We start from the raw sequence: 144179 nt of genomic DNA on the forward strand, positions 1-144179 counted from the left end.
TCTGAGTATAAAAATATCCAGAGAACAACCCCAAGTCTGTTTTCAGTATTTAAAGTAAAATTAAAGGCATATAAGCATTGACTTATCATTGTCTGGGTTTCACTTCTGGAAGGTGGTATGATAAATTATTACAACTATGTGAAATAGTGACAGCAAGTAGTCTACCTAAAGAGTCTGTGTACTTAGCTATTATACATACTGTATTTCTTTTCAAAATAGAAATTAAGAAAAATTGATCTAATTTAGAATATTATTCTCCAGTTGGTCTAAACATGTTGTTACTTAATAATCTTTCTTTTCCTTGAGAGTCTATTGTCAATATTATTGACATATTTACCAACAAAAATCAATGTATTTATTTCATATAAAATTCAATTATTTATCTATTTTTAAAGAATTTATTTCATTATTTATAATTGAGTGTATGTATATGTGCATATGGGTATGTGAATGTGAGTGGACTCAGAAAACTTAAAGCTTTTCCTTCTCTGGAGCTGGAGTGTCTTAGTTCAGTTTTTATTTCCGTGAAAAGACACTGTGACCATGACAACTCTTAAAAGGAAAAAATATACTTGAGGGAGCTCACTTACACTTTCAGAGGTTCAGTTCATTATCATCATGATGGGGAGCATGGCGGCATGCAGACAGAAAAGGTGCTGGAACTGAGAGTGCTACATCTTACAGGCAACAGGAAGTCACCTGACAATCACACCAAGAGAAGCTTGAGGAAAACAGACCTCAAATCCTGCCCCAAAAGTGACACACTTCCTCCAACAAGGTTATACCCACTCCAACAAAGCCACACTTCTTAATAGTGCTACTTTCAATGAGATTATGGTAGCCAATTGCATTCAATCTATCACATGGAGTTACAGGTGTTTGTAAGTGACCTGATGTGAGTACTGGGAACTGAACTCACATCTTTCAGAAGAGCAGTGTCTTAATTACTTGTCTGTTACCTTGACAAAATCATGACTATGGCTATTCATGAAAGAAAACGTTTAAATTTAAACTGGGGCTCACAGTTCCAGAGGTTTGTAGTCTATGACCAGCATGGCTGGAATAATAGCAGCAGATGGGTAGGCATGGTCCTGGGGCAGTAGCTGAAAATTTGCATTGTTCTTTAAAGTAAGAGGCAGAAGGAAGGAATTAACTGTTAATAACTTGAGCTTTTGAAACCTCATAACTCACCGTGAGTGACACACTTTGTCCAGTGAAGGAATACCTACTAATCCCTCCTGAACAATTCCAGTCACTGTGGACAAGACACTCAATAATGTGAGCCTGTGAAGGTCATTGTCATTCAAATCATTACAGTTAATAAATGCCATTACCTTCTGAACCATCTTTCCATCCTTAACTTTTTAAATCAATTTTTTACATATGTGTGTGTGTTTATGTGTAGTATTTACATGAGTTGTTGTTGTTGTTGTGTGTGTGTGTGTCATACATACATGTGAAGTCACTGTTTGATGCAATATGTTTGCCTTCATTTCTCTCCATTTTAATTTTTGAAACAGGTTCTCTGCTAAACATGGTGTGCATCCATTCTTCAAAAGTAGTTGGCCAACAAGCACCAGGGACCCACCTATTTCTTTCTGTTTCCTCAGCATTAGGATTACAGGAACACACCACCATACTCATCTTTTTACAGGCATTAGGAATTAGACTCAAGTCCTCTTGGATGTGTTCAAGCACTTAATGATTGAGTCATTTCCTTAATTCCAAAAATCCTTGTGATACAAACATGAGAGCAATGTAAGTATTTGTTTAATTCCAGCTAATATGCTGCTTATTTATGACAACCAGCAAGCCATAGAAAACACCATAATCTTATTGATTATCTAAAATGGAGTAAACAAAATGATACTATTTATTTTAAATTTTTACTGTTATAGAAAAATACCATATATTGGATAACTTTTAAACAATAAAAATTAGTTTTCAAAGTTCTGGATATTGGATATTAGGACCGTATCTTCCATAGAATACACATAGCAAAAAGTCTAAAATTATTTCCCCAAGTTAAATACACAAAATAAGTCTTTTTAAAGAAAGAACATCTGCATAATCACCATAGTTTGATACTGAGCAAAGGGTCTGACAGCTTTTAATACTATTTCATGATTTTAAAAAATAATTCAACAAATTAATAAATACTCAGTATGACAAATAGAAAATATGATAAATTCACAAGTAACATCACTTTTCTTGCCACTGAAAAAAATGAAATGAGATAAGGATGTCTGCTCTCACTACTGTTAGTAAACACTCTGCCAGAATTTGGACAACAATTAGGCAAGAAAATGAAGTTAAATAACAACCATATTAAAAAATAAAAACTAAAAAACAAATCTGCATCTTGAAAGCACTACATTTTCTTCATAATTTATAAGACATAATAACAGAACTAAGAAATGAACCATTTTATACTATTACTATTAAACATACTAATGGCAGTTTTTTGTTTTTTGTTTTTCTCAGAAATGGAAAATCTGAGTTTGGAAATCTACAAAATACCAAAGGACATAGAATTACCAAAACAATATTGAGAGCTAACAATAGAGTTTCATAACTCACATTTACTGATATGATGATTTTCAACAGAGCTACAGTAATCAAAACTACATTTAAAATTTTATTAGAATTTGGATTCTAGAAGTAAATACATTAGCTCATACTCAGTTAATTTTAAAATAAACGGTACCAAATGAATTAATTAGGAAAAAAAGTAAGTTGTTCAACGATTAGTGCTAGGGCAAATTCATATCCAAATTTAAAAGATGTAAAATATACCAACATAATATACCAAGACTTAAAATATTAGTACTGATCCTGGAAAAGTCTTAAAAGCAAACAGAACTGAAAATCTACATTACCTTAAGTTGGTAATTATTCCTTGTATATTACGTAAAAAGCACAAGCATCAAAATTAAAAGTAGAAAACATTAACTTTCTAGTATTTAAAACTTGTGTACTTCCATAACACTATCAAACTGAAAGCTGAAAATCAAAAAAAAAGAACATGTTAAGGGGAAAGAAATATTTTAAATGTTTGCATATTTGTCAGACACATAGCTGGTAAAAGTGTTGTATATAAATTAAGGATATAATGACAAGGGAAAAATTTGACAAATGAGTAACAAATTTACATAGAGATTTTTCAAGGGCCTGTAAGCTCATAAAAACATAACCAATTGCTTTTTTCTAGAGCTCTGTACTTGTATGTGTCTATGTGAAAGATCATTTGATTTTGTAGTTTACTCAATGAAAACACTTTTAAAATAACCACTCAGAGGCTTAATAGTAATTACATACTGTTTGACCTGTAAGCTGAGGCTTGTTGTTAACTAGCTCTTACAATTAAATTAACCCATTTCTATTAGTTTATATTTTACCATAAAGCTCATGAATTGCTACCTAATATCCTGTTTTTCTGGCAACTGTTTGCATTTCTCCTACTCTGTCTTCTTTTTTCCTTTATCTATTGTGCCTGGCTATTGGCCAAATCAGCTTTTTTATTAACTAATGGTAATAAAATATATTCACAGCACACAGAGTGGTATCCCACATCATTGCATAATAATGAAATGGTTTGAATTGATTAATTAATGCTATCCTCATCACATCTTAATTTTCAGTAAAATGAAATGAGAAAGGCACTATGAAAAATATTTACTTATTAGCTGTTTTGAGTCAGTATACTATCCAAACAGAGCCAAATGAATGATTTGTTTCTAAATACAAATTTCTCCTAATTTAGTAAAACTCAACTACAAAGGACACATATGTGCATATAGTGATAAAATAAGCAAAATAAAATAGAAATTAATCCACCTCAAAACCCAGCTATGTCACTTGGGGTATACAAGTACATTCAATAGTACCACAAAGACTCTTGATCAACCATTTCATTTAAGCTCTATTAACTTTTTAATATGTTCCACATAATAGAAACAGAAGAGTCATTGCCAAACTCTTTTTATGAAGCTAGTTACCCGGATACCAAAACCACACAAAGACTCAAACAAGAAAGAGAATTACAAAATAATCTCACTCATGAACATCGATGCAAAAATTCTCGATAAAATACTGGCAAACCAAATTCAAGAACACATAAAAAAATCATCCATTATGATCAAGTAGGCTTCATCCCGGAGATGCAGGTCTGATTCAACATACAAAAATCTATCTATGTAATCCATCATATAAATAACCTGAAAGAAAAAATCATATGATCATTTCATTAGATGCTGAAAAAGCATTTGACAAAATTCAACACCCCTTTATGATGAAGGTCTTCGAGAGATTAGGAATACAAGGGTCATATCTAAATATAATAAAGCAATATCCCCTTCCCTCTCTTAGGACTGGAGGGGGAGAGTAAATGGGGGACTGTGAGAGAAGTGGGAGGAGAAAATGAAGTGGAAAGTTTGAATGATATTATTTATAAAGCAATAAAAAAAACTATAGCCAGAAACTAAAAACAACCTAGATGTCCCTCAATCAAAGAATGAATAAAGGAAATGTGGTAATTTACACAATGCTAATCTAGATCCCAAAAGACAAACATGGTTGGTACTCATTTGTAAGTAGCTATTAGCTGTAAAGTGTACAGTCCACAGACCCAGAGAAGCTAAGTGGCAAGGAAAACTTAACTGGGGAAGAATGTATCTCTCTGGGAAGAAGAAATAGAATAGATTTTGTGTGTTCACTGGGGGTATGTGGGAATGGGATGGTGGGTATCAGGTGTGGGAAGGTGAAGAGGAGGAATACAGTGGGCAGAGACAGTTGGAATTAGGGGGCATTGGAGTGATGGTGTAGAAACTTAGTGAAGTAAAAATTTTCTGTAATCTATTAGGGTGACCTTAGTGAGGGCACCAAGTAATGAGAGATAGGAGTCTAAATTGGCTATCTTGTGTAGTCACACAAGGCTTCCAGTGGTGAGACTTGGTTGCGTTCAGTTAAGTTGCTGGCCAAAAGAGACCCTTGGAGATCTCTAAAATATCCAGGTTGATACCCAAATAGCAGGTGACTCTCTGAAAACTGACAGTGATGCCTGATTGCAGAGGATAACAGCCACACAGCTCACTGGAAGTAGAAAGGTTGAGCTAGTGACTGCATAGTCCCTTCACCCCTACATTCCAGTCTCTTTGGTGTTCTGCTGGCCATGGAAAGAGAAAAATGGGCACCAACCCAGCCATAAAATACTCCATCTACACTCTGGCCTGCCTGGAAGATATGCTGGGACAATTGTGGCACAGAACTTATGGGAACAGCCAGCCAATGTCTGGTTTAATTTGATACTCATGTCACAAGAGGGAGCCCATGCCTGACAATGCCTGGATATACAGCAACCAGAAACTAGATAGCCTATAGACCTAGGCTAAAGCCAGATATGATTTGCTGCCTCTGGCCATGTCAGAGGAGCAGGAGTTGGCAATTGACTTCAGGGTGTCAGGCCACCAGGAGACAACTCCCTGTTGGATGAAACAATGATAAGCAAGGCCCCAAGATCATAGACTCAAGAATGTCTTACACTTCTACTTTGCCTTCACATTTTTGTCATTTTTATCTATCTCTGGTATCTAGTATGATGTGAATGGGTGTGGGGAGAACCCCACTGCATGTAATGTAGTGTGTTTCTTACTTGAAAACAACCTGTTCTAGAGGGCATTTTCAATGTATATTATTATGAAGATGTTTTCTTTGTGAACTTCAATATCTAATTGATAATAATAATGTTAGTTTAAATGGAGTTTTGATAAATAAAAATAGATACAAGGAAGTATCATACAGCCAGAACACAAGAGTTTAGATTGAGGATCCACATAGACTGTGACTTAGGTTAATGATTAAGAAAAATAATTGAGTCCCAGTAACCCAGCTAATTTGAATTCTTCTCATCTTAGTGTTGGGAGATGTATTCACAGGTTTCAAAGTGCATCATAGCTGAAACAAAGCCTTTGAAAGAACTTAAAGTTAAACTAAGATGCTTTTGTTGAGTAACTTTGAGGTGAGAAGCCCAAGAAGAAATTCTAAAGCTTTAGAAAGGCACATAATTGAATGACAAACTCGTTAAGATTAAGGAACAAGAAAAAATCAGCCCAATTATTGTTAGTTGATGTACCTTTCCTGCTAGGATTGGTTAATGACCAAATGTGATGATTAATTCCTTGTATCCAGTTTTACCCTCAGTCCCTCAATATAAAAGTCTCTGATGAGTGAGTATGCACCCTAAAGATTTGAAATGGAGCTGACTAGTTGTTTTTTTAAGTATAAAAGTTTAGGTTTGTGATTTCTTTAAGATTCCTTATAAGATAACCATTCAAGATAAATAATAAAATGATTTGTCCAATCATTTTTAACAGCAAAATACAGCCTGCCAATAAAAGAAATGGCTGAGAAGAACACTTTGCTTGCTTACACTCTTAATCTATACCAAGTTGTTTGTGAATGAATGTGCATGGGTGTAGGGATATTTCCTTTGTATCTTAATAAATAACACTTGCCTGAAAATCAGAATGCAAAAAAGTCACACTAGTCAGTCATACAGTTCAGGCAGTGATGGTACACACTTTTAATCCCAGCATTAAGGGGACTATAAGATGGGAGGAGGCAGAAACTCTCTTTCAGTATGAAAATTTAATAAATATAAGAACTCTCTATTGGCTTGGATGCTTTTCTTTTCTGAACTTCAGGTTGAACTTCCAATATCTGTCTCTGGGTTTTTATTATTTGTGCTACACATGGGACCTTGAGATATCTTGTTTTGCACCTATAATACACAAAATGTTTAATAATGCAAAAGGTGAATAAAATGTGCTGTTTTTTTTTACTTGTATTCATTGTAATCATTCACTTAAAAAACAATGTAACCACAGTGTAATGTTTATATTTCTTGAAAGATTTTGCTTGGGTATATAAGCTAAAAGGGAAAAAATATAGAAAATGAGAAATAAACCATCAATAATGAATTAGGAGGAAAATATTAAGAGAGCTAGAAGGAAAATATCAAGAGAGACAAAAGGCACACTATTAGAGAAAGAACAGAGAAGAGAATACAAAAGAAAAATTCTGGAAAGTTCTGAAGGAAACCATCAATAGAGTATGTGAGTGTCTTTTTTCTCTTAATTCCCTCAGATGAAAATATCACAACACACTGACTCTGTGATTTGCCTTTGAGCCCTGCACTGCTGGAGTCTCGTCCCCCAGGCAGCAATAATTGGCAAAAAAAGATCAGTGAAATGATTCCTAATGATATTCTCCTATACTCATAGGTTGTTGCTATGTCTACTCTTCATCAGAAAGGCTTCCTCAGGCACTGTGTTGGATCAGGTACAAAGACCCACAGCCAGACATTATGTGGAAAGAGTCTAAATTGGAGTTCTCCATTGGGTCCCTCCCATTGGAGATCAAGGGGAAACACTGTAGGAATCTGAGGGGATAGAAAACACCAGGAGAACATGGCCCATTGAATCAACTAAGCAGGGCTCATATGGGCCACAGAGATGGAAGCAATAATAATGGGAACCAAATGGGTCTGCATCAGATCTTCTGCAATTATGTTATGACTACTAGTTTGGTGTTTTGTGTGATTCCTGTGAGAGGCTGTGTGTCTTTGACTTATTTGCTTGCCCTTGAGGCTCTTCCTCTTATTAGTTTGTCCTACCCATTCTTGTCTTGTCATATTTTATCATCTTTTGAAACCTGCTTTGTTTTAAAGAAACATAGAAAGTGGATTTGAGGGAGAGAGGAAATGTAGGGAGGACTGGGAGGAATCGAAGAAAGGGTAATTGCGGTCATGATATATTGTTTGAGAGAAGAATCTAATCTTGATAAAAATTGATCTGATAGAAGTATAGAATAATAAGCACATGAAGTTGGTGAGAATGCTGTATATGAAAGAAAAGAGAGAAATTTACCAAATATGAACTAAATTATATAGAAAGATAACAGTAAGAAATTTTACTGCTGTTGACCAGTAGGATTACTATAGACAAAAGTGTACTTTATATTTCAAATAGTTATAAAGAAAATTTCAAATTTCATCTTTAAAAAATTGGCATTTGACGAAATATTATAATTTTATTTTTGATCAATGTATACATGTAACAAATCATTGCATGGTCTTCATAACTATGCACATAGTTATATTTTATAGATTATTTAAAATAAGTTTAATTTTAGATTACAACATTGATATAATTTATTTAAATACATTATAATATTCTTATTTCAATCATTCATTTGAATATTAAGAAATGAACAATTACTGATTCTTTCACCTCATACTTCACTTGCCTATAACAACAAAACTTTGTTTTCTAATGAATAGTCAAGTAAAATGCCCAATACATATCCCAACATATCCCAACCTGTTCTTTGTAGAAAATTATGTCATGCTTTTTTTAATATTTCTTAGGATTATGTGATGCTATTCTCACAATCCAAGGAAAATAGAAGAAACAATTTTCTATTCAATGATCCCACTTCTAAAACCCCAGACACCACACACAAAATATTCATATGTGGATATTTAACTAATCCTTTATTGTCATGTGGATATTTGCTTGATCCTTTATTGTCTGTGTGAAATTCTGCTTTCAAAGTCTCTAGAATAAAATGAGCATATCTCAAATAATTTCCTAAAGTCTTGTGGAAAGTTTATGTTGCAAGAAAAATAGTATGTCTGTATCCTTGCAATCCTATCTAAAAGAAGTCCTTAGAATTTTACTAGTTATTAGTTTATCAAATCATGAGGAATATTATAAATAGCATGATATGTAGCTTACTATACCCGAATTGCTTCCATTATTTTATAACAGCTCTTAATATTCACTAAGATGATGATCAATTTCTTATATTATTTAACAGTAATGTATGTAGTGCATATCAATTGTATTTTAATAAATAAAGCTTGCTTGAAGATCAGAGAGTAAAACAGCTCCACTGATCATCCTTCCAGACCAGGCAGTGGTAACACACACATTTAATCCCAGTATACACTCTAGTTGACACATAAACCAAGCTGTGAATGGGATTAATCTCAGTGGTGCAAGCTTTTAATCTGAGCCACAGAGAAGATTATAAATCGGGAGGGGACAGCTCTCAGGCACAGTCTCATTCTGAGATTCCTGGATGCAGGATCACCATTTTAGACTGAGGTTGAGGTAAGAGACTGTGGCTAGCTGTTTTGCTGGTTGAACTCCAATTTCTCTCTCTGAGGTTTTTATTAACTATGATTCAACTGCACTTACATGAAGTATATTAAATTATATACCTACAAATATTTTTAATAATCACATATTGAAAATGAAAAATTTGTAAATATAGGCACTAATTCAGAATAATTTGCATAGTATAAGTTTGATCGGAGTTTGAATCTTGTCTAACTTCAAAGCAATATGTCTGACACAGTTTAAACTGTTTTTCGCTCTGCCAAAAAATATAGTTTAATTTTTTGTGATCAAGATAGAGCTCCTGATGACTGATTAGTGTTTTATTTTAAATTTAAAATTGAAATAAAATTCCCCAAAATGTATCCCGACCTTATGAAGTGTAATGGAGAGGACTGTGATCATTAATGATTGGAAATAATTGAAGTCATTTGTTAAAACTCTCAGATTTTCACATAGAGGCACATCTATGACTGCAAAGGAGAATGTTGCTGAAGTGAGGAGATAAAAATAATCAGAGTCAAAAGAGGATAAAGTTGAAAGAATTTGTGAAGCAGAGGATAAAGGGGAATTTTCATGATGATTAAAATGTCAATTCAGAAAGAAGACATAATAATCCTTAATGTGTATAAGCTTAAAATAGAGCTTAATAGCAAAGGAAGTAAAACCCAATGTAAGACCTAAGTATGGGATCTAGAATTCTCAAAACAAACTTGAGAAATGAGAAGAAAATGCTAAACCTTACAGTTTTACATTCCAAATTTATTACAAAAATAGAGTAATCAAGGGAGTATGGTTCTGACATGAAGACAGAAGCACAAATTGAAGGAAGCTATCTGTCATCCAGAATTAAGATCGTGTGACATTTATCAACTGCATTTCAAGAAAAGGAACAATTCTATTATACTGTGTATGCATGTGTATGTTTGTGTAAGGGGGTGAGCAAATTGATCTATAAATAATGCTAATCTTCATATAACTGTATGAGAGGGAATGAAAATGAACCCCTTCCTTATACCATGCAAAATACTGACTCAAAATGGATGAAGGTCCTGAAGAAGAGAGCTGTAACTATAATAATTTCAGAGAAAATACAGAAGTAAATAAATCTTCTCAACTTCAAGTAGAGTTAAGTCATCCTACCTATAAAATAAAAAACATGAGAAATAAAATAAAATAATTCATAAATTTGTTCATGGTAAAGGTTTAAGGTTTGTGCCTTAGTGAATATTTCCAAGTCTAAAGTAACATGAAAATTTGAGAATATCAAATATGTGTCAATATACTTCATTTCAAACTGTAGAAAGAAATGTGAATGGAAGTATGTCTTAGTGATAAGAAGAAAAGAATAGTAACATAAATGCACATGCATTAATAATCTGCATTTGTTATTGTTATCAAATCTTTGATCAAGAAATTAACAGAAACAATTTAAAGGAGGAAGGATGTGGGTTTATGATTCAAAGGAATTTAATCTGTCATACTAGAGAAAGCATGATACTAGAATTTACTTCGTCCATATGTTCAACAAGAAAGCTCAGTGGGGGATATTGATGCTCAGCAGACTTTGTCTGTTCTCCCACTTTATTTAACCTTGGGTCCTACTTCATAGAATAGTACCAACAATATTCAAAATATTTAGGCCTTCCTCATCAATTAAACTTTTCTGGAAATGCCCTCACAGACATACCATGAGACAGGTTTTATTAATGTTTTAGGTGATTCTTAATTTAATCAGATTAACAGACATGCCTACAGCCGGGCAGTGGTGGTGCATGCCTTTAATCCCAGCACTCGGGATGCAGAGGCAGGTGGATCTCTGTGAGTTCGAGGCCAGCCTGGTCTACAAGAGTTAGTTCCAGGATAGACACCAAAGCTACATAGAAACCTTGTCGCGAAAAATACAACAAAACAACAACAACAACAACAACAAAAAAAAAACCAGACATGCCTAGAGGTTGGCTTAATTAATGTCTCAGGTGTTTTTTAACTAACCAGAGGGGAAGGCAGAGGACTCAGTATGGGAATGGATAGGTAACACTGAAGATATTTGAAAATGTAATATGGAAACCTCCTAATAGAGCCACTTTCTAAAAATATGTGCATTTGAAAGGAATTTAGAGTTATTTTATAATAGGTAGGTAACAATGCCACCCACAGATACCACAGGCTATTAAATTGAAAATGCAGATTGTGGAGGGCCGTAACCACATTCTCCATTGTTTCAAGGGACAAAGGCAGAGATTGACCTCTGTGACCCCAAGGTGTGGCGGTACACGCCTTTAGTCCTGATGCCTGGGCGGCAGAGCCAGATTGACCTCTGTGACCCCAAGGTGTGGCGGTACATGCCTTTAGTCCCAATGCCTGGGAAGCAGAGACAGGCAGATCTCTGTGAGTTTAAGGTGATGTAGCACATGCCTTTAATCCCAGTGCATGTGCTTGTTAACTCTCTACCACTGCGTCCCTGCCTATTCCCGAGGCATCATCTGGGATAATGGGCAGCGGACCAATCCAAGAGTGACACGTCAGAAGCGAGGACTGTTTCCTTTATAAGGGCTGGGTTCCCCTCATTCTGGGTCTCCACCATGTTGGCTGATGCTCGCTCTCCCAAGGGGCATTAAAGCTTTACTGCAGAAGTATCCTAAGTGCCCTGCGTCGTTCTTGCTGGCGAGAAGGTAGCGTGGGACAACTGGTGCCGAAACCCGGGACGCCGAGGGACCCTGACAACTACTCGCACCGCCAGAGACCCCTTGGACACAAGGAGGATTCAGAACTGCAGGCATGCATGCTCAGAGAGGTACGTTCTAAAGTCCAGAGAGCATATCAAAAACTGAGCAGCAGTGGGAGGTTATGCACACACCCAGATAAGTTAAAAATGACCCTCCGATAAAGAATGGGGGAGACAGAAAAAAAATAAGTTAAAAAGGACCCCCCAATGATTCTAAGAAAGTAAAAATGGGGGAGAAGGCTGATTTACAAGGTCAAAAGCTTTATGGTATGTTATATGTGTTGTCTTTTGTGTATTGGATAGGAGAAAGATATTTAAATTTAGAAACTGCTAAGGATATGATGTTTTGGGAAAGAGGTTCTGTTTTCGTCTCCACAGAAAAGGAGAGCCTAAGGGTGTACTTGGGATTTATGTGGTTTGAATCACTGAGACCTCCTGAAATGTTGTAGTGTTTACCCCTGAAATGCAGCGTCCCAATACAGCAGAAAGCAGCCAGAGAGATTAACGGCGCCCAAATTCCCTAAAAGATTAAATGAGGTCCTTTCAGTGATTGCAGAGCAGCAAGCCTGCTTCTCTGAATTCCGCTTTGCTCCATATACCGGTTTGGGCTCGGAGTGGGTGCAGCTGAGCTTTGCTCGATGGCTATGGTGGAGGGCACGTTGCACCGGCTCAGTTGGTGCCTGGCCTGGAGGAGGTTACAGCAGTACCGAGAATGAGAGCGGTGCCACAAGCAGCCAGGCATGCAGAAGGCTTGCAATGTACCTAAAACTGTGAGGGTCTCTGAGGCTAAAATGGTTCTGGTTCCATTTGGCTACGCTAAACTATGCTGACTTCAGGCAGGGCTAGTCGTAATTATCATAATAAAAGCGCAATTAAGGTTTAGAGGCAATAAACAGGCAGTACCGTATTACATCTACATAGTGCGACTTAAGTTTTTAAGAACTGCTTAGCATTTTAAGAACTCAAGTCCTCCTAAAAGATTGCTGTATATACGCTTGGCTTGTCTGGTGTTTCGGGTTCCACAGGGAGATGGATGTGAAGGGCCCTTGAATTTTGGGGTGATTGTGTCGTTGGCTGGATCTGTGAGAGTTTACAGCCGCTTTTGCTATGGCACAGGTGTTGAGAGTTTGCTAGTAGGAAAGCGGCCCTGTTCGCCGCCTCTCCCATCGGCCCCTTGAGTCGCAGCGGCTCTGGCGCGGACCTTGAGATATTGCCGGCCTGTGCTGCCTCGGTCTGGGTGTCGGCTCCCGCCACACTCCCCCACCAACACAGCCGCGGAGGACTGGGCTGGCTGGCCCCGCGGGGAAGGCAGGGGCGCCTGGGGGTGGAGCCGCCACTTCCTGGCCTAGGACACGCGGAGCTGCGCAGCGAGCAGGCCCAGGGCCGCCACACACAGCCCTTGGATGGAAGGCAGGCTCTGGAGCCTGAGGCCACCGTACCGGCAAGAAATATGGGAGCCAATAAATCTTAAATCTAATATCAACAAACAGGGCCTGGGTTTTTCCTAGGCGCCACTGGGCAGCACGGCCCATACCGTGAAAAACAGAGACCCCCGTATGGGTTCCCCAGTGGCCACTTACTTCTAAAAGACTGGAAGCAGTGAATCAGCTAATTAATGAGCAGTTGGCTCTGGGACACATAGAACCATCCACCTCTCCGTGGAATACACCCATTTTTGTCATTAGAAAGAAATCCGGAAGTTAGCGCTTGCTGCATGATTTGAGAGCCGTTAATGAACAAATGCACCTCTTTGGGCCTGTACAGCGGGGACTCCCAGTGCTTTCAGCTTTGCCCAAAAATTGGAGTCTGGTAATAACAGATATTAAGGATTGTTTCTTTTCTATTCCTTTGCATCCTGCTGATAGGCCTCGCTTTGCTTTTACGGTTCCTTCAATTAATCATATAGAGCCTGATAAACGTTTTCAATGAAAAACCCTACCTCAGGGTATATGCCTCAGTCCGACCATTTGTCAGATGTTTGTGCAGGAGGGTCTTAAACCGCTTCGTGAACGGTTTCCATGTTTGCTCATGGTTCATTATATGTATGATGTACTTATATGTCATGAGGACTTACAGGTCCTAAAGGAAGCCTACCCAGTGCTTGTTAAAAGTTTTCAGCTATGGGGTCTTCAAATAGCTGCTGAGAAGGTCCAGATTGCAGACACTGGCCAATTTTTAGGTTCTGTTATTCTTCCTGAAAAGATTCTGCCTCAGAAAATAAAAATTTATAGGGATGATTTACAAACGTTAAATGATTTCCAAAAGTTGTTAGGGGATATTAATTGGCTGCGACCATTCTTAAAAATCCCCTCCGCTGATTTAAGGCCATTATTTGATATCCTGGAAGGAGATACTCATAGTACCTCCCCTCGGGCCTTGACGCCGGCAGCAGAGGCAGCCTTGTTGCTAATGGAGGAATCCATTAAGGAGGCACAGCTATGCCATATTGATGAGACTCAACCATTTGCTCTATGCATGTTTAAAACAAAAAAGCTACCCACCGCTGTGCTATGGCAGGACGGACCGTTACTGTGAATCCATCCGCATGCTTCTCCTAACAAGAGTATTGATTGATATCCCGCCGCTATAGCTCAAATTGCCCTTAAAGGCCTTAAAATGTCTGTTAGTCATTTTGGCAAGCATCCAGAGATTGTGATAATTCCCTATACCTCCTCTCAGGTACAAACTTTGGCCGCTGCCTCTGACGATTGGGCCATTTTGGTTACAACCTTTTCGGGGAAAATTGATAATCATTATCCCAAACACCTTCTGCTGCAATTCGCTGCATGTCATCCCATTATGTTTCCCCGAGTTACATCTTCTGCCCCGTTAAAAGACGGGATGACGGTTTATACAGACGGCTCCAAGAATGGTATGGGAGCCTATGTTGTTGGTTCTAAAACATATATAAAAAACTTTTCTGCCACCTCGCCCCAGGTGATGGAATGTATGATGGTTTTAGAGGTTCTTCAAAGATTTCCTTGTCCCCTTAATATTGTTTCTGATTCTGCCTATATGGTTAACGCTGTTAAATTATTAAAAGCCGCTGGAATTATAAAACCTACTAGTACAATGGCAGCTCTTTTCCAGAGGATACAGAAATGCTTAATAAATAGGAGAGCTCCATTTTTTATCACACACATAAGGGCACATTCGGAGCTTCCAGGCCCAATAAATTTGGGCAATGACCTGACTGATCGTGCTACGCGGCTTGCTGCAATAGCTCTTGCCTCCCCGTTGCAGACCACTAAAACCTTTCATGATAAGTTTCATGTTACAGCTAAAACCCTGCGCAAACGTTTTTCTCTTACCAGAAAAGAGGCTCGCAATATTGTAACCCAATGTCACAGCTGTTGCCAATTTCTTCCTATCAGACACACTGGCATGAACCCCAGAGGGATTACACCCTTACAAATATGGCAGATGGATGTAACTCATATCACTGCCTTTGAAAAACTTCAATATGTGCATGTGTTGATTGACACATGCTCTGGCATTATTCATGCCACACTGCTTACAGGAGAAAAAACCTCTTATGTCATTCAACATTGCCTTGAGGCATGAAATGCTTGGGGCAAGCCCACATCTTTAAAAACGGATAATGGGCCTGCCTATACTTCTCAAAAGTTTAAACAATTCTATACGCAGATGCAGGTCACCCACATTACAGGCCTGCCTTATAACCCCCAGGGACAAGGTATCATAGAGCGGGCACATCGCACACTCAAATCTTATCTACTTAAACAGAAAGGGGGAATATTGACAGAGCTGCCCACGACGCCAAGGGTGGCCATCGCCATGGCTCTGTTCACCATAAATTTTTTAAATTTGGATGATAATGGCCAAAATGCTGCAACACGACATTGTTCGGATCCGCAGCGGCCCAAAGATTTGGTTAAATGGAAAGATATGCTTTCTAATGAATGGAAAGGCCCGGATCCCATTTTATTGAGATCCAGGGGAGCTGTTTGTGTCTTCCCACAGGATCAAGAGAGCCCATTCTGGCTGCCAGAGCGATTGACCCAAACAATGAAGAATGATCCACAACACATGGATTCGCCTGAGGACCTGGCTGCTGCTCCTCCTGCCATTTTGTGGATGGATGACAGAATACCGATGGAGGACACTCTCAGCTTACCCGAAGCTGTTACCAGTCAGCCATAGGATGGCGGTGTTTCCTCGATTTTTTACAACCAATAAGACTCTGGGTCCCCTCCCTACCGTCCTAGAGATGATTTATAAGCTTGGCCGTAGGACTCCTGTCCTGGGCCATGTCTCTCATTCCCCTACTTCAAAGAATGGGTGGGGGTGGCAATGTTTTGGAACAGTCCTATGCTATGGATTAATGTTTCTCCTCTGGATGGTCTGCTGACTCAAATCCCAAAATCGTAGGGACAAAATGGTTATTACACAAGCATTGGCTGCCCTGAAACAGGGGCCTCTACCGATGTATGGTTATCTATGCTGAAGCAGTAAGGTTTATGCCAACCAGCTCCTGCACCCCTAGGACAATGGTCCATTGCACAGGATGAAATGCTTGGCTTAGCTAGCCCTGAAGGTTGTCGAACTGAAGAGCATCTCACAGAGAATGGCCCTCTCTGAGAGATATGTCGTCCTGCATAAGGGCTTCCTGTCGTATATTCCCTTTCCCAAAAAAATGGCAGAGGGCAGGCCGGATGGGTTCCAGGTGTCATGAACCTAGGGGCAGATTCTGTGCAAGCCCATTGTAATGTTTTCGCTCTGGGAAATGCGACCTCTATCTTTGCCTTCTGAGGGAATTGCCTTTCTACAAAGTAAAAAAGGGGGATATGTGGAGGGCCGCAACCACATTCTCCATTGCTTCAAGGGACAAAGGCAGAGATTGACCTCTGTGACCCCAAGGTGTGGCGGTACACGCCTTTAGTCCTGATGCCTGGGCGGCAGAGGCAGATTGACCTCTGTGACCCCAAGGTGTGGCGGTACACGCCTTTAGTCCCAATGCCTGGGAAGCAGAGACAGGCAGATCTCTGTGAGTTTAAGGTGATGTAGCACATGCCTTTAATCCCAGCGCATGTGCTTGTTAACTCTCTACCACTGCGTCCCTGCCTACTCCCGAGGCATCATCTGGGATAATGGGCAGCGGACCAATCCAAGAGTGACACGTCAGAAGCGAGGACTGTTTCCTTTATAAGGGCTGGGTTCCCCTCATTCTGGGTCTCTGCCATGTTGGCTGATGCTTGCTCTCCCAAGGGGCATTAAAGCTTTACTGCAGAAGTATCCTAAGTGCCCCGCGTCGTTCTTGCTGGCGAGAAGGTAGCGCGGGACAGCAGATCACTTATGGATTAATATTTTTGAGTTCTTGGTCATTGACACACCCAACCAATAGAGGATATAGTATTTGCTCATAGTTTCCCTACCTAAATTGTTGATCAGACCTGAATTCTGAAAACACCACATATATGAGTTATAGGACATGAATGCATCAAAGTGATATTGATATGGAAACTTCTTCTCTACTAGCTAGCTTTAATAGTGCATGAAAGTAATATGCATAATTCCGCCCCTCAGGTCTTGGAGAACCCTAGAGAAGAGAATGCAGAAAGAATATGAAAGTCAGAGGGCTGGAGGACACCAAGAAAGTAAGACCCTCAAAATCAATATGAAGAAAGCTTATGTGAACTCACAGAGAGGGAAGTAACATGCACAATGCCTGGATCAGTTCCTCAGCATTTTTATTATGACTTGCAGTCTAACATTTTTATGGAATTCCTGAGGGTGGGAACAAGAGAGTCTCTGAATCTTGTGCTTTCTCGTGGGCTATTTTTCTTCTGTTTGTTTGTCTTGCCCAACGTCAGTGTTCTGTTTTTATTTCGTCTTATTATATTTTGTTATATTTGTAAAAAGTGAAAGAATGAATGAATTAAAACCAGCCATGAGGGTATATGTTAATTTTATTTTCATATTAATGAAAATTAGTCCTTGCTCTTGCTTCTCTTTTTCTCTTGCTATTTTAGCTCATGGTCTTTATAGGTAGGTGGATAAGACTAATGATTATTATAATGTCTTACTATATTTTTTAAATGTGTAAAAAGTGAAAGAATGGATGAATTAAAACCAGCCATGAGGGTAAATGTTGACAGTGGATCTATCACCAAAACTTCTGAAAGAGGGAAAATCAGTTTTTTCCAACAGTGTGTCACTAGGTATATCAACTACTTCAGGGCAGGCCTTATGTTCAGGAGTACTTATCCAATATATAATTGAACTTCACATTTTTATTAATGTACATATGTACTTTTATTTGATTACAGTTTTTTTGTTTTCTTTTTTAATGTGCTTTTATTTTGTTTTCTTGGTTTTGGAGGTTTTGTTGTTGTATTGGTTTTTGTTTGTTTTTTTGTTTCTTTTTTAAGAACTTAAAACTGGTGGGTAGTGAGTGGGATAGGATCTGGAAGGACTTTGGAGAGGGGAATAACCTGATCAAAATATAATTGAATTTGAAAATTGTGTTAAATATAAAATTATAATGAAAAAAATGAAAATGCTATGCATTTTACAAGAGAAGAAAAGTAATCATGAAGCTGAATGTGCTATGAATTGTAAAGCAAGAGACATGGTTCTGCCAAGGCCCTCTGGAGTCCAAAGCACTAAGAGTAGGTTACAGACATCTAGCACTGAATACTATTGTGCTTTGATTTTCTTTGATTTTATTGTGATTGTGCCCTGACTCTTCCCTTGGAATAAGAAGAGATTTTTTTTGTTAGATTTTGAATGTTTTGTTGTAGTTTTTGTTTTTTAAATTGAGCACAGGGTTGGGAGAGTTTAGAATTTTAGAGTCTTTGTACAGTTTTGAGTAACTTTCAACATTGAAAGACACTGGATGTTCTGAAGAGTCCGAACTTTTAAAGTGTTTGAATTTTTAAAGACTGTAGAATTTTTAAAAGTTGGAATGTTGTAAAGTATTATATTAGTATGAATATGCCATCTTGGGGCTGATTGAGAAGGGAAAGTTATAGTTTATCACTGGTGTATTTTGTATTATGTTGATAAAGGGTCTGTTATGATGACTAGTTTTAAGTCACATTGACACAAACTAAAGTAATTTTGAAAGTGTGAACTTCAATTGCGTAGTGCCCTCATAAGTGTGGCCTGTAGGCAAACATATTGTGTAAAATTCGAGTGGTGATTGATGTGGTAGGACCCAGCAGACTGTGTTGCCTGTGTTGGTTGCTATAAGAAAGTAGAATGAACAAACCATAGGGAGCACGTCAGCAAACATCACTTCTCAATGGTTTCTACTTCAGTGCCTGCCTCCAAACTCCTGTCTTGAGCTCCTACACTTACTTCCCTCAGCAACAGAAAGTAACTTGAAAAATGTATGATGAAATGAGTCCTTTTATCTCTTAGTTGCCTTTCCCTGTGGTATTTTATCACAGCAAAAGAAACTCCAAGTAATATACTAATACACACAAAATAAAAATAGTTAAAAATTAAAAAAAAATAAAATGGCCTGTGGAGCTGAACAGAATGTTCTCAAAGAAGTTATACAAATGGCTAGGAAACCCTTTAGAAAGTGCTCAATCTTCTTTGCTATCTGAGAAATGAGGATAAAACTATAGTTAGATTCTATCTTACCCAAGTCAGAATGGCAATCAACAAGAATACAAATGATAACAAATGATGATCTGTATGTTGGGAAATGGAGAACACTTACACATTTTGGGAATAACATGAGAAATCTGGAAGGTAAAATTGGGTGAAGGACAGAGATAGAGAGCAAAGAAAGAGATACCTTGAAGGAGGGAGCCATTATGAGGTTAGTGAAAAATCAGACACTAGGGCAATTCCCAGGAATTCACAAGGATGACTCCAGATAAGAATCTAAGTAATAGTGGAGAGGCTACCTGAACTGCCCTGCCCCTGTAATCAGATTGATTAGTACCTTAATTGTCATCAAAGAAGCCTCATCCAATAACTGATGGAAGCAGATGCAAAGATTCACTGCTAAGCACTGGGCTGAACTCCTGGAGACCTGTCATAGAGAGGGAGGAGTGATAGTATGAGTAAAGGGATTAAGACCATGATAGGGAAACCCACAAAAACAGCTGACCAGAGAAAGGGGGCAGGGGTAGCTGACTCTGGACTGACAGCTGTGAAACCTGCATAAGACTGAACTGGACTCACTGAATGTGGGTGACAGGTGTGTGGCTTGGTCAGGTTGTTCAGTCACTAATGGTAGAACTGCATGAACTGACTTTTTGAAGCACATTCCCTATGGAGGTATAGTTTGTTAAGCCTAGATACGGGGGGGGGGCTGGTCCTGCCTTGAGTGATGTGCAAAACTTTGTTGACTCCCCATGGGAGGCCTCAAGCTCTCTGAGAAGTGGATGGGGGATGGGGTGGAGAGGAGATGGGAGGAGCAGAAGGGTAGGAGAAAAAAAAGAACTGGTATTGATATGTAAAATAAGATGTTAAAAAATAAAAAATGAAATTCTGAATCCATGACTGAAAATCTATGACGGCTTCATTCATATGATATTAATGCCTTTTAAACCAGTATCACATAGACTACCCTGACTACCAGCTTGAGGTGGAACCTGGAACAAGTCTCCTTGTTGCACTAGCACCACAACCTTTTTGTTGTTCTAAATCTTCTAAGATTTCTAGGAGAAGAAATGGATTAGGCTCTGTATAGTACACATTCTCATCAGATTTTTTGGACCACTAACCAGCAAATAATGGCATGGAGACTTATTATTCATTATGAAAGATTTGCCTAAGTTTAGGCCTTTTCCCAAATATATATAGTCTATATTCTATCACATGGCTTAGTCACCTCTCCTTTTTATTTTTTATTGTTTTTATTGAGTTATACATTTTTCTTCCCTCCCTTATCTTCCTATCCTCTCTCCTTCTACCCTCTCTCATGAGCCCCAAGCTCCCAATTTACTCAAGAGATCTTGCATGGTCCAAGCTGGGGTATTGTAAGTTCTCTTGTGACTGCTTCCTGCTGATTTTGTGGGCGTCATCAGGTCTCTCAAGACTGCTTTTTGTGGGCATCGGAGAATTGAGATTTTTAACCACGTCCTGGGGTGACAGATTACTTTTGTGTTTCTTCTGGGCTCTGTGGAACTGCCTGGCTGGCAGCTAGAACCATGCAAGATGATGAAAAGGTAGAAAATTTTATCTGGAAAAAAATTTAGATCCTGGTGATTAAGGGAGGAGAGTCCAAAGATGGCTGATAAAGGATATTTTGGGGATGGGTGGAGTAGAAAATTTCCCAGTGATTTCCGAGACCAGGAATGATAAGGGAAGAATTAAATGATACGTATTCTGGATGAGTCTGATCCATTTAGATAGGTTCAACTGACTTCCTGGAGCTTATGAAAAAATAATGGAAATAAGTAAATTTTTGACATTAAAAACTTATGATTATGATGATATAGTGTTGGAATGGAAGACGGTAGGCAGGATAGCATAAAAGAAAGGGGGAATTATTAGAAAGAGAAATTATTAGACCCCTCAATGTTTTACCTGAAGCAAATCTTAAAACAATTGTTCTCTTTAGCATCGTGGTAATACCTTAACATCCAGGACACACAGGTGTAGTCAGTGAAAAACCTGTTATGTTAAAGTCTGTTTTATGAGTTTTTGAAGTCTGATGCTGAGAATGTCCCCAAGTTCGTTATTGTTTCTTACCACCTGGGTTCTTGGCAATCCTTGTACCTCTGTCTCTATGTTTAATAATGGTCTCTGTAATAACAGCTGAGTGGATAATCTGAAAATTTAAGTATGACATTGGAGATATAGAGAAGTTGGTAAAGAAGATAGGAGAAAGAGGAAGAGGGAAATATATGGAGTTTTTGGCATAGGAGGGTTGAGTATGGTGATGAAACTTTTATTTTTCTGGAACTGGAGAAAAAGTGACTGCTCTTGGTGTCCTCTGGAACTTAAGGGAACAGGGCCCTGTTTGAGTTTCCATATATGAGGCTGTATCTTGAGCTGAAAGAGTAAAAGGTTTAAGGTGAGACAGGTGGATCCAATGAGAGAGTCCCTTGAGCTTGGCAGGTCTGGGAGTTACAAGAATTGCTTTAAAGGAGCCCTGCCATTTAGGGAAAAGTGATGAGGAGTGTTTGTCTCGGGGAGAGAATAGTAGCTGATCTCCTATTTTAATCAGTAGTAGACATAAACTGGTACATGATTGAGGTAATGAGTAGTTGGTAAATTCCCATAATAGGGAGCAAAGATGGGATAACAACAGAGTAAGCAGGTGATCAGGAAGGGGAGAGGATTCAAATGAGAGTCTGGAGGTTAAAACCGGCTGACCATATATGAGTTCATGAGTTAAAAGGGTGAGATGAAAAAGGGCCTTTGGGGGAGAGCCCTAAGCCCAAGAAGGGCCAGGGGCAAAAGTTTTACCCAGTCAAGGTGAAGCCCTTAAGACATCTTAACAAGAACATTTTTAAATGAATGGTTAATTCATTCTACCTTCCCTGAAGACTGAGGATGGTATGGGATATGAAAATACCAGTGAATGTTAAGCATCTTACCTAAAGTTTGAGAGATCTGGTAGGTAAGCTCTGAGCCATTATTCCAGTGAAGCAAGGTTTGGATTCCAAACTGGGGGATAATTTCTCAGAGAAGAACATGGGAAACTGTTGGGGCCTGCTTGTTAGTAGAGAGAAATGCTTCAATCCACCCAGACACAGTGTCCAACAAAACCAGGAGATATTTAACTCATCTGACTGTGGGCATCTGAGTAAAATCAAGCTGCCAGTCAGTTTCTGGAAGGGAGCCCCTGGCCTGGTGGGTGGGAAAAAGGGAAGCTATGATATTCGGTCTTGGGATCTGATTTTTGACAGATTTTACAAGAGGCAGTGATAGCTTTTAAGAACTCTTAAGTACTCAGGTGTGGGTTGGAGATAAGCCTTGACAAGATAAAACAGAGCTTTGCTATTAGAATGAAGAAGCTGATGTAGGTAGGACAGAATTTTCCAGGTGTCAGGGAATGTCTCCAAGAATGTGGGCTGTACTGTGGGCTGTACTGTATAAACCCCTTGAGGTGATTGAGGTAGGTTTAGGCTCTGGAATGCTGCTATTCTAGCAGCTTGGTCAGCCCAGTGAAGGCAAAGATATTTTGAAATTGAGAACTGAGAGGAATAGAAAAAAAAAGCCTCCTTAAGATCTATCTAGAACTGAGAAGTGCTAGCTTCATGGGGGGAAAGTAAAAAGAAGTGTATAAGGATTAGGCATTACAAGATAAAGAGGAACCAATATGGAGTTAATGAGTCAGAGATTTTGAACCAGATGATAGGTTCTGTTAGTTTGTTTAACAGCAAGTATTGGGGTGTTAAAGGGAGAAGAGGTGGGGGTGAAATAGCTTTTTTCTTAAAAGGTCAGAGATAATCAGCTTAAGTCCCCTAAGGATCTGGAGAGAGCAGGGAAACTGAGCTTGGGTAATGTACTTAGTAGGGTCTTGTAATTAGATAACAATAGGGGAATGGTGTTTAGCAACAGAGGGGTTTTGGGTGTCCCAGATGGGGTCCACCTGAGAGACTGGTAGAGGAAATGACACACTGGAACTGGGAGGTGTGAGTCTAGAAGGAGGAGAAGGGGAGCTGTTGGTGAGTCTGACATGAAGTGTACTGAAAGAGCAAATGAAATGGAAGTTCTTACTTTTGCTAAAAAAAAAAGCTCTTCCCATAACAGGTACCAGGCAGGTTGGCATGACTAAAAATGAGTGAGATAAATACCCCTAAAATCACAATTAAGTGTTGGGGTATGCTGAGGTAAGCTGTGGCCCTACCTCAACAATAGGAAAACTAGAAGGAGAGGTAGGTTCCCAGAATTCTCTTAGTACCAAGTATGTGCTCCAATATCCAAGAGATAAGAGATGGGCTGTCCTGATACCATGATGTTTACCTGTGGCTCCCTGTTACAGATGATGGTTGTGATCAGGTCAAAGGAGCCTGAGCAGCCTCACTTGCCTATGGCCTGACTTAGAAAGTCAACTTAGGAATTTTCCTGTTTTGTTGTCTCCATGCCATAAAGTGCATGTGGACAATCAGCTTCCCAATGTCCTTCCATAAGGTGTCTTAGAAAAGGCCTCATGGGACCAAGTGACCAGCTCTACCACATTTGAAACATGGGCCTGGCAGTTCTTGAGCCCTGAGAGGTGGCAAGGGAGCAGCACAGACAGCACAGATCAGGCATTCTGTCACCTCAGCTGGATGAAGGGCCATGGCTAGCATGTAACTGTAATGATAGTGGGCTTCTCATTCCTTGCATGGTACACCTTAAAAGCCAACTCTAATACTTCTGCCTGTGGGGTCAAGGGGCCTTTCTCCCAATGTCTAAGTTTAGCCTTAATTTCAGGGTAGCACTGAGAAAAAAAAAATGAGTCATGAATAACTGCCTGCCTCCCACGGTTTCTGAATCTAAGTTAGTATATTGTAACATAGCTTTAGTGAAGCATTCCAAAAATGTAGAAGGATTTGCATTCATATCTTGAATGACCTCTGAGAGCTTATAATTTACTAGCTTGAGGGCAGACTTACCTGCCAGAAGGCAAGTAAAAAACCGGTCCATAGCTAAAATTTTACCTGGCATATTATAGTCTCAGTGTGGTTCCTGCTCGGGGACCACCTCTGTACCTGGAGGATGTGATGCATGTGTTTTGTGAATATCATCTGCATGTAGTCTGGTCTGCTCCCAAATTCTCCTGCACTCTTTAAGCAGTAGGTTATTAGATAGGATCATATAGATATCATGAAAGGTGAGACTGTAAGACTGGGACTTAGAGCTTAGGTAGTAAAAGGTTTGGATATAAGGAAACCCCTTCTATTTGCCTGTGCACAGACAGTAGTTAGAAAGCTCCCATAGAATATTAGGATCAAAGGTGCCATTAGGTAGCCACTTTAAATTGTTATCTAAATTGTAATGAGGCCATTTTTTTGAAAAAATATGGACACGCGTGGGAAACTATAAGTAAGGCATTAAGGCTTGGGGATTTAGGGTCTCTAAAAGACATCTCGGGGGGAGGCTGGATTGATGGTCTTGGATGGCTTGCTACCCCTAGCTGAAACTGTGAAAACCCACGAAAACATTGACACTGCAAGGCTTATAGGGGAACGTCTCCCCTTTATAGGCCAGGTGTAATTGCAGCGAATACCACAGGGCTTGTAGATGAGCATCCTCTATCTAGAGGTGGGATGTTAAAGCCTGACTGGCTCTAGTCTGGATGACTGGAAAGCCAGAGAGCCTAGAGACTGAACAGTCTCTCACATCAGGGTCCACTTTTTTTTCTAAAAGAAAAGAGAAAAAAGAGAAAGAAAAGTCCAAGGGACCCTGGGCCCTCAGTCACAGGAGGACTGACCTGATGTCATCCAAGCAAAATTTCAGCTAAGAGAAGAAATCCAAAGATGAATATCAGCAAAGGGCTCAACTGTACCCAGGAAGGCCTTGGTTGGGGACTCCCCCCATTTCTAGGAAACTAGAATATTTCTGGGAGCTCAACAGTCAATTCCTCAGTTTCAGAGAAATGGTTAAGACGATCAGAATGGGGAACTCACCAATTGAAACTGTTGGTGTGTGGAGAGTTCACACTCAGGCAGATGGAACACAGGGTTGTTGTAGAAAAAATACCTGGTTCCAGATCCTGACCCTGGGAGAGGGGCTCAGGGAAGGAAAGCCTCCTGAGTCTCATGGCACCAATGAAATTATCTTGTGCAAGTGGAAGGAACCATGGAACATACAATAAACCTGCTTAGGAGTTTATTGGGGGAGGGTGTACAGGCCTAGTGAAGGTCAGTGTGCAGAAAGAAGGAAAAAGCTTGAAGATGGCATGGCCAGCATTTAAAGGCTGCCTAGTGCATGCGCACAGGGGGATGGTGTGGCTGCATCATGTGCAAGTGACGGAGCTCATGCATGCATGTAAGGGCTCACTCAGTTATATCATACATAGATGATGCAATCATGCTGCACGTGGGTCATGCCAGGTCCTTTAGTATTCCTGGAGCAATTAGGCACTCCTGCCTGAGGGCTTGTCTTAAAGTATGGCCCTGGAACCCGGAAGTGTCAGCAATGCTGTGTGACTGAATCATTACAATTATTTTTTTATTGGTATGTAGCACTCAATTTTGTAAATGTACCACATTTTCTTTATCTTTTATTCAGTTGAGGGGCATCTAGGCTCTTTCCAGGTTCTGTACATTATGAAATTATGCTTTTATGAGCATAGTTGACCACATGTCCTAGTGGTATGATTGAGCATATTTCAAAAAGATCCATATCTATTGCCATGCGCAGAATTCAAATCCAAATTGGTTAACTTCTATTAGTACAGTACATCCTACTTGTTCTGAGTCTTCTGGGTAAATATTGAGTCTAGAGTCCTTCTCCCAGTTTCTCTCTCTTCCCACAAATCTCACCTATTCTCTTTTGCCTGACTATTGGCCATTTAGATCTTTTTAAAAACTAAACAGATGGTACCTTATTCAGAGACACACCTTTAGAGTGTATACAAATATTCCTTAATAGCTCTCTTTTACATGTTGAAAGCATTATTGGGTGCGGTCTTTCCCTGATTTTCTCATCCTCTTTATTTCAGTGTTGAGCCAGAGGAATCTTTGTAACTTAATGGATATAATCTTCTTAAAAATTCCAGCAGCTTTGACAAACAATGTGGTATGATCGAGTATCCAAAAGTGGTATTGCTGGGTCTTGAGAAAGGTTGTTTCCTAATTTTCTGAGAAATCACCATACTGATATCCAAAGGGGCTATACCGATATGCACTCCCACCAGAAATGCAAGAGTGTTCCCTTTTCCCTACATCCTCTCCAGCATAAGTTGTCATCAGTGTTTTTGATCCTGGCCATTCTTACAGGTGTAAAATGGAATCTCAGACTTGTTCTGATTTGCATTTCTCTGATGGCTAAGGATGGTGAGCATTTCCTTAAGTGTCTTTCAGAAATTTTAGATTCCTCTGTTGAGAGCTCTCTGTTTTTATTGTATTATTTGTTCTTTTGATGACCAATTTCTTGAGTTCTTCATATAATTTGGAGATCAGACCTCTCTCTAATGTGGGCTTGGTGAAGATCTTCATATATTTCTTGAGTTCTTCGTATATTTTGCAGACCAGACCTCTGTTTAATGTGGGCTTGGTGAAGATCTTTTCCCATTTAGTAGGCTGCTGTTTTGTGTTGTTTACTGTGTCCTTTGTTTTACAGAAGGTTTTCAGTTTGAAAACAACGTAAATGCCCCTTGACCAAAGAATGGATAAGGAAAATGTGGTACATTTACACAATGGTGTACTACACAGCAGAAAAAATAATGACATCTTGAAATTTGCAAGCAAGTGGATGGATCTAGAAAACATCATATTGAATGAGGTAACCCAGACCCAGAAAGACAATGATCATATGTACTCACTCATAAGTGGATTTTAAATATAAAGCAAGGAATACCAACCTACAAATCACAATCCCAGAGAACCTAGACAATAATGAGGTCCCTAAGAGAGACATACATGAATCTAATCTACATGGGAAGTAGAAAAAGACAAGACTTCCTGAGTAAATTGGGAGCATGGGGACCATGGGTGAGGACTGAATGGGAGGGAAGCAGAGAAAAAAGTGTAACTCAATAAAATCAGTAAAGAAAGAAAAGAAATACAGAGAAGTTGATAGAGAAAAAAAATCAGCAACTTTGTAGCATAAGCCTTTTCTGTAATATGTTTCTTACTACTATTTTCTCCAAACAGTACATTTTATATTTCTATTGCCCCACTTGCTCTTTTTTATTGTAGATCACATAAGAATTATTGACAATAAATATATGGCAGACTTAATGTTGCTTCGGATCACCTCTGCCAAAGAAAATAATTCATTTTTTTTAATTTAGCCTCAGAAAAGTACCTAGGTTATAGGTAAAATGTAGTCAGTGTCTTTCTCAAAATTTAACAAGAAGGGCCTGTGGACTAGCAGATTCATATATTGAGTTTTGTCATTAAAACATTTCCTTTCCAAAAATGTCATTAAGAATGCAAAAGATCAGTTCACCAAAGGGAAAAATATGGTTAATATATTTTTACATGGCCTATGTCTATAATAATTTATAAAATAGTTCAAACTAAAAAGAGACAGGACAATTAAAGAATGAACAAAACCCAATTAAAACAAGCAAACAAATTTGAAAATGAATTTCTTTTAGAAAGTTATTGCAAGGTCAATATAAATAAATAAACCATAAATCATCAGGTAAATCTCAGTTCACTAACTATAAATGTACATCTCGATTCACTAACTATAATAGCTTAAAGTGAACCGTACTTAGTAAACCAAGTATTGAAAAGAATTTTGAGTACTAAAATACATATCTATATAGTTGGTAGAAATTAAATGGTTCACTGACTTTGAAAACTGGCCAAGTGTTTTAAGTACTAACTGTAAAGAGACACAAAAACATATTTTGAGATAATTAAAATCCTATATTCTACTTTGGGTAGTACTTATATGACTACATTTATCTTTAATAACATCAAAATTTACACGAAATGGTTGTATTTTATTTTAAACAAACTCTACTCCTAGTCTACTCAGGAACCAAAAGAGGTGTATATGTTAAAAGACTTTTACTTCCTCCTAAGATGCTAGATAGTCACACGAAATTATTTTGACTTTGGTATGAAAGCATTGCAAATTCTCTGGAGTAGTAGAAACTTAGAATGTGATTGAACATGAACAGCAATGGCCAATATAAAAATACATTCTTACCACATGAAGTAATTTTCAATGCAAATTTAAGTTGGTGGAATTAAAATAAATGTGTATTTTTACATAGCCCTCAAATGGAAAGTGAGTGGAGCATTGTAATACAATAAATCATATGATTTTCCTGCTGTATCTTCAATTATAAAATCAAATCCAATGAAATAAATTTCACATATTATTAATTTTAGTACACATAAAGAAATAAGCTATAAAATCAACCATGACATTCTTATTATCATGCATAAATTCAAATATAAAATTAAGACAATTATTCAATTTGATTTATACATAAATTAAAAGTTCTTTTGGCCACTAGATAGAAATTTACAACTAATGTCCTAAAACAGAGTCACCAAATCTATTCTAAATGGATAATTATCTTACATGACTACTTCGTCTCTGCAAATTATGTATTTAGAACTTGTCTAGAGGTTCCAAAAGGACATTTTTTTTCTGTCAGATAAACCATGGGTTAGAAAACTTCCTATTTCAATGCTTAGTGCTTTGTGCATGGTTCACTGGGGAAAATGAAGATCTATCATTTCTCTGTTAACAATCTCCATATTTATATTAATAAACCAATTGAAAGGCTAAATTACAATTTCTATTTTTCAAAATTACTGTTCTGATTTAGTACACTGAATAAGAAAATAAATTTGTTTAAATATATGACTTGAGAAAGATTAGTAGGAGCATTTCTAGTACTGCCTATGAAGATCTTCTGACATTGGTTGCAGCATAAACAGCCCTTTGTCAAAGGCTATATTTTGTGTTTATTGATTTCCTGTGTATAAACTGAAGAAGAGACTTTACTTGACCTCACAAAAATTTGAAAAATTCTCTTAGCTAAGGACCTTGAAATTTGTAACCACTTTAGCAATGGAGCTGCAGAAACTAAATAAAATTTCAAAACTGTATAATCACATTTCTTGATGAAACCCACTCCCATAGATTCCATTTCCCAAATTATAAAATTTCTAAATATAGAACCCTACGATGAAATAAATATTTCCCACATTATTAATAAAATTAAAGCTAAAGTATGCTTGTTTATTTATTACTCTAAAACTATATTCCAGGATGACTAAGTGGAAATACTGAACTTAAAGTGTTAGGAAGACTAATTTTATGTAATGTTGATGATAATTTTAATATAAAGTAAGGTAGTATATATCAAGTTAATTAGGTTGTCTTTGGTCTTTGTATGATAGAACTATAAATTTAGTTTTTACTTTCCTCTTTTTCCCATAATTAATATATGAGCTTATACTTTTTAATTGGAAGAATTTCAGTTTAAAAATAAACAAAAACTCAGTAAAGATTAAATTTATATGCCTAAAAAGCCATATAATTACATGACAAATCTTTGTAATTAAGGACAAATAATAGTTACCCATTTTGAAGCACAAACAAGATCGATTTTCTTCTTGGAGATAGAGTAATAGAATGTAACTTTAATGTCTATTTTCTGGTCTTCAAGCACATTGGTTTTCACCTGTAAATCAACTTGACATAACCAAGAATCATGTGAAGAGGGAACCTCTTCAGATTGGTATGTGGGCAGTCCTATGATACATTTTCTTGGATGATTAATGATGCAAGATGGCACACTGTGACTGGTGTCTCCCTGGGCTGATGGTCCTAGGTCCTAAAAGAAAGTGGGATGAGCAAGCCATAAAGAACAAGCCACTAAGCAGCATCCCTATGGCTCTATTTCAGTTCCTGCCATGTCTTTCTTCAATGACTGACTATGAACAGGAAGTGTAAGTGAAGTAATCAATTTCCTCCCCTAGTTGCTTATGGTTATAGAGTTTTAACACAGCAGTAGAATCCCTAACAAAGAAATAAACTGGTAACAATTTGTGAAATATTGCTGTAAAAAACTTAATTATGTATTTTGGGGAGGATTGTTGTACATTTGAACTGGGGGCTGGAAAATGTATTGATTACTCAGAGTTCAGTGAGTTGTACTGAGAGAGCTTGTAAGACAAGCATATTGAGAGCAATGTAGATGATGGAAGCCTGGGACATGAAGTTTCAGAGAGAAGTTCTGAGAATCTCGTAAAGACTCTATAAAGGTTATTTAATATTTTGAATTAAGAATCTAGGATGTCTGTTCAGGTGGTGCTGAAGAGACAACTGTGACTAACAAGAAATCAATTGGTCAGTAGAAGCTGAGAAATGAGCAGTGATTAAGAAGCGATCAACATCATTGAGGATCTTTTAATTCTTGGATTATTTCCTTAGGGTCAACACATAACGACTATGAAATAGAGGAGGCCAAGTCTCCATCTCATTGTGGGATCCAAACTTGGTAATGTGGAAGAATCACCCAAGTGGTATGGGTTTTGAAGACATAAATTAGGTCATGAAGAACAGTTGATGCTTAACACTATGTGGTAGGCCTGGAGTCCATGAAGGGAGACCAGGAATGGCCAGTAGTGAATATACAGCTTCAGATGCAGTAGAAGATTCAGAGTTGAAGGGGTCATGTTGTGAAGTGGAGGAGTGATATGATTTGACAGGATAGTCCCTTAAGAGATACCAGGAAAGCCTATTGGTAAAACTGTACTCAAATCACAGCAGCAGATACCAGCAGTTTTAGAGATGGCACTACCATGGGATGATAACCAAGGAGAGAAGCATATATGGAGAGGTGCCTTAATAAGACTGTACGACAAATTTTCTGTTCTGTTAATAGCAGTTTAAGGAAGTGGAACTAGTTACAAATACCCTTCAGATATGGGAGGATTGTGATTGCACCTCAGATGTCAAAAACTGAACTTTTTATACTGTTGAATTTTGGTTTGGTTTTTACTTGATTGTGACTGTGCCCTAGTTCTCCCTTCTTGGAATAAGAAGGTATTTAACTTAGTTTCGATTTTATAGGAGCCTATATTTAATAAGACTTTGGAATTTTAGACAGATTTTAGAATGTAACAGAAATACTAGTATTTGGGAGAGACTGTGGATATTCTTAGAAAGATACTATATAGTGGTGTACAATTTGATTATTTTAACTAAACATTAAAGTGTTTGGATTTGTAAAAGACTGTAGAACTTTGAAAAGCTGTAATGTTTTAAATCGTCATATTAATATTAGTATGACTTCCTACGGGCGCCATTTGTTGACAGAGGTTTCTGTCACACCCAGTCCTTCAGTCGTTCAGTCCCAAAAAGCACACAGAGGTCTACATTAATTATAAATTGATTGGCCCATTATCTCAGGCTTATTATTAACTAATTCTTACATCTTATATTAGCCCATAATTCTTGTCTGAGTTATCCACGTGGCTTGGTACCTTTTTTGTCAAGGCAGTCACATCTTGCTTGCTCTGTGTCTGGATTATGACTGCAGATTAAAACTTCCCTCTTCCCAGAATTCTCATTGCCCCACCTCTACTTCCTGCCTGGTTGCCCAGCCTATACTTCCTGAGTGGCTACTAACTAATCAGCATTTTATTAAAAAATAATACAAGTGACATGCTAAAAGACCATTGTTCCACAGTACATATGGGCCAGAGTAATTTGTGAAGAGGAAACTCAACAGAGGATACGATGCCACAATATTGGCATGTGGAGCATTTTCTTTATTGATGATTGTTGTAAGATGGCTCAGATCACTGTTGGTGGTACCCTTTCTGGGTTGGTTATCTCCGGGACTATAAGAAAGTGGGTTGAGAAAATCATGAGCAACACAGCAGCAAATACTACATTATAGTCTCTGTCACAGTTCTAGCCTTCAGGTTCGTGTGTTAAGCTCCTGCACTGAATTCCCTTAGTCATGGGCTGTTATCTGGTAGTGTGAGTTTAAAGAAACCCTTTTCTTCCTAAGTTGCTATGAATATGGTGTTTTAGTACAGTTACAGAATAATAACTGTAACAAGAAAAGGAGCTAATGGTTAACTGCTTGCCTTTTCAAATAATACTTAATGTTGTAGAGGGGCCTGACTCATATATCCTGCTTATTGAGTAGTTAATAACTCAATAAGTAAGAACAGAAGCCCTTATGGAACAATATTTCTAATACTAGTTGTTCAACTTAAGGACAACTAAGAGATGTTTGTTTTGCATCTCTTTATGATTTTTTTTCAGGGAAGACAAGGAACACGTCACAAGCTTTGTTCAATGTTCAAAATTAAATTTTTGTAAGATTATATGCTAAGTTTTAAAAGACATCATGCAATCTTTAATTATATTAGTATTCAAGATTCTTTATGAGCATTTAGAAAATACTGAATAAACACATAAAGAACTGACAGTTTGATAGGAAAGCCTCATCTTTTCCTAGATAATTCTGATGATATTTTTCATGGTGAAACAGAATTACAACACAAACAAGGGAGAATACTAAGAGACAGGCAGTACAGTGCTAACTCTCAAGCTTCATAAAAAAATATCTGTTTTATTAAAACTACCTATAATTTCATCAAAATGTATCATTAGAAGTTTAGTAAAAATTGAAAAACAGACATGACATTCAAACATCAGTGGAAGAAAAGAGAAAAACCATACTAACTCTTCATGAAATGAAATGTATAACAAATAAGGGAAAATTTCAAAAATTATTTTACAACATACATAAATAAAATATATAAATGTTAAACAAACTATTTTAATCTGAAGAGTAGCACCTAACATTGTACTAAATATTCATTTTTCTTCTAAAAATACTTCTTTATTCATTATAAAATGTGTAATGTACTAGGCAGTAAGAAATAAATCAGACATGTTTTCTGCAATCTCTTGCAGAAATCTCAAAAAAATCTGCAAAAAAAGTTGCAATCTCAACTTCTTTTTATTAATTTATAAAAGTTTCCACTTCCGCCCCTCCTCCCAATACCCTCCCACTCCCCCCTACTCTCTTTTCTCCTCCCTCTCCAGCCCTAAGAGCAGTCAGGGTTTCCTGCCCTGTGGGAAGTTCAAGTTCCTCCCCCCTCCCTCCAGGTCTAGGAAGATGAGCATCCAAACAGACTAGGATCCCAAAAATCTAGTACATGCAGAGAAAACAAGTCTCAGTGCCATTATCGATGGCTTCTCAGACAGTCCCCGTGCCAGCCACATTCAGAGAATCCGTCAGCATTCAGAGAATCTGGTTTGATCACGTGCTTGTTCAGTCCCAGTCCCAGTTTGGTGAACTCTCATTAGATCAGTCCCCTTGTATCAGTGGGTGAACGCACTCCTCACAGGCCTGCCTTTCTTGTTCATGTTCTCCCTCCTTCGGCTCCTCATTTGGACCTTGGGGGCTCAGTTCAGTGCTCCAATGTGGGTCTCTGTCGCTATCTCCATCCATCGTCTGGTGAAGGTTCCCTCTGAACCTGCCTTCCTTGCTCACGTTCTCCCTCCTTCTGCTTCTCATTTGGACCTAGGGAGTTAAGTCCAGTGTTCCAATGTGGGTCTCTGTCTCTATCTCCATCCATCGCCAGATGAAGGTTCTGTGGTGGCATGCAAAATATTCATCAGTATGGTTATGGGCCAAGGCCAGTTCAGGCACCCTCTCCTCTGCTGTCCAGGGAACAATCTAAGGACCTCTCCTTGGACTTGGGAACCCCTCAGGAATCAAGGCTCTTGCAAACCCTAAAATGGCTCCCTTAGTTGAGATATATACTTCCCTGCTCCCATATCCATTCTTCCTTCTTCCCCCCATCCCATTCCCCAAGTTTTCCCGAATTCTCCCCTACTCCCTTCTCTCTAACCCTCTCCCCTTCCACCCCACCCCCCCCCCGGTGCACCCAAGTTTGCCTGCCACTCTTGTCTACTTCCAATATCCAGGAGGATAACTACATAATTTTCTTCAGGTTCACCTTCTTATTTAGCTTCTCTAGGATCACAAATAATAGGCTCAAAGAACTTTAATTATGGCTAGAATCCACTTATGAGTGAGTACATACTCTATTTCTCTTATTGTGTTTGGGTTACCTCACTCAGTAAAGCGTTTTCTATTTCCATCCATTTGCACGCAAAATTCAAGATGTCATTGTTTTTTACCGCTGAGTAAAACTCTAATGTATATATGTTCCACACCTTCTTTAACCACTCTTCTATTGAAGGGCACCTAGGTTGTTTTCAGGTTATAGCTATTACAAATAGTGCTGCTATGAACATAGTTGAACAAATGCTTGTGTAGTATGATAGGGCATCTCTTGGGTATATTCCCAAGAGTGGAATTGCTGGGTCCTGAGGGAGGTTGACTCCCAGTTTCCTGAGAAACAGCCACACTGATTTCCACAGTGGATGCACAAGTTTGCATTCCCACCAACAATGGATGAGTGTTCCTCTCACTCCACATCGTCTCCAGCATCATTGGTGTTTTTGAGTTTAGCTATTCTGACCGGTGTAAAATGGTATCTCATAGTTGTTTTGATTTGCATTTCCCTGATCGCTAAGGATGTTGAGCATGACCTTTAATGTCTTTTGGCCATTCGAAGTTCTTCTGATAATAATTCTCTGTTCAGATCAGTACCTCATTTTTTTAATTGGGTTAATTAGAGTTTTAGTATCTAGTTTCTTGAGTTCTTTGTATATTTTGGAGATCAGGCCTTTGTCTGATGAGGGGTTGGTGAAGATCTTCTCCCAGTCTGAAGGTAGTCTTTTGGTCTTACTGACAGTGTCCTTTGCTTTTCAGAAGCTTCTCAGTTTCAGGAGGTCCCATTTATTCATTGATTCTCTTATTGTCTGTGCCACTGCGGTTCTACCTAGGAAGTGGTCTCCTGTGCCTATGTTTTGTAGACTACTTCCCATTTTTTCTTCTATCAGGTTCAAAGTGGTCAGATTAATGTTAAGGTCTTTAATCCATTTGGACTTGATTTTTGTGCATGGTGATAGATATGGATCTACTTTCATTCTTCTACAGGTTGACATCCAGTTATGCCAGCACCATCTGTTAAAGATGCTTTCCTTCTTTCATTGCATACCTTTAGCTCCTTTGTTGAAAATCAAGTGTTCATAGATTTGTGGATTAATATCTGGGTCTTCTATTCGAATCCATAGGTAGATTTCTCTGTTCTTATGCCAATACCAAGCTGTTTTCAATACTGCAGCTCTGTAACAGAGTTTGAAGTCAGGGATGGTTATACCTCCAGAAGTTCCTTTATTATATAAGATTGTTTTGGCTATCCTGGGTTTTTTATTTTTCCATATAAAGTTGATTATTGTTCTCTCAAGGTCTTGAAGAATTTTGATTGGATTTTGATGAGAATTGCATTGAATCTGTTGCTTTTGGTAGAATTGCCATTTTAACTATGTTGATCCTCCCAATCCAAGAGCAGGGGAGATCTTTCCATCTTCTGGTATCCTCTTCAATTTCTTTCTTCAAAGACTTAAAATTCTTGTCAAATAGATCTTTCACTTCCTTGGTTAGAGTTATCCCAAGATATTTTATGCTATTTGTGGTTATCCTGAAAGGTGATGTTTCTCTGATTTCCCTCTCTGCTTCTTTATCCTTTGTGTATAGGAGGGCAACTGATTTTTTGGAGTTGATATTGTACCCTGCAGCATTACTAAAGGTGATATCAGCTGTAGGAGTTCTTTGGTAGAGATTTTGGGGTCGCTTATGTACATTATCATTTCATCTGCAAATAATGAGAGTTTAACTTCTTCCTTTCCAATTCGAATCACCTTGATCTCTTTATGTTGTCTTATTGCTATTGCTAGAACTTCTAGCACTATATTGAAGAGGTATGGACAGAGTGGACAGCCTTGTCGTGTTCCTGATTTCAATGGAATGGCTTTGAGTTTGTCTGCATTCAGTTTGATGTTAGCTGTTGGCTTGCTGTATATTGCTTTTATCATATTTAGGTATGATCATTGTATCCCCAATCTTTACAACACCTTTATCTTAAAGGGATGTTGAATTTTGTCAAATTCTTTTTCAGCATCTAATGAAATGATCACATGGTTTTTTCTTTCAGTTTATTTATATGATGGATTACATTGATTGATTTGCGTTTGTTGAACCAGCCCTGAATCTCTGGGATGAAGCCTACTTGATCATAATGGATAATTTTTCTAATGTATTCTTGGATTCGGTTTACCACGATTTTGTTGAGAATTTTTGTGTAGATGTTCATGAGTGAGATTGGCCTGTAATTCTCTTTCTTGGTTGTGTCTTTATGTGGTTTTGGTATCAGGGTAGCTGTAGCTTCATAAAAAGAATTTGGCAATGACTCTTCTCTTTCTATATTGTGAAATACATTAAGAAGTATGGGTAGTAGCACTTCTTGGAAGTTCTGGTAGAATTCTGCATTGAAACCATCTGTTCCTGGCCGGTTTTTGGTTGGGAGGTTTTTGATAACGGCTTCTAATTCTTCACGCCTAACAGGTCTATTAAGATTGTTCACCTGTGCTTGATTTAACTTTGGTAAATGGTATTTATCTAAAAACCAGTCCATTTCTTGTACATTTTCCCAATTTTGGCATATAAACTTTCGAAGTAAGATCTAATGATTCCGAACCAACTTTTTGTTTTGTTGATTCTTTGGATTGTTCTCTATGTTTCTATTTTGTTGATCTCAGACCTCAGTTTGATTAATTCCAGTCTTCTACTACTCCTGGGTAAGTATACTTCTTTTTTTTCCTAGAACTTTCAGGTGTGCTGTTATGTCTCCAATGTGCACTTTCTCTGTTTTCTTTAATTGGGCACTTAGTGCTATGAACTTTCCTCTTAGCACTGCTTTCATTGTGTCCCATAGGTTTTAGTATGTTGTATCTTTATTTTCATGAATTTCAAGGAACACTTTAATTTCTTTCTTTATTTCTTCCTTGACCCAGGGGTGATTCAATAGTTGACTGTTCAGCTTCCATGAGTTTGTAGGCTTTCTAGTGTTAGAATTGTTATTGAATTGTAACTTTATTCCATGGTGATCCGACAAGACACAGGTGGTTACTAATATTTTTTTGTATCTGTGGAAGTTTGCTTTGTTACTGAGTATGTGGTCAGTTTTCGAGAAGGTTCCATGAGCTGCAGAGTAGAAGGTATATTCTTTCTTATTTGGGTGTAATGTTCTATAGATATCTGTTAAGTCCATTTGATTCATTACCTCTATTAATTTTCTTATTTCTCTGTTGGGTTTCTGTCTGATTGACCTGTCCATGGGTGAGAGAAGTGTGTTGAAATCTCCTACTATTAGTGTCTGTGGTTTGATGACTGCCATGAGTTCTAAAAGTTTTTCTTTTACATAAGTGGGTGTTTTTATATTAGGGGCATAGATATTCAGGATTGAAACTTCCTCCTGATTAATTGTTCCTATTATGAGTATCAAATGTCCTTCGCCACCTCTTCTGATTGATTTTAGTTTTAAGTCAATTTTGTTGGAAATTAGAATGGCCAAACCCACTTGTTTCTGAGGTCCATTTGCTTGGAAAACATTTTCCCAACCCTTTACTCTGAGTAGATGTCTGACTTTGCTGTTGAGGTGTGTTTCTTGTAACCAGCAGAATTTTGGATCCTGTTTTCGTATCCAATCTCTTAGTATTTGCCTTTTTATAGGTGAGTTGAGTCCATTAATATTAAGTGATATTAATGACCAGTGGTTGTTGACTCCGATTATTATTTTATTTATTTATTTATTTTTGTGTGTGTGTAGTAGAGTTTGTGTGTTTCCCTTCTTTGAGTTGTCGTTGTGAAGGGTTGCTAGATGTCTGAGTTATTGTTGGCAGTGTTGGCAATGTTGGATTCCTTTGGTTGCGATTTTCCTTCTATTACTTTCTGTGAGGCTGTATTTGTGGCTATGAATTGTTTAAATTTGTTTTTATCCTGGAATATTTTTTTTCTCCATTGATAGTGAAGGATGGCTTGACTGGGTATAGTAGTCTGGGTTTGCATCATGGATTCTTAGTTTCTGCAGTACCTTTATCCAGGACCTTCTGGCTTTCATGGTTTCCATAGAGAAGTCTCATGTAAGTCTGATAGGTTTACCTTTATAAGTTACTTGACCTTTTTCCTTTGCAACTCGTAATATTCTTTCTTTAATCTTTATGTTTTGTGTTTTGATTATTATATGGCAAGGTGATTTTTTTTGATCAAGTCTATTCGGTGTTCTGTATGCTTCTTGAACCTTCATAGGAATATCGTTCTTTACGTTGGGAAAGTTTTCTTCTATAATTTTGTTGAATATATTTTCTGGGCCTTTGATCTGCAATTCTTCTCCTTCAATCCCTATTATTCTTAGATTTGGTTTTATTATTGTGTCCCAAATTTCTTGAATGTTTTGTGAAGAGAATTTGTTGAATTTGCCATTTTCTTTGATCAGAGCGTTTATTTTCTCTATGGTGTCTTCAGAATCTGAGATTCGTTCTTCTATCTCTTGTGAATACACAAGAAATAGAAACAAGAAACACAATCTATTGGTTGTGCTTGATTCTGTAGTCTCTGTTCGTTTACCTAGATTTTCCATATCCAGCCAGCCCTCGGTTTGTGTTTTCTTCATCGCCTCCATTTCAGTTTTCAAATCTTGAACTGTTTCCATTACCTGTTTGATTGTTTTTTCTTGGTTTACCAGGGTATCATTCACAGATTTACTTATTTCTTCAAACTTTTTGTTATATTTCTCATCCATTACTTTACCCATTTCTTCAAACTTTTTGTTATACTTCTCATCCATTTCTTTACCCATTTCTTCAAACTTTTTGTTATACTTCTCATCCAATTCTTTAAGGGAATTATTCATATCCTGTTTAAGGGACTCTATTGCTTTCATAATGGTAGTTTTCCCCAATTCTTCTGGATTAAGGTGTTCAAGTCCTTCTATTGTAGGGTTGTTAGGATCTGGTGTTTTCATGTTGTTTTTCAGATTGTTGGAGGAGTTCTTGCCTTGGCGTCTGCCCATCTCTTTCTTCAAATGCTCTCTATTGGATCTTCTGATATCGGGTCAGGTTCCCTTGTTTGGCAGGGACTTCACTGACAGAAGGCCTACCTTTCCTCAGGCAGGCTATTGAAACACAGGAATTGCTTCCTGCTGGGTTGCGCTTACTGCCCAGGCCCAGCATGCAAGGCAGCTGAGCTGGGGAAATTTTACGGCCCCAGGGTGAAGTGAGGAATAGAGGAAGGTGTACCTGGATGAAAGTTGGGATGGGAGGCGGGAGAGCTTAGCAGGGTGGAGCCACCTCTGCAGGGTGACCAGCGAGTCAAGGGAGTCGTGGAAAGTCTGAACTCCTCCTTGCTGGGCTTCTGCTGTGAACCAGGAGCAAATTCAATCCTCTGATGGATGTCTGCTAGAAGATCAGTGCCCCTTGCTGGCCAGGAATGTCGCTGAGCTGACACCTATTTCAACTTTTTAAGTAACAGAGACAGATGTTAATCAAATAACATCAATACTACATATCATATTAAATGAGTGTGATTGCCACAAGGAAAAATTTATCAGTCAGTAGTATTCTGTTACAATTGTACTTTACACAGTCATGGGGAACAGAAAGATTTTCCTTAAAACACTAAAGATTGGGCTGAGATCCAAAGGATGACTAGAAGTTAGCAAGGTAAAACAATAAGGATAGGTTTCCCAGGTGAATGAAAGAACACATGCAAATATTTTGTAGTAACTAAATCACAGTAATTGAAAGAAACGAAATTAGAAGAAATAAAATAAGGCCAATGCAGCTGAAAAAGACAATACACAGGAAAGATGCATTGTTTGGGATGCTTTAAGGACCTTGTTACATGACTTTTCCTGGGGAGATACAAAGAAGATTCTATTCACACTTGATAGGAAAAGCACCAAATGCACAAAGAAAGGATTCTATTCATGTTCAGATAGGTGAACAAAAGAGTTTATTTGGGTCTTACCAGGATTTGGACCACTCAAAGGAACTACAGTGTAATCAAGTCCCCTGGGCAAATGAAAAGTACACATGTGAAGAATCTCATCTTCTGCAAAAATAAATCACAAAAACCCCCACTGTTGAAGAATCCCCTAAGCAACATACAGGGAGCTGCACAGTGGAAGCACCTCCCTCATTCAACCTGCTGTATAACATCAGAGAGGCAAGGGACATTGTAAAAATCTGCTGGAACCAGAGGAGCTTCAAGAACCTCCTTCCTCCATAGAAAAGGTCAAAGTGTCACAACTGCTCTCATTCAAGACTGCAAAAGTCATATCCAACCTTGGGGAAAGAGCTACACAATAAATTAGGTACAGTTTTAAAATGAATACTTTATTAATTCTAAATATAGAGATAACAAGCCAAAATTCAGAAAATAACATTGGCAAATGAACTATCTTATAGACATAAGTCATATTCACCAGTTTTCATAGAAAGGTTTTTAAGAATATTATTTATTTATTTATTTAGTGTGTGTGACTATTCATGATGCAAATTTAGATATCAGAGAACAACTATTTGTAGACAGTTCTTCCCTTCATCCTTGTTGAGAAATGTCTTCTCTTGTTTCTGTTGCTGTGCTGCTATTTCAGTCTAGCTGGCCCTCAAGCTGCCAGGCCATTCTTCTGTCTATGCTTCCCATCTTGCTATAGGTGTGTTGGGATTACAGATGCATTCTACCATATCCAGCCTTCTATGTGGGTTCTAGAGGTTGAAATTAGGCCATCAGGCTTCAGTGACTAACAGATTTATCAACTGAGCAATCTACCTGGCTTTTCACAAGTTGTGGTACTTTGAATAAGAATAGCTCCCATAGGCTCATACATTTGAATGTTTAAGCTTCAGTTTTGTGAATTTGTTTTGGAAAGATTATTAGATGTAACCTTTTGAAAGAGGTATGCGACAAGGAGTGGGCTTTAAGATTTCAAAATTCTACCTCATTACCTCTTAGTATTTTCTCAGTCAAATGCTTGCTGATCAGATGTGAGCTCTCAGTTGCTTCTCCAGGGTGCTGTCTGAATTCCTCCTTGTTGCCACATTTCTTGCCATGAGGGGGCATAAACTCTAATTCTCTGGAGCTGTGAGCCCTTAACTAAATCCTTTATTGTGTAAAGGTCTTAGGTTCTGGTGTTTCATCATTACAATTGAAAAATAACTAAAGCACAAGTTTTTTCTATGCATTTCTCCAAAATTCAACCAAGGATCCACACAGAATTTAGTTTTAATGCCTTCTTGGCTTCCCTCAGTCTTTAGCAGTTTCTGGACACATTTCTGCTTTTGAAGATTAATGCACAAGCAATATCTAGACTATACCTATTAGTGAAGACTGTTCTTTCATTTTCCAACCACCCAGTCCTGAATAATCACACAAAACCTATATTAATTACAGTCTGAATAATCACACAAAACCTATATTAATTATAACACTGTTCTGCCAGAGGTTTAAGAATAATCCTAGCTAGCTTGTACATCTTAAATTAACACATTTCTATTATTTTATATTTACCACAAGGCTCATGGTTTGTTACCTCTTGCTTCTTGGTCAGCTACATGGCCTCTCCCTGACTCTGCCTTCTTACTTGATCTATCTCTGCTTGAAGTTTCTGCCTTGCTATATTCTGCCTTGTCAAAGGCCAAAATATCTTCTTTATTAACGAATAGTAATAAAACATATTGACAGCACACAGAGGGAAATTCTACGTCATATACCCTATATATAATCACATTTTCATAATTATGCTGTAATTATGGGTTTCTGGCAAGAATTCTACAGAACTCAACTATGTTGCTCATCATATCATACCAGAGGTACATTCATTTTAGTTGAACACAGTTTAGCACTTAGATAAGTTTCATTGTAAAAAAAAATCTTCTTTTTCCTTCTTTGTGTTACAGTTTGTACTTTATACATATATATGCGTGTGCACATATGTGTGTTTAATATATACACGAATTGATATATACACACATGTGTATATATGACAAAGAAATATGTGCTTATTGGCCAAAGAGATGATGCATATGCATTTTATCTTTTATGTTCTAATCATTTTAAGTATTTCTCTTAGTACAAAAATCATTATGTCTTTTTGTATTGTAACCTCTTTTAGATTGGAACTTGTGTCACATTGACATCATTTTCTTACTTTTAGAATTTGCTTAACTTCTTTAACTATAGGTACCTCTCTTCTAATCTTGTATTTCCACATACCAGAAGAATGAATAAAAAAAATGTCTGAAATCACTGACCCAATGTTGTAAAAAAATTTCCACCTAGAATATAATATATTTACTCTTACCTTTATACTTATAGTATCTAGACAAAACACTTTCCCTGAGCTATTTACATCAGATACCTCCTTTTCTATATATCCTTTAATGATATCAAAATATATACAATTAGACTGTATTAGTTGTATTCTATATTCTGTGATGGAAACCTGACATATGTTAGTTGGCATATTTATTAACATAGTTAAAAGATTCATCTTTATATTGAATGGTTCTGTAAAATTTGACAAATGCATGAAATCATCATGTATTGCATATCACATATGCCATTGTGTATTCATTTCAAATGGAAGTTCTCTGGCCACAAGATTTTCTTCTATAGCCTCTTTGTATGTTCCTTCCACAGTTCAACAGATGGAAATAATTATTTTAGTTCGTATTTTTCCATTGTCAACATTCTATATGAAATGGAAGCTGGATTCTAGCTTCTTTCAATTAATAAATTTACTCATGATTCATGCAAATTCTGTGAATCAATACTGGTTAAACATCATTAAACCAAAAATTTGAAATAAAATTTTTTCAAACCTAAAATATTCCCAGTAAAATTGTTGTTTTGCTCTAAACAATATTCTATTGTATGATCATAGCAGTTTATTGTGGGACCCTGTCCTCTCTGATCCTTGAGACCAAAATACTGGATGAAAATAATGTTTGCGCTAACCAGCTAAGCTTCCTGCTAGTTCCGTCCTTGGTTCTGCTACAGCCTGGTACATTAGCCTGAGGGATCTATTTTACTTTAAAACGGTAATTTCTCAACCTGCCTCAAAGAAGCTCAGGCGCCAAGGCCCATCTAACCTATCTGACATTGCCTTGAACCCTCGACCACCTGCCTGGGGAAAAACTCTCACAGAGGCCAGTTTCCCCAGCCCCCTCTGGGTGGGAGGAGTTTTCCTTTACTGGGGCCTTTATTCTCCTTCCTGCTTTTGTTGGGAGGAGGCCTTGCCTTTTTGATCCCGGTTGCCCACTGGTATAAATATCCGACTTGAGTTTAATAAAGTTGCCATTTACTCTTGGTAAATGAGCAAAGTTCTCTTTTTTGTGTGTGTCTGTTTTTAACCCTCAGGACAATCGTCCATTCTCGTGGGCCCGAGTTCGGGAAGGCATGCGCCTGGGTCGGGTATGGATATCCACTGGAAGGCAGGTTCTAACAGTTTATTATAATATTCACCAGGTTTTTATTTGTTTTGTACTTTAATAGTTTCAGACAAATTACTACAAAACTTTTTTTTACAGGTTTTTATGTTTTCTCAAAGGCCATAATACATTAAGACAGTTATAACAATAGTACCACTGGTTTGTTAGCTCAGTTTTGTGTGATTGAAATAATCCAAAGACTTAGGTAGATTAGAATGTGAAATTTATCAGTCATGATTGACTCAGCCACACTGAAAATATTCAGATATCCTAGTTTTCACCAGTACTCTAAAAACCACTGTTTGTTTTTAAAGCTATCAAACCAATGGCATTCCCCTCCAAAGATATGATAGATGCTGTAAGCAAACTGACAGGAATCACAGGAAATGTGTGTACAAGTTCTTCTGTTTTGTATATGGAGATCCATTTTCTGTGTGGGAGAGAGGTGTTATCACTTCTCTAATCTTTTCTATTTCTCTGTATATTTGTCTGTGCACTAATATCATGCTGTCATAAATGCCAAATTTAAGACATTTTTGTATTGATATTTTTGTATTAAAGGACTTTTTCCTGGCAATATAAATCATTATGTTTTTTTCAATATCTACAAAAAACTCTCATTATTCTGGACTTTTGAAAGGAATTTTAAAGAATCTATGAATACAATTCAGGAGAAATGATATAATAATTATGTCAAATCATCCAATCCAGCATTATTCTTTTATTTATTTAATGATTTTCAATATTGTATATTTCATAGCAGTTCTTGCATATATTTGATTAGATTTAAAATTAAACCATTTTGACATCAGTGAGTATAGTGGAACTGTCTTCTCGATAAACTGTCTTCTTCTTCATTAATGCAAGGAGAATTATAGGGAGAAGGGTGTGAAAACTCATTTTTTAACCAAAATTTTGCAGTAATCTAGAGCATGAATTTGAAAATATCCAAATTTTTGTAAGAACATTGAAACTTGTAGTATTTTTACTTGCTTTCTTCTATTTTTCACTTTCCATATCTATGGAAGTTGTGAAAGACAATAACCCATCAGTCATCATGAAAACCATAAGCCTAGAATATCCTTCAGGAGGAAGAATAGGTTTGATATTACTCAAAAGCACCATTCCCAGAGAAGGTCCATTACTTTACTAGAGTGAGAATTCCCCAGGAAATTTTATTTATTTTAATTTGTTAACTTTTTGGTTTATATAACCTCATAAAGGGTTCATTCAACAGAACTTTATCCCTATGAAAAATTGGAAAGTGATGTTTAACTTTTCAATTTCTTTAAGCTATGATAACAAATGAAGGAAGTTATAAACTCATTAAATAACCCAATAATCTATAACTTACAGTTATGGTTACACACACACACACACATACACACACATATGTATATATTATATACACATATATAATAGTAGAGATTCTGTTACTTTCTACAATGTCATCTGATAAAATGTTCCACTATCTAATACCTCAGAATGTGACCTTATTTGGGGATAGGGTCTTTATGAGAGATGGCTATTGATATTGGTAATTCAGTGTTTTATTAACTAATACGAGTGACAAATCTTTACAGTGTAGAAGAACATTATCCCAACACTCTAAACAAAGACAGACATCCAAAATCTATTTTGAGGGGAATGTGGGCACAGTTTCCTAAGCTACTTCCTTCTGACTGGGATTGCTAATAATTTTATGGGGGATCATGTAAAGAAAATTTAGGATTGTGGTCAAGTCCTAACTGGAGTATTCTTTGATGCTGGATCATCTAAGTTAGCTGTCTTGAGGCTATTTTGGATGTAGACCTCTAAGGAAACTGCAACAAAGGTGTTCTAAAACATTGGATCATCTGGACCATCTGTTCACATGGAGATTTTTCAAGGGATCTTCTTTAAAGACAACATAGTAACATATAGTATCTAGATTCTCTGTGTATTTTCCATCTTTATGTGGCTTTTTAAAAAACTCTCTTTTATTTTTTTAATTTTTGATTTTTTGAGGAATGAATTCTATGTGTATCTTTGCTGTCTTGGAACTCACTATGTAGACCAGCTATTCTCAGACTCACAGAGATCTGCCTGCCTCTGCCTCCTGAGTGCTGGGATAAAAAGGGTGTGCCATGACTACTTGACTGCTTTATTTGTTTTTAAGGATTTTCTCTATCCTTTTTCTTTTCTCTCAAAAACCTACATATATTTTTAAACACACTGTCAACTGTTTAGAGTTTTTGGTCTGAATCTCTTTTTAATGTCTATTTATTCTTTTTTTGCATGAGTTTTTAATCTGCTAAACAGAATGGTTAGTATTAAAGCTGCCCATTTGGCAGCTTGCTCCACCCCTCCCTTAGCTCTTTGAGAGACTAGCTTCATGGCTGAGATACTGGCCAGAGCCACATTTATTGCCACAACTCTGTGAAGTTTCTAGGTCCATACCACCACCATGAAGCCTGATATTGGTTGCTCATAAAGACCATTTAAGTGTTTGATGGCAGAACCTCTTAAAAGAGCTGCAAGTTTTTTGCCATTAATTCTGTGTCAAGAAGTCTTTCTTAAAGGAGTCACACCTCTTCTCGCTTTCAACAAACATAGTGTATTGTAGAAAAGATGGTTACCAAGAAGCTGCCCTTGACTCTATTCTTGTCTGCCTATAATCTTTTTTAAAGCTTGCTCAGGCATTATATGGAAATTTTTGGCAAACATTTGGGCATCATTTGTAGATGGAAGTTTCTGTCCTGCCTGGTCTTGTATCTGTTAGGTCCCAAAGAAACACACAGAGACTTTTATTAATTATAAACTGTTTGGCCTATTATTCAGGTTTATTACTACCTACCTCTTCCAACTTAAATCAACCCATAATTCTTATCTATGTTTAGCCATGTGGCTTGCTACTTTTTCTTAGTAAGGCATTCTCATCTTGCTTTCTTTGCTTCTGGATGATGACTGTGTCTTTGACTTTCCTATTCACAGAATTTTTTTTGTCTGGCTATCCCACCTATACTTCCTGCCTGGCTTCTGGTGAATCAGTGTTTTATTAAACCAATACTAGTGATAAACGTTTACAGTGTACAAGATCATTATTCCACAGCAGAATGTCTTAAATACAGGGCCTATTTGAACATGTTGCTATTATATGAAGCAATTAGGTTGCCAGAGAGATGCTTCAGCACTTAAGAGCACATACTCAGCACTTAACTTAGGAGGCTCACAACTACCTGTAACTAAGGCTCCATGAAATCTGTCTTTCTCTTTTAGCCTCATCAAGAACTTCATTCACATTTATGATATCTTCTCCCCCAAAATACACACAATTAAGCATAAAATTTTTAAAAAGAAGTCAGGTGGTGCTGACACACACCTTTTGTCCCAGCACTCAGAAGTCAGAGACAGTTGAATCTTTATAAATTCCAGGTCAGCCTGGTCTACAGAGCAAATTCCAGTCCAGCCAAGGCTGAACAGAATGGCATTTAAAAAAAAAAAAACAAAATCCAAAAAATTTTAAAGAGAAAATGAAACATTAAGACACTAGTAAGAGAAAGACTATATGATGACAGAAAACAAATATGACTATACAGGAATTCCCAAATAGTGATGTTTGTCCTTTGTTTTTATATGTGACACTATACTGTTTTAAATGTTGTTTTATTAAAAGTTATGTGGCTTGCAAACAATTAAGACAAACTTTTCCATGCAATATGAATAAGGCAGTGAATAGAAACTTTCACTGATGAAGTCCAGAGGCTGTAACTTCTAGTGTAAATATAAAAAAAAGCAGAAATGCACAAAAACCAAAACCAAACAAACAAAAACAAAACAGCAATAACAAAAATTAAATGTCTCTCAACTCAATTAGATTATGAGATTTGAAGCTGTGGATAATAATTCTTGGAAAGGAACTCTGTCAGTAAAGTGTGATTTGATGAGGTATGACTTTAATACTAACACTTGGAAGCTGAGGCAGATGGATCTGTGACTTCGAGAGCAGCCTGGTCTATAGAAAGATGTCCAGGACAAACAAGGCTACATAGAGAAACCCAATTTTGAAAACAAAACAAACAAACATAAAAAACAGTAGCAAAAAAGCCTGCCTCCATTAGTGTTGGAACTAATATTCTGTGAATAATAATGAAAACATTATGGAATCTATTAACTTAGCTGACCACTAGCTTCCACCTATTCAAAAACTAATAATGTCATCATATATCTTCTGAGGCCTATTGACAAACTCCTCTCATTGTTCCTGTTTCTCTGATGCATTTAAACTTGTTTTGTGAGATCTTTTGTTCTGTAAAACTATAAAACTTTCTGAAACTGTTTTCACACTGGAATATAAAATTTGGAATAATCTAAATCTGTGTTCTTTGAGTATAGTCTGTCACTCAATACAGCTCCAGAGTAAACCATCCTAATTCTTTTTTTAAGGTAAGAGTTGTGGTTCGCCAAATATAAGCACCCATGGACTGGGATGACAAATTTAACTTTCCCCCATACAATTTTCCAAGGTAGTAAATTTCATAAAACTTTTGTAAAAATAGATCAAAAAAGATATACATAAAAGTTCTTTTCAAATATATTGGTGAAAACATCATTTAGGTTACTGCAAAGTAGGAAATGTCAGCTACAGCCTCAGATGTTATTTTATCACATCCTTAGTCTTTGTGTTGGTGGAAGCTAGGGGACTTTTTATAATTTTCAAAGCTATTTACCTAAAGGTTACCAGGATATTAGATAAAAACAGAGATGGGTATCGAATGATTATAGGAAGTCTAAGTTAGCCCAAGATAATTTGGTTCTAGGCCTACTATATTCTAATACTATGCAGACACTGGTGTGTGTGTGTGTGTGTATGTGTGTGTGTGTGTGTGTGTGTGTGGTCAGGCATGTGTGTAAATTAATGTGTATGTGTCATATGTTTGGAGGTATGTGGAGGTGAGAAGAATACTTGGAGGAATTTGAGATCTACAACCAATATGTGTATCCAGGGGATAGAAATCACATCCTCAGTCCTGGTGACAAGATCCTTACCCATTAAACCATTAAACCCTATTGCCAAACTTCATTAAAATTTTAATAAATTTATCAGTCTTACAAGAAATTTTAATGCAAATATTTTTGAAGTTCAGTTTATGCTATGTAACAACTAAAAGATGTACTTTTTAAAATTCATGTTGCATATTCAAAAGAAAGGATCACTCCCTAATTTGCAAAAACACAATAAATTTTAATACTGTCAAAGAGTAGAAAGCATATTCTGTTTTTAGGTCAATAAAATTAGAATTTAGTAAAAGAAAGGCTTTTAGAAAATCTGTGTACATAAACTAATTAAACAACACACTAGACAGAGAGAGCTGGCTAGTTATCTTTTCATGCATTCATTTTGAATCCTATAACATACAGAATACAAGACTAAGTAACTAATGAGTCAGTGATCTAGATTTACACAAAAGAAGCTGATGTTCCTAGGAAACAAAATGTGCTCAGTTATCTTTATGAAATCAGTACAATATTGTACAGAAGTAGACAATGGTAGAAGGATTTCAGATATTTTCTATTGCAAAATAGTGTGCTGCTATCTCAGTTCAGCTAAAATTTCAAAGGTGGCGTTTAGAATCTTATTACACATTACTTTATTTTAGATAATTCCTGTTTATATGTGTGACTCAGAGGGATAATAAAAGTTTCCCTCTGGTAAAGGTGTGAATGCTGACTGAATATGGAAAAAATTATCAACCACAGCTTCTTCCTGCAGAATGATTACAGACTAACTCTGCTCCCCTTAAGGGACTTCCTACCTACATTAGTCACTTGTCTCCTTGTTCAATTGTGTTGACTGAGTTTTCTGTCCCACCTGGTCCTGCAGTCATTCACTCCCAAAGAAACACACAGAGTTCTACATTAATTATAAACTGGTTTGCCTATTAGCTCAGATTTCTTATTAACTCTTTCTTGCACCATACATTAACATATTATTCTTATATGTGACAGCCATGTGGTTTGGTACCTTATATCCACGAGGCTCTCTTCTCTTGCTTCTTCTGCGGCTGCGTGATGACTGTAGACTGAATCTTTCCTCTTCCCAGAATTCTCCTGCTCTTGTTGCCCTGCCTCTACTTTCTTTCTGTTCACCACACCTATAGTTTCTGCCTGTCTACTGGCCAATCAGCATTTTATTAAACAAGTACAAGAAACAAATCTTTATTGGGTAAAATCATTGTCCCAAAGCACAGTTGTATATAGTAAATCATTTTATTGATTCAGTTGCAGTTGGTGTCCTCCATCCGAGCAAGCGCTTTTCTATAAACATCCATGTGTCTGTCCTTTTGTAATTCCCTTATTGCCATGTCAGTTAAAGCACTTAGTCACAGAAAGTTTATATTCTACTAGACAACCCATGTAACTGGTCCTTGGTCCTACTACCACTTCTTTTTCTCTGTGCCTACCTCAAATCTATTCAGCATACTCATAGATAACTTCTGAATCCTGATGTCCCTACAGCTTAATGTAGACTCTAGACTACATTTTCTAGGGTCTTCTACACAAGAAGAGAACTAATGGCATATGAGTCATTCTTCCTTGAGAACTGGTTGCATAGGACCCATGTGATACTGAGCATTCTTCTAGCATAGGAGGAAGTTACTAGGAGAGGGTTTGTTTTTTTCTTCAACTTTCATTGGATTAATAGAAGAGTACTCACAGTCATAACAACTTTGAAATATCAGTCAAAATTTTGCTGGGAATTCAAAATTTTTATTTGGCTACCTTAAGAAGAAATATGGCCCAACTAGGAAAAACTCTGATCCTTGTTAGTCATATGTCCATCTTCATCACCTTGAGAATTGAAGCTGTAGAAACAGGAATTATTCTGACCCATTCTTTCTTTGTCCTAATTTCTCAGAACTCTTCATTCATCCATGTATCCATCTAATTTATCTTGACTCTTCTGCCTGATTCTAGGAAGGGGAAGAAGAATATGCAGATGGACTCAGCCTGAAAACCTGAAAATATATTGTTAGATAATACTTGATCCTAAATTGTCTTTGGAAGATGATAGTGGGAGAAATAATAATGGAATTTCTAGAATTTGTAAAATAAAAAAAATAACATTTTAGGGCAGCTAATCTATACTGTATTGCTGTAGTATTAGAAAACTAAGAATCAATGTGTTACTGTAGGATTATAAAGAACTGTGGTTATAGATGAAGTATAAATTAGGAGAGTATATGACATTAGTATCATTTTCCTGTCCAATGTATCAGATGTAATTTGTGCTGTGATTGTCTGAACAAATAAGATGTCAGAAGTTCCTAGCAGTTTTAAATTTTGGATTTTTGCATATAATGTTGTATTTGACAAATGTTGATATATCCTTAAATCATTACTTGAAATATTTGTAAAGTTGAACAAATTATTTAACCTTTCTTTATCTCAGTTGCTCAAAAGCAAGTCTTTGTTATTGAAAGTATAGATATGAAGTGAGACTGTTTGTAATTTTTCACTAAAAGATAGTATTCTTTTATACTTTTATTTCCATGTCTTAAATATTATGATATCAAGTTACTCAAATATAATGGAGGTGAAAATAAAACGATTTTTGTATTTGTAAAAATATTAGAATATTTTTTTCACATATTTGAGCTATGAAAGTGTTATGTGTGATTAAAATGATTATTTGTTAACAAACAGCATGACGGGGAAAACAAGCAATGATACTGCTACTATTAGTATTCCTATTATTGGGTATCTCAATATAGTGGTTGAAATGAGAAATGTTTCATATAGTCTAAGACAATGTGATTATTTTTTCCTAGTTAGTGGTAATTTAAAGTTAGCTTTAGGTGGTGTGGCCTTGTTGATGGATGTACACTACTGGGGGGTGGACTTTGACAGTAAAACTCTAATGCTATCTCCATTTTGCTATCTGCGTTTCCTTCTTTGGAATAAGAATGTGTATCTTCTATAATTTTGTTAAATATATTTTCTGAGACCCACATTGGAGCACCGGACTGAGCCCCCCAAGGTCCAAATGAGGAGCAGAAGGACGAAGAAAATGAAAAAGGAAATAAGGACTGCGAGGGATGCGATCACCCACTGATACAAGGGGACGGATCTAATCAGAGTTTACCAAGGCCAGTTGGACTGGGACTGAAGGAGGATGCAATCCAACCAGATTCTCTGAATGTGGCTGGCCCGGAGTCTTTCTGAAAAGCCATTGGCAATGGCACTGGGACTTGTTTCCTCTGCATATACTGGATTTTGCGGATCCAGTCTGTCTGGACACTCACCTTCCTGGACCTGGAAGGAGGGGGGAGGAATTTGAACTTCCCACAGGGCAGGAAACCCTGACTGCTCTTAGGGATGGAGAGGGAGGAGGAGAGGGAGTGGGGGGAGTGGGAGGGTGGTGGGAGGAGGGGCGGAAATGGAAACTTTTATAATTTAATAAAATTACTTTAAAAAAAAAAAGAATGTGATCCCTCAGATCCTGCTTTTGATGCCATGCCTGTTGCTTGCTGTCATCCTTTCCCATGATAATAGACTCTTACCCCTCTGCAATTATAAACAAAATAAACATTTCCATAAGCTGTTTGTGGTCATAGTGTTTTACGACAACAATGAAAAGTAACCAAAATACTCATACTTAAGTATTAGTACGTTTACAAAATTTATCATTAATATTATAGGGTATGAGTGATCAATCAATGGTAAGCTATTGAAGCCAGTCAAGGAAAAAAAATATTACTCTTGCCCTCAGTTCTTTGTTATGAATGACTTTGACAATGAGCAAATTGGTTTAATTTCAGGTTCTTGAGTTTTTTTCAGATGATTCAAGTGGTTTGGTCTATATTCATAAATTTCAAACTATGATGTAAGATTTATAGTTTTCACACTCAATTGTGCCTTCTTTTGGGCTCTTGTCTTTATGTTTGTTTGTTTTGTACAATTGTAATGGGTTAGTTTTTGTTTCATTTTATTTTATTTAGTTACTATCCAATAGAAGTCTGTTTGTTTTTTAATGAGAGACAGGAAGGTGATAAATATGGATGGAAGGGAAAAAGAGAAGGAGTATAGGGAGGGAAAATCATAACCAGGATATATAATGCAAGAAAAAAATCTATTTTCAATAAAAAGAAAAAATGTATTATAGTTTTCCGAAAGTTATTTCATGAGACAGAGTATGAAATTGTACATTTGGGTCCACGGTCTCAATTGAATCAGGGCATTTGTAAATTACCTGATTATCTTGTCTTCTATAATCCTTAATGATTCTTAGCTATGTGAATGGATTTTGTATATTAGCCCCACTCTGAAACACTAATGAACACTGCATTATCTTATCAGCGACTTTAAAGTTTTTGGATAACTCACTATGTTCTATCTTTTGTTTCCCATATACTCCCAGATGTGGCTCCATCCTCACATTATCAACCTACCAAGAGGTAAATCATTTGTGTTGGTCATTTTTAATCCAACTTAACCCAAACAACTGGAATTGGAACAGCTGAGAAAATGCGTCACCAGACTCTCCTGGTTATTGAGGTCAGAGGGACCAGCTCACTGTGGACAGTGCCACTCCTGGGATAGTGACAATGGTTGCTGTATGAAAAAATGCTGAGTAAGCCACAAGAAGCAAGCCAGTAGGGAGCACACTTCCATGGCTTCTGAATCTGTTCCTCTCTTGATTTTCTGCCCTGAATCCCTGTATAATGGTTTACCAGTTATAAGATGAAAGAAACCCTTCCTGTACAAGTAGCTTCTGATCATGATGTTTTATCACTGCACTAGAAACCCTACCAAGACATCAAAGTATCCTTAAAGAAAACATATTATTTTTCCACAAATGCTTGAGGTAGGAGTCTTTTTAAAAGGCAGGACTTTAGCACTGATATACATTTAAAATGTTTTAAAATTTGTTATAGTAAAATATACTTTATGTAAATAAAGTATATTTAAAGGACTGTATTTTTTCAGTTTTATTATTAACTAAAAATTTCTTCCCTTTGTTGTCTATATGTGACATTAAATGCTGTGATACCTTACCCTCTGCTGTCTTTTGTCACAGGTTAATGTTGCTTAGCAACTATTCCCGTACTATCTATGTTTGGGTAATCTGGAAACCCTTATCTTTCCATACTCAATTTTCATGGCACTCATATCAGAAAGAAGCACTTTATTTAAACCATTTCCTATGGTTACTGTTATTGGCTGTTTCTTGCTCACAGTATTATATATTTTTGAGCTCTCGTTTGAAATCCATATAACCTAGTATGGTCAAATTTATGTATTAGTGGATATAAGAATAAAGTGATGAGATCATCTAAAGCTTCGTGATTTTAAGACTGGATCAATCTAGTGTAGTCCAGGGTGTTTTTCTTTAAGACTCTATTAATCTAGTGTAGTCCAGGGTGGCCTTGAACTCATAAAGATCCCTCAGCCTCTGTGGAGGCCGAGAAATGTAGGTCCATTTCCCACCTTATCTGATGGTCAGAGAGTTTGGGGAACAACAAGGCTTAATTGCACCTTCTAGCACAAGAGATGGTTGCCTGGCCCCTTTTTGAAGGTAAAATAGCTCCATGCCATCCTGAGAGGTGGCCAGGATATGCAAATGTACTTTTGCTCCTTCCATTATAACTGAGGTCACCTGGGGAAAGGCTGTTTTCTGCATATGAAATTCAGAGTGTGTGACTTGGGTCATGCTACTACCTAGGCAACAGAATGTTGATGGTGGGGAGTCTCAGAAGTCTTTGTTACCTTCTCCCCCAGTTTACCTTGGGTATTAAAGCTGTGGAAAATAAACGCAGGTGACTGTCAAGAACCTGAGTAATCCCTGAAACTCCCTCTCAACACTCTCTTATGGATTCTGTCTTCAATTCCCATTCCCCTGGTAAGATGTGATTTAGTTGAGGCCAGTCCTCAACAAGCCTCTGTCTCCTGAGGGCTGGGATTAAAGGTGTGTGCCACCATTTCCTGGCCTGGCCTCTATGGCTAGCTAGTGACTCATTCTACGCTCTGATTCTCAGGCAAGTTTTACTTGTTATAGCACATACAAAATATTGTCACATATTTTAGTGAAGAAAGTGGCTGTCTTTTGCCCTTTTTAGAAGAGTCTGCCTGAGGCCAAGGTCAGGAAATTTAGATTAATTGCTTTGGTGGAGAAAATCTTAATACAGCTTAGGATAGACTCTTTTGTGTGGTTACTAATGTCAACTCTAATGAAGATATAAAAATGAAAAGGACCAAGCTAGGTAAGGAAAAATATTTGAGGAGAAAAGGGGTACTGGAAAGTGGAATGGAGCTAGATCCTGTATCCAAGGAGTTAAACTGAATAAGAAATGGAATAAAGGATGAGGTAACCTCAGGGCAAGATCCCACCTAGTTATGTTTACTACTGGTGAAAGTAATTAAAGAAAATATTAGAGCTGGGTTGTTGATACATGCCTTTGAACCCTGTACTCCAGAGGCAAATACTGACAGATCTCTGAGTTTGAGGTCAACCGTGTCTACAGTTCAGTTTCAGGACTGTCAATCTTGGGCAATGAAAAGCAGAAAGCTGGTGAGGATGTAATTGAATGAGAGGGCCATGTTCTAGCTCCAGCAAGAAGCAGACCTTGGCAGCTTCACCCACATGTTTCTGGCTTAATACTCAAGGAACAACGATGACAGACCACTGAGGCCAGGCATGTGTCAGGAGTGTCCCTGCAAGGAGACCTAGAGATTGCCTGGATTGCCTTGCAGACTTCAAGTTCTTAGAGATGCCACGGTCATGGGATATCTTTTGAGGAAAGATGCTAATAGACATCAGAATCAACCCAATACAGAAGTTTGTTGCCTGCACAAAACTGATGTAAGTTGGAGATCTGAACAGCATTTTGACACCAGATATGGAGATGAATAGCTTGGAGTTTGCTCAGCTAGTTTTCAGTCTTCCTTTGGTCCAGTATTTTGTCACTATGTTCCTTTCCCTACATTTTGGAATGGTAATGTATATCATGTGCCATTATATGTTTTTTATTTTGGTTTTATAGGGGATTGGAGTTAAGATCATGCATGAGTCACAGGAGAGACTTTGAATTTTGGACTTTTAAACATTCTTGAGACTGTGATAAAATATGGAAACTTCTGAAGTTGGACTGAATGTAATTTTGCATTATGATATGACTATAAGCCTTGGGGGACAGGGAGTAGAACATTGTGGTTTGAAAGAAAGTAACCCTCAAAGGGATGGGCACTATTAGGAGGTATGGGTGTGTTGAAGTAGGTGTAGTCTTGTTGGAAGAAGTGTGTCACTGTAGAGGCAGGCTTTGAGACCTCATATATGATTAAGCCATGCCCAAGAAGACAATTCACTACTTGTTGCTTGTAATATGTAAGACTCTTAGCCACTTCTACAGTACCATGTCTGCCTATACACTGCCATGTACCACAATGATGATAATAAACTTAAACTAAACCTCTGAGCTGTAAGCCACACCAACCTAATGTTTTTCCCTTATAACAGTTGCTATGATCATGGTGTTTCTTCACAGCAACAGAAACACTAACTAAGACAGTTGTCTTTATTACCTTACATACTTCTAAACTTGGATTCACTAAATAGTAACTGGAGATCCAAATTTTTAATGAATCTAACTTCACCAAATTGTATTATAAGAAATAAACTTTAATATGACTTATCTAGCCTAAAATATATTCTTAATTACACTAATATGTCTTTATGCTTTTTATTTTAAAGCGTCTCTCTGTGATCTTTGGAACCTAGTATGTAGAGATGCATGGCCTCGAACTTTATGATACTGTCTCACAAATGTTTGGATTATAGTCATATGATATTATACTTTGTTATTTATTATAATCAACATTAGTTGGCATTTTTCCTACCGCTATGCTAGTCTTTGTTTGTTTATTTTGAGACAGAATTTCTCTGTTTATCAGCTCAGACTGTCCTGGAACTAGTTCTTGTAGACAAGGCTGGCCTTGAACTCACAGAGATCTGCACATTTCTGGCTTCCTAGTGCTGGGATTTAAGGTGTGCACCACCACCACCCAGCCACTATGCTATTTTTATTTAACTGCCTGTGCCATAATTTAGTACTTATATAATAATTGTGTATTGTAGTATGGTTTCTTTTTATTTACTCATTAAACATTATCAAATAAGAAGGTACAAAGTGAACTTTTACAGAATTATCAGTCTAGGTGCTTCACATCTTTGCCATTGCTTATATATCTACATACAAGATATTAAAATGTAAATGAAAGTGTCACCAATCCTCTGGCTATATATTGTTTTGTTCTATTCAGACAGAATCTGTTAGCACATAAGCTCTTCAAGAGCTGACCTTAGGCAGCATTTTTTTCCTTCAGTGTTTGGCAGCAAGGAATACAGGCAGGTAGAAAACAAGCCTGTATCACACTTTACATTTATACTCCTTCTGCAGACATTAGCAATCATAACCTTTAGCTCTGTAATTGTTACAGTTCTAGTGTAAGCTTTAGGTATCAGTTCATTACTCCATAGAAATAGCTGGAATAACAGCAGTCAGCCTAGGGGTGGAAGGGACCTTGGGATTTAAGACTTCACAACTCTTGGGAATACTTCTCTCAATGAGAAAATATAGTTTATCTGCATATGCCCATTTTTTTGTTATTGCAACTATCTTCTGTCTTCCACTCTCTACTTGTTCTAGAACTGTTCATTTCTTTCTTCAGTTACGAGGCAGCTTCTACAACTTCATAAATGTTAGGGGTACTCCAGGTTCATACTTCTACTGAATATGATTGGGAAATTCACCAGGAAAAAACAGAGCCAATGCCACTTCAACTGTTAAGAAGTTGACTACCTTATTGCATTCAGAATTGGTCTGTTAACTGCCTAACTTTTGCTGTCATATGTATTTCTGTTACCTCCATTATTTATTACCTGCTCAGCCCACACTACTGAAAAGTCAATAATGAAAGATTACTAAAGAGAAGGCTATTGTTAGGTTTAATGACCCCAAACAGAGGAGGTAGCACAGGAAATTGTCTTCTGGCTGACTATGAAATGAGACTAAGATCTGGATTGGACAACCTGAAGAGAGTATTTGAACCAATCATAGTCATTTTTTTTTTCTTTTTCGATCAATTTAAACCATTTGTGTGGTCCAAGGGCACATTGGACCATTAGCTCCAATCATAATCACTGATATCTGAGCCAATGACAGTCTCTCCTCTTACTACTATCATACTCATGGATGCTTGTGTTCTGCACTAACATCTCTTTGAGCAATAGTCATGGAAATTCCTTTTTGGGATGGACAGAGGATGTGCTACCCCTCTAACCAAGATGAAAAATTTTACAGCTTCATTTGAAGTTCATTGATAACATTGGAGTTTATGGTAGCAGAAAATCTGATACAATAGATATCATCAAATAATTATGGATAAGGATGCATATTTAGGAGTTTTGGAACTTCAGTCTCAAGAAGTGCTTCAGATGATTGGTGCTGGAGCATGGTATTCTGGTAGGTTGTCAGACAATTCTTTGCTCAAGGCAAACAGGGAAGCAAGGGAGAGTCAATAGCTGCTAACTAGGGAGTCTAATAACCCATTCTCAGTCTTTGCTTATTGAAGTGATCATCAAAAGAAGTATCTCCAATAAGAATTTGTATAACTTATCGACATCAATAGTTATTTTTGACAAAGATTTGCATTGCTTTAACAATCCTTAATAACTGATTGATGTTTCTGGCAATGATAAGTTCTTCTCACTCATTTCAAATGCAAGACAATGCAAATAGTAGATATGAATTTGAGAGGGCAAAAAGGGTAATGTATATGGATGAGATTAGAGGTTAAAAAAATACAAGAGGGAAATTGTTAATTTCATTATAAATTTAAAAAAATATGCATTATTTAAAATGCACACTTTTTTTTCTACCTGGAGAAGCACTATTTCCAGTGTTAGACATTTTGTTGTAGAGAGTTGTGGCTCTGCTTCTTTTTGGGATCATTGACTACTATCTGAGAAGAGAGAGGGAGCTAAAGTGAGTGAGCAGGGTCTGACAGCTTGTGAGTCAATGGAGACAGCTCTCTGGGGAAACAATTTAATAGTTACAATTCTGCTTTATTCCAGAAAGAAAGGAGAATACAAAGACTGGGAAATGTGATTGGGGCATCACCTAATTTGCACTAAGTGGCATGCTTCTATCATGGGCTTTGTATGTAGCAGTAGTGTCCTATAGCAAAGCTCCTAGTACAAGACTTAGTTACCATTTCTACAGCAGGGGAAGAACTTCTAGAAGGGAACTATGTCAACAGTCACATTAAAGATAAATCAGGTATTCAGGCTTAGAAACAGCTTTCAGATAAGTTTAGTCCTCTGGGCCCAAAGACATTCTTCAGGTAGTGGAGGTACAGAGATGGAATTCTGGCTTGGGAGGGTGTCCTCCATGTTGTAGGGTTTGGAGAAAGCTGCCAGGCCAGACTGTAACCTCTGGCCAGCAATGCCTCCCAACAGAGAGTAGTAGGCATACTGAGACATTCATGCCCACAGGAAGGAGCAGAATGTCCTTAACTTGCAGTTGAACATTTTGTAACAATTGCAGACATCATAGTCTCTTCACAGCAATAGAAACCCTTAAGACTGTGGTAAACTTTTGATTCTACTGACAGTTTTTGTACCATCATATCATGGCCTGGGTTACAGTACACCACTATTACAAATGGAAAGATTTTGTTGTCTGTTTTTGCAAATATGTCAACACTCCTCATACAGATCTCAAATCCTCATTGGCCCTTCCGATGCGTGTGCGCGTGCGTGCACACACACACACACACACACACACACACACCTATAAATATTGAATCATCATGTGGTGCAAAATGTTTTGAGGTGTCTTCCTCTATTCATTTCTTCCTCTGGTTCCTATTGACAAGATTGATTAGCTTGTCAACCTCTGTATTCACTTCCCATTCCTGTGGGTACTTGTGCTTCTCAGTTCACAAATCTGCACTTCTTCCTCCCTTCCCTCCCCACTGTCCCTTGTCTCTTCCCTTTCCACCTTGTCAGTATTTGCTCTAACACCTCCCCTAGTTATTCATCTTTCCCCTTTTCTTCTACTTCATTTTCTTGTCTTCTTTTCCTCCCTCCATTCCACCAGTTCCTCTCCTATATTCCTTGCTTCCATTTTCCTGTACCACCTCTTCTTCCATTTTTCATCTGTTTTTCTTCCCAATTCCCCTTCTAATCCCCCCTCTACTCTTCTCTATTTATTCACTTGATCCCAAGCCTTTAGTTCCCTCTCCTCTCCCCTCTTCTGCCCTCTCCCATCCACTTACCCTTCCATCCTTTCTCCCCTCTCCCTGTCTTTATCTCACTCTATCCTACTCTTCCATCTCCTCCATCCCCTCCCTTGCCTCTCTTACATCTATCCTATTTACTGCTGCCCCCTCTCCTTCAAGCACTCTTTGTTCCCCTTGCCCTAGCTCCCTTTCCCTCACCTCTTGTGCTGCTTATTTTATGTCAAATTGACATGAGAGAGAGAGAGAAAGAGAGAGAGAGAGAGAGAGAGAGAGAGAGAGAGAGAGAGAGAGAGAGAGACAGCTGAGAAGGTCCTGAACTGAAAGAGAGCATCTGTCAGATTGTACTTTGGGCATGGGTATGGCATTTTCTTGACTAGTGATTGATGATGGAGGTCCAAGTCCATTGGCAGCACTGCTAGCCCTGAACAGATGGATCTGGGTTGTATAGGACATCAAGATGAGTAAGCCAGTAAACAGCATTCCTCCATGGCCTCTGCTTCTTTTGATGCCATCAGTTTCAGTCTTGAGTTCCTGCTTTGGTTCCCCTTCAGGATGGACTGCACTCAAAACATGGAAGGCAAATAGGCTCTTTTCTCTATAAGTTACATTTGGTCACTGTTTTATCACAGCAATAGAAACCCAACTAGGATATGATTCCTTCCACCCTTAACCATCACACTGCCTTTCCCATTGTCCTCCTTTATCCTAGTGTCTTACTTCTTTCCCACTCTCTCCTTCCTGACCTCTCTTCTTTATTCGCTTCTTTTACCTTTACTCTCCCCTCCCATTACCTTCTATTGCTTTCCTTCATGTCTTCCCTTGATCCATTCCTATCTCCTCCTCCTCCTCTGTCTCCTCCCTTCACTTCTCCCTCCTCTGTCCTTGGCCCCCATTTCCCTCTCCCTCCTATCCCCTCCCTATTCCATACTTTTCCTTTCCCTCACCTTTCTTTGCCCTCCCCTTCCTCTTTCCCTCTAGTTCCTTCCTTTTCTTCTGTTCCATCTCTCTATACTTACCTTTCCCTCCATCCTGTAGTTCACCTTCTCATCCATTCCATTATTCAGCGATGTTCCTCCTACTCCACTTTCCTTTACCCCTTCTATACCCTACTCTCCCTTCCACTACCCCATCCCTTTTCATTCCCTCTGTATGCCTTTCCTCTCTGCAACATACTCTATTATTCTCCCTCCTCCTTTCTCCTCATACTCTTTCCCTTCCCACTTCCTTCTGCCAAATCTCTGTCATCTATCATGTATCTCTGATGCCTTCCATAACCCCTGTCCTACACTTCTTCCTCACTCTTCTCTCAGGGAACCACCTTCCTCTATTCTTCATTGCCTTCCATTTCACTTCCTTCTCCATCTGCATCCATCCCTCCCTCTATACACTCTGTCCAATTATGTTCCCATCTCCTCTCTTTTCCTTCCTCTCCTTTATATCCCTTTTCCACTTCTTTCCACATTCAATTCTCTGCTTCCCTACCACCACCTCTTGATTCTTAACATTCTCATTCACACTTTAATCAATTGTGATCTCACCTCTATTTCTTATTTTTCCACTCATGCCTACTCCTTTCCTCCCCTTCATTTTTCCTTTCCTCTTCTATCTCCACTATAGGCCTTCCACCCTCCCCTTTCTTCTCAGCTCTCTAAATACCCCCTTTATAGCTGCTTTTCAATGCCCTGTTTATCCCCATCACTTCTTTTCCTCCCTTCTAACTATTCCCTTACTTCCTCTACTTGCTATACCCTGATTTACTTCCATTCTGCTCTTTTCATGTTTTACTTTTCTTGTCTTCCCTCCCTTCTCGTTTTTCCTCCTTCCATTATGATCTTACCTTTTTTTGGCTACTTTTTGACCATCCTTTCCTGTCCCTCCTTTTCCCCCTCTACCCTTCAAGCTCACTCATTCTCCACCGTTCTGTTTTTCCTACTAAACACCACTTTCCCTCTCTTTCCTCCATTACAATTGCCGCCCCTTTTCTCTTCTTTCTTTCCCCTTGCTTTCCCATTCTTCTCACCTCTCCTTCTGATTCCACCCACTCCTTCTTCTCTTCCTTTCCCTTCCCTTCCCTACCTTTCCTTTTAACTCTTTCTTCTTCTTCTTTGGTCATCCCTCTTCTATTTTTTCTATCCCCCCCTTTGCCATCCCTCTTCCTTGCTCACTCATCTCTCTCCACTCCCTATTATTCCCTTCCTTTTTACTTAACTCTCCATCCCCATCTCTCTCTCCCTCTTCCACCTAGTTCTGTCCCACTTCCTCTCCTTTCTTTCCTCCCACTTATTATTATGTTCCTCTTAACCCATACTCTGGTTATCTCCTTTTACCTACCTTCTTCTTTCCCTCACTCCCATTCTTTCCTATTTTTCCATTGTAATCACCCCTCCTTTCATCTCCAGCTCTTCTCCCCTTTTATCCTCTAACCTTTCTAAAGCCCTCCTTTCCTGATGGCTTTCCCCTTTTCCCTCTCTGTTCCCCCATTACAGTGGTCTCTACTATTGTCTACTTCCCTTACTCCTTGTTCCTCCCTTTCTCCTTCCCTTCACTCACTCTACCCTCCCAACCCTCCCCTCTCTCTAACTCCCTCCATGCCTTCCCCTTGTTTCCTCTTCTATATCCATTTGCCTTCTCTGCCTTCCTTTTTACTTTCCTCTCCATCACCATCTCCCTTTCTGTCCTTTCTCCATCCAGTGCTTTCCCCACCTCCTCTCCTTCCCTTTCCCTCACTTACCTCAAATCTCCTCTTCTACACTTCCTCAAGTTCACTCCCTTGCCAAACTTTTCCTTACCTTCCTTCCATTGTGATCTCACCTCTTTTCCTTTCTTGCTCCTCTAATCCCTCCCTTCTCTCTCATCTACCCATCCAGTTCCTTGTTTTTCCATTTCCTACTAGCCCTCACCTTTACTCTCTGTTACCTCCATTACAATTCTCCCTTTCTCTCCTTTCTTTCCTTTGATTCCCTCCTCCTCTCCCCCTTTTCTCTCCTGGTTCCACCATCTCCTTCTCCTTCTAACTCCCTCCCTCTTCTCTCCTATCCTCCCTCTTTTCTCTTCTCTAACCTTTCTCTTTGCTATGACTTTCTTTTCCTAACTCATATTTCTCCATTCTCCATTACTGCTTTTACTTTTTATGTTATACTTCATGACCATATCTTTCTCTGTCCTTCTTCCAATTCTGTCCCTTTCTCTCTTTAGCTCCCCCACCACTTACCTCTATGCTCCTCTTTACTCATACTCTGGCTCTCTCCCTTTGCCTACTCTCTCATTTCTCTACTTCCAATTCTTTTCCATCTATCTATTGTACTTTCCCCTACTTTCTTGTTCAGCTCCTCTTTTTTCATCCTCTCACTCTTTAATGCCCTTCTTTATTGTTCATCTCCTTTCCCTACTAGCTCTCCTGCTTATCTAAAGTTCCCCTATTATATTATAGACTTCTTCTGTCTCCTTACCTTACTCCTAATTCCTTGCCCCTTCTTTAACCTTAACTCACCCTACCCTCCCAACTCTCATCCTCCTCTGTCCTCTATGTTCTTCCCCTTCTCCTCTTTCTAACTCTCTCTGTATGCCTTCCTTTCCCCTTCTTTATCCTCTATCTCCATTCCTCTTCACTACCTTCCTTTTAACTTTCATCTCAATCATCATATCCCTTCCTCTCCTTCCTCCTTCCTCTATTCAATTCTTTCTTCATTTTTTCTACTTCCTTTCCCCTCACTTACCTCCAATCTCCTCCTCTACCCTTGCTTTAGTTCATTTTTCTTTCCCACCCTTTTCTTTCCCTCCCTGCATTGTGATCTCACCTCTTTTCTGCTCCTGCTCTTCTCCTCCCATCCTTTCCTTCCCTTGCCTCTCATCTACTCCTCTAGTTTCGTTCTTCCTGTCCTCTCTCCTTTTCCTAGAAGCCCTCTCCATTCCCCTCTGTTTCCTCCATTATAATACCCCTCCTTTGCTCTAATTGATTTTACCTCCAACTTCTCCTTTATCCTTCTTTGTTGCTTCTAGGCCCTCCTCCTTCCTTTCCTCAGCCAATTCTTACTCAGTTCTCTTCTGTTTTCTTTCCTATCTCAACTCTTCCTTTCTCTATGCAGTTCTCTATGGCTTTCTTTTCCTTTACTTTTTGCTCAACTTTTTCTTCTCTTTTGTCCCACCCATCATCCTGACCTCTCTTCTTCTTCTCCTATCCGTTCAGTCCCCTCAAGTTTTACTTACCCTAACTTTCTTTTCACCTCCACTTCTCTTCCTCTCCCCTTTTCTCTCTTTCCCTAGTTCTCTTCTATTCTAACCACCAAAGAATTTTGTTACAATTTCTCCTGCTATATCTTGTCCTTGCTTTATTGACCAGACCTGACGTGTTCCTTATAGGCTCTACAGCCTGCTGGAGATGGTGCAGTGCTGCTGTGGTCTGTCATTGCTGCCATTCATTGGCTGTTACTTGGACAGTTAGAATGGTCCACAGTCTCTTCCTTCTTTTCTAGCTGACTAGGGTTTCGCTTCTTCTTACCTCTATAGCAGATGATGATCACAGTTGGTTTATTGGCCTTGTTCGGGCTTTGAGCAAGAATTTCTTTTACTCTCTTAATTATCTTCTCCCTCTAGTCAAGAAATAAGGAGAGATGGGAGAGTGTTAGTTTGAGTAAGATGTAGAATACCTAGGCAGCAAAGAGCTCTGCAAGAGGGAATGGAGATTCAGAAAAGGGTTTGTAATGAAGAAACTCATGGGAACAGGAACTCATGGGGAAAAGTTTAGGAAAGTCTAACCTTCTCATCTCGTCTGTTTTCACGCCGAACAGGTTCTTCTGCAGCAGCAACAGGTTCTTCTGCCTCAGTCTTTTCCACATTGTTGCTTTGTGTGGGTACTTCTTCCATCTTTCTGGTGATATTTAGTTATTCTGGCTTCCCCTGGTGTACATCTGTTTTTAGCCAATGATATTCCTGGCAGTAATGAGCAGGAGAGCTCCTGCCTGTGCTTTATATAGCCACTCCAGGGTCATGAGAAGCCACACCCTTAAGGTTTGTTTGGTCACCCAGGTACCTCAGGTCGTACCAGGTCTCCAACCAATGGGGTCCTCTGCTAGTTTAGACATCACAAAAGTCTTTACACATTCGTGGGTGTGGTGGGTTTGGGGGAGGATGGAGGAATACAAGATGGTATAGTGGTTAATTAACAATGAATTATGTACCCAAATAATCTACCTTCTCACTTTCCCCATGTTAGTTTTTCATGATAAGCATGACAGAAAAATGTATTCCTTCAAAACTTTTCTTAATGTGTTGCAGTTTATATGGGAAGGTAGCTTGGCTGTTGGGAGCCAAAGAATTCCACAAAGTCACACTGAACAACAATCTACACATAAGAGATATATTGGGAGGGAAATAACCCAGAGGGTGGCTTCCTTTGCTCAGGTGAGAAACAGCAGGGAAATGAGCAAAAGACAGGATTTATATAGAGTTTCTTAGTTGGGAAGAGATGGGACTTCTCAGGGTGAAGCTTCCCAGGGTGGGGATTGGCAGGATTTCAAGTTCAGAATTTAGGCTTTTTACTCTTTAGGGCAGGAGCTGGATCTGTCCATTAGGACAGTTATAGTGTTTTGTTGGTGGAACCTAGCAGTTGGAGGTCCTCAGGGGAGGGGTCTGGTCACTTTTGTGCCCTAAGAGACTTATATTCCCCAATTATTTATTATTGGTAAACAATCAAGTTACAGGAAAGCTGGATGATGCTATTTTTAACTATTTCCTATTGAACACAGGCATTAAAGTCCTATGAGAGAACTTTATATTCACCATCAGTATATAATCAGAAGTCACTGTCCTCTGGCTTTGTGGGTAGGGAATAGTAATTCTGTATTAGCAACCAGTTAAAAGTCTGGCTAGAAATATTTTGAAACTGTTGTTGAAGAAATCTAGGCAAGTAGTTCATAAGGCAGGGTGCAACTAGTAGGATTAATAAAAGGAGGAGAAAGTGGATTAAAAAGGATAGTATCCAGTTCCATATAGGACAATCAGTGAGTCACTGGCGAACTGTTTCTTATGTCCGGTCCAACTCTCTCTGCTGTTATTAAATATTTTTGCTGATTTTTGTAACACTTAGGTGGGTCAGTGAGTCTATTTAGCCCTGGAGGATGAGAATGGTCTGTCTGATCCACTCACTAGAGATACTGGATGAATTTAGAGAAAAACCAATGGTAAATAAGTAAGGAAAAAGTCAGTATTACTGCACCATTGGTGACTCCAGTAGTTATACCCAGGACTGCTAGAGAAGGTATGACCTGAGTCAATCATTAGTAATGTTGTGCTGCTATAAACCTTATGGTGGGAATTGGAAAAGGTTCTTCATTAGCTACCACCTGCAGTTTTGGAAAAAGGAACACCAGGGCACATGTCACAGACCCTGCAGCAGGTAGGCAGCGATAAACTTGAATCAAAGCATTGTGAATGTTTGGGTATAAGGACTGGATATTGTAGGAAACTGTTTGTTTGATTTCGAAGCCACCCAGTCTCTCAAAATAACCATACAAAAACTGTATTAATTAAATCACTGCTTGGCCAATCACTATAGCATTTTCCTAGCAAGCTCTTACACATTAAATTAACCCATTTCCATTAGTCTGCACATTGCCATGAGGCTGTGGCTTACTTGGTAAAGTGCTGGTATCTGTCTCCAGTGGCTTCTCTTTGACTCTGCCCTCTTTCTCTCAGCATTCACTTTAGTTTTCATCATCTAGCTCTGCTCTAGCCTATCACAGGCCCCAAGCAGTTTCTTTATTAACCAATGGTATTCACAGCATACAGAGGGGAATCCTACATCAGCTGGGTAGTAGACTATAAACCTACCTCAGGACCCAGCAATTCCACTCTTGGGAATATACCCAAGAGATGCCCTATCATACTACAAAAGCATTTGTTCAACCGTGTTCATAGCAGCACTATTTGTAATAGCCAGAACCTGGAAACAACCTAGGTGCCCCTCAATAGAAGAATGGTTAAAAAAGGTGTGGAACATAAACACATTAGAGTTCTTGATTCTAGAGGGGTTTCCAGGTCCAAGGAGTGGTCCCCAGATAGTTCCTTGGGCAGCAGTGGAGAGGGTGCCTGAACTGGCCTTGTCCCATAGCCATACTGATGCATATCTTGCATATCACCATAGAACCTTCATCTGGTGATGGACAGAGATAGAGACAGAGACCCACATTGGAACACTGGACTTAGCTCCCTAGGTCCAAATGAGAAGCAGAAGGATGGAGAACGTGAGATAGGAAGTCAGGACCACGAGGGGTGCGTCCACCCACTGAGACGGTGGAACTGATCTAATGGGAGCTCACCAAGGCCAGCTGGACTGGGAGTGATGGAGCATGTGATCAAACTGAACACTCTGAATGTGGCTGTCAATGAGGGCTGACTGAGAAGCCAAGGACAATGGCACTGGGTTTTTATTCTACTGCATGGACTGATTTTGTGGTAGCCTGTTTTGTTTGGATGCTCACCTTTATAGACCTGTATGGAGGGGAGAGGACCTTGGACTTCCCACAGGGCAGGGAACCCTACTGCTCTTAAGACTAGAGAGGAAGGGGGAGGGAAAATGGAGGAGAGGAAGATGTGGAAATCTTTAATAAATAAATTAATTTAAAAAAGAAAGAAATGATTGCAGTCTGTGGAATTCAGTGTGCTCACAAAGCATCAGGAACTGTGATACTTGAAGATGGAGATGTAGGAGACATAAGGGGTGGTAGTGATATTTGGCTTAAAGGAATTAACAAGAGACAAGGTGAGAGAACCTAATAAGATAATGAGTGAAGGCAGAAATAGTGGTCATGCATTTGTTACAGGAGGGACACACAATCAGCATTCTCTAAAGTGGTCAGGCAAAGTGTTATTCAACAACTCACAGGCAATGGTTAAGTTCTGAAACAAGAAATTGTATGACATGAATGTGGGATAAATATCATCTAAAAGGGGTGATATTGGGGATATAAGAACTTTTTAGAAACTTTTGACCACTTATTCTACTGTGTTTAACCTAGGAGTTGAGAGGATGTGCACACTCTCATGGACCATGAATTAGCATACATAAGACTTTTGCATAAATGGTAGATATCATCTTGAATATGTATTGAATATGTATGTTTCTTATAGGACCAAAAATGGCAACCTCTATAAGTCTCTGGTCAGTATCAGCAGTAATCACTAGTTTGATCAGAGAGTGCTATGGGACATTGGTTTGTAGCCTGTCAATTGTATTTTAATAAAACACTGATTGGTCAGTAGCCAGGCAGGAAATATAGGAGGGACAACCAGACTGGAAGTAGAGGTGGGTCAATGAGAACAGGAGAATTCTGGGAAGAGGATGCACTCCTGATCCAGCCACAGAGCAAGCAAGATGTGATTGCCTCTCCTAAAAAGGTACCAAGCCACATGACTAGCATAGACAAGAATAATGGGCTAATTTAAGTTATAAGAGTTAATAAGAAGCCTGAGCTAATGGGCCAATCAGTTTATAACTAATGGAGAATCAGTTTATAAATAATGTAGAGCTCTGTGTGATTTCTTTGGGACTTAACAATTGTGGGAACCGGGCAGGAAAGAAATCTCAAACAGCAAGTGAGAAAGCAAGCACAGGGGACAGGAGTTTTAGATGCCAATTTAGGGTTTATAAGGACAAGTATCTCCTTTTGGTAACCTGCTGGTTAGCAATCTCCAGGCCCTATTATGAGAGTGAGCAGTATAGTTTTCCTAAACATCTTTTAGGAACCTCAGTTCTGTCACACTGTGAAGTCTCTTTCTTTGAATACCATCTAGATGACTCATAAAATCTGGCTACTTGTATGAGGTACATACTTTCATGCACACTTGGAGGTCCAGCTTTAACATCTTATTAACGAAGTATTGTAATTTTAAAATCTGATCTTAAACACTGTTTTTTATGATTTTTGTTTTCATAATAAGTACTATTATACAAAAATAGAGAAAACAAGCATGGGGTTAGCCCCAGTGATGTAGAGATGAATAAGTGAGTTACAATGAACTAAATCAGTCTTTGAGAGCATGATGTAGAGAAATTTCTGGACACTATTAGGAAGAGTAATTGCGTAGAGGTTAGAGTCTCTTGGATTATAAACATCCATATTTAAGAGCCATCCTAGACAGGTGTGATAAAAATTGTAGAGGAGGATAGCAGGCTTAGATATAAAAGAATTTTATATCTTTTGCATAATTTGCTTGTGCAATGACAGTAGTTGCCACCTTTGAAAATAGAAGGTGCCAGTTTAGGTCATTGGAATTCATTGAGGCCAGGCTGTTTGTAGTAACAGAGTGAGGATTTAATAAAATCTAAGTCCACAGAGAAATAGGGAATAGGTCACAAAATCAATTCTACTGGAAAGAGTTTATATAATCTCCAAGAGGGAAATGAGAGGCAAAAGAGAAACCCAGGTTGGCATAGAAAAGCTGGGAGACTTCCAGTTCAGAGCTGAGAGACAGGAGGGACAAGACCACAGAGGCCCAAAAGGGCTTAAAGAAGTTATGGAATTTATCAAGCAGCTCCTAGACAGAGGAGGCAAGGAATCAGAAAAGGTTCCAATAGAGGAAAAGAAATAAATATCTTAGTACCTAGAGAGTTGCTCATAGGGTGAGTTCTGGAGGGTATAGCAGGCTCCAGGTGTCAGAGAGAGGACACTTACCAAGTAGAAGATGAAGGAGAGATGGATGGATATAACAGGTAGAAGAGAGAAGTGGTTAAACAGGAACAAACTAGAATTTGATATGAAATATAATGGGTGGTATAAATCAGCAGAAATCAACAATCTAGGCATACTTTAGGGTGAAATCAGCTACTTGAGTCAGTTTGAAATGTGGAGACATGGACATGGCTTAGAGATAATTATAGCATCTTTTACCAGTGCTACTTGAAGAGAGAGAACTATGGAAGGGATGGAGTTTTAAGATGGGATGCATGGTAAGAAGAGAAGATAATAGTGGGTGACATGAATGTTAACTTTTTATTAGCATATAATAAGTTTGACTGCAGCCAGAGCACACAAGCAAGGAGCTCATTGTTAGATAGTATGTTCCAGTTTTTTGATAAGTATGCAACAGGCATCACAGGAGATCTGCATTAGTGAATAAGGATCCCAAGTGCTTATCCCTCCTTTTTAGTAACCTAGAAATAGAAGGGGTGAGTTAAGTCCACAAGATGTAGTGTTGGGGCTTAGAGGATGGCTTGCTGAAGCTTACAACATGGCTTAGTAATGGATGCAAGAAAAGGTTTATATGAAGGGCCAAAGGTTACCTCTCATAGAGGAGTTATGAGAATAGAGAAAAAAGGAATCTAAGAGTGTAATAAGCTGACCAAACTTAGAAGGATAGAATTGCTGTTGGTGGTGGGGATAATGAGTGACTGAATAAAGTGGTTTTTTTTTTATCTAGGTGGCCTTGTGAGGTGTAGTGATAACTAATCCCAGATAAATAACCTGAGGGTTAGACAGATGGATCTTAGAAGGTGAGACCCTATAAACATGGCTGGACAGAAAATTTGATAAGGTAGAAATGGACTAAAAAAGAAACGATCACCTATGGAGTATATAAACTTAGATTTAGGAAGAGACACAATAACTAAGAAGCTAGAACCTGGTCAAATAGATGTAGAATGTCCCAGAAACACAGTAGGAGCAAAATCTGGGAGATCTGGATGGAAAGATGATTATCTTGATCAGGATAAGTAAAGGCAAAGGTATTTTGTGGCTGAAGATGAAGAGGTATGAAAAAGAAAGCACCCACGAAGTCTAGGACAGAGAAATTGGAGTCTTTGAGGGGATGGTGGAGAGGAGAGTATAGATGTTGGGTAATATGGGATGAAGGGAAACCACTGTTGAATTGATAAGTCAGAGATCCTGGATCAAGTAGTAGGCTCTATTGTTTTGTTTTAAACCAAGAATATGGAGGTATTAAAGAGGGTTAAAGTGGGATGTAGAATATTCTTTCTTAAAGGTCAGGGGAAAGAGGCTTAAGTCCCCTGAGGTTGTGGAGAGAAAGGGCATATGGAGTTGAGTGGCATATGTGGTGGGGTTTGGTAAGCTGTCTCCTTACCCTGACAATAGGGGAGCAAGATGTGTGTCTCTACAAATCCATCATGACTAAATAGTTGACCTTTGTATCCAAAAGGAGAGAAACAAATTGCCCTGATACTGTTATATCTATACAAGACTTCTGGACAGAGATGGTGGTGGTCTGGCCAAGAGAACCCAGACCCTGCAGTCATACATGGCCAGACTTAGGAGGTCAGCTAGAGGGATTGATGTCCCCATGCCTCAAGGAACATGAGGGTAGTTAAGACCCCAATGCCTTTCTTGATGACATCTTGGGCATAGTCTGGGTGTTTTATGAGGGTTTGGATAGGTCTACACCTAATTACCTTCTTGACTGCATTTGAAACAGAGACCCGAGGTTCTTGGAATTGTGAGGCTAGAGAGTCTAAGAAGTTGCTAAAGCCATGGGACAAGTTACAACTTGATCCCTGGCAAGGATGCCTTCTAGGTTATTGTAATTCCATTTACAATTCTGATTCGAAACTGCCTCAGCCCTGACTTGATAGACAGACAGACCATTTCTGAGGAGGGAAAAAGGAAAACCAGAGAGTATGGAAAGGATGAGAAGGGACTGTGAGTTGAGGTCGATGAGGAGGAGGATCATTAATGTTAATAAAAATGGTGGAAAAATTATCTGGTTTGGACCTTTCAGTTTCAAGAAGCAGGTTTTACTTTGGTTTATGTCATGTGGTTAATTTTAATCAAAATGAGAGTGAAACCATATAGAAATATCTATCTTTTACAACCCTAGTAAAGATGCCTGTCAGTCATATGGCTGCCTCCATTCTAATGGGAGGGACAACAGCTAAGATGGCAGCAAACCACATGTTTCCTTTAAGATTACCGACATGTAGATTTCTAACCATAAATCCTGGTGTTACAAATTTTAAGTAAACCCTTAGGATTTTCTAAGTTTTTAAACACACCCAGTGCACTTACAAACCTTGAGGTACAAAAGTTTACACAATAGTTTTACAAATTTTGAGATAAAATTCATAAATTAAGAAGAGTTTGAGAATTGAAAATCAAATGACATGAGATGAGCAGTAATAGTCCCTGGGAGAATAGTCTGTCCTTTATTTTGTCTGCTCCCCTTTCTCTATCACATAAATCAAATAATTCACCTGACATGGGACAGACATTTTGGAGAAAAACTTTAAATAAATATGCTTGATTTAGAGGAGGAAGATCTACACATTAGCTCCAGAACCAGGTTTTAATTGAAGTAGGAAAGCATAAAACAACAGTCTAAATCCACGCAAACTTAAAAGAATATGAATCCATGAAAATCTGAATTTAGTAAGCTGAGAACAAAGAATTCCTCAAGATAGGAAATTTGTAAGTTGTCTACAGACAGAGGGCACTACAGGAAGGAGCTGAGAGATGCACCAGGCAGTGAAGAGTATGTACAGGGTGTGTGCATGTTGCAACTGACCTATTACTTTGCTTTCTCCGGCTCATGTTTGGTCTATCTACTGGTGCCCACTTTGCATCAGTAAACTCACAGATTCATCAACTAGTAACTTAAGAGACAGAAAATTTACACCATAGGTGATGGGGAGACCAGATAAAAAATGAACAGGGCTTGAAGTAGAGAAAAGAGAAATAGGGAGTGGGGAATCTCTTTCCATTTTCCTGATCTCTCATGGTATTATAAAAACCCCAAATTATATTAGGATCTAGGGTACCATTTAGCTGCCCTTTGGATTGATTATCTATGGGACACTGAGGTCAAATTTGATTATTAAAATGATCAAATTTAGGGTGCTTCTGGTTGGGTGCCAGTTATAGAGGTTGGAGGTTTCCTAAGATGCATTTCAAGGGGGAATGAGAGGATATATAAAGCAACATTCCCATGGATGAGAGAGAAGAAGGACATATCACTGCAACCTGTAGTCACAGGCTACCCAGGATGCAGGGAGGACTGAACAAGGATGAGGTAGTTCAGTGGATTGTCACTACACTCAACAGTGGTCAGAGGCTTATCCTAACTAATCCAGAGGAGATACTGGGCTCCTGGTACCAGGGCTTTTGAAAGGCAGAAGATAAGGATGAAATCCCAACTCTAGGAGGAGGGGATCTTATCCACAGTAAAGTGATAGAGAACAGAGTCTTAAAAGTCATGAGGACTGAAGTGAAGGTGGTATAAGAGGGCAGGGAAGGGTTCAATAGCCTACTTAGGCCTAAGAAAACTGCAGGTTTTCAGTTCCAAGGGTAGGGTGATGGGGTTAAGTGAAGAGGGTCAAACATACCCTTAAAAACTGAGGCTGAAGATACCTCCACCTTCAAGAGTACCAAAGGGTTGCTAAACACTCAAGGGTCACTTCCTTACACTCAGGAAAAAATACCAAATTGTTACTAGTGGATGGGGTGCTGAGCAATTGATGAGCCAGAATGTTGAATTTGTTGTGGGTGGACTAGAGATGAGAAATAGGGTCCCAGTGCAGCTTAGGTCCATGAGGGGAACAGAGGCACTAGGAAAGCCTATCCCTGGTTTTAGCACCAAATATAAGTGTTACAGTTCAGATGGAAACCTATTCTGGCAGTTGGGAGCCAAAGAAAACCACTAAGTCACACCACAGAACAAACCTCACACAAGAGATTTATTGGGAAGGCAAAAAACAGGAGGGTGGCTGCCTCTGCTCAGGCAAGAAACAGCAGGGGTCCTTTACTGAGCACAAGGTAGGATTTATACAAAGTTTCTTGGTGGAATTTTTCAGGGTCATGCTTTTCAGGGTGGGGTTTCAAGTTCAGAGCTTGGGACTTTTACTCTGTAGGGTGGAGGCCTGGGTCTAGCCATTAGGACTGTTACAGAATGTTCTGTAGATGCAACCTAGCAGTTGAAGGTCTTCAGGGCAGGGGTCTAGCCACTCATTTGCCTCAAGTGGCTTACACTGAGGCTAACCTTATTATACTGTTTCTAGCCTATGTTGTATCTTCATCCTCATTATTATCCAGTATTCTGAATGTCTCTGTCAAAATTCCTAAAGTTAATGTAGTCAAGTTACACCTTGGTGGAAACGTACTCTATAACAGACACTGGTGAGTAGGAAGTGAGTGAGCTTAGGGGCTAGTATAGACCTTGATGTGCTAATAAGCACCACATAGGGTAATGAAAGAGTCATATGTACCCTTTGCTGGAAATTAGGAGAATGATTCCGGTTAGCAAGTGGGAACTATTTTCTTACGTCCCTGAGGGAATGTTAACTTTTGTCTATAAAGTCAGATTTTAGATAAAGAAATTTCTTGAAACCTAACGTTTGTGGGTATATAGTTATTTCCGGACAAAAGTAATTTAGTAATTTAAAGACTCAAATTCAAGAGGGAGGAGATGAAGAATAGAGATGGCATGCTCACACAGTTTTGCAGTAGATTGACACTGGTCCCATTTCCTTTAGAATTTGCATATCTCAAAAGAGAAAAGTAAATAAAAGCATCAACAAAGTGGACTGGAACATGAAGCCTTGTTTCAGTGTTTGTGCAGGCACCACAGCTTCAAGGAAAAGGGGACTAAAGAGGTGTCAAAAAATTCCAAGGCAATTACCTTAAAATGATAAAGAATTTGCTTCATTTCTCATTCTGGAGGTTTCTGTCAAAGGGTGATTGGACCTAGTTCTTTTAGCTTTTTCTGGTAGCACTGCTATAATGTAGGGAAGTGGTAAAAACAAATGCTCTTTTAAGAGTCAGGAAACAAAGAAAAGGCAGGAAGAGCTTGGGGACCTATAACCCCCTTCATTGAAATACCCGCAAAGCCTAAAGGCTTCCTTCCCTCAGGGCCCTAAATCAGAAAGCTATACTCCCAATCCCCAATTTCTCATCCCCAATGCTAGCTTGGAGGCCATGCTGGAAATAGACTGCCATGATGGACAAAAAAAAGATAAATAAATAAAATGACAAAGTAAGCATAGAACACATCTTAATAAATTGCAGGTTTAACAGTGACTATTACTTCTACTTATTTGAACATTTTCAAGCCCTCTTTGCTTTATATGGGAACAGGGTCTCTTGATTACAAATAACATCAAGTATATCACTGTGGATGAACAAACAACAGTGAAAACTACATAAGCAGATGGGATCAGACATCAAACTGATCACTCAAAACTGATTAAAACATTGAAAGTTAAGCAGTTTCCATCGTCATACAAGGTGAATCCTACCTATCAGGCAGTGAGGAGAATGAGACAGTCTCTAATGTCCAGGCAGTGTTTTGCCCTCTAAGGTGCCTAAGGCTAAGGAACGTGATCCTTTATAAAAACGTGATGCCTAATATAAAAACTGTTTCAATGCCACATGATAGATGGAGAGAGTTTGTGATGAGAAATACCTGCAATTGTACAGATCAAATAGAGAAAGAACAAACATTGTGAGGTTTTCTCACCCCACAGCAAGGCAACTTGACAGGATAGTCTTTCATTCCAAAGAGATTCTTCTGGGAATCTTTACTTGAGATCAATACTTGGTATTTTTTAAGGAGAGTAGAAAAAAGTGCTATTTAACGTTTTTTGCCTTTTGATATTCAGTATATTCTGTCTGTCTCATCTTAACAGGTTCATTTCATGTTTGACAGTGTGGGAACATAGTACAGTTAAATGTTGAAAATGATGTCAACCCCCACCAAATATCTTAAACACAGAATCTCTGTTTCAGTTATGCTTGGAATTTAAGTTTTCACATCTAACCACATCACTGAAACCCATCCCTGTACTAGCACTTCAGGCTCAGGTAAGAAAAATCTCCTGTAAGTGATTACTGACTTTTCTCAATTGTTGGAATGTTGAGTGGGTACACATTGTAGGTCTTTGCATGATGTGGTACTGTACTCTACCATGGAGGTGGGTGAGTTTACAGTACAGAGATGTCCATTGCTAACACAGCTCCTCTGTTCCTTCTAGGAAGGTGACAATCCATCTTTCACTTTCTCATCCACTCCTGAGCCCTTTCAGCTACATGAGAATTAAAAACCACCACAGTTCTGTGGATGCCATATAGTTTGCAAAGCAGCCTCAGTTGGGAGATCAGGTCTCACAATACAACACTTGTCTAACTTGTCTGTCTTGTAGTGGGCCCAGGGTCATCAGCATTGTCAAATGTCAGTTGAAGCTGATTCATTGTGGCACACAACCCTAGGTTGGCTTTAATTGACTCTAACCTGGGCTCCCTGCCCTTGTACTGTTGCTGGGAGTCAGCCAAATGTCCTTTATCAATATTCTTCTGTCACTCATTATTCTTATGTTCAACATTACATTATTCAACATCATGTATCTGTGTTGCCTCTCCATATGCCACAGACCTTGGTTTTCAGCTCCTCTTCTCATTGTCTTCCTTTTATTCCCTTTCAACTGTCTGACTGGTCAAATTGGAGTTCAAGGTCCCTGACTCACAATTTTGCCTCAACAAATCATCATTCCTTCTTCAAAATGTCTCACACCTGTTTGTACTGATGTTCTCCCAAAATAACCAGAAAACCATTCAACTACAGTAAACACAAATAATCTGCAAATAACTGTGGAATGCCCTCGTTGCTGTTGGGATTCAGCTAATCAAAGACTGTCTGTGTATTACCCAAAGAGCAAAGACATGAGAGAGGAGAAAAGGAGGGAATTATCCATGTGAATCACTAATACAAAATCTGAATAAGAGTGCTAAAGAGAAGTTTTAGTCCTAATGACCACCAACCACAAACATGATAAACCCTTTTAATAGGGGAATATTATGTACCTTTGCCGGGGGAGAGAGGAACAGCAGACCAAAGACACCATTCCTCTCATGCCTATCAGGGTGAACCAGTGAGTTTTCTGGGGTTAACAACAGTCTGGTTGACTCAAAGGCAGCTGCTTCGCTAGAAGGCCTATGTCAGGAAGCATGATGACTCATCAAAGCTGCATCTCTGGAGCTCCCTACACAATTTACAATCAGCTCCATCAAAGCTAGTCTCCTCTCCCCAGTGACTGTTCTTATTTAATATAGCCTTGGGGACAGGCCTTGTTAATGTTGTCACTTTCTGGGCTCCAAAACCTCCAAAGCTTTCTTAGCTATCTGAGTCCTGTGAGCTTCTCACCCCTTGTCTATAAGGGAATGTTTCATTTCAGAGAAAATTGCACAACAGAGAGTGACTAATGATTGGAATGTGGTATGTCTATGATACAGACTAAGGCTTAGAGAAAAATACTGGTCACACAAGCAACTTGAATTAACATTGAGAGAATTGTACTGAGAGAAAAAGAGAAAGCAAACAGACTGCATATGTCAGCATTGATTCTCTATGATCTTGAAAGACAAGCGTATAAGAAGCACTCCAGCTCCTTGACGCCTCAGAGCTTCCAGATGGACATCACTTTGGCTCCAGAAGAGAAACAGGAAAACTTGAGATAGTGATGGGACTCATTCCTAGCTAGTGTTTATGGATATAGGGATACGCATGAGTAATAAAATTCATAATTGTGGATGTAGAAAAGGTAAGGTGAAAGGACGCTGATTACAAAAAATCCCCCCAAAGATAGCTTTTGTAGGTGACATTAGTAGAAGAAGTAACTAACTGTAATTGGATTCTCTATAAACCAAAATATAAAAATAATGTAATTAATTGGTTTAGTGATTTTAGAGACTGAAAAGTCTCATGGTATCAGTTGGAAATTCTCACAGAAGTCTGAAGATGTAAGTTCTGGTCCCTAAAGTGACAGGCTGAGGACCAAAAAGACCTGATGTTTCAGTCCAAGTCCAAAGGGCAGAATAGATTGGATACTATAGACCCATGCAGTAAGGCAGCAAGGATTTACTCTCACTCAGCATTCTGTTCTATTCATACCCTTGACAGATTATGTGAGTCCCCCACACTGAACATCAGAGCAGTCTGATGTTCTCAGGGTAGTCACTCAAAAGACATTTAGAAATACCTTCACATACACACACACACACACACACACACACACACACACGAAAGAAAGGAAATAGATAGATAGATAGATAGATAGATAGATAGATAGATAGATAGATAGATAGATAGACAGATAGATAAAATGTCCTATGTCTGTGATACAACAGAGTGTGAATACACCACTGATGATATCACTGACTTCAGGAAATTTCATGCTACGTGCAACTCTCTAGGGTTTAAGCTTCAGTGCACATAACCCTAGTGATGACTGCCCTCACCATATCAAGGACACAACTTAGCACACATATGTGTATTGACTGATTGTATGTGCATTGAAATTGGCTGTGAGTTACTGTATCTATTCTGTGGCTACTTTGTGACAAAGCAAAGACTCTCGTAATCTTCCTCAGATCTGAAAACTATGTGGAAACATATTGTTACCAAATTAGCATGTCAAGCAGCACATATTTTCCATATAGTTTCCTTGTCACTGCCAAAGTACAATTTATTCACAGAAGGGGTAGGTGAACCATTCTAAATATAGCAGGTTGTTACTGAAGAGTATAAAAGACAAGCCATTGAACTTGCGAGACACAGCTGAGTCTTATGAAATGAAGACTGAACTAAGTGTTAAGACGTGTGATTATGGTGACCATGAGATCACAGGGACAGTAATGTGGAAAGAGTAAAAGCACAAGTGGGCTCAGGAAAAAAGAAATACAAATTTTCAAGTGGTGGCAGAGGAAAGAGGGCTTTTCAATGAAGTAGGAAATATGGTTGAGCTCAGAGAGGGAGAGAAAAAACAAAAAATGAAATAATGATATCTTATAAATAAAAATGTGGTCACATTAATAAGAGCATGTTCACAGTGTAGACAATTTCTGTACAAAAAAAAGTGTGAAGAAAAAAGGTGCTCTGTTTTTTTTCCTTCCATGCATAATTCATGACTGCTAATTGCTTGAAGAAGGATGCTTAAAAGAAATCCCACACTAGCTCAGAACTGAGAAAGAGAAAGTTATTTATTTAGGGGTAGACTCACAAATCAGAATGCTCTGCTGGAATGGAAATTAGAAACCGAATCTAGCAGCCAGAAAAGAGGCCAGACACATGCTCTACATTGGTATAATTAGTTTAAGAGGCCACGCCTCAGTGGGCATGTAACTATTGACCATAGGACTTCCCACAGCACCTCCATTTTTGTTTAAATAATAAAGGACTAAGCCTAATACAAAATTATATACAATAAAAACAAATATATCCAATATTTTTCCTTTCCTAACTAGTTTAAGTCTTGTATAAAAAATTACTTGACAAAGTCATGAGAGGAAAGTAAGTACAATTATCTAGTCTGTAAACCCATTGAAGAGCTGAGAAGAAAAATAATATTACTTGAGTAAGTAGGAAGGACAATCAAGCAACTTCCAAAATGGGCAACAAATGACAGAGACAGCTGGCTACCTGGGCATTCACCCAAAGTCTCATTTGCAACGTTGAAGCAACCAACTTTGGCTAAGGCCTAGAACAACTGACAGACAGCTAACCAAGTTAGAACCATCTTGAGCAGCTGGTACCCAAAACAGGTCTTATAATAGCACTATCAGCATCATGATATCATATCAACCAGGTGAGGTTGTTGTTGTAGCATCCCATCTTTTTCCTTGAAACTTCAAAGTTACTGCAGGAAAATTCATTGCTCATTGCGGAAAACTTAAACATTATTTATATAGATATATACAGACATATATATCCAATGAAAGGTACTATAGAGTCAAAAATAGGTAGGAGTAAAAGTAAAATTTTCTATGAATTCTTTTTTTCTTTCTGTCCCATATCATGGCTCCTGACATGAGACAGAAACTCTTAATTTTTATTTTAACAACATTCTTGGATTTAGAGAGGAATAGAGTCAATGTCCAACTCCAAAGCCAGTTCTCTCTCTCTCTCTCTCTCTCTCTCTCTCTCTCTCTCTCTCTGTGTGTGTGTGTTTTTGTGTGTGTATACATATATATATATGTGTGTGTGTGTGTGTGTGTGTGTGTATGTATGTGTGTGAGTGTGTGTATGTGTATATATATTTATGTATACATGTGTATATATATGTATGTATGTATGTGTGTGTGTGTTTAAATGTATGTGTATCAATTACTGACATCAAAAATTGTGATCCTTTTTCTCAATGATCCTTAGTGGATAGTTATTTTTCCATCTGTCAGCATTCAAACATCCAGGGTCTCTTGAATTTTTGAAGATGACTATTTTCTTGCAAATACAAGAACAGAACCCTGCCCCAACCCTTATTATGAGGTTTCCATACCATCTGTATGGTTGTCACCATTGTGGCTTATCTGTCATTTCTCTTTTTCAAGAGGTTTCTATTTTTGAAACTGAATCTTTATTAATTTTGATGGTATCCATAGTTTTTCTTCTCCTTTGGAAACAAGAGCAATACCACTTCCCAACATAGTGCATCTCCTGATTTCCATTGTGAGGTCAACACATCCTTAAAATAAACTGGTTGAATTAATTACCAATATCTCTCTGCTGCTGTTGTCCCTTTCTCATTAGCATTAAAAAATTTCAAGGTTAATAGCATTATGTAACCTATGTCTGGTGGCATTTTCCACCCCATTTTGTTTGTTTAACATATCCTTTATAGTTCGATTTGAACTTTCTATAACTGCCTGACCTTTAGGATTATGTGGTATGCCTGTAACATGCTTAATATTATAATAACCAAAAAAAAAAACTGTTTCATTTTTGTAGAGACATACCCTGGACCATTATCTGTCTTTATTTGTGCCAGTATACCCATGATTACCATTACTTCTCATAAATGTGTGATTACTGAATCAGCCATTTCTGAGCTTAAAGTAGTGGCTCACTGAAAACCTGAATAAGTGTCAATGGTATGGTGTACATATTTTAATTTTCCCAATTCTACAAAGTGGAACAATCCATCTGCCAGATTTCATTCCTTTGATTACCCTTTGGGTTAATCCCTGCAGTTAGTGGTGTTTGGTTATAGAAAGAGCAAGTAGGACATCTCTTTATAATCTCCTTAACTTGTTGCCATGTAATATAAAACTCTTTCTTTAAACCTTTGCTATTGACATGATGTTTTTATGACATTTTGAGGCCTATGGCATGTTTCCAACCAATAATTGATCAGTTTCTGCATTACCTTGTGCTAGAAAACCTGGCCAACACAAATGGGATCGGAAGTGTGTTACTTATATAGGGCAAAACCTATGTCTTGTATATGGATAAATAATGAAGTCAATTCTATATCATCTGGTATAAATTCAGTGGTTTCAATAAACAAGACAACTCTTTCTGCATGTTGTGAATAAGTAATGATATTAAGAAGTTCTTTAAAATCCCTTAGCACCATGAGAATATCATATAATTCTGCCTTCTGGACAAAATTATAAGGACTTTGTATTTAATTCAACAGTTGTCAATTCCTTTTCTGCTTCAGATGTTAATTTTCTAGGACTGTTCAAGTCTTTATCACCATTTAAGGTTTTGTTTAAATAAATTATTAGATCAGGTGCTATCCCTACATCCGGTCATAGACTGGAAATGTCTCCTAACTATCTTTGAAAGTCATTAAGAGTATCCAACCAGTCTCTCTTAATTTTCTCCTTTTCTTTTCTAATTTTCTGCAAACCTATTTTATAACCTAGATAATTGACAGACTCTCCTCTCTGTATTTTTTCAGGAGCAATTTGTAGTTCCCATTTTGGCAAAACTTTATTTACTTCTTAAAACATTTTTTTCAAAGTATCTATGTTTGAGTCAAATAGCAAAATGACATCCTTGTAATGGTAAATTATAGACTTAAGAAATTGCTTACATATTTTCAATTGCTGATTTACAAAGTATTTGCACAGAGTGAGACTATTGAAAATTCCTTGTGGGAGGATAGTCCATTGATATCTCCTAGTAGGCTAAGAATATTATAAGTAGGCACTGTGAAGGCAAATTTTTCTCTATCCTTTTCTTGTAAAGGTATAGTGAAGAAACAATCTTCTAAATCTTTTAAATCAATAACTCTAAGAGGTCATCCTTTTGGTAATAGAGAAGGCAGAGGGATTCCAGATTGTAGAGGGACCATAGGTTAGATTACCTTATTTATAGCTCTTAAATATGTCACTACTCTCCATTTACCAGATTTCTTTTTTACAACAAATACAGAAGAATTCCAAATCCCTGTTGATTCTTCAATATGGTGAGCATCTAGTTGCTCTTGTACCAGCTGTTCTAAAACCTGCAACTTATCTTCAGCTAGAGGTCGCTTCTTAACCAATATTGGTTTCTCCATTAACCGTTTTAAGCGTAAGGCTGTTGGTACCTCTAAAAGTTTGCTAGTTGCTTTATGATCTTGTATAGCCTGAATGGCTTGTGACATTTGTGTGTAGTACCTTATAACATCCTTCTCAGAATTATGAGTTCCTGGGACTTCAAGAATGTTAATCTGGGTATTCCATTGCTGCAGCAGGTTACAATGCCATATATTTACTGCAATGTTAGTCACATATGGCCTCAGCTTCCCTCCTTGACCCTCTGGCCCAATACAGTCAACCCATCTTGTGCTTTGTTTAATTTGAGATATGATTTCAATTCCCAGTAACTGAACATCTGCCTCTTGAAGAGACCAATTTGAACTTCAAGATTCTGGAGTAATGATACTCACATTTGTATCTATGTCTATCAAACCAACAATTACAATGTCATTTATATACACTCTTAACTTAGGTCTTTGATCATTTATAGAAGTCTGATAAATATATGCTTGCTATTTCCTATTATATTTGAATTATCCTCCATGTTTATGTCATCATCTACAACAGTATGGTCTTTTACAGAAGGCCCTGAATTTTTAAATTTTTCTGGTGAGACATGCCTTCTACAGTGACTGGGAATGACTGATCCACTTTTTGCTAGGGGGCCTGCAAGATGCCCCTCAAGGAGTTTTCCTACGGTACAGGGTTTCCTTGTCTGTCTTTTGATGATCTACATTCAGTGGACAAATATTGGCCTTTGCCACACCTTTTACATAGACATAAAGGATAAGTCTTCCTATTCTTGCCATTCCCAGAGGAAATATTATACCTAGGAATTCCTTGTCTACAATTCCTTCATAGATGTCTTATTTTACCAAAATTAAAACATTTGGCATTTTGATGTCTCCTCATTCCTTTGGAAATTGCTTCTCCTACACAAGATTCAGTATTATAGTTTAATGTCTCAATGTTCATTATATGCAGGATATATTCATCCGTAGGTACTGATCTAACATTTAAAGGCCCAAGTATCTTTTTGAATTCTAAGTTGGCATTTTCAGAAGCCAGAGATTCAATAAGTACTTTCTAGTGTCTGGGTCTTTTACTCTTATTTGTATAGCTTTAGTTAATCTTTGTAAAAGTCACTAAAGAGTTCTCTCTGGCCCTGTTTAACCCTGCCAAATGTTTCGATTCATTTTCCTATTTCTTGAATCATGTCCTACGCATTTAAGGTTGCTTTGTGGCATAGAGACATGATTTGTTCATTGTAAGGAGTTTTAACCTGTGAGTCAGCATAAGTGCCTTCACCAAGAATTTGATCTTGGGAAGTCTCAAAGCCTTTTAATTTTCCCCGTTGTTCCAACTTTTTTGCTTCTTCTCTGAAATAAATTCTACACATTTATTGAGGCCCATCATCCAAGACTGCTGAAACTAACTGAATCCAATCATGTGGCATTGCTTTGATGCTAGAAGACCATGTCTTTTCATTTATCTAACAAATGTTGAATGCAAGCCATAAGTTACAACAGCTTGCTTAATTTCTTTTAGCTCATTCATTCCTATAGCTATCAATCTACCTTCCTTGAATCCTTTTGGGCCTTTAGAACTTGATGCTTTGTCAGAGTGAATTACAGGGTAGGAAGCTAAAACTGTGGGTAAATCATCTCTGACAGCTACTGGTGATGTTGAATTCTGTCCTTGTGCTTTCTTTCCCTGTTCATCAGCTCTAATAATTTCCTCAATTTTTTCAAATCTTTTTATTATTGTCTTTTATAAAGCCTGAATGACCTGGCCTGTATATATTTCTAGTGATTTCCTTGAGGCACCTAGTCTCTGGTCCTCATTCTGCACATGTGATTTTAAGGTCTGATGTTACTCCTTTAAAGATAATGCCTCATCCTTGGACATTAGTTGAACTGCATACATATTGCCATCCTGGAGGTATACTCTATCTGCTAATGTATCATAACTTTTAAACATATTTTGATTGTCAAATTCAACAATATAAATTTTTCAGATAACTTCTTAGTACCCTTAGATATGGATTCAATTTTGTCTGTTAAATTAATGTTATCCTTTTTAATATTATTGTTTTTTTAGATAACTTTTGATTTTCGATGGTATTAATTCTGTCAACTAGGTGTTCATTATTAATATGTAAAGACTCTATCATTCCTAAAAGTGCCACATTCTTTCTTAATGAGAGAATATGAACAAATAAACTGAGCCCCAATATTCAATAAATGGAACTATCACCATAATCATATAAGCCTTGCATAATACAACCCATAGAATTAGCAAAATGTTATTCAAAGTTTCAGTATTACTTACTGTAATATGTCATATTGATTTATTTATTACCTATTATGAGATCTGGCAAACTTTTTTAAGTGTAATAATTTTTATTGTCCAGAAGATGTCATGTTTACGTAGATTTACAGTGGTGACAGAAATATTACTGAGCCACTTTATTTTCTGAGCTGCTTTAGTTTCCCACCTTGGTACTGGTTAAATATTGAGAAATATGCTTTGCTTGATAAATTAAAAGCAATTAAATTAATCCCATACACAGAACAAGAAACCCAGAACTCACAAGCAGTGAGCAGAAAACGGAAGCTGTGCAAATTGCTATATGACAAGGAACCACGCCAGGAAATCACACCAGGGAATGTGGCAGTTTTGCGTGTACTTGGGAAATTTTCAAGTTGTCACAAGCAGTAAGTTCTTCTGTGGAAGGGGTTCTTCAAAAAACCACTTAGATTAAAGCAAGCCAAACAGGCAGGGTTGGGAAACTGTCTGGGCCATGGACCGGCTAGGCCTATAGGCCATCTACCCGGTAGGTGTAGAGTTCAAATCCATGTGGGCATCAAATGAAGAAGGATGCTTAAGAGAAATCTAATACTAGCTCAGAATTGAGATATAGATGGTTATTTATTTAGGAGTAGACTCACAAATAAGAATCTTCTGCTGGAATGGTGATCAGAAACCAAGTCCCTCAGCCGGAAAAGAGGCTAGATGCATGCTCTACAATCAGCATAAATAGTATAAGAGGCCACATCCCAATGGACGTGTAATTACTGGCTGTTGGGTTTCCTACAGCTATAACTTACTGTGGCAAGTCACTACTCTTCTAACAGTGGCTTGAAAATAAGTCTACGGAGAATAAGAGAGCAGATTAATAAAAGTTTTAGTCACCAATAAAAAAATCCTGTACAGTGAATTATCTAAGTTACACACATAAATGAAGTCATTCTCATAACATTCCCATTGAGAAAGGAGAATGCAGGTATAATTCCCACCTCTGTCAGTCATTTTTGATTGTTTCTGAACCAAGCACAGATGCCAACAGAACAGACACAGACATTGGTGGTTCGGAATTGCACATAAAGTCAACAATTGATATTTTGAGACTAACACAGACAGCCTAGCTCTGTGTCTTCAGAAGGTCTTTGCAGCAGAAGGAGTCATTGATGAATCCAGGTAGTAGAATTACATCACTTACAGAAGCACAGCTTCTAAAATGCCTGGGCCAGGGTTTTGCAGGATAGGGCAGAGTTCTGTGCTATTATCTATTGTAACCCTGAGCAGATGTTGGATTGTGCAAAGACAAATAATGGAGACAAGTATTATCATGTAGGAAAGATGATTTATTAGATACTGCTTCAGGCACATATGACTCCAAGCAGTCCTGTGCCTAAATGAACAGTATTTTTAACAGCTTCACAGAAGTCAATGAGTCTTGAACAGTGTTTAGGATGATGAGTGGACAGGCAAAATGAAATTCAGAGAAGGAGATAGAGTATACCCTGCAAGATAAAGCCGGTGGAGGTCAAGCAGTCCCTGAGGAATACCATTGAATACGGACACAGAACTGTGTGTTTCCTCAAGGTGGTGTCCCACATCCTAACCCTAGTCACCATGTCAACTTCTGATAATCTATAAAACGACCATTTTTTGTCACCATATACAGACAACCTTTCTATTGAAGCATTTTTCTATATTTTTTCAAAGAAAATGTAGTTACCACTTGACAAACTTACTTTTCTATGTAGTCACAAGAATCCTCCCTATTAATAAAACTTGGACCATACCTGAGACCTCTCTTCTTTGCTTATTGCTAAGAATGACAATGTTCTCCATAGCAACAAAGACAATGAAGTTGCTTTGCAAATTTCAGCACCATGGTCATAGACATAACCTGGTCCCCTCCTTCTTTTCTCATCAGTCTGAAGGTTTACCTTTTCTATTTTGAAACATGCAACATGTCTTTGAATATCTTACCACATAAAAGTTACATAAAAGGCAGGTATGGTTGGCCTATGGTAGTAAACTGTTACAAATATTCCCTTAGAATATTGGAGCTGCCACTGCATTTGAAGGCTTGGCTGTTTGTATGGTACTGATGGCTGGGTGTTTTTAAATAGATGTTGAAAAAATTGCCTAAAATATGAAATAAGAAACTCCTTTTCTTAGGCCAAAAGCCTAATAAGGTAAACTATGATATACTTCATTATACTACAGAGTTTTAGAGGAAGTTTTAGTAACTTCAGGGTATTAGAACAAGTTTTAGTTCATTTCAACTTCAGGGTATTAGAACAAGTACATCATCAAACATATTTGCCTTGTATTTGCCAGCGCTAGACTTGTCTTAAAACAATACAGCCTTCCTGATCTCTGGTGTCACACCACAGCTCAACCTGGAAAAGTTATAACATAATGTTTCTTCTTAACCTAAGCAAGACAATCCAAAGCAAGAGATGTGTGAGAAAAGAATACATTGTATGTGCACTAATTTTTGTTAATTAAAACTCAAGTAATATTGAAAAACTGACAACACTGACAGGTGAAGGGATCATTTTGCTACTAATTGACTGCCATCAGTAGTATAATTGAAAGATATCAAGTTCAAGTTCACATTTAATCATTCATTCATTCATTAAGTCAGACAAGATCCGAATGATGCCCTACAGACAGACAGGACTTCAAATACAGTATGTAACTGTAATATTCTAAGGGACGATGGCCTGGGAATTTATAAGTGTTGTATATGTATATTTGTTTGTGTATGTATATATGTATGCTGATATATTCCAATGTATATAAAATTTCTGGTTGCAAAAATAAATTTAAGAGAAGTATAATAGAATAACCATAGTTTGAAATTGTATACTATATTCTTAAAGATTGTAATGACACATTTTGTGTCCTCATTATAAAAAGTATATAAGGTAATATATGTGTATATATAGCTATTTATTATATAGCATACACAATTATTTTACACAACACATTGCACATACACTATTTTTGTTAATTAAATCTTGAATAATATTTATGAACTGTCAACATCAAGAAGAGAAAGGACTATTTTCTAGGAATTGACTAGCATTAAAAATGTAGTAAGATAATACCAAGGTGCCAATGTTCACATGTAATTATCATACATTCATTCAGACAAGATATTTTGTGTAGTCGAGGTTAACCATAAATTAATAATTATCGTAACTTGTTCATAACTGGGATTATAAACATGTTACCAACATGACATTTATATTCTCTGTGTGTGTGTATGTGTGTGTGTGCATGTGTGTGTGTTTGCATGTGCATGTGTATGTAATTGGATAATGAACTCATCATGTCACATATACTTCATGAGTGTGCTAATATTTAGTTACATATCCATCCTTCTTTTAACTTTTAGAGAAGGTTTCACTAAATAGTTGGGGTATCTTTGAATTCTCTTTTAGGTAGACAAGGCTTCAACTTTTGATCCTTTTCCTCAGCTTTCTGAGTGGATGATATAATAGACTTGTGCCATCAAGACTAACTTTGGTAGTTAGAATGAGATGTACAGTATAATTTTAGGCATTTTAATTCTTGGTCTTCAGTTGGTTGTACTGATTGAGGGATGTATAGGTTAAGAGGTATAACCTTTCTGGAAGAAATATTTTACTGAGGACTGTGATTATAAGCCTCATGTCATTTTCATTTTTCTAGCTTCCTGCTTGATGTTCAAGATGTGAGCTCTCAGCAACTGCGTCAGTCATCAGGCCTAACACCCCATATCTTCAGTTCATTGTTGTGCTAACTTATCCTTTAAGAGAGCAGCCCACTTCAGGCGTGGTCTCATGTACTATATAATTATAGTACATGAAAAAACATATGTGGCCTTCTTTTCTGCTGGATTTGGTTCCAGTTTTCAGCACATGCAGAGGACTGTTATCCTTACTATGAGTTTATCCCCAAATACATAACTTTGTTATACTATGAAAAAATGGGGAATGAATGGGATTAGATAATAAGTAAATTATTATTTGTGACATATTATTTATAGATAATTTACATTGGTATAGATTCTTGTATATTGCTACAAATTCTAATCATACGTGTTATATTGAATATGCTCCTATTTTTGTTTGAAAAATCTGTGCATCTATGCAAAGTTATTTTGTCATATTGTATACATGCATGTTTCTACCTTTTTTAAGATATCTGGTATGTTGATGCAATTTTATGATATATTTATCAAGGTGCACTGTACATTTCTACCTCTGATCAAGATACATATATATATATATATATATACATGTGTGTGTGTATGTGTGTGTATAAGATATATATATGTGTGTGTGTGTGTGTGTGTGTGTGTGTGTGTGTGTGTGTTTGTGTGTGTATTAAGAATTACAGGTCAATAATCACCCATGTTTGTCATACTTAGACAAAAAGTCAGGTTCTTTGGGTGCATAGAGATTGTAGTCCACAAAGGTAGGTAATCTTCAAACACTTTAAGGAACTATAGAATATGACATTTAAAGAATTTTGGATTCTGTTGATGTGAAACATGATTGGTCCTGGCAGGACCAATCTATTCCCGAGAGAATGTTGGCACAGAAGAAATTCCACTTGGAGCTTGTTTTCTTCTCAACAAACTGGCCTTTGTTCAAAGAACTGCCCTTGTCTCGACCACTGACAAAATGGTGACCAAATTGGACAAGCAGGAAACAAGCAAAATGACTGCCAGAACATGCCAAGACAGGTAAGACAGTTTTGAAATTTTTCCGCCTCTGAAAATGGTCTGTCAGATGCTGTAGGCCTTAGCCAAATTTGAATGCCCGAACATTGCAAATGAGACTTTGCCTGATTTCTCAGGTGGACAGTTGTCTCTGTCTATTTTTTGTACCTTTTAGAAGTTGCTTGATTGCACTTCCTGCTTACTCAGGTAATATTATTTTCCTTCTCATGTCTTTGATTGTGTTGAAGACTAGATAGTCATAGTTACTTGTCTCTCATGACTTAGTCAAGCCATTTCTAATATAAGGCATAGGCTCCTTAGGATAGGAGCATTATTGAAACATTTATCTTGTTTCTTGTTTGGTGTTGTTCATGCTGGTTGTAATTCTAAATTTTATGTATGATTTTGCCTTTTCTTTCCCTAGAAAAATATTTGATTTTTTTTTATTCTATGTATTTTTGTATTAGACTTAGAACTCTCTTATTTAGATAAAAGGGGGAGGTACTGTGAGAACTCCTACAGTCAATAGTCTTTAAGATACAGGCCCATTTTGGGCATGGTCTCATGTACTATGAGTGCAGCTGAAAAGTGTATGTTTCTCTTTTCTATTGGATGCAGTTTCATTTCCCAGCACACACAGAGGACAGCAGGTCATTACCCTAAATGTGAGTTTATCCCCCAAATAAAGAAACATTTGCTGTACTACATTTTGGGCTATTGTGGAACTCTTTGGTACTACCACACTTCATCATTGTGGACTCCAAAATTCTTAAAGTGTAAGTCCAAATAAAAATAAACTTTTTTTAACAAGTTGCTGTGGTCACAATGTTTTATCACAACAATAGAAAAATAGTAGATGGACAAACTGACCTTCATTTTTTATAGCAGACATCCTGAAATTCATAAATAATCATTGAAGTTATCATTATAAATGAAACTATCCTTGTGGCAACTAGTGTTTAAAAACCATACATGAGATTATTATTTTTACTAACTTTTAATGCCAAGTTCATAAAAATAGATCATTTTACTGTAACAGAAATTTGTTTATTTTTTTAAAAAGATTTTTTTTACTATTTTTTTTGGCAGATCCCTTAGAACTGTAGTTACAGGCAGGTGTGAGCTGCCACGAGGGTGATAAAAATTGAACATAAGTCATCTGAAAAGAGAAGCCAGTCCTCTTAACTGCTGAGTCATCACTCCAGCCCTGAAACAGAAATTTATAGTTGTTTGTTTATAATACTGAAAAAAGTTTGTTTACTGCAATAATGTTGATATTTCATGTTCATTCTTTTGACTTAAATTATCAAATTGCTAAGCTTAACAAAACATAAAAATCTCTTTCATTAAATTCTTTATTTGATTATTTAGTAACAAATTTTCCTAAATTTACTAAAGTAAATTTGGTTCATTTTTTTTAATCAATGACATACCATATTTGAGCTGGAAAAATCAGTTCTGAAAGCAGAAACTTAGTTCAACACCAAGAAGTTAAAGAAATGCCAGTACTCATTAAAAGTACCATAGACAAAAAACCTGGAACTTCAGAATATATCTAATTTTATTGTGAATATGAGAATAAAAACATAAATATTAACTGATAGACTTAAAAAACTTCCTCATTAGAAAGAACTCCTTCATTAGTCTGAAGGATTTTTAAATATATATTTTAAAACCCATTTGAGGTATTCCTAAAAGAGTTTAATTGGTAGCCTACACAGAAAATAGAAAGTAGTTAAAAGTTTATACATCAAAATTTAAAAACACTCTCAGATTTCTTCTCACACTGATAGTTGAGAACAGGTGCCTATAAGACATAATGGATAATAGAAAGCAGATAAAAGGTAAGCTATTTCCTAATATGTGAGTACATAAAGGAAACCAAAATACTTATGAGGACTGGAGAGATGACTCAGCATTTAAGAGCAGTTGCTGCTCTTCCAGAGAACTGGAGTTTATTTTTTGCACCTGTGAAGAGTACCTCACAATCACTTATAACTCCAGGTTTGATTGTGATATTCACATGTGGAATAAGCCTATCCACACATATACAAGTAATACGAATTAAAATAAGTCTTTAAAATCAGTGGGATTTCGAAACTAGATTGTTCAGGCACCCCCTCCAAAAATAAACAGTTCAACTAAAACTTTGATTAGGGTTTTTAGTCTCTTACTCTAATTTATGTACAATTAAGTATCATTAAGGATTTGAAGAAATAACACAATATGAAAAGTGTAAACAGAGATTGCATATTCATTTCCCAACTTTCCAGAGCTAAATAATCACATAGAAAGAAACTATATTAATTGCAACACTGTTTGGTCAACAGCTTATTTCTAGCTATCTCTTACATTTCAAATTTACCTATTTTTATTATTCTGTGTATTCCCGTGAAACTGTGGCCTACAGGTAAGGTTCCAGCGTCCTTCTCCTTTGGCAGCTACATGGTGTTTCCCTATTCTGCATACTCTCTCTATATATATATCTCTGTTTGGATTTTCTGACAGGCTTTACTATACTAAGCCATTGGCCAAAAAAGCTGTATTCATCAACCAATAAGTGCAGCATATACACAAGACATCTCATATAATATCCCCTTTTCTGTCTAAATTAAAAGGAAGGTTTTAACTTTCACATAGTATAATTGCATAAACAAAAACCAATACTTATAGATACAATATTTAGTTCATACATGTGGCAAATTAAGGAAGCATCTATCCTATATTTGTGAGTCTGAAGTTTATATCTAATATATCTTTTATCACAACTAAGAAAAAGTATAATTATAACTATCTGTCTTTAAATCTTTAAAGAACCCAGAAGGATACAATATTACCTAAGTAAACAGGAAGTACATTGTAAACAACTTTCAAAGTTTTAGAATTGACAGAGACATCCTGCCTGGACAGTCACCCAAAGTTCCTCGGTAACATTAGAACATCCATTCTAAGACCACAGGCCCATAATATCCAGCAGACACTTTAGTGAAGCAGGAAATTGGAACATCTACTTATCTCATAATGGCAAAATTTGTGAGTTGCAGTCCTCTGTTCCATGCAGAATGTTTGGTAGTTTCTTCTGTGAAGCAGGAACCCTGAAGGAACATCCCATCCTAAGAAATTTTAGTAGTCACTTTTCTGTGGATTCTGCATGTCTAGTCTATACAACATATCATAAAATACACCAGAAAAGAGCAGTTCCCCACCTGAGTGACTAGCTTTGTCACCTTGAAAGCAAAATCCACAATGAGTTTCTTCAATGCCCATCAACCTCTCTAAAGAAATTGGTGCTGTTGAAGCAAATATGTCTCAATGTCAAGAAAAGTCTATGTTCTTAAAATATTTTAAATGCCATATTCCATAGTTTCTTGAAGTGTTGAAGACTATCTATCTAGCTGAAATATCTCTCTCTCTCTCTCTCTCTCTCTCTCTATATATATATATATATATATATATATATATATATATATATATATATATATAACAACAAACATGACTACAAGCTTTAGTGTCATAAATGAATATTAATCTATAATTCTTAATTATACATTACATTTTTATATTAGCCGTATAAACATAATACCTTAAACAAAGAGGAGAAATACACACACACACACACACACACACTGTAACAAAATTGAACCCAAATTTGCATTAATAGTCAAAGATTCAAACCAATAAAAAGTATTCATGTCTATATCATATCACTCTTCAAATGAAAACAAATATTTATAAATAAACAATTGGGGAATTTGGTCATTGTTTTCTCCATATTGCTTTCTGTTGTTTTTTTGGGCAAAGTATTTTTAGGGTTCACAGAGATCTTTTAGGGTGTCTTGTTCCATCAAACCACATTACCCTGAAAGGAATCCGAAGGTTCTCATCTTCTGTGGAAACAAAAGCAGAACCTCTTTTTCAAAGTAACATATCCTTAGACACAAATTTTGAAGTCCTTTTGTCCATGTGCAGCTTTCATTGGTTAATAAATAAAGAAACTGCTCTGACCTGTTATAGGGCAGACGTTAGGTAGGCAGGGAAGATGTAACTAAATTCTTGAAGGAAGAAAGCAGAATCAGAGGAATGTCATGAATCTGCTGCCAGAGGTAGACATGCTGAAACTTTTCTGGTAGTCCACAACCTCGTGGTGATATACAGATTGATAGAAATTGGTTAAATAAAGATGTAGAAGTTAGCCCAAAAGAAGCCAGAGCTAATGGGCCAAGCAGTGTTTTAATTAATACAATTTCTGTGTGGTTATTTTAGGGCTAAGCTAGCCAGGCAGCTAGCACAAACAAGTGGGCCCTCCTGCTAGCTGGGTGGCCAAAGACAAGCAAGCAGTTCTTTCCCCTTCAACAATTGGAGTCAACAAGATGGACAAAATCCATTTAAAAACCCGAGAGAACATAATTTTAAACACAAAAATACAGAGTTTAACACAGATTTTTGCATTTGCTGATGGCATCCCACCACTCCTTTAAGATAAGCTTTAAAACTATACCCATATTTCAAAATATTGTTTATAATTGTTTGTTTACATTTAAAGGGGGATATGCTATAGAAATTTGCTTTGGTATGGATCTTGGTTTATTGATACAAATTTAAAGCCAGTTTTGTTATATGAGTATGTATTTCTGATCTTGATTAAGATATTGTGATTGTGTAGCTCATTTAAAAATATAATGTATAATTAAAAATATAGGTTAATAGATAATCATCTATAATAATCAAGCGTATAGTCATGTTAGTAAGATTTTCTAGATGTGCATAGATATATTTCAGATGGATAGGCATTCTTCATATCTTTCAAAGATTACAGAATATGGCATGTAAAATGTTTAAAGAATTTAGGACTTTTCATGACAGTGAGACAGACACATCTGTTCCTAGCAGCATCAATTACTTAGAGAGGAAGATGGGCATCAAAGAAGCTCCTTAGCAATTTGCATAAGAAAATGTTCTTTCCTGAACTGCTGAACTGGACATGCAGTACCCGCAGAAAAATCACTGCTGAAATTGCCTAAAGGTGAGATGATCCTTCAGGGTTCCTGCTTTATGAAAGACTCTTTGAGACATTCTGCAGGATACAGAAGAAAGTGAATGAACTGTCTTTAAAATTTACTGCTTCATCAAAAAGCCTACTGGATACTATGGTCCTTTAGGCTAAAGATGGATACCCCAATCGTGCAGAAGAACTTTGGGTGACTCTCCAGGCAGCAAGATGTCTCTATAAATTCTAGAGTTTTGGAAGATGCTTACAATGCACCTCCTGTTTACTTAGGAAATATTATATATTTCTGGAATCTTTGATGAAGTCAAAAAATGTATAGTTATTAGTATAGTTTTCCTTAATTATAATAAAAGATAAAGTAGATATAAATATGGAACTGCAATTCTTGCTTGATAACTATTTTGTTATATGTAATTTTACTATGTTAAAGCTTTCCTTTTTGTTTAAACAGAAAAGGGGAAATGGTGTGAGAGGTCCTTTTGTCCATGTGCAATGGTCACTGGTTAATGAATAAAGAAACTGCCCTGGACTGTTGATAGGGCAGTGCTTAGGTAAAGTGTGAAAGATGGAACTAAATTTTGGGAGGAAGAAAGCAAAGTCAGGAAGAATCCTGTCGCTATCCTGAGGACAACCTTTCAGACCAGTGAGTGGGTACTATACCGGGATTGGGCAAAACATCCGGGAAAGGAACACTGGGCCCCTTTAACTCCTGCTGCAGAGGCTTCTCTGTCCCACACTTCCTTGCCCACCCCCACCCACCTAAGCCTGCCCCATTGTCTGCGAGGTCCTTTGCCCAGGAACAGGTCCTGTTCCTTCACTGAGGCTACCCACTCAGAGGGGTGAGTGGGAGAGCACAGCACCTCCAGCTTCTGCTACAGGGGCTTCTTGGCTCCACACAACCCCCACCCACCTAAGGTTGCCCTTTTGCCTGTGGGGTCCTTTGACTTCTAAGAGTCCAGTCCCTGTCTTGAGGACAACCTTTCAGACTGACCGGCCGACCAGGAAACAAGATCCACCCAGAGTCAGTCACAGCAAAGTTTGGACCAAGAAACCAAGACTCTCTTGGCTGCATTTTAAGGAAGAGATGGGCAGGCGTCAATGCAAGAATTCCTCCAACAACCTGAAAGGCAACATGATATCAACAGAAGCCAGGGATCACGAAACAAGAAGAATTTAACACCCTACTCCAGAAGAAATAGAAGAAATCGACTTTAAATGAAACATTATGAAAATATTAGAGGACCTTAAACAGGAGGTAAAAAAATGACCATAAAGAAATAGAGATGAAAAACAAAAAGGTAGAGGAAATGGATAAATCTCTCAAAGATACCCAAGAAAAACAAGAAAAAGCAATCAAACAAGTTAGAGAAACAGTACAAGACTTGAAAAATGAAAAGGAGGTAATGAAGAAAACACAAACCGAGGGAAGGCTGGATATGGAAAATCTGAGTAAATGAACAGGAACTACAGAGACAAGTATTACCAACAGAATACAAGAGATAGAAGAAAGAATCTCAGACACTGAAGATATTACCGAGAAAATAAACTCACTGATTAAAGAACAAAACAAATCCAACAAATTCTTAACACAAACATTCAGGAAATCTGGGACACCATGAGTGAGGTAACCCAAACCCCAAAAGAGGAATACGGCATGTACTCACTCATAAGTGGATTTTAGCCATAATTAAAGAATATTGAGCCTATAATTCGTGATCCTAGAGAAGCCAAATAAGAAGATGAACTCAAAGAAAATTATATAGTTATCCTCCTGAATATTGGAATTAGACAAGATTGCAAGGCAAAACTTGGGTGCCCGCGAGTGTGGGGGGTGGATGTAAGGGGAGATGAGTAGAGAGAAGGGAGAAGGGGAGGATTCAGGAGAGATTGGGGGAATGGGATAGGCGGGATGGGGAAAGGGTGGATATGGGAGCAGGGAAGTAAATATCTTAATTAAGAGATCCATTTTAGGGTTTGCAAGAGACTTGACCATAGACGGGTTCCCAGGTCCAAGGACAGATCCCAGGATTGTTCCGTGGACTGCAGAGGAGAGGGTACCTGAACTGGCCTTGTCCCATAGCCACACTGATGAAGATCTTGCATATCACCATGGAACCTTCATTTGGCGATGGATAGAGATAGAGACAAAGACCCACACTGGAACACTGGACTGAGCTCCCTAGGTCCAAATGAGGAGCAGAAGGGGGGAGAACGTGAGCTAGGAAGTCAGGATCACGAGGGATGTGTCCACCCACTGAGACGGTGGTACTGATCTAATGGGAGCTCACCAAGGCCAGCTGGACTTGTGGAGTGATGGAGCATGTGATCAAACTGAACACTCTGAATATGGCTGTGAATGAGGGCTGACTGAGAAGCCAAGGACAATGGCACTGGGTTTTTATTCTACTGCATGAACTGCCTTAGTGGGATCCTGGATTGATTGGATGCTTACCTTTATATACCTGGGGGAACCCTGACTGCTCTTAGGACTAGAGAGGGAGGGGGAGGTGGGGATAGGGAGAGAAAAGAGAGGCAAGGAGGAGGTGGAAATTTTTAATATATAAATAAATTAATTAAATAAAAGTAAAACAAAGTCAGAGGGACACCATAGATCTGAGGGCAGAGATAGACATGCTGAAATTTTGCTGTTAGGCTACGGGACCTCATGATGATATACAGATTGGTAGAAATGATCTAAATAAAAATGTAGAAGTTAACCAATAAGAAACTAAAGATAATGGGCCAAGCAGTGTTTTAATTGACATAATTTATGTTTGGTTATTTTGAAGCTAAACTAGCCAGGCAGCTGGCACAAACAACTGGGCCCTCCTGCTCGGCAGACAGCCCCGACAAACAAGCAGCTCTTTCCCCTGAACCATATGACCAGTTCAGAGGTTTATTTTTGTCTGATATATCTTTATCTTATATCTATACAAGATATCTGATCTTGTATTTGATCTTGTATCTTGTATCTGATCATTTTCTGATCAGCAGCAACTTTAAAAAAAAATATTAAGCAGGCTAGAACCAAATCCACTGCTCTATCTGTTGGCTCCAGTCTGCCCAACATGGTCGAGGTTTGTTCACTACCTCTGTAAGCTTTTCTCATTGCTGCAGTTCCTGGGATGCAATAGGACTTTTTCGCCATTAAGCATCTAGTAGCATGCTGCTCACAAACCTCATTTAAGTGCAAAACCTCCTAAAAAAAGAAACTGTCTCTTAAAGAAGCCATGCAGTTTTTGCTGCAATTTCTGGGTCAGGAATCCTTCTCTTACAAGGACCTCCTCTACTGCTCATTGCCAACAAATAGAGATTATCTGAAAAAATGTGGCTACCAAGACGCTCCAATTGCCTGTTGTTTTTTCTAGATCTAGAAGTACTTTTTCAAAGATTTTTTTTTAGGTCTTATGTGACTTCATGCCTCAGAGGGTGGGCAAAGAAGGTAGACGCTGGAACACTACAGGTAGGCCACTGCCTCATGGTGATACAGAGATTAATAAAAATGGGTCAATTTAAGATGTAAGAGCTAACTATAAATACACATAAGCCATTGGTCAAAACATTATTGTAATTAATATAGTCTCTGTGTGATTTTGTTTGAGTCTGGGTGGCCAGGAAACATAAGAACAGTCTCCGTTTACAGAAAGGCAGAATCCTCCATTAATAAGGAAACAATGTAGATGCCATGCAGTTACAGGAAATGCCACTTGATGTAGATTATGATTTTTTAGTTATCCAGAAGCTCACATGGGCCTGGATTGATGATGATGGCTTTATTCACATATTAGTTGTTACAAAGCTGTTTTCACATGGTATGTCTTTTTGAGGTAATTAATCTGGATCATATTGAGGGTTCAGACTAAAGCTAAAATTCTAAATTAAGACAAAATTACTTTCCCCCTTCTATCAATGAATGTCGAAGTTCAGACTGTAGTGTTATAAAACAAAACTGAATAGATACAATGGATAGACAACAAAAGCATCACTCTTTCAAGAGAATTGCATAGAAATGTGAGTCAGAAAGTAGTATAAAGTATGTTATTATTTCAAAAGATAGATACTGAGAAGAATGAATATTATGTAGCTGAAAAGATGGAAATGGGGTAACTTGACAGGGAGCTACTATAGGGAATTGCTGAAAAGTCATAAAACTGTTGCCCAGCTAATACAAGACCAATTGATCTCATATGGAGTTAGAGTTATCAATAAGAAACAGATTTATTTTATTTTATTTTTTTATATCCTTTCCCATTTATCTTCCCTCCTCTCCTCCCAGTTCCTACCCCTCCTCCTTCTTCTCATCCACTCCTCCTCCATTTCTCTTCAGAAAATGGCAGGCCTCCCAAGGATATCAACCAAACATGGCAAGTTGCAGTAAGACTAAACACTGCCACTCATATTAAGGCTGGACAAGGAAGCCTAATATGAATAGTAGGCTCTCAAAAACCAACAAAAGAGCAGAATCAGCCACAGAGTAGCACAAGAAGATCAAATTACACAATTGTAACATATATGCAGAGGTTCCATGTCTGTCCCAATCCCATGCAGGTTCTCTGATTGTCAGTTAGCCTCTATGAGCCCATATGAGCCGAGATTAGTTGATTCTGTGGGTTCCTTGTGATGTCCTTGGATCTTCTGGTTCCTTCAGTCCTTCCTCCTCCTCTTTTGCAGGATTCTCCAAGTTCCGCCCCTATTTGTTCATCTGTGGTTCTCTGCATCAAAGAAATGGATATTTTGAAAGATATATTTTATTCTTGAATACAAATATATTAAAAATTTCCAATTCCTCTTAATTTATAAATACTGTGCATAAAAGCTCAGCCCATTTTTCTAAGTGTATTTTATTTTATATTTTTACTTTTTATTGAAAATAGATTCTTTTCTCATAAAATATATCCTGATTATAATTTCCCTTTTCTCTATTTCTCCCAGGTCCTCTCCTTTCTACCCTCTGGATTCACTCCCTTTCTCTCTCTCATTAGAAAAGAACAGGCTTCTAAAGAATAACAACCAAACATTATAAAATCAGATGTAATAAGATTAAGCAAAAAGCATCAAATCAAAGTTGGACATGTCAACCCAACAGAGGGAAAAGAGCCCTAAGAATCAGATACTCACTCATTTACACAATCATGCATCCCATAAAAATACTAAGCTAATAGGTATATTATCACAGATGACCTGGTGTAGACCCATGTAGGCCCTGTGCTTGCTGCTTTAGTCTCTGTAGGTACATATGTAGCTTGTTTATTTGGTTCAGAGGACCTTGTTCTTCTGATGTCCTCCATACTCCTTGGCTCTTACAATCTCCATGGTATTCTCTGAGCTCCTTTAATGGAGACCTCCCATTTTGACTCTCTCTCCATATAATGTCTGGCTGTGGATCTTGACATCTGTTCCCATTTGCTGCCAGAGGGAGCCTCTCTGATGATGACTGGATAAGGCATTGATCTATGAGTGTAGCAGAATATCACTAGGATACACATACACATACACACTGACCAGTAAGTAGATCTTGATTTTACGCTAGCTCTCTGAGTTATCTAGTATCCAGTTCTTGATTACTGTAGCTGTGTGAAGGTATGGGTTCTTTCTAATGGTGTAGGGCTTAAGTGATATCAGACATTAGTTGACTACTCCCACAAGTTCTATGCTACTATTGCCCTAGCATATTTTGCAGGAAGGGCTGATTTTATGTTAAATACTTTGTGGCTGTTTTGGTGTCCATGTTGATCTTTTGGTGACCTTCAGAGTACCTTCCCTCAACGAAGACACTAGAATGTATCGGTGAGGGCTTGATGTAGGCACTAGTTTAACTTATTCATGATGAATGAGTTGTATGGGTATTATCATTGGCACTGAGCACTCCTGTTGTCAGTTTTCAGATAGCAGCACTTTGTCTTGGCAATGTTTGTGTTATTTCCAGATTTCCATGGGATCCCCTTAGTCAACAACACAACTGTATGCAACTCAATCCCAGTATTGGAAGACTCAACTGGCAACCAGAGATGGCTAGTTGAGACTCCTTAGGCCCCATTACTAGAAGTTCTTATTAGAATCACCCTCATAGTTTTTAGGTTATTTTTCCTCCACTGGATATCTATACGACACACCAAAAGTCTGCCAATTTCAGAAATCTTTAACTAAACTTGTTCCTTCTACCTCATCTCCCTCCAGCCCCTTCAGTGTTCACACTTGGCCCTATACTTCTCATAAAATCTAGTTCCCCCTGCCAAAGAGATGTATAAATCCACCTTAGATCCCTCTTCTTTATATAACCCCTCTGGTTAAACAAGTATAGCTTGGCTATCATTTACTTAATGGCTAGTATCCACTTATAAGTGGATACATACCATATTTGTCTTTCTGTGTCTGGGTTGCCACATCAGAATGATTTTTCCTAGTTCTATACATTTTCCTGTAAATTTCACAATATCATATTTTTTAGTATCAGACTAATAATCTATTGTGTAAATGTATGACATTTTCTTTATGCATTCTTCTGTCAATAGGTCTCTTCGGGTTTTATTGCTCTGAAAAGACACTATGATCATGGAAACTCTTAGAAAGGAAAACATTGATTTGCATCTGGCTTACAGTTCAGAAGTTTAGTCCATTTTCATCACAGGCGGAAGCATGGTGGCATGCAGGTAGATATGATACTGGAGAGGTAGCTGAGAGTATTATTTCTAGATCTGCAGCAGCAGGAAGTGAAAGTGGTACACTGGCCAGACTTCAGTTTCTGAGGCCTCAAAGCCCAGCCCTTAGTGACAAACCTCTTCCAACAAGACCACAGCTCCGAATAGCAGCACTCATGAAGAGCCTATTAAGGGTGAGTATATCCCCAAGAGTAGTGAAGCTGAGTTTTGAGGTATACCGGTTTCTAACATTTTGAGAAACTGGCTCTTTGATTTCCACAGTTGCTGCACAAATTTTCCGTCTCACCAGCAATGCAAAAGAAGTATTCCCCTTGCCCCACATTCTCACCAGCATGAATTGCTCTTGTGTTATTAATCTTAGCCATTATGACAAGTTTAAGATGGAATCTCAAAGTAGTTTTCATTTGCATTTTCCTAGTGGTTAAGAATGTTAAACATTTCTCTTTTTTTAAGTATTAAAAGTTTTTTTTTTTAATTTTTCATGTGTCATAAAATAAATCCCTGAGAAGTCAGAGTACATTTTTTGGCTAAAGTCATACTTGGTATATACTAATCTTAATTCTTAGGAAATTATCATTGATTGTATTTATATCTAATGAAGGTATGACATGAGGAATAGCACCTGTTGCTATCAGTTAGCCAAGTGCTGCATTTGAAACTATGAGAAACAGTTCCTGGTCAAAGCACAAAACAAAACAAAACAAAACAAAACAAAACAAAAACAGGACTAAAGTGACTGATATGTAAGTATAATGCTATGAACTTGAATACATGGTACTTTTGATTGAAATGGGAAAGCAAGTATAGGGCCAGTATCTATGAAAACTCAAGAGGACCTATTATGAAGTTGTCACTGGGGCTCATCATTTTTTTCTTCAGTTTCTTATATTTAACTGTCTTCTTCATTTCCTCCGCTTTCCCTCCAATTTAGACTCAATATTTTAAGTCTTGGCTTTTGTAAGGGTCTTCTAATTAATCAACATGACTAATTTTTCCTAAGTTAAATAGACAACACATAAAAACACCAGGCCAATATTTCTAAAGTAACACCCTTCTCTATTAGTTCTTAAATTTTCTTCCATCTAATATTATCCATTATCCAGAATGGTGTGTGATTCTTAGTCATTGCAATTTCTGTATTGGTAATTCTGTTTAGAACTGCACCCTATTTTAAAAAATGAGTTATTTGTCTTTTGTTACACAGTTTTATGAGTTCTTTATATATTTTGGATACTAATCCTATATTGGTTATAAAATTTGCAAAAATATTTCCCTTTATGTAAACTGCTGTTTTGTACAGTTGATGGTGTTCTTTGCCTTACTGAATATTTTCAATTTCATGAGGTCCTATTTATTAATTGTTGGTCTGCTGTGCCGATGTGTTCAAGACTATTCCCCACATTCTCTTCTGTAAGGTTTGGTATCTGGTTTTATGTCAATGTCTTTGATCCACTTGGACTTGAGTTTTTTACAGGGTGTTAAGTATGGATGTATTTGTATTTTTCTACATGCAGACATCCATTAACCAGGATAATTTGTAGAAGATGACATCTTTTTTCCAGTGTGTATTTCTAGCTTATTTATGAAACATCAGCTGTCCACATATGTGTGAATTTTTCTGGTTATTGAATTTAATTACATTGGTCAAAGAAATAGATGTTTTGAAATTTCTATTATTTTTTCACAAAGAGATCAAATATTTGTTATTGAAATGAAGAATAATTTGCTAGGAAATTGGATAGTGGAATGTAAATGGAAAAATAAAGATAGAAGTGTATATTTATAATTTTATTTCTTCTGTTCAATTTCACCAGTCGTTCCTAACTTTCAAACATATATCTAACACCTTCTTATTAAAAATAATCTTATATTTAATTTAATCTTTCTTATCCATCAGATGGTATCTTAGAGGTTGAAAATTATATTAAGAGAACACATAAGTGCCCATAAACAAGTAATCTACATTCTCAATTCATCTGTAAAAATGTAGTAAATGATACGCAAAATAGATTTCATACTCTTTGAGTTTCAGTTCTGATTTCAGCAGTGAAAGTTTTGGAGAGTTGTGCTCCTTCCCAACCTGCCCAACAAAAATAACATTTGTACTTGGACTTGCATTAATAAATTTAATTAGCTATTACATTAACCTCAGTAACTAAGAGTAAAGAAAGAAATGTTTTTCTGTAAAAAAAGAAAAAGTCTTTTTTTTTTGACTGGGAAAGATTCTCAAAAAGATTCTTTAAAAAACAGTTCTAAATTAACTGTGAGAAACATCGTTAAAAACTTAAGAAAAACTCATTAAAAATCCAACAATACGGCAGGCAGGGAGACTTCTGACCAGCGAGGGGCTCTGATCCTGTACCAGAAGATACAATGGAGGGATAAGTGTGCTGTTTCTGACCGCCACACAAGTTCAGTTAGGGAACACACAATATTTCCACCATCCTTATCTTCCTGGCTACTCCAAAGGGGCAGCTTCCCCCAGCTAAACCCTCTCTCCTGCTACGCCATTCCAGCTTTCTACCTGGAACCTCTACCCTTCCCCTCTCCCTTTTTCAGGGCTTAAATTCCTCCATCTCAGCCGGGGTGGGCGCCGCGGGCCGGAGAGACGGTGAGTGCAAAGGGACGGGAGTCCATTTGTTCTAATAGCCGGCCTGCAGCAAGCTAAGACTGCAGGAAAAGTGATTCCTGGATAGCAAGGGGTACTAATCCAGTAGAAGAAGACCCAGCGGAGGGAAGAGCCATTGGAGAGCATCTGAAGGAAGAGATGGGCAGGCGCCAAGGCAAGAATTCCTCCAATAATCTGAAAAACAACATGAAAACACCAGATCCCAGCAATCTTACGACAGAAGGACTCGAACGCCCTATTCCAGAAAAAGTGGAAAACAGTGTCATTATGAAAGCAATAGAGTCTCTTAAACAGGGTATGAATAACTCACTTAAAGAAAGAGAAGAGAAATATAACAAAAAGATGGAAGAAATGGGTAAAGAAATGGAAGACAAATATAACAAAAAGTTTGAAGAAATGAGTAAATTCGAAAATGATACCTTGGGAAACCAAGAAAAAACAATCAAACAGGTAATGGAATCAGTTCAAGAATTGAAAACTGAAATGGAGGCAGTGAAGAAAACACAAACCGAGGGCCGGCTGGATATGGAAAATCTAGGTAAACAAACAGAGACTTCAGGAACAAGCATAACCAATAGAATACAAGAGATAGAAGAACGAATCTCAGATTATGAAGACACCATAGAGAAAATAAACGCCCTGACCAAAGAAAACAGCAAATCCAACAAATTCTCATCACAAAACATTCAGGAAATATGGGACATAATAAAAAAAACAAATCTAAGAATAATAAGAGTAGAAGAAGGAGAAGAATTGCATATCAAAGGTCCAGAAAATATATTCAACAAAATTATAGAAGAAAACTTTCCCATCCTAAAGAGTGATATTCCTATGAAGTTGCAAAAGCATACAGAACACCGAATAGACTGGATCAGAAAAAAAAATCCCCTTGCCATATAATAATCAAAACACAAAGCATTCAGATTAAAGAAAGGATATTAAGAGCTGCAAAGGAAAAAGGTCAATTAACCTATAAAAGTAAACCTATCAGACTTACACCAGACTTCTCTATGGAAACCATGAAAGCCAGAAGGTCCTGGATAGAGGTACTGCAGAAACTAAGGGACCATGGATGCAAGCCCAGACTACTATACCAAGCCAAGCTTTCATTCACTATCAACGGAGAAAACAAAATATTCCAGGATAAAAACAAATTTAAACAATACGTAACTACTAATCCAGCCTTACAGAGAATATTAGAAGGAAAATTACATCCCAAGGAATCCAACATTGCCAACACTGCCTACAATAACTCAGACATCTAGTGACCCTTCACTAGCACAACCCAAAAAAGGAAAACACATACACTCTACTACCCAAAAAAAATGACCAGAGTCAACAACCACTGGTCATTAATATCTCTTAATATCAATGGACTCAATTCACCTATAAAGAGGCACAGACTTAGAGATTGGATACGAAAACAGGATCCAACATTCTGCTGTTTGCAAGAAACACACCTCAACCACAAAGACAGACATCTACTCAGAGTAAAGGGTTGGGAAAAGGTTTTCCAAGCAAATGGACCTAAGAAACAAGCGGGTGTGGCCATTCTAATATCTAACAAAATCGACTTCAAACTAAAATCAATCAGAAGAGATGGAGATGGACATTTCATAGTCATAACAGGAACAACTCATCAGGAAGAAATCTCAATCCTGAATATCTATGCCCCTAATATAAAGGAACCCACATATGTAAAAGAACCTCTTCTAGAATTCAAGGCAGTCATCAAACCACACACGCTAATAGTAGGAGACTTCAACACTCCTCTCTCACCAATGGAAAGGTCAATCAGACAGAAACCAAACAGAGAATTGAGAGATTTATTGGAGGTATTGAATCAAATGGACTTAACAGACATCTATAGAACACTCCACCCAAATAGGAAAGAATATACCTTCTTCTCTGAGGTTCATTTAACCTTCTCGAAGATTGACCACATGCTCGGTAACAAAGCAAACTTCCACAGATAAAAAAAAATATTAGTAGCCGGGCGGTGGTGGCGCACGCCTTTAATCCCAGCACTCGGGAGGCAGAGGCAGGCAAATCCCTGTGAGTTCGAGGTCAGCCTGGTCTACAAGAGCTAGTTCCAGGACAGGGACCAAAAACTACAGAGAAACCCTGTCTCGAAAAATCAAAAAAAAAAAAAAAATATTAGTTACCACCTGTGTCTTGTCAGATCACCATGGATTAAAATTAGAATTCAACAACAATGCTACCCCCAGGAAGTCAACAAACTCATGGAAGTTGAACAGTCAACTACTAAATCACCCCTGGGTCAAGGAAGAAATTAAGAAAGAAATTAAAGTCTTCCTTGAATTTAATGAAAACAAAGACACAACATACTCAAACCTATGGGACACTATGAAAGCAGGGCTAAGAGGAAAGTTCATAGCAATAGGTGCCCAAATAAAGAAAATGGAGAAAGCACAAATGGGAGACTTAACAGCACACTTGAAAGCTCTAGAAAAAAAGAAGCTGATTCACCCAGGAGGAGTAGAAGACTGGAAATAATCAAACTGAGTGCTGAAATCAACAAAATAGAAACACAGAAAACAATCCAAAGAATCAATGAATCAAAAAGCTGGTTCTTGGAGAAAATCAATAAGATTGACAAACCCCTATCCAAACTAATCAAACGGCAGAGAGAGAACATGCACATTAATAGGATCAAAAATGAAAAGGGGGACATAACCACAGACACAGAGGAAATTCAGAGAATCATTAGATCTTACTAAGAAAGTTTATATGCCACAAAGTTGGAAAATGTAAAAGAAATGGACATTTTTTAAGATAAGTACCATATACCAAAGTTGAACCAAGAACAGGTGAACAATCTAAATAGACCTGTTAGTCGTGAAGAATTAGAAGCTGTTATCAGAAATCTCCCTACCAAAAAAAGCCCAGGACCAGATGGTTTTAATGCAGAATTCTACCAGAATTTCCAGGAAGAGCTAATACCTATACTCCTTAATGTATTCCACAATATAGAAACAGAAGAGTCATTGCTAAGCTACTTTTATGAAGCTACAGTTACCCTAATAACAAAATCACACAAAGACACAACCAAGAAAGAGAATTACAGGCCAATCTCACTCATGAACATGGACGTGAAAATTCTCAATAAAATCCTGGCAAACCAAATCCAGGAACACATTAGAAAAAATATCCATTATGATCAAGTAGGCTTCATCCCAGAGATGCAGGGCTGGTTCAACATACGCAAATCTATCAATGTAATCCATCATATAAATAAACTGAAAGAAAAAAACCATATGATCATTTCATTGGATGCTGAAAAAGCATTTGACAAAATTGAACATCCATTTATGATAAAGGTGTGAGAGAGACTGGGGATACAAGGATCATACCTAAATATAATAAAAGCAATATACAGCAAGCCGACAGCTAACATCAAATTGAATGGAGAGAAACTCAAAGCCTTTCCACTAAAATCAGGAACACGACAAGGCTGTCCACTCTCTCCATACCTCTTCAATATAGTGCTTGAAGTTCTAGCAATAGCAATAAGACAACATAAGGAGATCAAGGGGATTCGAATTGGAAAGGATGAAGTTAAACTTTCGTTATTTGCTGACAATAGGATAGTGTACATAAGTGACCCCAAAAACTCTACCAAAGAACTCGTACAGCTGATAAACACCTTTAGTAACGTGGCAGGATACAAGATCAACTCCAAAAAAATCAGTGGCCCTCCTATACACAAGGATAAAGAAGCAGAGAGGGAAATCAGAGAAACATCACCTTTCACGATAGCCACAAATAGCATAAAATATCTTGGGGTTACTCTAACCAAGGAAGTGAAAGACCTATTTGACAAGAACTTTAAGTCTTTTAAGAAAGAAACTGAGGAGGATACCTGAAAATGGAAAGACCTCCCCTGCTCTTGGATTGGGAGAATCAACATAGTAAAAATGGCAATTCTACCAAAAGCAATCTATAGATTCAATGCAATCCCCATCAAAATCCCATCAAACTTCTTCACAGACCTTGAGAGAACAATAATCAAGTTGATATGGCAAAACAAAAAACTCAGGATAGCCAAAACAATCTTATACAATAAAAGAACTTCTGGAGGCATTACCATCCCTGACTCCAAACTCTATTACAAAGCCACAGTATTGAAAACAGCTTGGTATTGGCATAAGAACAGAGAAATCGACCTTTGGAATCGAATAGAAGACCCGGATATTAACCCACAAACCTATGAGCACCTAATTTTTGACAAGGGAGCTAAAGGTATACAATGGAAGAAGGAAAGCATCTTTAACAAATGGTGCTGGCATAACTGGATCAACCTGTAGAAAGATGAAAGTAGATCCATATCTATCACCATGCACAAAACTCAGGTCCAAATGGATTAAAGACATCAACATTAATCCATCAACTTTGAACCTGATAGAAGAGAAAGTGGGAAGTAATCTACAAGATATAGGCACAGGAGGCCTCTTCCTAATTAGGACCCCAGTAGCACAGACAAGAAGAGAAACAATGAATAAATGGGATCTACTGAAACTGAGAAGCTTCTGTAAAGCAAAGGACACTGTCAGTAAGACAAAAAGGCTGCCTTCTGACTGGGAGAAGATCTTCACCAACCCCTCATCAGACAAAGGTCTGATCTCCAAAATATACAAAGAACTCAAGAAACTAGACACTAAAACTCTAATTAACCTAATTAAAAAATGGTTTACTGAACTTAACAGAGAATTCACAACAGATGAACTTCGAATGGCCTGAAGAAAATTAAGGTCATGCTCAACCTCCTTAGAGATCAGGGAAATGCAAATCAAAACCACTTTGAGATACCATCTTTCACCTGTCAGAATAGCTAAAGTCAAATAACCAATGATAGCCTATGCTGGAGAGGATGTGGAGAGAGGGGAACTCTCATCCATTGTTGGTGGGAATGCAAACTTGTGCAGCCACTGTGGAAATCAGTGTGGCGGTTTCTCAGGAAACTGGGAGTCAACCTCCCTCAGGACCCAGCAATTCCACTCTTGGGAATATACCCTAGAGATTCCCTAACATACTACAAAAGCATTTGTTCAACTATGTTCATAGCAGCACTATTTGTAATAGCCAGAACCTGGAAACAACCTAGGTGCCCCTCAATAGAAGAGTGGTTAAAAAAGGTGTGGAACATATACACATTAGAGTTTTACTCGGCGGTAAAAAACAATGACATCTTGAATTTTGCATGCAAATGGATGGAAATAGAAAACGCTTTACTGAGTGAGGTAAGCCAGACCCAAAAAGAGGAACACGGTATGTATTCACTCATAAGTGGATTCTAGCCATAATTAAAGGTCTTTGAGCCTATTATTCATGATCCTAGAGAATCTAAATAAGAAGATGAACCTGATGAAGATTATTTAGCTATCTGCCAGGAGGCAGGAAATAGTCAAGAGTCCCAGGTAACCTCGGGTGCATGTGGGGGTGGGAGGGTTGATGGAAGGGAAGAGGGTTAGAGAGAAGGGAGTAGGGGAGGAGTGGGGAAAGCTCGGTTGACCAGGATGGGGGGGATGGAGGAAGGATGAATATGGGATCAGGGAAGAATATATTTCAACTAAGGGAGTCATTTTAGGGTTTACAGGAGACTTGATTATATATGGGATCCTAGGTCTAAGGAGAGATCCCCAGATTGTTCTCTGGACAGAGGAGAGGTGCCTGAACTGGCCTTGGCCCATAATCATACTGATGAATATTTTGCTTATCACCATAGATCCTTAATCTGGCGATGGATGACGACACAGATGGAGACCCACATTGGAGCACCAGACTGAGCCCCCCAAGGTCCAAATGAGGAGCAGAAGGACGAAGAAAATGAAAAAGGAAATAAGGACTGCGAGGGATACTATCACCCACTGATACAAGGGGATGGATCTAATGAGAGTTTACCAAGGCCAGTTGGACTGCGACTGAATGAGGAAGTGATCCAACCAGATTCTCTGAATGTGGCCGGAGTCTCTGAATGTGGCTGGCCTGGAGTCTTTCTGAAAAGCCATTGACAATGACACTGGGACTTGTTTCCTCTGCATATACTGGATTTTGGGGATCCAGTCTGTTTGGATACTCACCTTCCTGGACCTGGAGGGAGGGGGGAGGAACTTGAACTTCCCACAGGGCAGGAAACCCTGACTGCCCATAGGGACAAAGAGGGAGGAGGAGAGGGAGTGGGGGGAGTGGGAGGGTGTTGGGAAGAGGGGCAGAAATGGAAACTTTTATAATTTAATAAAATTACTTTAAAAAAATCCAACAATACTTGAAAGGAGTTTATTTTAAAATTGCTTTGCAAGTTTCCTTGCAGTTTTGATTTTTAGAATCTATAAATTTTCTGTGTGCTATTGATCTCTTCCAATGGGAGCTACTCGAATAATATTCTTGACCATGATTTCAAGAAAAATAAATGATATACATTTATATTTCAAAACAAATTAAGACTTATAATTCAGACACATGCAGCTTTGTGATAATTCTCTGTTTCAACTAACTACTTTTCTAAATTGACCAAGCACTATTTAAGATTATATGAAGAATATAACTAGTTATTAGTTTAATGGAAAAGACCTAACTTACATTAAGCTCTCAGGTATCAAAGTTACATAGTAAATGACAGATAACTTGAAAAAAGTTAAAATTTGTATTTCTTAACCAAAACTGACATGTTAATGTCAATTTGACCTTTCTTCTTTTTCAATAGTATTACAAAAATAATCAATTCTGCTGTATACTTCTAAAATCTAATCAGTTAACTTCACATCCATTTCAAAATCTACTTGAAGGTTCCTAGGTTTCTATCACTATTATTTTTTTGTTGTTGTTGCAACCATTTACCTGTGTTGATTTCCTTGTTTAGGAATGTCAGAACTTTCAACAGTAATCTTCCAAGTTCTATTTTCAGGACTTATGTTGTTTTGAAAGAGAATGACACTCTTACAGACACTTATATTTAAATGCTTAATAATCAGGGAGTGGGCTGTTTGAGAAGTGTTGTAGGATATTATTTTATTATGGTATGTTACATTTGTTTATACTGTGGAACATTTGTTTAACGATGTAAAGATGTGTTGCTTTTTGGTTATTTTTTGCATTTGTTTAGTTGTGTGAAGTTGTGATTTTTTACCTGCCTAAAATAGGGAAAAATTTAATAAAAAGCAGAATGACCAATAGCAAGGCAGGGGAAAAGATAAGCAGGGCTGGCAGGCATTGAGTATAAATAGAAGGAGAAATCAGGATGGAAAGAAAGGAGCAACAGAACAAGAGAAGGAGGATATCAGTGGCCGCTCATCCAACCACAAAGCCAGCCATGAAGTAAGAGTAAAAGTTTGATAAACAGAAGTGAGAAAAAGAAAAGGCCCAGAGGCAAAAGATAGCTGGGATAATTTGTGTTAAGAAAATCTGGCAAGAAATAAGTCAAGCTAAGGCAGGAATTTTGTAAGTAATAAGTCTCCGTGTGTATTTACTTGAAAGGTGGATGGCAGACCTCCAAAAGAGTGAAAGAGCTAAGAGTAAAATAAATGAGCAATATAATATATGACTCTATTTGAAGACGTGTTTCACAGAGGAGGTGCTTTGAGGACTCAAATGCCCGCACTATTTTTGTGTCACTTTTTTGCCACTGCAAATTTTGGTCAGACATGAGCTCCCTATTTCTGCTTCAATGCAATATCCCTCAGCCTACAGCCATGCTCCTATCACAGTGTGTGGTGCATTAATAATGGATTAATCCTCTGAAGTTGTAAGTAATCCCCCAATTAAATGCCTTCTTTATAAGTTTCCATGATCATGATGTCTATGGGCACCATTTTTTCTTAACCCAAAACAAACAAATGAACAAAAACACACCCCCCCCAAAAAACCCCAAAAGGAAACAACAACAAAAAAGAAAACCCCATGCATGTAATTATGAGAAAGTACTAGGGAGCCACAAGAATCAATAGACAGAAATCCTAACGGTAAAAGTTGTGGTAGTTTGAGGAATAAAGCAAAATAGTATTATAGTATGAGTAATCAACCACTTCTAAAATCAGTGTTCATGTCTCCACATATATAACTTAAATGATTTAAATGGAAGAAAAAAAACAAAGATACCATCTGTATATCTAAAATCTGAAAAGTTGATGTACCTATTTTTTCCATTATGAAGTACAATAATACCCCATTCCTTAGTGATATTTGAATCCTAACCATGCCAGATGTTGTGACTTTTTTTTCCAGGGCAAAAGCTATAAGAAGATTAATTAGATTAATTATATGATGGAGAAACATGACAAGCCTTACCTTAACCACACAGTCAACGTCATTATCAAAATTCATACAAGTCACACTGCAGTGCTTACCATGAGCCCAAGATAATGATTGTGAGAAAAATATTAGACAAACTTTAATATACATTGTATAAAATCTGTGACAAATATTTTATAATGTTATTAATAAATACAAGAACTATATGATAAACTGTCATTGTCTGCTGTGTTCTATGGTAGCATGACACCTGAATGTAATTTTGTATTTGAAGCAAATCTTAGAATAGAAAAGAAACATGTGAAACATAGAATAGAAAAGGGACATGTGAATCAAGTATGCATTTTAGTCAATTATAGTGAATATTGGTACATTAATTTACAAATATTAAAATAATATAATATTTATATTTTAGGAAACTGAATTTAAGATATAAAGGTACTCTCTGTACTATATTTGCATTTTCTCTGTGTATTTAGAGCTCTCTTAAAATTTCAGTATATTTTAGTAATCCAATAGACCACTGCCCAAGCCCATTAGGAATGAAATGGAAAAATTGCCATATTTATATGATACATTAACAAAATAATGAAAGATTTTCATTAATTTGTAACACTATATTGAAACTTGAGATAAATCAGAAATTCTTAGAAAATATAAATTACCAAAAATTATCAGAAATAATTTAAAACTGAATAATCTTATTATTATTAAAGCATTATCAATAAATTATTGAAAGCCATATCTGTAAAAGTGTCAACTGATCATTCTAGCAACATTTACAGAATCAGTAATTTCAGAATTACACAAACTAGTATTCTGAATAATGGCAAAAGAGAGTGAAATTCTTAGCTCATTTAATGCGTCTAAGAACATTTTCTTTATAAACTTTAGCCATAGCTGTGAGGTAAAAGGAAATTTTATGTGAATCTCAGATGAAATAAACATAAAACAATACACAAAATATTGGCAACACAAAGTGACAATAAACCTACACTGTAGAGTTAGTTCAGAAATAATTGGCTTGTTTTACATTAAAACATTCATCTATGTAATGTGCCACACTATCACATCAAAAGGAAGAAATTTTCAAAATTAGTGTAGTAAAATTTTCTGATTAAATAATTATACAATTGTAAATAAAAACACTACCTAGAACTATGATTTTTCTTTTTTGAATTTAAATATAATTTAGATTTAACATGCAAACTAAAAATGTACAAATAATTGTATGCCACTTAGATGCTATGTCATAGTGATTAAAAATGGCTAGTACACATTATGAGTAGTCCACAAACAAGAAATCCCACATAGAAAAGCGTATGTAATATAAACCATAAAACATCCTAAAGACCCCATACTGATAGTACATCTAATAGCAACAGAAGAATATAGCACATAGGTATATACTTGACAGAGTATTAGGTAGTAGTTCCACCAGTCATTGGCACAATAACATCAAATATAGATGATATGTACCAGAATTTATGAAATTACTACTTCTGTAAGATGCCTTTTTTGGTGCAGGAGAATTATCTGTATTCTGTCAATCATGTTTTAAATAAACGCTGATTGGCCAGGCAGGAAGTATAGGCAGGAAAACCAGTCAGGAAGTTGAGGTGATGCAATGAGACCTCTGTGTGATTTTCTTTGGGCCTAAACAGCAGTGGGAACTGGGCAGGACAGAAAACCCCAACAAGCAGGATCCCATGTTACAGAATGGTGCCAAACGTAGCTACAACTCTTACCTCCACCATGAGGGTGGAATTTCATAAAACTAAGGAATGGGCTGGATAAAGTCATCAAAGCCATGGCTTTAATCTTCTTCATATTCCTTAGCAAATTAAAGACCCACATGGTCAGAAAAAGAGAGATATACAGTAAAGAGAGATTCAAAGAAGAAGAAAACCTCTAAATGGTTTACAGTGTGTTAAAAATATATACAGGCTAAAGGTTAAAGTTCTCAAAGTAAAAGAAAGAAAGAAAGAAAGAAAGAAAGAAAGAAAGAAAGAAAGAAAGAAAGAAGCTGGTTGTGGTGGCACATGCCCATAGGATTTGCCTGGGAGGCAGAGACAGAAAGATCTGTGTGAGTTCAAGGATAGCCTGGTTTACAGAAGGAGTTCCAGGACAAAGATACACAGAGAACCTGTCTCAAAAAGCCAAAAGTTAAAAGCAAAAATAAAAGAAATAGAGGTTAAAATAAAGACACATAAAGATGGAAAATACACAGAGAATCTTGATACTGTATGTTATTATGCTCTCTTTAAAATGTTTGAATGCTGAGGAAGGAGCAATAGCTGTTAAAAGATATTTACTTATAAATGCTGCTGAATTAACCCAAGATAGGTATTTTGAAAATACCTTGACTTCAAAATTGAAGTCAAAAGGAATGTTACTTTGGAGAAGAGATTTTGCTTTTGTTTCCAGAGAAAATGAGAGGTTCTGGATTTATTCAGAGATAAAAAAAAATCAGCTTTGATCATGAAAGACCACCTGAAAAATCTCTGGCAGGAATACATGGCTCAGATGTCTGAGTTCTTCATCCAGAACAGGTTCAAGACTGCTGCCTGATATTATCAAGACTCACAGGATACTTAAGTTAGGACTTGATCATAACTCTGAATTTTCTTTAGATTCCCCATAAAATTATCAGAGTTATCAGCAGTCCCAACCAGCTGGAAGTAACTTGGAATACTACTTCCACATTCCTAAAAAATGGACTTTGGATATTTTTCTTTTTTTTCTTTTTTTTAAGAGGGGAAGTGGTGCTGGAGAATTGTCTGTATTCTGTCAATCATGTTTTAAATAAACACTGATTGGCCATGCAGGAAGTATACGTGGGAAAACCAGACAGGAAGAAGAGGTGATGCAATGAGAGCAGGAGAATTCTGGGAAGTAGGAAGCTGATTCCTCCCCTCCTGTGCAGACCACCAAGGAAGTAGGATGTGACCTGCCAGCTGATAAAGGTTCCGAGACATATGGCTAGCATAGATAAGAATAATGGGTTAATATAAGTTACAAAAGCTAATAAGAAAACTGAGCTAAAGGGTCAATAAGTTTTATAACTTATTGAGACTTCTGAGTGATTTTCTTTGGGGCTAAACAGCTGTGGGAACCAGGCAGGACAGAAAACCCCAACAAGCCCGGCCCCCTCATGTTACGTTTTTTATGATAATTGAAATTATCAGAAGTTATAGTGAATTGAGGAGATTGATGATGCACATTTTCAAAAGTACTGAGGTATTTATCCACTTTTCATTGCATTTATTTATGAACAGATTGATAGAGATGGTGTAGAATTCACCATGTAGCCAAAGATGAAATCAAGTTCCTCATGCACCACCTGTCTTTACCTGCTGGATGCTACTATTAAGGCATGTATCACCACATTGATACCTGATACAATTTTTAAAATTCAATTTTAACTTTCCCTTAGCATTTCTCTCCCAATTTTCCTTAATACAATTTAGTATACTAACATATTTAAATATATAGCATTTAATTTAATAAACATTCATATTTTACATTCATGATCAATTTATTAATTGTGCATTCAAGTTCACTTTTCATCTATCAAATTATGGTGGTCAAGTTCTGTTGACTAGAAATTTTTGAGAAACAGCAGGAATATCAGAATAATTGTGGATGAACAAATTAAGGTCTATTTTTCCTCACAATAGCATAACATCTCAAACAGTTTTGGTGCTCAACTATAAAGTTTTTAATATTTCTAGTATTCTATTTACTGTGGTTTCAGTACATATGTAAGCATGTTCCTGTAGTTTCAGGAAGCAATTCATATTAAAGACTGAGAAAGCAAAGATATGGGAGAGTGTACAACAATTGTGTCTTTCTTTTTGCATTAATTAATAAATGTAATTTAAAGTTTGCTTTTACCTGTGTTTCCTTCTTTTCTCTGTTTAATCAGAACTATTTTCCATGTGACAGCCTTAGATACAGACAAAGTTATTCTGTAGAAACTAAGAATGCAATGATGACGGGTTAAGAAATGAATCTATGTGAACTCAAATCTGCCAAATACCATATAAATGTAAGAAACTAGTCTATTCCTCTTGGAAATAAGGATTTGAAAGGTATTTTTTAGAATTATGATTTAATTTTTAGGTGCCAAGAATGTGTTCTATGTGCAGGTGAACTAAAATATTTCTTTTTTTACCTATTTTGAATTTCAGCTAGCATCTGCTTTCAGTACTGTTAGAGGTCTTGTTCAGGACAGAATATCTCAACTTAATGAGCCAATTTGAAAAATCTCTTTCCTTTCAAGGAGATGAATCTGAAAAGGTTGTCATATTATTTATCTTTTACTAAAGCTTCTACTGTGAATAGATGGAAGGAAAAGAGAAAATATCCCCGATAAAAATGGGCAAGGGGAAGACTGATATTGATTTTTTTCAAAATAAATTCAGAGTAACTCTCATAGGCTTTGGATATGTCTAGGTCACTTTGAAAAAGCAAGACTGAAACATTTTGCTGACAGATAAGGAGAAATATGGTTATTTCTTACATATGGCAAGAACATTTTAAATTATTATGCCAAGATTATTTCTATCAAATAGAGATTATAAACATATACAAGCAGAATTCAGAAGAATGACTTTGCCAATACTATGCATTTAGAACAGTTTTCATAAGGAACTTATGATTAAATTAGCATCAAATCTAAAATCCTATCACTTATACAGAATTCTAATAATTTAAATCTTATAGCTATTTCACACATGATTATCTCAATAAACATTTTGTAGTTAGGTTAGTGAGTGATTACTACTATATATCTCTTTGACCTCTAAAATTCAATAGAAGAACAAACATATGGACAATCTAAAAACTATGAAAATAGACTTGGGTATTGGGCAAAGTTGCAATTTACCAACACAAATATAGGAATAAAATGGATCAGAAAGAAAAATGTCTTTATTAGCCTGAAGTCGTTGATAACTATATAAGTAGAATCTTTGACTCTTCAAATAGTTTGTAAGCACTTAACTTATACTAGGGTGTATGACAAATGTGAACAAAAGGACGAGACATATGTTCCTAATAGAAACAATGGGCCTCAAAAACAAATAGTTAAGATCACCTTACAAGATTAGCAAAGATATATGGTAATCATTGAATTACTATAACCTACTACTACTCTTATTGATGAAAAATATGAAAAGCTAGCATACAAATGCCTAAATCATGACACAGGGAAATTTAGAGCTATTTTGGAAAGAGGTTAGAAACATAACTTCTCATCAAGCTGTACAGGGAAACTATTCTTAACAGAATGAAGATGAGATGAGCTGTACAACTACTAGTACATGAATTGTACAGTTTCTCTATTCATTAATCTCTAAAAATGCACCCAATACTCACCTCATAAGCCTAGTTCCTGGCCCACCGTCCTCAATCCCTCCTGAGTCACTAGCCATCTTGACTAAGTAAGTCACTCTTCCGCTTTCCCTGTCCTTCCACTAACATGTCTCCATCTTTAAAACCACAAACATAATTCCCATTCCAGTCCTTTAAACCCACAGCATCCCTCACTGGGATTTTGGCACAATACTCCTAGACTCCCAACCAAACCAGTATCATGTGGATAACAAGTGCTTATAGGGTGAATTCTAATTGTTCTCAGTAATAAAAATCTAGAGTCAGATATTAGGGTGTGAAAGCTGAAAACTCAGAGAAGCAGAAGAGACACCCACTAGTTCTTACCTCTAAGAAATCCTCAGACTGGAGGAGAATTCTGCCTCTACAAGTCCTCAGACTGAATGTCGTGAGCTCCTGTTGAAAGACCCCCGCCTGGCTTAGCTGCTGTAATGCCATATTATAGCAAGGCTTAAACTAAGAACTTGGGCTCATAATAAGGTCACAGGTCTGCATAAACAGGATGCCTGTGGTGAGACATCAGGAGTTTTGCCACCTGCATGAGAAAGATAAGGGGGAGGAACGGAAAGTCCCCAAGCTGCCATGCACCCAGTGGAGAGCCAACACCCTGTCTCAGGCATGACTTCATGGCTTCATTAAAATTGACCAATGAGACCCCTGTAACTATGCATCTGCTTCTGTACGCCTGCTTCTGCCTACCCCAACCCCATATAATCTGCCCCAAAAGCCAGCCCGGGACGCTCAGTCCTCCATGTGACTGCAGCACCCACAGGCCCTGTGTGAACAATAAAAATTGCCTCTTGCTCTTGCATCCTGTGGCTCGGACTTGGTACTTGGTCGAGGGTCTCCAAGTGTTAAAGACACCCTCTGGGGGTCTTTCACTGTCTCCTTCTGCCTTATATTCATCTCTGCCCAGCCATATCACTTCCTGTCTCCAAGTTCATAATGATGGGATTAAAGGTGCGTGACTCCCAAATACTGGGATTAAAGGTGTGAGTCCCCCCCTTTCTGGTTCAGGTTCTCTTTGAGAATGGATCAATCTAGTATAGCCCAAAGTTGGCCTTGAACTCACAGCAATCCATCTGCCTCTGCCTCCCAAGTGCTGGGATTAAAGGTATGTCCCACCACTGCCCGATATCTATGGCTTACTAGAGGCTCAGTGCACACTCTGATCCTTAGACAAGCTTTATTTGTTACTGCAAACAAAGTATCACCACAACTGCTATGTTGTATTGCAAACTCCAGGTGTAGCCTGCCACCCTTGGATGAAAATTGCAACAGGTGCTGTGTGCTGACATTTGGGAAACAATTCCCTTAGAGGTTGTTTTGCTAAGAATACTTTCAATAGTATTCTCACTGTAGGCTCTCTTTTTATAAAAATGCATCTTACTTGCTAGAGTCTTGGGTTGATGGACTAGTTTCATGCTTCCTATTGTCCCACTGCAATTTAGGTTTTTCTTTGATGGTGCTAATTTCACACACCTTTTCTTTCAAAATTTTGCCTTCAGTACACTATCAATTTTAACTACCATGACCTACTTATAAATGATCATATATTGAATAATTTTTCTGTTGCTGTGATACAACACCATGACTATGGTAACTTGTAAGAGAAATAAATTACTTGGGCTCACAGTTTCAGAGGGTTACAGGAAGGGAAGAATGGCATCAGGCTGTAGGCATGATGAAAAGAATAGGCTGTTGAGAGCTCATATATTGACACAGAAAGGAGAGAACAAAACAGAAGTAGATAATTAGGTAAGGCTTTTTATTTTAAACCCACCCTGCAAACTGAGATACTTCTTCCAGCAAGGCTACACCATGTAAACATCCCCAAACAGCACCATCAACTGTATTTAAGTATTCCAGTGCCCAAGACTGTGGGGAAGAATATTGCTCATATAAGCCAAAGCATACCACACCTTGACAACCACAGTCATGTGATCATATCAAAATAAAAAAAGAGAATTTAGTCCAACTTCTTTTTTTTTAATTCTATCTGTACCTAATATCTATTCTGAGTGAAATATAAATGAATAGAATCTCTGTATGAGAAATTAATTGATAAAGCTTCCACAATTTACATTATAAATAATCTTTAAGAACTGTTAGTCCAACTTCTTAACCCCCCATAATGTTCCATTATCTTAATTCTCTCTAAAAGTACAAAATCACTTCTGGGATTCAAAAACAATCAAAAACAATCTATTATTTCTAACACCCTGTCAAAACAAGAAGCAATTTACATACTTGCAACATATAATGACACAGCATAGATCTTATTACTCCAAAAGGAAGAATCTGGGGTATAACGGGTTAATAGTAGATCAAAACAAAACCAGAATCCAATAGGGAAACATCAAACCTTGTTGTCCTTTTCCAGGGTCAAAGAGTTTGGAAGGCTCTGCTATTCTAACTTTGCTGCCTGAAACATGCATTTCTCCCTTTAGTTCTGATACATATATGCAGCTCTCCTTGACAGATATATCACAGCTGTGGCATCTCCAACATCTTGGAGTCTCCAGGTCAATCCAGGCTTCACTTTTGTATTTTCTGTCACTGACCTTTCATGGACTCCTGCTCTCTTAGGACTGTAATGCAAGGATGACCCTACCACATTGACTTTCTGATTACAGACAATTAATATATGACCTTTTAATCCTTGAAACCTTCAGAAACCTACAGCACCACCATATGGATGACACTGCCAACTTCTGCACTTGGATTGGAATGGATAACAACCCTTTCAATCATATTAATGTCTTGCTTTACAGAAGCAGATCATTTCTTAGGCCTTTTATTTTACAGGTTAAAAGCATATATGGGTGGGGTCTTTCCCTGAGAGCATCTTTTCCTTTTTTCTGGTCCTGAGCATGGGGTCTCTCATTAAGAGAACTAGTCTTCTTATCTCTTACTTTATAAGCCTTGGCTATAGCATGAACCTTCCTAGTACTTTTTTAAAAAAAAAACTAACTTTGCATTTCTTTCTACCAGTCTTTTTCTTCTTCTTCTTCTTCTTCTTCTTCTTCTTCTTCTTCTTCTTCTTCTTCTCCTTCTTTTTGATTGTAGACTTGCATAACAGTCACTAGCAACCATATCACAGTTTCAATATCAGACTGCTTTTCAATTGCCACCAACAAATTATTTTAAAATTTAGTGTCAGGCAAGTACTTAGGAATGAGTAGAACTCACCCACATTCTCTGCCAACATATAAGAGTAATGGGCTCTAGACCAGTTACTGATATTGTTCCTTTATGAAATCTCTTGAGCTGTTCTTCCATATTCTAAATTTCTCTTGTCACTACTGCCTTTCAGTATCCTGCTAGAATTGCCTATTTGATTCTGATTATAGCACTCAACCACTTTTCTATTCCACAATTTCCAAATAGTCAACATTCTTCTAAAAAAACAATATGGTCAGGTCTATCAGAACATTATTCCACTCTCTGATAGGAACTTCTATATTTGTTGCTTTCCATTTGTTGTAATTAAATAGGCAACTAATTTATAAAAGAGGATGTTGATTTGGACTTAAGAATCTAAGGGGATTAGTGACCATAATGACAAGGACACCGTCTAGCATCAAAAACTGGAAGCTGAGAGTTTGTAAGCATGAAGCAGAGAGAGTACCAGGAAGGAGGTGAGACCATTTCTCTCAAAATCTGAAGTTAGTGTTGCATTTCCTCTGTCAAGACTGCACTACCTAAACATCCCCAAGTAGTGCAACCTACTGTCAAGTGATCAAGACTATTAGGGATATTTCTCATTCAGAGCATCTCATAAGTCATTAAGTTAAAACTAAAATTTCTGTCCCTGAAACTAATTTGATTAGTAAAGCATAATATTTTATGACATAACTGTATCATGAGGCCCGGCTGGCTTGTTGGGGTTTCTGTCCCACCTGGTACCCCACAACCAGAACTCCCAAGGAAAATCACACACAGGACTCCAAAAGGTTATAAACTGATTGGCCCATTAGGTCAGGCTGTTTATTAGCTCTTATAACTTATGTTACCCCATTATCCTTATCTACATTAGCACATGGTTCAGTACCTTTTCCAGTGGGGCAGCTTACATCTTTCCTCTCTGGTGGTCTGGGCAGAACTGCCAGAGGGAGCTTCCTAGAATACTCCCAGTCTCTTTGCTCCACCTCTACTTCCTGTCTGGCTTTCCTGCCTATACTGCCTGCCTGGCCAATCAGCGTTTTATTAAAATATGATTGACAGAATACAGATAATTCTCCCACACCATTTCCCTCTTTTTTTTAAACAAAGGAAAATACCCATAATCCATTTGTTGGGAATGTGGGTGTATAATTTCAGGCTACTTCCTGCTGGTTGGGGGTGCTGATGATCTTATGGGGACTAAAGAAAATTTAGAGTTATAATCAAGTTCTGACTAGAGTATCCTGTGAGTCTTGATCATCTCAGGCAGCAGTCTTGATCCTGTTCTGGATGAAGAACTCAGACATCTGGGCCATCTGTTCCTGTTGGAGATTTCTCAGGTGGCCTCCCTTGATCAAAGCTGATTTTTCTTAACTTAGAATGAATCCATAGCCTCTCATTTTCTGTGGAAACAAAAGCAAAATCTCTTCTCCAAAGTAACATTCCTTTTGACTTTAGTTTTGAAACCAAGGTATTTTCAAAATACCTATCTTGGGTTAGTTCAGCAGCATTTATAAACAAAAGTCTTTTAGCAGCTGCTGCTCCTTCCTCAGCATTCAAAAAATTAAAAGAGAGCATAATAATATACAGTATCAAGATTCTCTGTGTATTTTCCAACTTTACGCGGCTTTATTTCAGCCTTCATTTCTTTTATTTTTACTTTTTGAGACAGGTTCTCTGTATATCTTTGTCCTGGAATAACTCTGTAGATCAGGCTGTCCTTGAACTCACACAGATTCCTCTGTCTCTGCCTCCCCAGTGCTGGGCTCAAAGGTGTATGCTACCACACCTTGAACTCACAGAGATCTGTCTGTCTCTGTCTCCCAGGCATTGGGATTAAAGGCGTGTGCTACCAGACCTTGAAGTCACAGAGGTCAATCTCTACCTCTGTCATTTGAAGTCATAGAGGTCAATATACCTTTGCCTCCCAAGTATTGGGATTAAAGGTGTGTACCCAACTACTCTCTTTTTTTTTTTACTTTAAGAACTTTAACTTTTATCCTGCATATATTTTTAACACATTGTAAAACATTTAGAGGTTTTCTTCCTCTTTGAATCTCTCTTTACTGTATATCTCTCTTTTTCTGACCGTATGAGTCTTTAACGGGTAGGACTAAAGCCCTGGCTTTGACAGTTAGATCCAGCCCATTTCATAGCTTTCCAGCCTCATGGCTGAGATACCAGCCAGAGCTGTGTTCACTGTCACAACTCTATGGCGTTTCAAGGTCCTTGCCAGCAAGCAAACTGTAACATTCTGCTCACAGACCACAGTCAGTCGGACTGCCTGCCTAAAAGAGTCAGAGTTTACCCTGGCAGGAAAGCCCAGAAAACCAGCATTTTAAAACAGCGCAGCTTTTTTCCTGCTACAGCTGAAAACCGAAAAGCATGCATTTAGCTTTTCATCAACACAGTTTAAGTGTTTTGTGGCAGGACCTCTTAAAGGAGCTGCAGGGTTTTGCAGCTAAAGCTGAGTCAGGAAGCCTTTCTTAGATGAGAGCATTTGTTTGCCTCTAGCAAGCAGAGCAGACCCGAGAAATCGCTGCTACCAAGAAAACAAGCTTTACTCTATTCTTTCCCAAACTTTGTCAAGCTTTCTGTGGATTCAGTTATCCATGTGGGCGCCATCTGTAACAGTTTCCCAGAATATTCCTGTTCTCATCGCCCTGCCTCTATTTCCTGTCTGGTTGACCCACCTATACTTCCTGCCTGGCCAATCAGTGTTTTATTAAAATACATGATTGACAGAATACAGATAATTCTCCCGCACCACATAACATTTGTTAATATTTATTTAATATAAAATATTCAGTGTGAATTGAAACTTTCAAATATATTATCATATCTATTTGCAATGACACATAATTATTTTCTGTCTTATAAAAGTTCATGCATATTTCTAATCCTGAGAAGATATTTACTTATAATTTCCAATATATATATAGGCACTGTTGTGTTTGTTATTAAAATTTTTTAGCAAACTATGGAGTTTTCTAAAGAAAAATCAGACTTTGAAGCCTTTACTGCTTAACAACTTCATTTAATTTTGTATAGCTTCATTTCATTTCTAATATATTGCCATATACTGAAGTCTACAGTCCCTATAGTAACTATCACAAAAATGCATTATAGGCACAAAAGTTAAGGTCTTTATGAAATAGTTTCAACAACATGGTAATACAGGAATATAAAATCTCAATCAAATTTCTCTAGACAGTTATAGTAATAGCAATCTGGACAGATTAATTGAAATAAAATTTAGAAAATTATACACCATCAGAACTAATAGGGAGAAAAAGGATTACCATTCAAAATGGGAAAACATCACATGCTTATATAAATATTGTGCCTTTCATATGATTAGATGTAGAAGATTGATGTGATGAGATTAAAAAGAATATATATTTATCTAGGAAGTGGTTGAAACTACAAGCAACATGTTAAACCTAATAATTTCAAATTTATTGCCAATTCAGAAATGAGATATAATTTCTTGTTTGTTTTCTCAAGGCATAGTATATGAGTTTCTAGAACTGTTAACTATTGGATATTGTCAAAAGAAATTTTAATAGATTTATTATATAATCAGCTTTGTAAAATACAAAAGTATAAGTTTGAGGAGGTGGTATGACATGAATTAAACAAATTTAATTTCCTCAGGACATAAGAAACTTAGTAAAAACTCCCTTTACCTACACAATGATATGAGGACAAGCAGAAAACTACTATTAGCATATAAATAGAGAAGGGAGTCTTACATAGACTTATGGGTATATAAATAATTTGTCTTAGAGAGTTCAAAAAGAAGTATGCAATCATTTTTTTCTTCCCTTGTGTCTCACTCAGGATTAAGAGGATTATAAATTTGTTTTCATCATCTGAGACTTCAAATAAAATACTGTAATGAAGGATTTCAACTATGAACACATTAGCGTAAGACTCTTTATTTATTTATACTTTTGAAATGTACAAGGATCACAGAGAGACAGAAATAAATACTTTTTACTTAAAATTTGTATAATATGAATTCATGGATATTGTAAAGGTGTAAGGATTGCCAAATACAATGGCAATAGAAGACTAGATTAATTTCTAACAGTAAAGGTCATGTAGCAGAACTGAGAGAGGTGTTTGACAATAATATTTTATGACATGGTGTCACTCTGTAGCCCTGTCTGGCCTAGAATTTTCTATATGGTCAAGGGTGGCATTAAACTCAGGGAGATTCACAAGGTTCTGCCTTCTGAGTACTGGGATTAAAAAAGTTCACCACTAAATCCAACAAGTTGATAGTTTGATTCTTGAGCACTAAATCAAGATCCTGAATTGAAAAGAAAATGCAATGTGAAGAATGTGGATCAGATAAAGATATTATGGGACTATAACATTAAATATTTTGAATTTATATAGCATTATAAAAGTAAATATTAAACATAAATGTTGGAGTGTTTTAGTATTTGGGAATAGACAGGTTGTTCACTGGTGAAGAGCAATGGCTGCTCTTCCAGAAGATTTCAGTTAGTAGGATCACAACCATCTCTAAGTCCAGATCTAGGGAATGCAACACCCCCTTTTAACCTTCTTGGCTCCTGCACTCATGTCATAGTTTCAAATCCATACAATTTTATACATACTTTAAATACATAAGTTAGCAAATAAATGACTTAGAAAAAAGTACTTTAATAACACGAATCAAATTTTAAATAAGCATCTCAGAAATAAAAATAGAAGTTCAGAAGAGGAAGTAAAACATAAAGAAAACAAAATATAAAGATGAGTAAATAAAAGAATCATAGTACACTTAAAAGGAAGAGATAAATTATAACACACACACACACACTCAAATACACACAAACAAAATCAGACCATATCAGAATGAATTATTTTAATGACTAAGGAAGAGATTTTAGAAACATAAAGAGAGACATAATTCAAAAGAAAGATTAATATTTCTTACATAATAGCACATGATATAAAAACTTGAGGAAAATAGTAAATATATCCAACTAATTAAGTAAAAGAGCAAGATGAAATAATTTTAGAAAAAAATTCCTAGACATTCTGTTCTCAAATATTTTCAGTTCAAACACTTATGAATGAAGTTCTTAAATAAGAGGAAAATGCTATAGCAATAGGAATAAAAATTTATAAATTGTCATAATAAAGTTTCTTATGACAATATGAATGACTGAAAGAAAGTAGCAGTGAAGAAAAAAGTGGGACATGATTTATATAGAATGATTTGATTATGTGACAAAAAATAGTAAAAAATACAAAGAGAATTAAAACCACAAGATGTTTACTAAAGGTATATAATATATAAAATAATTCATAGTTGAAAGTGAAACCACAAAAAGATAAATTTGACAAAAATTAGTCAAAAAAAACTAATATGGGTTATATTAACACACAAGAAATAGTGCCCAGTTTATATAAAATACGGATATAAATGATCATATATAGTATCAACTGTAATTTACCATAAGAAATAGAACAATTTTAAATAATCATGAAGTAAAAATCCCATTTGTATATTTGAGAAAATTAATGAAGACATATAGCAAGAAATGGAAGGCTTCATGGGAAATAGCTGCATTAATTCTCAGTACATTATAAAATCAGAAAAATTAAGGATATCTGAATATCAAATAGCAAATAAGTAATAAAAAATTAAAATTAATTCTGAGTCATAGGGTGATATCTGCCTTCATTAACTAAAAAGAATACACATTTAAAATACTAAACAGGAAACACTTATAAAAATTACTATAACCTAGATAAAAATTGATCAACATATTTTGATAAGTTTTTGAAGAAAATAAAATGAACTTGTAGAATAAAAATTACATATTTGAGAACAACAAAAAGAATACCTAAATAATTCAAATTAAAAAAAATGTATGTTGCTACTACTAGTCTCAAAGTCTCTCAAGATGCTGAAAGTGCTGAAATTTATGTAGCTTACCTCAGACTCAACGGGAATTGACAATCATGGGCATGCTTCCTTCCCACCTAATGACTTCCTAAACATTACTAATAACTAATAAATGCTAAACAAGGAACTCCTAAGAAGTCATTTGAAATGTATTCAGTCCTTTTCATCGATAGAGGGAAAGCCTTTGTCTACTGTGATCATAGAACCAGGGTTTCCCTTTTACCTCTATGTGGAGAAAGTTGGGTGCTACTGGTAAGGGCTAATGCTGTACATATCTGACAGTTGTCAAGGACCTCAGAAAGAAACCAACATCTGTATGTATGGCAATGAGTCACTTACATTGTCTACAGTAATTTTAAGTATTTTATTTGACACAGTGACAAAACTTGTGATTTTATATTATGCATATGAACATTTTGCCTGTATGCATGTTCACCATGTGGGCACAATGCCCATGGAAGCCAGAGGACAGCAATAGATTCCCTGAACTGGGATTTTAGATGATTGTGAACCAGCATGGGAATATCAGGAATATAATATAGGTCCGCTGCTAGAATAAATGCTATTAAACAAGGAAACATCTCTTTAGCATCAATTTGTGATGGTTTTTGCATGGTACTTGTCGAGGTCTGTTACCAGCCCAGACCTAAAATTATTTCTCGTCCCAGAGTGGAGGTGTGGGAATGAAAACACCACTTGCATGACTATATTGGGAAGGAGTTTTTAGTCTTTTATGAAATCCTGAAATTACATCCTGAAAATCACCCGTGTTTATTTTCCAAGCAGCTTTTATATCAAAATGTAAACTGAGGTGGTGAGGTGGAAGTTTATTAGTGTTCTGTTTCCTAGGTAGCGGGGAGGGGGGATGACTTAGGTCACATCTTTTTATCTATGCCCATTTTATTAAGTCTTTCCACCTATGCCTGCTCTGTTGCACAGACTGAAAAATTCCTCTTCCCCAGGCAACCTTCTAAATGACAATAGGAGAAGCAAAACAACATTAGCATATCCTGTCCCTTAGCTTAGGATGGCATCAAGTTATTTAACTATCAAAGGGCTAGACAAAGATCTTCTGGATGGCAGGTGCAAATTGTGCCTTGCCATGTTGCTCAAAATTCTAACTGTCATACAATGTAGATATAAGACCTGTATAATATGGTCTCTAAAGGTACTCATATAGTATGCTGTTCTTGATGTCTGGTTTTTATTTTTTATAGGTTGAAGCCTATTCTAAATAAGTTTCTGGAGCATGTGAAGGAACCTTACCCACAGATCCGAAGCTACAGGACCTTTATGATAGAGGGTAACAAAGGGATACCCAGGAATCAGGAACAGTTCCAGTCAGGTCCCAACCTTGATAGTGTATTAGAAACCAGAGGCTTCCAACCAGATCAATGACTTTTTTGTAATGAACACCTGGAAGTAAAGATATCTGAACAAATATATTTTTAAATTTCTATACAGATATCATTTTTAAGAACTAAATTGTTTAGAGGTTCAATTGTAGTGTGAAGAAATCAAAAATAGCACATGTAGACATACATGTCACTGTTAAGAGTGCTATAATGTAAAACGTACTGCCCTATGCTGCTTCTGGTTGGGGCACTTAGCTGAGTTCTGCCATTCCCAGCTGCATGGCATAGGGTAGGGATTTTGCTGGAGTATCAGGTTAAGATTGCTATCCTATTGTGTACTCAGTCTGTTTGTTTAATCTGCCTTTAAGAAAACAATGTAAAAATCATCCTCACTATCCTTGGATTTCTACATAATCAATTTTTAATAACTTCAGTTAATTTATAGCTATAATCTTATAATTTTATTTCCCTACTTATTCAAGAGCAATGCATGTGTGCTTATGGGTGTTATGATAACCATTTGCTGAAAACAATATATAAGTTGAAAACAATCTTATAAAATAAATATCCCACCATGAATGCGGGAAGTGAAATTTGGATATTACTTGACAATATTTGTTCACTTGTTATCTGGGTCAGTTAGGGTCAGTTGTCAGTGACTTTATCCCTTGTGATTATATTGTTAAAGATTTCAACAAAGTGTCCCTTTTTCCTCTCCCATGTGAAGCTTTTTGGGTTTTTCATGAAACAGAAAGCAAAACCGACAGACAGACAGACAGACAAGGAGACAGGGACAGATTTACAATATTGTGTTCAGGCAAAAACAGATTCAGACTAACACAACGGAAGACAGAGATGATATAAGACAAAGGAAAAGTGAAGTAAGAAAATAAATCTAGGTTCTCGTTTGGTAAAATGACAGTAAAAGGGAGTACTTTATTGATTTCTGTCCTTAACATAACACTAGCACTTTATTGGTGACTCTGAGTTTATTATTAATGTGTCCAAACCAATGCACAGAGGGTTAGGAGTCCATCTTCATAATGGCACGGAAGCTAAACAACAGACAACAGACATGGCAACTGAAACAGGAAGTTGAGAATTCTCAAATTTGACCAACAGCACAAAATAAGGATAGCAAACTAGAAGTATGAAAGGTATTTTACTGTCAAAATCTTCTCCCAGTGATATATTTACTCCAGGAAATAATTAAGGTCAACTGTATCAACTGGAGAATCAGAATTAAAAGTCCAAGACTATGAGAATCGTTTCTCATTCAAACTACCTTAATGGTTTTATTTAAAAAATACTTTTCACTAGCCTAATTTTTTTTTATTGAAATCATACCTCTGCACAAACAAACACAAAATGCACACACACATACAGAGAGTATGTATATTAGAGAGAGAGAGAGAGAGCTTGAACAAAGACAAACTTGAAAGAAAATGTCCTTCTAAATTCAGGAAAACCACTATCCATTCATTAATTGATCATTATATATTCTGAATGGAAGACCCTGTTGCCACACTGAAAGGAAGGGAAAGGAAAATTATTTTAAATTTAATTTTTAATCATAAAATCATAAAAATTTAATTTTTAATCTTAAAAATCAAATATGAGTAATCCTGGTTGCTTTTCAGAACTTCCCTACTCACTGTAAAGTAAGTTTTTCCAACAATTCTTTCTACTGCCTATATTTAATTACATCACCAAAATAATATAATTTGATACAGAAGGTTCTACAGTGTTGTACTTAAGTCAAGTGACATTATAATTTAAGAGGAGATGGTGGCTTACCAATATTAATAATGAAATTGATTTTATATAATATAATACATGAAGTATAGAGAAGATATAATTGAAAAATAATCTTCAAAATGATGAACAAGAACTGTCAGCTAAGAAACGGAGCAAAGAATCTAAATTGGTATTCTCGCCCTTTTCCAGGAGTAGTATTTTTTTACTTCAACAGGAAAAAAGTATAAAGGTAACAAAATGTTCAATTATTTATGTTTTAGAGACAAACTATTTAGTGTTTCCATTAGTCAGTATCCAGATTAGTTTGATCAATGACAGATGCACATGTGTTTAAACTTTCTACTTGGGACTGGATACATATCAGGGAGTTTGTTCCTAGACAAAATTGATTCTCTTTTTCTTGGAAGCCAATTTCTGCCTGTAGCTTTTCATCTAGGAGTAGGATTTTGCATAATTTTCCCCATCCACACAATTACTAGAATTTTCTTTTTAAAAAATTTGACTTGATGGCAATAAGACAAATATATTCTTACCTCATACGTTTTCTGTAGAAATTCATAGAGTAAGTGAATGTGGACAATTTAGAAAAGTCCTTGAAACATTTTAAGCATTTGTGGAAAATCTTTATGTTAGTCTGTTTTCTTTTGTTTTGACAGAATGTTTGTGATCAGGTAATTATGAAATAGTGCAGTACATTTACTCATAGTTTTGGAGACTGGAAATCCAAGGGTATGATGACAGCTTCTGGAGAGGGCCATATACTGCTTCATTTAATGTCAAAAAAAATAAAAGAGGAAAGAGAAGCAGGCATATGTGAAAGAGATATAATATAAGGGCCAAACTTCACTTTATTGCACCTTTTTCTAGTAACTCCTCCAATTCTGTGAGAGTAAGAAATCATCCACTCCCCTAAAGATTGGCCTAGTACTGATAGCTTGCTATTAACTCCTAGAGAGTCAATCTTTATAAGATAAACATGTGGGTTACTTAAATTTTTGCATCTCAATAGTTTTCAAGTGGGAATCAAGTATCAACGTGAGGTGCAGAAAAGTGATACAAATATTCAACCATAATTGTGGAGGACTATAATGGGGGTTGACAACCTGGCAGCTACTATTCTATTTTATATTATTGTATCCTACAAGAGACTGCATAAGTCTTTTGTATCATAACATTCTTATGAGTACACATTTTTTTTCACTCTCTTGGTACTGCTTATTGAATCACATAATATTCTAACTTTGATGGGATCTAATTTATATATATATATATATATATATATATATATATATATATATATATATTACTTTATGTGTTTGTGACCCATGTATCATAGTAAGAAACTTTACCTAATTCACAGTCATACAGATTCAGCATCAATATGTTCACCAAGAGAGTCATTCCCTGATGACTACTTATTAGGTATCTAATGCAACCTGTTTTCAGAATATTGTGACCAGCTTCCAAAGTCATTTGCTGTCTCCACTATCCCATATTATTTTTATGTTAGAGTAATCTTCACTCTTGTTTTGTGACTCCTTAAATTTATCTATATACATTCAATCCTAAATTGAATATGTCCAAAGTGTTAGGCTTCACACTCTCTATGTTAATAATACTTAATAATAAACTTTCATCTTAAATTTCCAGAGATTCTGGCCTGTAAGGAATATAATAGTAGATATTAGCATTGTATTACAGTACCAAAGTAAAATGCAACTGATGTCCTGATCAACTAAATGATATTTTTCAACTGACAGCTTCTAACATTAATTTATGAAAATATTATTAATTTGACACCACTCTTGTTCTTTCAAACACACATAAAATAATTGCTGCAACTAGTAAACAAAAAATGACATGGTTTTGCAGTATCAAAACTGAACTAGTGAATGAGAGGTGATGTAGGAGGATCTGAAATTCAAGGTCACTGTAGGTTGCATCAGTACTTCAAAGTCAACCTGGTTTCATCTGACCCTCTCTCAAAAGCAAAACAAGCAAAACACAAAAGAAAACCACAGTCGCTATTCAGTTAAACATGAAAGCCAGTCCCCTGAGTGGCTATTCCAAATCTACATAAATCTGCAAATAGAGTACCTTCATTTCTGTGACCTGATATTTACCCACTCCCTAAGGACATTGTACTCCAGTTATAGGAACTGTTCGGTGATCTTAGAATTTACCAGGAGAGACAGCAGGAGACAGGAATTAGGCATAATGTCCCTTGACTTTGTGCCCCATTTTAACTCCAATATTCCAAAATAGCAGCTTCAGAGAAGAATTAAGCATTCAAAATGGGAACTTATTAGAGATATTTTATATTTAAACCATGTTGTCTACCTTAGAGTACTTGGATGGAATAATTCCTTTGTTCATACTTTTCTTTTAATTCATTTTATTTCTTTCTTACAGTTTTCATACGTTTCAACTGTTCAAAATGCCATTGTTATCTTTGATCATCTTAAATTTTGAAAAAGTACTGACAAAAGAACACTAGATTACCTGTAGACTGGAAATGTGCTACACTATTTGAGTTTTAAGTTGATTATCTCCATTTGGTACATGATTTACTTATGCCTGACTCCCGACTCCCACTTAGAATGCAGGTTCTCTAAGAACAAGTATTTTATTTTGATTAATGTTTTATATTATTTTATCTAATCAATGTTTTATTGAATTAATTTTAATGACAGTGCACAAGTATTAAAATTAAACATATGACTCAAGTTATTAAAAGTGCAACACAACATAATAAAAGTTAAAATGTTTCAAGGACAAATTCATGCTAGAAGCTATTGAAACAAGAAAGGTCCTAATCTCTATACTTACACAAAAGGTCCGTGTCTCTATACTTACACAAACATATTTTAGTTAGGTAAGAGAAAAAAAACTTTAAGTAATACTGTTCCAGGGCCAGATATATACTATCTTTTCTTGTGCATGGGAAGCAATCTTCAGAAAAATGGTTTTGTAAAATGAGTTCATGTTTATATATATATATATACAAATACATATATATAAAAATACATATATATATATATAAATCAAAATTTAAGTGGGTTATTAGCTGTGTAGGGAAGACAGATGTGTAGAAATACAAATTTGGACGTATTGGTATGATAATTATGTCAGAGCATAGAAATTAATTACTAATCTATATATAAATTTTGTCATTGTGCCAATATTATAATAAAAATTATAGACTTTTAGTTAATGTTACATACAGACTTGTATTAAATTAAGCTACTGTACTTTAACAGGCAGCCACTAATCATCTTTATATACAAGTACATGAAATGTGAAAATTCCACAAAGATGCAGTAATGGTAAAATAGGCATGATTGTCTGTAATTTATCATTTAAAATAAGATAGTCCATTAATAAGCTTTATTATTTTTTATTTAATTATAACATTTCTCCCTCTCCTCCCTCCATATCTTCCAATACAACCCTCCTTACTCTCTTTCAAATACAGGATCTCGCTTTCTACTAATTGTTATTGCATGAATGTATATATGCAAATCTATTCATCTACCCATCTGGTCTTAAATATCATCTACTTAATCCTTATGGTACAGTCTGTGTGAATGTTTTCAGGGTTGATTGTTTTGCACTGGATAATCTACTGATATGCTTTTTTCTAAAGAAGGCTACCCACTCCTAGTTTTTCCCAGCTTTTTCATTTGGCTATATAGTTCTTTTCATAAGGTTAAGACCTTGTGGACTTTTCTTCATTCAGTTTCGTCTCTTTATTTGTATTTTAATATTAATTTCATGTCAAAATTTTACTAACTATAATATTTTGTATACATCTGTATAAATACAATATATTGCTTATTTTTGTGTTACTCTTCTGTTTATAAAGGCCACCTAGAAAATTTCTAGTTAAACTGTGAAGCAGATTCATTTTCTGTTGTTAAAAATAATTTTAAATTGTTTATAATGAGTTTCTATGTTACTAAAAGGAGGGAATTTCTTGATTTGTTTATATCAATGTCTGGAAATCATTTCCTGGCACCCTTATTTATCTAAATGTAGTTTAAGAACATGGATAAAAAAAGTGGAGTTATAGTATGAGAAATGGCATATAAACTCAAAAACAAACTTTTTATTGTTATAATAGATCATTTAGAGAATGTGATGTTCCAATGAGCTTTTTGGCTGTACTAATTGGGTCATATTTCAGTACACAGGTAATATTGTCAATATAAAACACTTAAAATATAGAAAAACCATAGGAGAGAAATGGAAAGCCATTTTCAAAACTTGGACTGAAAATGAAAATTATGATGGGCTGTGGAGGCTCATGCTCTTAATCCCAACACTTGGGAGGCAGAAACAGGTGAATCTTTGGGACTTTGAGGCCAGCCTGGTCTATAGAATGAGGTTCAAGATAGCCAATGCTAAACAGTGAAACTCTGTCTCAAAAATCAAAGAAGATAAAGGTATACATTAGTTTTTTAGTCCCAGAATTATGAACTGCAATATACAAAACATAAATAAAACAGTCAGAATAACATTGTCCACTAATAATTTAAGGTAATTATTGTGAGAAATTAAAAATTCTTTGAAAAGTAATGTATATTTTGCACTATTTGGTGTTTTAGATACTTAATTATTCAGGGACATCATTTGAAATAATTGGTAATGTCATCAGGAAAAGATAAACAGTAGACTTGGCAGAAAAAAATAAAATAAACAAGTCTCTTTTTACATACTCAAATATATTTACCCAAAATAAATTTTAAATATGAAAACATTTTGTCCATGGGGAAAGCCCTGAATTATAATTGACAAGTCAATATGGAAAACATGCATAATCAAATACCAAGGTGAAATTATTGTAATCAATATATTTGAATACATAAATAAGGAAATGAAGAAAGACAGGAAAATGAAAGGACAAAAGAGTCAAAATAAAAAGACCAGATAGAGAGAAAACATGACAGAAAAGAAGAAAAGAAAGGAAAGGAACAGAAAAGAGAGGGGAAGAGAGGGAGGAAGGAAGAGAAAGAAGTAGAAAGGAAAATACGGAGATAAACACAAATGAAGAAAAAAATTGGAAGAAAAGAAGAGAAAGATGGGAGGGAAGGAAAAGGTATGAGAAAGGAAACTTGCATAAGAAACACAAAAGTTGATGATTATAGTCTTGACTCTTATGAAAGACATGTCTACAAGGATGTATGGTACAGGAACAAATTCCTTAGACAAAACCCCTCAGACAAAGTTAAGCTAAGGGTTGATTTGTAAAGTATTGAAAGTATGTAGCTCTTCTTGTTTGTTAAATATGTTTGAATTACAGTGTAGCAATACCTCAATGCATTTCACACAAATCATAAAATAACTTGCCTGAAACATCAAGAAAATCAAATATAAACTTCTAAAACTCCGAAAAAAATCATTCCATGTTCAAGGGCAAAAATGTGGTGAACTGGTCTGCGAGGTCTCTGGCTAGCTAGTGGCCCTGATCCTGTACCAAGAGATCTGTCCAGAGGGGTGAGTGTGTGCCCAACCAGCTGGCTGGACACCCTGGGAAGGGAGCAGCACAGGCACACTCCAATCCCCTAAACTTTCTGGCCATTCAGCGGGACTTCTCCCCGGCTACTACCTTTCTCTACTTATCCCATCCCCGCTTGCCCTCTAGCACCCCTTTCCATCTGTGGGGGTCATAGGATCCCCAAACTCAGCCTGCTTTGGGGCTAAGGGTCTGGGGACAAAGTGGTGAGTACAACTGCTACAGGAGTTTCTTTGTTCCACTGAGCATGCACTTAGCAAGCCCGCCCTTTTGTCTGCGAGGTCCCTGGCCAACAAGTGGTTCTGCTCCTGGACCAGAAGTTCTGTCCGGAGGGGTAAGTGAGTGCCTGACCAGCTGGCTGGATGCCCTGGGACGAGAGCACAGGCACCCTCCAATCTCCTAAACTTTCTGGCCATTCATTAGGGCTTCTCTTTGGCTACTGCCTTTCTCTACTTATCCCATCCCAGCTTCCCCTTCAAGCACTTCTTTCCACCTGCGAGTTGCTTAGATCCATCACTACAGCCTACATCAAGGTGGAGAGGATCTGAGAGCAAACTCCAGTGCTGACGGGACCTAAGAGAGGGCAGACCAAGAAAAAACCCCAAGTACACAGCCACATCAAAGATCAGAACAAGCCACCAAGACTCTCCTACCAGCATTTGAAGGAAGAGATTGGCAGACACCAATGCAAGAATTCCTCCAACAATCTGAAAAGCAACATGATAACACAAGTATCCTGCAAACATACAAGAGGAAGACTTGAACACCCTAATCCATAAGAAGTAGAAGAAATAGACTTAACCCTAACATTATGAAAGTGTTAGAGACCATTAAATATGATATGAAAAGCTCCTTTAAAGAAATGGATGAAAAGACTAACCAAAAGTTAGAAGAAATGAATAAATCCCTCAAAGATACCCAACAAAACCAAGAAAAAGCAATCAAACAGGTAATGGAAACAGTTCAAGACTTGAAAACTGAAATGGAGGCAATGAAGAAAACACAAACCGAGGGACGGCTGCATGTGGAAAATCTGGGTAAATGAACAGAAACTACAGAGAAAAGTATAACCAAAAGAATACAAGAGATAGAAGAAAGAATCTCACATGATGAAGAAACTATACAGGAAATAAAAAAACAAACTGATCAACGAAAACAGAAAATCCAACAAATTCTTAACACAAAACATTCAGGAAATCTGGGACACCATGAAAAGACCAATCCTCATAATAATAGGGGTAGAAGAAGGAGGCAAATTTCAGCTCAAAGGCCCAGAAAATATGTTCAACAAAATTAGAGACAAAAACTTTCCCAACCAAAAGAAGGATAATCCTATGAAGGTACAAGAAGCATACAGAACAAAAAAATAGACTGGATCAAAAAAAAATCGCTTGTCATATAATAATCAAAACACAAAATGTACAGAATAAAGAAAGAATATTAAGAGCAGCAAATGAAAAAGGTCAAGTAACATATAAAGGTAAACCTATCAGTATTGCACCTGACTTCTCTAAGGAAATCATGAAAGCCAGAAGGTCTTGGATGCATTTGCTACAGAAACTAAGAGACTATGGATGCAAGCCAAGACTACTATAACCAGCCAAGCTTTCTTTCACCATCAAAGGAGAAAACAAGGTGTTCCAGCATAAAAACAAATTTAAAAAATATGTAGCCATAAACTCAGCCTTACAGAAAGTACTAAAAGGAAAATCACAACCCAAGGAAGCCAACAACTCCCACAATAACTCAGACATCTTGTAGACCTCCATCAGCACAACTCAAAGAAGGGAAACACACAAACTCTACCACCAAAAAATAACCGGAGTTAACAACTGCTTGTCATTAATATCACTTAATATCAAAGGACTCAATTCACCTATAAAAAGGCACAGGTTAAGAGAATGGATACGAAATCAGGATCCAGCATTCTGCTGTTTACAAGAAACACACCTCAACCTCAAAGACAGACACTACCTCAGAGTAAAGGGTTGGGAAAATGTTTTCCAATCAAATAGACCAAAGAAGCAAGCAGGTGTGCTATATTAATATCTGGCAAAATTGATTTCAAACTAAAATCAATCAGAAGAGATGGAGAAGGACACTTTATACTCATAACAGGAAAAATTCATCAGGAGGAAGTCTCAATCCTGAATATATATGCCCCTAATATAAAAGCAACCACATATGTAAAATAAACATTACTAGAACTCAAAGCAAGCATCAAACCCCACACACTAATAGTAGACTTCAACATTCCTCTCTCACCAATGGACAGGTCAATCAGACAGAAACCAAACAGAGAATTAAGAGATTTTTTGGAGGTATTGAATCAAATGGACTTAACAGACATTTATAGAACACTCCACCCAAATAGGAAAGAATATACCTTTTTCTCTGCAGCTCATGGAACCTTCTTGAAAACTGATCACATATTTGGTGACATAGCAAACTTCCACAGATACAAAAAATTGTAGTAACCACCTTTGTCTTATCTGCTCACCATGGAATAAAGTTAGAATTTAACAACAATTCTACCCTCCCCACAGCCTAAAACCTCATGGAAACTGAATAATCAACTACTGAACCATCCCTGAGTCAGGGAAGAAATAAAGAGAGAATATAAAGTTTTCCTTGAATTCAACGAAAACAAAGACACAACATACCCAAACCTATGGGTCACTATGAAAGCAGTGCTAAGAGGAGAGTTCATAGCACTAAGTGCCCACATTATAAAAATGGAGAAAGCTCACATTAGAGACTTAACAGCAGAGCTGAAAGCTCTTGATAAAAAAGAAGCAGATTCACCCAGGAGGAGTAGAAGACTGGAAATAATCAAACTAAGGGCTGAAATAAGCAAAATAGAAACAGAAAACAATCCAAAGAATCAATGAAACAAAGAGCTAGTTTTTTGAGAAAATCAACAAGATTGAGAAAGCCCTATCCAAACTAATCAAAAGGCAGAGAGAGAACACAAAAATTAACAAGATCAGAAATGAAAAGGGGACATAACAACAGACACTGAGGAAATTCAGAGAATCTTTAGTTTTTACTACAAAAGCCTATATGCCACAAAGTTGGAAAACGTAAAAGAAATGGACTTGTTTTTAGATAAATACCATATACCAAAATTGAATCAAGACCATGTGAACAATCTAAATACATCTATCAGTCGTGAGGAAATAGAAGCTGTCATAAAAAAATCAACCAACCAAAAAAAGCCCAGGACCAGGTGGTTTTAATGCAGAATTCTATCAGAACGTCCAAGAAGAACAGATACCTATACTCCTTAACGTGTTTCACAAATTAGAAACAGAAGAGTCATTGCCAAACTCGTTGTATGAAGCTACAGCTACCCTGATACCAAAACCACACAAAGACTCAATAAAGAAAGAGAATTACAGACCAATCTTGCTAATGAAAATAGATGCAAAAATTCTCAATAAAATACTGGCAAACTGAATCCAAGAACACATCAAAAAAAATTATCCATTACAATCAAGTATACTTCAACCCAGAGATGTAGGGCTGGTTCACTATAAGGAAATCTATCAATGTAATCCATAATTTAAATAATCTGAAGGAAAAAAAATATGATCATTTCATTAGATGTTGAAAAAGCATTTTTCAAAATTTAACACCCCTTTATGATAAAGGTCTTGGAGGGGTTAGGATGATGAGGAAGCTCAGCCAATCATATTCTGTTTAGGGTGTGTACCCCTGGGGCCAAAGAAAACAAATAAAAATTCGGGTGTGCTTGGCTCTGCCCTTTTTTTGTTCTCTGCGCTTCTGGATCACTGGAACCCAGGTTTTATAAGTTCCCTTTTTTCTGTTTATTAAAGCTAAATCATTTACATTAAGCTAGTTGGGTTAATTTTTAACTACCGATCGACCATGCCCATCATTTGGGATACAAGGATCATATCTAAATATAGTAAAAGCAATATACAGCAAGCCAACAGCTAATATCAAATTAAATGGAGAGAAACTCAAGATATTTCCACTAAATTCAGGAATAAGACAAGGATGTCCTCTCTCACCATATCTCTTCAACATAGTACTTGAAGTTCTAGCAATAACAATAAGACAACACAAGAAGATCAAGGGGATTCGAATGAGAAAGGAAGAAGTGAAACTTTTGTTATTTGTAGATGATATGATAGTGTACATCAGTGACCCCAAAAACTCTACCAAAGGACTCCTACAGCTGATAAATACCTTCAGTGATGTGGTAGGATGCAAGATCACATCAAAAATATCAGTAGCCCTCCTATACACAAAGGATAAAGAGGCAGAGAGGGAAATCAGAGAAACTTCACCTTTGACGATAGCCACTGTCAAGTTGGGAGCATAAGCCCCTCCCTGTCCCTCACATCTATCCCATCCCCCAGGCCTGGTATGGACACTAAATCCCAGCTGGCCAGGTCATGAACCCACCCCCAGGACCCCTTCCTGGGTTTTGGGTCATTACTACTCCCCAGGGTATTTCCACTCCCCCAAAGAGGAACACGTGGTCTCCCTTTTATCCTCCCCGGGGTCGCATTCCTTTGACTTCCCTTTTCCCCCTCCTGGTCACCCGAGAGGGCAGATCTCCCATTAAACCTGGTTATTTCTTAATTTGGATTGATTTGTTTTGTCTTGATTTGAAATTTTTGCGCCAGCAGGGAGCTAATATTAAGAAATATTCCTAACAGTCACAGATAGCATAAAGCATCTTGGGGTAACAATAACCAAGGAAGTGAAAGATCTATTTGACAAGAACTTTAAGTCTTTGAAGAAAGAAATTGAAGAGGACACCAGAAAATGGAAGGCTCTCCCATGCTCTTAGATGGGTAGGATCAACAGTAAAAATGGCAATTCTAACAACAATGACATCTTGAAAATTGCATGCAAATGGATGGAAATAGAAAACACTTTACTGAGTGAGATAACCTAGACCCCAAAAGATGAATTTAGTATGTACTCACTCATTAGTGGACTCTAGGCATAACCAAAGGACATTAAGCCTATAATTCACAAGCCTAGAGAAGCCAAATAACAAGGTGAACCCAAAGGAAAAAAAAAAAAAATTGGAAATTGGAAGCAAACAAGATAGCTGGGCAAAAGTTGGGAGCATGGGGGTGGGGGTGGGGGTGGGCCTGTGGGAAGGGGAGGGGGAGAGAGAAGGGAGAAGGGAAAGACTGGGGAGAGCTTGGGGGAGTGGGAGTGTGGAGATGGAGGAAGGGCAGATATAGGAGCAGAGAAGAAGATAAGGGAGCCATTTTAGGGCTGGCTTTGCTCTTGAGGGGATCCCAGGTGTCCATGGGGATGTCCCCACCTAGGTCCTTGGGCAGCAGAGGAGAGGGTGCCTAAACTGGCCTTGCCCCACTATCACACTGATGATTATCTCAAATATTACCACAGAATCTTTGTCCGGTGATGGATGGAGATAGAGACAGAGACCATCATCAGAGCAATGGACTGAGCTCCCAAGGTCCAGTTGAAAAGCAGAAGGAGGGAGAAGATAAGCAAGGAAGTCAGGACTGCTAGGGGTTGGCCCACCCACTGAGACAGTGTGCCTGTTCTAATGGGAGCTCACCAAATTCAGCTGAACTTGGCCCATATCCACGGTCCTGGCCAGTAACTAATAAACCTCTTAATTTTTAATTTTTTTTAATTATCAGATTGGTGAATCTGTTAGTGATCCAGACTGCTTTCCAAACAATTGAATGCCATTGTACAGTGACCAAACAGACTGAAAGTTAATCCATAATGATAAAATACTGAGAAAATTTGTACAATTACCCACAAAAAGAGCAATGAAAGAGGAGAACTTGCGCAAACAAGTTGGAATGTAATAATGCTACACAAAATACCATCTGGAAGACAGACTTAGGTATTGACAGATACCAAGGAGTCAGAGGCAAATGGTAGTGGAAAAATGAATATCTGTGTGTTAGTTTCAGAAGAATTCATCAAAAATATCAGAAAAATATAGAGACACTTCACAAAAATATCTGTGTAGGATCAGTATTTGTGCTGTAATACATTAAAAATACAAACCTTCTTCTAGAAAGGATGTCCATGGGGTTCCCAAAAGCAATGGAAGAAAGTTGTAGAACAAAGTGGAGAGTACACCTTTGTGAATGGACCTAAAAGCAGCCCAGTCCTGCTCGCTACATCCCAGTGGTCTGCTAGCAATGTTAATTGCCAATGGTACATGTAACATGAGGGCCGGCTTGTTGGGATTTCCGTCCTGCCTGGTACCCCAACAGCCGGCAAATCCCAAAGAGAAATTACACACAGGACTCCATAAAGTTATAAACTGATTGGCTCATTAGGTCAGGCTTCTTGTTAACTCTTATAACATATATTACCCCATTATCCTTATCTATGTTAGCCACATGGGCTCAGTACCTTTCTCAGTGTGACAGCTTACATGTTGCCTCTTCGGTGGTCTGCACAGGAGTGGCTAGGGAGGTTCTGCTTCCAGAATACTCCCAGTCTCTTTACTCCACCCCTACTTCCTGTCTGGCTTTCCTGCCTATACTGCCTGCCTGGCCAATCAGCGTTTTATTAAAATATGATTGACAGAATACAGATAATTCTCCCACACCATTTCCCTCTTTTTTTTTTTTAAACAAAAGAAAATACCCATAGTCCATTTGTTGGGAATGTGGGCGTAGTATTTCAGGCTACTTCCTGCTGGTTGGGGGCGCTGATGATCTTATGGGGACCTAAAGAAAATTTAGAGTTATAATCAAGTCCTGACTGGAGTATCCTGTGAGTCTTGATCATCTCAGGCAGCAGTCTTGAATATGTTCTGGATGTAGAATTCAGACATCCAGGCCATCTGTTCCTGTTGGAGATTTTTCAGGTGGCCTCCCTTGGTCAAAGGTGATTATTCTTAACTCTGAATAAATCCAGAGTCTCTCATTTTCTGTGGAAACAAAAGCAAAATCTCTTCTCCAAAGTAACATACCTTTTGACTTCAGTTTTGAAGCCAAGGTATTTTCAAAATTCCTATCTTGGGTTAGTTCAGCAGCATTTATAAACAAATATCTTTTAGTAGCTGTTGCTCCTTTCTCAGCATTTAAACAATTCAAAGAGAGCATAATAACATACGGTATCAAGATTCTCTGTGTATTTTCCATCTTTATTTTAACTTCTATTTCTTTTATTTTTACTTTTACTTTTTGAGACAGGTTCTCTGTATATCTTTGTCCTGGAATAACTCTGTAGACCAGGCTGTCTTTGAACTCACAGAGATCCTCCTGTCTCTGCCTCCCCAGTGCTGGGATTAAAGGTGTATGCTACCACACCTTGAACTCACAGAGATCTGTCTCTGCCTCCCAGGCATTGGGATTAAAGGCGTGTACTACCACACCTTGAGGTCACAGAGGTCAATCTACCTCTACCCCTTGAAGTCACAGAGGTCAATATGCCTCTGCCTCCCAGGCATTGGGATTAAAGGTGTGTACCACCACACCCAACTACTCTCTTTCTTTCCTTTTAACTTTAAGAACTTTAACTTTTAGCCTGCATATACACACTGTAAACCATTTAGAGGTTTTCTTCATCTTTGGATCTCTCTTTACTGTTTATCTCTCTTTTTCTGACCACATGAGCCTTTAATTTACAAAGCAATATGGGAAGCCGTGGCTTTGACAGCTAGATCCAGCTCATTCCTTAGCTTTCCAGACTCATAGCTGAGATACCAGCCACAGCTGTGTTCACTGCCACAACTTGTCGTGTTTCAAGGTCCTTGCTAGCAAGCAAGCTGCATCATTCTGCTCACAGACCACACTCAGTCGGACTGCCTGCCTGCAAGAGTCAGAGTTTGTCCTGGCAGGACAGCCCAGAAAGCCGGCACTTCAAAACAGCACAGCTTTTTTCCTGCTACGACCGAAAACCGAAATGCATGCGCTCAGCTCTCCACCAACAGCATCCAAGTGTTTCGTGGCAGGACCTCCCAATGAGCTGCAAGGTTTTGCAGCCAAGGCTGAGTCAAGAAGCCTCTCCTAGATGAGAGCACTTGCCCGCCTCTAGCAAGCAGAGCAGAACCGAAAAACTGCTGCCACCAAGAAAACATACCCCATTCTACTCTTTCCCAAACTCTCCCAGGCCTTCCGTGGACTCACCTATCCACGTCTGGGCGCCATATGTAACATGTGGGGCCGGCTTGTTGGGGTTTCTGTCTGGCCCAGTACCCCAATAAGCCAGCAAGTCCCAAGGAAAATCACGCACAAGTCTCCATAAGGTTATAAACTGATTGGCTCATTAGGTCAGGCTACTTATTAGCTCTTATAACTTATGTTAACCCATTATTCTCATCTATGTTAGCCATAATGGCTCCGTACCTTTCTCAGCTGGCTAACCCTCCTCCATCAGGTACAAACTTGGTTTGTAGCACAACTTGGTATAGGAATTTTTGGAAAAGGACATTCTATTACCAAGCTCACATTTTTTGAGACATTTTCCTAGTTGGTTAGCATGAACAAGTGTTATTTTAGAAGTTATTCGTGATAAACTATGCATTGAAATAAATATGAATTGAAATAAATATGAACTTTTCTCAAAGTCCCTCTATTTCTCTGTCTCATTTCAGCAAAACCCTGTACTACTTGCTCTTTGGATACCAACAACAACGTATAAGAATTGGAGAAAGCTTACACAAACATAAAATGCTGACAGATACAGAAAAATCTACCCCAAAGAATATATGGGATACATCACTGAATAAAAGAATAAATAAAAAAAAAAACGAATGCAGCCAATTTAGGGAACCGCTGTGTCTCCATTAAACAATGACTTTACACAAACCAACCAAACAAAAGCATTAAAAAAATGGTAACAAAAGTACAATAAAAGAAACCATTACAAGTTGAGAAGCAAAAATTAATCGGTTTTATTTTATATGTAAGTGCATATGTAAATAAGATGTAACTTTGTGTGGTCTGATTTACATTGATGTGTCTGTGTTTACCTCTGGACTCACAGTTGAGCTACAATCGTTTTGTGGCAAGCAACTTCTTTTTCCCTCATATTGATTCGGTATGTATGTTACAATTCAAGTGGCTATAT

General features: G+C 37.3%; 1 long non-coding RNA gene across 1 annotated transcript; it reads right to left on the bottom strand.

Moving 5' to 3' along the window:
- Nucleotides 1–64494: 64494 nt before the first annotated feature.
- LOC146889260 (uncharacterized) lies at nucleotides 64495–65148 on the bottom strand. Its single transcript, XR_015000420.2, has 2 exons — nucleotides 64939–65148; nucleotides 64495–64772 (listed from the first exon to the last, which is right to left on the bottom strand). It is a non-coding gene; the product is annotated as an uncharacterized LOC146889260 (long non-coding RNA).
- Nucleotides 65149–144179: the final 79031 nt, after the last annotated feature.

The sequence above is a fragment of the Myodes glareolus genome, chromosome X, assembly GCF_982192425.1.
Source record: "Myodes glareolus chromosome X, mMyoGla1.1, whole genome shotgun sequence".
NCBI classification, from domain to species: Eukaryota; Metazoa; Chordata; class Mammalia; order Rodentia; family Cricetidae; genus Myodes; species Myodes glareolus.